At 42.5% G+C, this 121,896-nt stretch overlaps 1 protein-coding gene across 1 annotated transcript; it reads right to left on the reverse strand.

Moving 5' to 3' along the window:
* Positions 1 to 47,620: 47,620 nt before the first annotated feature.
* LOC124795777 (putative serine protease K12H4.7) lies at positions 47,621 to 120,675 on the reverse strand. Its single transcript, XM_047259861.1, has 9 exons — positions 120,610 to 120,675; positions 105,498 to 105,719; positions 96,696 to 96,877; positions 88,461 to 88,696; positions 67,174 to 67,309; positions 60,321 to 60,601; positions 54,701 to 54,833; positions 50,217 to 50,386; positions 47,621 to 47,727 (listed from the first exon to the last, which is right to left on the reverse strand). The coding sequence occupies exons 1-9, from the start codon at positions 120,673 to 120,675 to the stop codon at positions 47,621 to 47,623; spliced, it is 1,533 nt and encodes a 510-aa protein (XP_047115817.1).
* Positions 120,676 to 121,896: the final 1,221 nt, after the last annotated feature.

Here is a 121,896-nt window from a genome sequence, read left to right on the forward strand (position 1 = left end):
CAGCACATAGAAGTGTGCACTTGTGAATTAATGCTGAAAAACTGTTCATTTTTAATTGTAACAGTATATAGATCCCCACTGGGAAATTTTGAACTATTTATGAGGAACTTGAATTCCTTACTGTGCTGTCTGTCAGACATCAGCAAGCAGATAATAGTCTGTGGTGATTTCAGAGTAGAATTTTTAAAGGATTCTGATAGGCAAAATGATCTGGAAACCTTATTTGAATTCTACAATTTGCTCTCAGTAGTTAACTTTCCAACATGGGTGGATAAAGACAGTAGGTCCCCATTTGATAATGTTTTCTTTGATTAGGCACAAAGTAAGAAAATAACTGCTTGCCCTGTAACAAATACTCTCTCTAATCATGATGCTCAGTTAGTCAGGATAAATGACATAGTGCCTCAGAGTGTGGGTACACCTCAGTGGAAGTCAGTATCATTAATGACTACAGGGCAAATGTTTTCAAGAGTAGTTTACAAGAAACAACCTGGGATGAAATTTATAAAGAACGAAATACCAATATAAAATTTAATCTATTCTATGATAAATTCATATTAGTATGTGAGAATATCTTTCCACATAAGCTACTCAGAACAGACATTAAACAGCAACATAAAAACCATAGGTCACTTAGGGGATTAAAGTATCCTGTGAAAGGAAAAAGGGAAATGTATCCTTTGGCAAGAACAAGATGAGACCCTGCAGTAGATGCACACTTAGACTCAACTCAAAATTACTAAGAAATGTTATTAAAAAAGTCAAGAAACATGCACATAATGTCAGAAATCAGCACATCTGACAATAGAGTCAAGGCAATATCTAATATAGTGAAGCAAGAGACAGGACAACCAACCACAGAAGAGGATGACATTACTAATGAATTGAATGGAAGGGTTATAAACAACAAGTCACAGGTAGCAAATGTATTTAATAATCATTTCTTAAACATAGTAGAAAGCATACAGACCAACAGTTCAAGAGAAAGATCACATCAATATGTTGAACTCTCATACAATTACATCATATGAATGTACCACCAACTTCTACTTCTGAAATTAAGAAGGTCATACATTCTCTCAAAAGCTCTTCTGGCTTTGATAGTGTTTCCAATAGAATACTAAAGATTTGTTCCAATATAATAAGTCCCATATTGTCCAAAATATGTAAGGCATCACTGACTCAAGGCATTTTTCCAGAGGGTCTAAAATATGCCGTTGTTAAACACCTCTTTCAGAAAGGTGATAAGAGAGATGTCAGTAACTACCAACCTATTTCACTGCTGACATGTCCGCCCCAGTAGCTGAGTGGTCAGCGTGACGGATTGCCGTCCTCTGGGCCCGGGTTCGATTCCCGGCTGGGTCGGAGATTTTCTCCGCTCAGGGACTGGGTGTTGTGTTGTGTTCATCATCATTTCATCCCCATCCGGCGTGCAGGTCACCCAATGTGGCGCCGAATGTAATAAGACCTGCGATATGGCGGCCGGACCTGCCCCGCGAGGGGCCTCCCGGCCAATGACGCCAAACGCTCATTTCCACTGCTGACATCATTTTCCAAAAAGTTTGAGAATATGATGTATTCTAGAGTAGCATCTCACCACAGCAACAATAATATCCTCAGCAAATCACAGTTTGGGTTTCAGAAGGGTTGCTCTACTGCGAATGCCATTTACATCTTCACACACCAGATATTACAAGCATTAAATAACAAAACAGCACTGGCAGGTATTTTCTGTGACCTTTCCAAGGCGTTTGATTGTGTGAATCATAGTACACTCCTTGATAAATTGAAGTTTTAAGGGATTGATGGTATAGACAACCAATGGATCATGTCATATCTAACTAAAAGAATGCAGAAAGTTGTACTTAGTAGTAATTCAACCAACAGAATCCAGGGACATAATTCTTACTGGGGGGAAATCATGTACGAGGTTCTCCAAGGCTCAATCTTAGGTCCACTACTATTTCTCATATATGTAAATGATCTGCTGTCTAATGTACAACAAGCAGAATTAATTCTTTTTGTAGATGACACAAGTACTGTAATCACTCCCATTAAACATACAGAAGTGGGAGAAATGGTGAACAAGTTCTCAAAAGTATCATTGACTGGTTTTCTGCCAATGGTCTCACCCTGACTTTCACAAAGAGATATCATATTTAGTTCTGCACCTCTAGGAGTACTGCACCAGTGATAAGTGTAACTCATGGTGATGAAATAATACACAGAGTGGAAACTTCAAAATTCTTAGGTGTCCATATTGATGAGAATTTAAACTGAAAAAAAAAACACATTTTGGGACTCCCAAAATATCTTAGTTCAGCCACATTTGCACTTAGAATAATAGCAAGTTGCATATTTTGCTTATTTTCATTCAGTAATGTCATGTGGAATAATGTTCTGGGGTAACTCATCTTTATGAAGGAAGTTCTTCATTGCCCAAAAATGTGCTGTAAGAATATTATGTGGTGATCACCTGCAGTCGTCTTGTAGACATCCTTTTAAAGAGTTAGGCAATCTGACTGCTGCTTCACAGTATAGTTATTCCCTCATGAAGTTTGTTGTAAATAATCCACTACAGTTCAAAAGGAACAATGAGGTACATAACTACAATACTAGAAAAAAAAGACATTCATTACTCAACATTAAGGCTGTCTTTACCACAGAAGGGGGTGCACAACGCTGCAACAAAAATTTTTGACCACTTACCAAGTGATATAAAAGTCTAACAGACAGAAAAGAAAAATTTGAAAATAAATTGAAAAAGTTTCTCCTTGACAACTCCTTCTAATCTGTAGAAGAATTTCTATGTTTGTAATATGTAAAAGGTGGTGGGTGGGAAATGCTAACTCAATCTCTATATCTTGTTTTTATTTCAAGGAAATAATAATAATAATAATAATAATAATAACAAGGTGATCATTATAGTACAAATAGAAGTACAAATTAATTTGAAATATGAATGTAAAGTGACTTGTTCCTCATCATGACAATTTATCGTGCAAAATGATCCAGGAACATGAAAGTAACTAATCAATTTTAAGGTAATAGGCTCTTTGACTCATTATGCATTTATTCTCTCATACTGTGGTTGTCAAGGGCATCAATTGCTCACAAATCTTGTTTGATTGACATACCCTACATCTTTAACTTTTCAACAGGGAATATGATATGTTAGACACCTATAAAAATGTGGTAGCAATTCTCCTGAAATATCATCAATCCAAAAAGCTGCCTCAGCAGCCATATAATGTGTTGATGGCTGATTTTCAATACCTAAGTAGCAAATGTTGTCTCACATATCAGAAGTGAGACTGCAGATACTGCTATATTGAGTACCATAGTAGGTAGTTTAGTTTAAGAGGAATGAAAATCCTTAATGAGGCTAATCACAGAAGTTAGACAAATATTGATAGAAGGAAGATAACTGTGAGGAAACTTTGGGTCATGGAAAAATACTTCTATTGATAGACAAAATACAAAAATTTTCAGAGAAAGAAAAGGATAGAGCAATATAAATCACTTAGGCATGACATCAAGTGAAACTGAACTGGCTGGATGAAAAATGTGAATAAACTGGAAAAGGAAATGGTCATGAGAATGATAGATTCAACGTACACAAAGTCAAAATTACGTTTGAGAAAATTAAAAGCAAGGATGTGTACACTGAGAGAGGGAAAGAAAGACCATTGTTAAATGCAGAGGAGAGAGTAAATATGTCAAGCAAATATGCTGAGGGTCCCTATGAGAATAAGAAACTGGCTGCTGACACAGTAGAATAACAAATGGGTGTCAGTTTGGAAGAAATAATGGGTTCAGTGCTAGAGTCAGAGTTTGACACAGTTTTGTAAGACGTGTGATCAAACAAGGCAGAAGGGATACCTAAGCATCCTTCATAATTCATAAAATTGTTGAGGAAGTGCCAACCAAACAAATACTCAGGTTAGCACTTAGAATCTCTGAGACTGGAGACATTCCATCAAAATTTCAGGAATATCTCACTCGCATAATCTCAAGGCAGATAAATATGAATCACCATACAACCAGCTCAACAGGTTATGCATCCTAGTCCATGACAAGAGTAATATACAGATAAACAGAAAAGAAAATTGAGGATCTGTTGCGTGACAGTTACTTTTATTTTAGGAAAGGTAAAGTCATGAGAGTGGTGATTCTGACATTGCACTTGATCATGGAAATGGTACTTAAAGAAAACTTAATACAATGTCATAGGATTTGCAGACCAAATAAAGAGCTTTCTATATTGTAAAATTTTGCAAGAGGTTTGAAATTCTCATGAAAATATGTATATAAGCTGGGCTGAAAGACAAGCACAATACGCATAAGAACTGTGAGGAAGCAATGAGAATGGAAGGCAAAGACAAACGTTTTCAGACTAAAACAGGTGTAAGGGAGGGACACAGTGTTTCTCCTCTGCTGTATAAACTGAATAGTAAACATGAAATAAAAGAGAGGCTTAGAAGCCAGATTAGAAATCAGGTGAAAGAATATCAACAATAAGATTTTTATCCTTAGTGAAAGTAATGCTTATACAAATGAACAGTCTAATGAGCACAGAACTTGGACTGAGACTAAGGAAAGATGAAGCTAATCAGAAGTAACAGAAATGAGCTCAGTAATAAAATTAAGTTGAAAATTGGGGACCACGTGGTAGATGAAGAGGAATCAGTATATCATACAAGGGCCTTAGTAGTAATGATATAAAAAATAGGCAAGCAAAGGCAAAGAGGTCATTCCTTACTAAAAGCAGACTGCTGGTATTAAAGATACTCTTTAATTTGAGGAAGAAATTTCTAAGAAGTGCAGTATTGCAAGAAAATGAATAATGGACTGTTCAAAAACCACAAAAGAAAAGGATGAAAGTATTTGTGATAAAGTATTGCAGGAATAAGCTGAAAATAAAGTAGAGTGATAAGCTAAGAAATGAGGAGGTTCTCCACAAAATCAGAAATGAAAAGAATATGTGGAAGACTCTGACTAGAAGAAGGGGTAGGATGATAGGACAAATGTTTGGACATTAGGGAATAGCTTCATGATACTAGAGGCAGCCAAAGAGGGAAACATTGTAGGAGAAGGCAGATACTGGTGAACCTCCAACACATAGTTGTGGACTTTTCTTGTAAGTAATACTGTAGGATGAAGAGTAGCAAATCAGCATATCCAGAATAGATCTACACTACTGTAGTTTACTCAAGTGCATGCCAGTAATACCAAACTGACTGTACCACCTTCAATTCTAAACTGTGTTCAAATGTCGATCAGTTGGGTTTCCTCTTCCAGATATAGTTTTAAGTTTCATACATTATATGAACTGTAAGGTTTCTGTCATTCATAGAAAATGGTGAAATACGGCACGTCTTTTAAGGCAACTAATGAAATAGCACAGGAGTGCAGCACATGATGCTACAGTTGGGAGATGGGTATATGTTGGTATGACCTGCACTTTAATAACTAAGGGAAACATGGGTTGGCTGAGCTTCTTGCAGAAAATTTACATGGGGGCCACCATCACATAGTGCAAGATGTGTGTGGTTACTGTTGCCAGAGATGCATCTTTTTGGGTCTGAGTCAGCATTCAGGTACTCTATAGTGAAAGAAGTTAAAATAACAGGGGAGTCACACAAAATGGTTAGGAATTCACAGAAAATGAGCTCACCAATAGCTTATTTCATCAGAATATTAGAGGACTGAGTTCAAACGTAGAAAAGTTTTGTGTCTGTTTAGAAAATTTAGTCAGTTCTGAAAAGACAGACATCCTGTACCTGTGTGAGCACTATACAACCACAGGATTACAGAAGTTAAATGTAAAAGGTCAGACCCTAAAATATTGCTCATGTAGAAATAATATGGGAGAAAGGAAGAGTTTACTGTATATATTAGGGCGGAATACAAATTAAAAAATAATGACTGATTTAAGGCTTGCTATTTTGGGATGGTAGTTTCACAACTGTATAGTATTGAGAAAACTTTAATAAATTTTTGTATTGTCCCTCCCAATTGCATGAATATACAGCTTATTGCTGCATGGTAATTGATTTCAGACTGAACTGTCATTTCTCAAACCAAACATCTTGTTCTTAAACATAACAAACTATACAACATATTGCCAAAATACATGAATAGTTTTGTACAAAGAAGTACAAAGCAACAAATATTCTCATTGGTAAGGCAGCCTATACATCTTCTGCAGTACCTGAATGATACAACCAGAATGTTTCCTGACCTGATTTCCCACCAGAATCTCAGGTTGTAGAGATTATTTGAATGTTGAAGGATATGAGCTGAAAATTTATGCTGTTTAAAGGAAAAATCAAATAAGCTAACCTTCTTCCCAATTCAGGAAATTTTTGAAGGTAAGTGAATAAATATTTTACAGAAAACATTTATAATGTTTATCAAACCATTTGAGTATGAAAATAATGGACAACATAACCTATCTTTTCATAACAATAAGATTTGTTAAGAATTACAGACATTGACTTATGAGTGGACATAGATTTAAATCAATGGGGAAACTTGAAAATTGTGACTGTGATTCAAACCCAGGATCCTACTTACCAGGCAGATGCTCAGACTGCTAAAGTGGCCATCCCAACTGCACAGACTATCCTAGCATGCCTCTCATCAAACCAAACTCTCAACTTAACCACTCACTACTGTAGTGTCCTTACTCATTATCCTTATAACTTGTGGCATTTTGTCAATCCCTGTAAGAGCTCAAGTATGCACAGAAGAGGTCATTGGCTGTCCTTGTGTTAATTATATATATATATATATATATATATATATATATATATATATATATATATATATATATATATATATATACTGTGTGTGTGTGTGTGTGTGTGTGTGTGGTGTCTGTTCTTTTGGACATGTCCAACGGAACAGGCGCCACACATTCATATAACTATGCTATGTGTCAGATGGCAACGAGCAGTTAAAAGTCTGTTTCGATTTCAAAGTGGAGTTTTTAAAGGATTATGATAGGAAAAATGATCTGGAAACAATATTTGATTTTTACAGTTTAATGTCAGTAATTAATTTTTCAGCAAGGATGGGTGAAGACAGTAGGAACCTAACTGATGATGTTTTCTTTGATCATGCTCAAAGAAATGAAATGTCTGTATAACCAGAACAAAAATCTCTCTGATGATGATGATGCACAGTTAGTTAGGATGAGACAGTGACTTACAGTATAGATAGTTTTAAGTGGAAATCAGAATAATTAATGCCTCCAGAACAATTGTTTTTAAGAATAGTTTATAAGAGAGAACCTGGGTTAAAATTTATGGTGAACCAAATGCTGACATACAATTTAATCCATTACACGATGAATTCATGTCATTGTTTGGAAATAGCTTTCAGCATAAGCTAATCGAAAACGATACTAAACACCTTGTAAGAATCCATAGAGCAATAGAGATATTAGAGAAAAAGCGAATTGTGTCTGTTGGCAACAAGCAGTAAAGACGCCACAGTAGTTGCACACTGCAAAAACTACGCAACATTACGAAGGAAAGTTATTAAAACTCAAGAAACATGCAGATTACGTTAGAAATCAGTAATCTTGACAACAGACTCGAGGTTTTATGAAATTTAGAGAAACAAGAGACAAGTCAAGCAGCCAAAGAACTGGATCATATCACTGTTGACTTAAGTGTAAGCTGTAAACGAGAAGTCACAGGTAGCAAATGTGTTTAACAATCATTTCGTGAATATAGCAGAAAATATAGGAACAAGCAGTTCAAGAAATCAAGTACAGCAATGTAATGGAAAAGTAGTGCATAAAATTCAATCAAATGAATGTGTGGCGTCTCTGGTGCAGAGCGCCCTATCTTTGTGACTTTTTCTTTGGACTGCTTTGCTCTAGTTCTCACTTTTGGTGTATAGCTTGTACTGCCATGTTTGTTCGTTATATGTTGTTGTTGTTGTGGTCTTCAGTCCTGAGACTGGTTTGATGCAGCTCTCCATGCTACTTTATCCTGTGCAAGCTTCTTCATCTCCCAGTACCTACTGCAACCTACATCCTTCTGAATCTGCTTAGTGTATTCATCTCTTGGTCTCCCTCTACGATATTTACCCTCCACACTGCCCTCCAATACTAAATTGGTGATCCCTTGATGCCTCAGAACATCTCCCACCAACCGATCCCTTCTTCTAGTGAAGTTGTGCCACAAACTCCTCTTCTCCTCAGTTCTATTCAATACCTCCTCATTAGTTGTGTGATCTACTCATCTAATCTTCAGCATTCTTCTGTAGCACTACATTCCGAAAACTTCTATTCTCTTCTTGTCCAAACTATTTTTCGTCCATGTTTCCCTTCCATACATGGCTACACTCCATGCAAATACTTTCAGAAACCACTCCCTGACACTTAAATCTATACTTGAAATTAACAAATTTTTCTTCAGAAATGCTTTCCTTGCCATTGCCAGTCTACATTTTATATCCTCTCTACTTCGACCACCATCAGTTATTTTGCTCTCCAAATAGCAAAACTCCTTTACTACTTTGTCTCATTTCCTAATCTAATTCCCTTAGCTTCAACCGACTTAATTCAACTACATTCCATTATCCTAGTTTTGCTTTTGTTGACGTTCATCTTATATCCTCCTTTTAAGACACTGTCCATTCCATTCAACTGCTCTTCCAAGTCCTTTGCTGACTCTGACAGAATTACAATGTCATCGGCGAACCTCAAAGTTTTTATTTCTTCTCCATGGATTTTAATACCTACTCTGAACTTTTCTTTTGTTTCCTTTACTGCGTGCTCAATATACAGGTTGAATAACATCAGGGAGAGGCTACAACCCTGTCTCACTCCCTTCCCAAACACTGCTTCCCTTTCATGTCCCTCGACTCTTATAACTGCCATCTGGTTTCCATACAAATTGTAAATAGCCTTTCGCTCCCTGTATTTTATCCCTGCCACCTTCAGAGTTTGAAAGGGAGTATTCCAGTCAACATTGTCAAAAGCTTTCTATAAGTCTACAAATGCTAGAAACATAGGATTGGCTTTCCTTAATCTATTTTCTAAGATAAGTCGTAGGGACAGTATTACCTCACGTGTTCCAGTATTTCTATGGAATCCAAACTGATCTTCCCCGAGGTTGGCTTCTACCAGTTTTTTCATTTGTCTGTAAAAAATTCGTGTTAGTATTTTGCAGGCGTGACTTATTGAACTGATAGTTCGGTAATTTTCACATCTGTCAACACCTGCTTTCTTTGGGATTGGAATTATTATATTTTTCTTGAAGTCTGAGAGTATTTAGCCTGTCTCATACATCTTGCTCACCATGTTTTCGAATTTGGTCAGGAATGGCTCTCCCAAGGCCGTCAGTAGTTCTAATGAAATGTTGTCTACTCCTAGGGCCTTGTTTCGACTCAGGTCTTTCAGTGCTCTGTCAAACTCTTCACGTAGTATCATATCTCGTATTTCATATTCATCTACATTCTCTTCCATTTCCATAATATTGCCCTGAAGTACATCACCCTTATATAGACACTCGATGTACTCCTTCCACCTTTCTGCTTTCCCTTCTTTGCTTAGAACTGGGTTTCCATCTGAACGCTTGATATTCATACAAGTGATTCTCTTTTCTCCAAAGGTCTCTTTAATATTCCTGTAGGCAGTATGTATCTTACCCCTAGTGAGATGAGCGTCTACATCCTTACATTTGTCGTCTAACCATCCCTGCTTAGCCATTTAACCATCCCTGCTTAGCCATTTTACACTTCCTGTCGATCTCATTTTTGAGACATTTATATTCTTTTTTGCCTGCTTCATTTACTGCATTTTTTATTTTCTCCTTTCATCAATTAAAGGCAATATTTCTTCTGTCACCTAAGGATTTCATCAATTAAATTCAGTATCTCTTCTGTTACCCAAGGATTTCTACTAGCCCTCGTCTTTTTACCTACTTGATCCTCTGCTGCCTTCACTACTTCATCCCTCAAAGCTACCCATTCTTCTTCTACTGTATTTCTTTCAACCATTCCTGTCAATTGTTCCCTTATGCTCTCCCTGAAACTCTGTACAACCTTAATTTAGTCAGTTTATCCAGGTCCCATCTCCTTAATTACCACCTTTTTGCAGTTTCTTCAGTTTTAATCTACAGTTCATAACTAATAAATTGTGGTCAGAGTCCACATCTGCCCCTGGAAATGTCTTACAATTTAAAACCTGGTTCCTAAATCTCTATCTTACCATCTGATACCTTCTAGTATCTCCAGGCTTCTTCAATGTATACAGCCTTTTTTTATGATTCTTGAACCAAGTGTTAGTTATGATTAAGTATGATTAAGTTGTGCTCTGTGCAAAATTCTACCAGGCGGCTTCCTCTTTCATTTCTTACGCTCAATCTATATTCACCTACTACGTTTCTTTTTCTCCCTTTTCCTACTGTCGAATTCCAGTCACTCATGACTATCAAATTTTCGTCTCCCTTCACTACCTAAATAATTTCTTTTATCTCATCATGCATTTCATCAATTTCTTCATCACCTGCGGAACTAGTTGGTATATAAACTTGTACTACTGTAGTAGGCGTGGGCTTCGTGTCTATCTTGGCCACAATAACGCGTTCACTATGCTGTTTGTGGTAGCTTACCCGCACTCCTATTTTTTTATTCATTATTAAACCCACTCCTGCATTACCCCATTTGATTTTGTATTTATAAACCTGTATTCACCTGTCCAAAAGTCCTGTTCCTCCTGCCACCGAACTTCACTAATTCCCACTATCTCTAACTTCAACCTATACATTTCCGTTTTTAAATTTTCTAACCTACCTGCCCGATTAAGGGATCTGACGTTCCAAGCTCCAATCCGTAGAACGCCAGTTTTCTTTCTCCTGATAACGATGTCCTCTTGAGTAGTCCTCGCCCGGAGGTCTGAATAGGGGACTATTTTACCTCCGGAATATTTTACCCAAGAGGACGCCATCATCGTTTAACCATACAGGAAAGCTGCATGCCCTCGGGAAATATTATGGCTGTAGTTTCCCCTTGCTTTTAGCTGTTTGCAGTAGCAGCACAGCAAGGCCGTTTTGGATAGTGTTACAAGGCCAGATCAGTCAATCATCCAGACTGTTGCCCCTGCAACTACTGAGAAGGCTGTTGCCCATCTTCAGGAACCACACATTTGTTTGACCTCTCAACAGATACCCCTCCGTTGTGGTTGGACCTGCGGCAGGACTATCTGTATCGCTGAGGCACACAAGCCTCCCCACCAACATCAAGGTCCATGGTTCATGGGGGGGGGGGGGGTACGTTATATATCAGTGATTAGTAAATGCATATTCGATACTTAGGGTGTGTTACCTCCAACCCATCATACATGATAATCACAAATGTATCATCAACTTCATCCTCTGAAACTAAGAAAATTATATCTTGCCTAAGAAAAACAAGCTAATTTGAATTTTTTGGTGTTTCTAACACACTACTAAAGATTTGTTCTCATGCAATAAGCCATGTTTTGTCTAAATATGTAATGCATCGTTATCTAAGGCATGTTTGCAGAGATACCATCATCGTATCATTGCGAGTTATTTTTGTGCTCATTTTCGTCTTTTAAAAACTTCGTGTGCCAGCCTACATTGTTTCCACCACAATGGATTTACCAATGTCTTTCGGTGCAAGTGTAATGGATCACATTAACTATGCTTGCGATCATGAATGGACAAGTGTGCCTAGATCGAATTTGGTTAATTATTTTCGCCCAGCCATGTCGGCAGCAACCTAACCTTATCAGGCACAACATGGCCACCACCTAGTGTGGCAGCACGACAACAGACACAATGTGGACAGTGCAAGCCGCCTAATGTGGACGACCTTCCAGTTAAAGACATTGTGGTTTATCTTTTATCTATGTCATTATCTTCAGTATGGTTTGATGTGCCGATGAAGTGCCAGAAATATGAATCGAACATGTCTGTGCACAGGGTAGCACATTGTAATATGCATTGTGTTGCAGCACCCTCCCCCCTCCCCCCGCCATCTCGTTACTGCTGGTCGCCTCGACCGCACTGGCTTCCGTGACTGTTGCACTGTGGTTGCACCATACTGCCTTCCACTCGCTTTCATAATGGTGCCATCTGTTCCACCCATGCTGGTTACTGGGTCAGCCCCCCAGTGGCTTCACCACGACTGCCTCCTGCCTGCTGTAGGAACGGCACCAGCTGTTAAACCCGCGCCGTGTTCTTCATCGGGCTTGCAGATTGGACACACCATGCCAACTTATACGCCCGCTTCCCCCGCACAGTGTGGTGCATGCAGCCACCGCCCCATGCAGACTTTGAGCGACGCACCATTTACTGCTACTACAGTTTCAGTGTCGTAGGCGTCCTGTTCTGCTCGCACCAATCTCCATCTGCCTTTCTGGCTCAACATGTGTCATGCGGCATGTTTGCTAAGCTACCTGATTTGCAAAAAGATAACTCAGAGACTTGGTTTGCCTTAGTGGTTCACCTACTGGACATCCACGACATTTCAGATGACGATGTCCATTTTTTCTGCCTGGTGAGCCACCTCCACGCTCATACAGACCTCATCAGCGACTTGCTTCTTTCACCACCTGCCTCGCCCAAATATTCGATGGTGAAAGCACTGCTTATCAAGAGCCTTCCTTGCCCTCAGGCGGAGGCTATTCACCACATTATTCATGATGAGCACCTCGACAACCACAACCCTTTGCAGCTTTAGCGGCGCCTACGTGCATTAATTGATGATCAAGCATTGCCTGGCACCGCACTTTGAACATTTTGGATGGTGAAGATGCCTTCAGGTCTGCAACATCATCTACTGTCTCATGTTGCTGACCAACTAGAGGTTTGTTTAAGCATTGTGGATCAGACTTATGCTATCATTCATCACCATCACTGCCCATCACGAATGACATCTCCATCATGCCTGCACCTTCCGTTCCGTGCCCTGCTGGCAGACATTGCACTCACCTCAGCGCCTTAGCTGCTAGTCAGGAGCTGCCACCTAGCAGCCTACAGGAGGTACTGACAGCGGGCTCCTGACAGCCGCCAACCTCGCCCAAGCAGCAACCCAATCGGCTACCGGCCCAGACGCAGTCAGCTGCGGCCCTCTTCCACACTGCACTGCCCCGCCAACTGGACTACCTGCTGTGCTAGTTCCACGCAACTTACAGAGATGCCGCCCACAATTGCCACGTGCCTTGCGCCTACCCAAACAATGCTGGCAGGCTCGTTTGGGCACCACATTCCACAGCGTTCCTTCACGGCGCCTATCGTCTGACGCTACACCACTCGCATCAGTGCCCCAACGTCTCTATGCCACAGACATGTCAACGGGCATCCGCTTTCTTGTCGTCACTGGAGCCAACATTAGCGTAATCCCGGCCAAGCACGCTGCTGATGCACTATCACCTTCTACCTAGCCTTGATCGACATCAATCATTCTTCCATTGCGGTCCATGGCTTCATCAAGATGTTGCTTCACCTATCACCAGTTCATCCTACCCTTGGACCTGCAGGCCGCCACGCTCCACAACGCATCTGGCTCTACTGTTCCGTGCTCACACGAGTTCGACATGATTTTGCTCTCTGCCTCCTTGGCTACGCTTTCCACATGTGCGTCCCTGGTCGAGCACATTACTACATGGCATTCTGACCTGTTGGATGTGTGCTTACAAATCGACGAATTCCGGAACACCACCTTAAGCACCCGCATAACCTGTGCTGAATTATCACATGCATGGCGTACCATACATTGCCTATCTGCAGACCTGCAATGAGGCGGCCCATCACATGCCTCTATTGCATCTTTTCACCAGTCTGCTCCTGTGTCGAGCATTCCACCACCTGCTGTTGTTTTCTCACCGCCGCTGACGTATCTACAAGATTCATCTGCATATTCCACTCCTGCAGTGCATCTTCCATTGCCGACTTCTGCTGACTCTCCGCCTACGCCGCCCCACTTCACCAAGGTCAGTGAACTGACTTTACCTGTGGGTAGTTTCTTTACCCCTATTGCCAACTCTTCTCCGCGAGTATGAGCCATCAGTAAAGGCACTTCTCACAGGATTCGCACCACCGATGGCCCACCTGTTTGTTGTAAGGCCAGGTGCCTTAACGCGTCCAAACTTCTGAGTGCAAAGGAGATCGTTCAGGATTGTTGGCTTCGGGCATCCTCTGCCCCTCTGATAGCAGCTGGTCTTCACCTATTCACCTTGGTCCTAAAAACGACAGCACCTTACGCAAGTGTGGGGACTACAGGTCCCTTAATGCTTGCACCATTATTGATAACTACCCCATTTCTCATATCCAGGATTTCACACAATTACTACATGGTTCTAATTTTTTCTCTGTTGTAGAATGTTCCAAAGCATCCACCTGATATTCCGAAGATGGCCATAATCACACCCTTCGGCCTATTTGAATGCTGTTATATGACTTATGGATCGAAAAAGGCTGTGCAGACGTGGCAGCGGTTCATTGATTCAGTTTTGCTCCCTTTGCCATTTGCTTATACTTACTTAGATGATGTGCTGATCTTTTGTTCCTCTGTTGAGGAGCATAAGGTTCACCTTGATGCAGTCAGTTTGGCCCTCGCTGCCAATTGCGGGTTGATCAATCATGATGTATCTTAACTGTGTTCCACATCAGTTACCTTCCTAGGCCATACTGTCTCGGCCGACGGCGTCTGACCAACGAGTTCTCGTGTTTAAACCATACTTGATCTTCCTCCCCTTGAGGATTATGCTTAGCTGTGTCGTTTTCTGGGTTTGGCAAACTTTTACCACCACCATATTTCTCACGCTGCCTCTGTCCAAATGTCCCTCACTGACACTCTCTCCAGCAAAAACACCACTGGAAAACAGAAGTTGGAGTGGACCAAGCCAATGCTCGACTCTTTTGGTAACCTTAAAACTGCCCTCGCCAAAGCTCTCACACTCTCCTGCCCTGACCCTAAGGATCGTGCCTCGATCACAATGGATGCCAGTCCGTCAGCTGTGGGCGCTGTTTTACAACAGCACACTACCGACTCCAGCCAACCACTCCGCTTCTTTTCTAAGAAACTGACTAAGAGCCATTGCAAGTGGTCCACTTTCGACTGTGGGCTCCTTGATGTGTATGAGGCGATTCAACATTTCCGTAGTGACCTCGAGGGGCCACCTTTCACGATCTATGTAGATCACAAGCCACTGGTGAGCGCTATTCGTAATCTGGCTAAGGACCTTCCGCCGAGGCGTTTCCGCCAAATGGACTACATCTGTCAACATCTTTCTGACGCATGCTATATCCGGGGCATAGAGAACGTTGCGGCAGACTACCTTTCCCACATCTATGTGCTAACTGCACCGCTGAATCTGGAGGAACTCACCCGACTACAAGCCGACGAGGACGATATACAGCAAATAATATGACAACGAATCATCGCTCTCTGTCCAGCCCCATATAGTACATCAGTCGACGATGTCTGTCCTTTGTGACACCTCTCTGGGAACATTCTGCCCCCTGGTCCCTACTGCCCTTCGTCAAAGGGTCTTTACCGCCTTGCGCAGCTTAGCCCACCCTAGGACGTGAGCCACATTGTGGCTGGTTACAGAGCACGTTGTCTGGCCTGGAATGAAGTATGACCATCGCACTTTAGCAACGCCGGCAGGCATACTCAACCGCCACTGGGAAAGTTTGACATTCCAAAGGGGCGTTTATGGTAAGTCCATATCGATGTCACTGGTCCCCTGCCCCCTTCCGAGGGTTACAGATACATCTTATTGATCATCGACCATGTGACCTGCTGGGTCAAGGTGGTCCCACTTATTGACATCACAGCTGAGACCATCGCCCATTCTTTCATCTCAGTGTGGGTTGCTCGCTTCAGCTGTCTCCTGTCTTTCACGACTGACCAGGGATGCTAGTTTGAGCCTGCCCTCTTTGCACGACTCTGCGAACTCTGCAGCATAGCCAAATTTCACACCACGGCTTATCACCAGCAGGTGAACGGACTGGTCGAATGGTGGCGCTGCACACTCAAGACCATGCTAATGTACCATAGCGGCCTGTGGTTGGAGGCCCTCCCACGGGCCCTGCTGGGTATTCGCTCGGATTATAAAGAAGATTTGAATGCGTTGCTCACTGAGATTCCATACGGCGAACCCCTCCTTCTTCCCGCCGAGTTCGTTGAGGATTCACCGTCAGCCTCAACCGAGAATTTTCCTGCACTGGTCGAACGGGTTTGTACGCACATCGCACACCTCCGCCCCCCCCCCCCCACCTCCCCTAGTTTCTCTGCCCCCACTCCACCCCATCTGTGTTCATCCACGAAGACTTTGCTTTGTGCGACTTTGTGATAGTGCGGGACGACACTGTGTGAGCAGCCATGAAGCCTCCTTATTCTGGCTCTCACCGCATGCTTCGTCATGGTACAAACACGTTCGTCATCCACCTTCATGGACAGCCAAAGACTGCATCTGTTAATCAACCAGCGTGGTCACTAACCGAGCTGCCTCCAAACGCTGCTGACCTGCCTTCGGCTGATGCGTCTCCCCTTGTGCAGCCATCGGAACCACAGGACTCCTGCACTGCTGACCCTGACGCTGGCGCCAACATTACGAATTCGTGTAATGAAGCTTCCCTCTGCCGCGCTCCACACTACTGTGGGGGGGAGGGCTCTGTGGCATCTCTGGTGCAGAGTGCCCTATATTTGTGACTTTCGCTTCTTTGAACTGCTTTGGTCTGTTTCTCACTTTTGGCTCATAACTTGTACTGCCATGTCTGTTTATTATATATCAGTGATTAATAAATGCATATTCGATATTTAGTGTGTGTCATCTCCAACCCATCACACGTGATAACCACAATGTACCATCAACTTCATCCACTGAAATTAAGAAAATTATATCTTGCCTAAGAAAGACAAGCTAATTTGGATTTGATGATGTTTCTAACACACTACTAAAGATGCAATAAGCCATATTTAGTCTGAAAATGAAATGCATCGTCTACTCAAGGCATGTTTGCAGAGAAATTGAAATATCCCACTGTTAATCCTCTCTGTAATAAAGATAATAGGAGAGATATCAGTAACTATCAATCTGTTTCACTACTGACATGATTTAATAAAATTTTTGAGAATATGATGTATTGCAGAACAGTGTCCCACCTAAACAACAACAATACCCACTTCAATCACAATGTGGATTTCAGAAGAGTTGTGATACTGAAAATGTCATTTACATCTTCACTTGCCAAATTTTACAAGCATTAAACAATAAAATAGCACTCACAGATATTTCCTATGATCTATCTAAGCCATTTGATTCTGTGAACCACAATAAAGAAAATGTAGAAAGTAGAAAATTGTACTTGGTAACTCAAACAATGTCTTCTGGAGATATTACTTGAACTGGGGAGAGATTATGTGTAGGGTTCCCCAAGGCTCAATCTTAGGTCCACTTTTGGTCCTCCTATATGCAAATAATCTTCATCTATTTTGTGAATTACTTCTTTTTGCAGTTGACACTAGTATTGTAATCAATACGAGCATACATACAGCAACAGAAGATGTGGCGTCACCGCCAGACACCACACTTGCTAGGTGGTAGCCTTTAAATCGGCCGCGGTCCGTTAGTATACGTCGGACCCGCGTGTCGGCACTATCAGTGATTGCAGACCGAGCGCCGCCACACGGCAGGTCTAGAGAGACGTCCTAGCACTCGCCCCAGTTGTACAGCCGACTTTGCTAGCGATGCTACACTGACAAATACGCTCTCATTTGCCGAGACGATAGTTAGCATAGCCTTCAGCTACGTCATTTGCTACGAACTAGCAAGGTGCCATCACCAGTTACTATTGATACTGAATCATGTACCGTCAAGAGCGACGTTCACCATTAATGGATTAAAGTTAAGTATTCCACCAGCTACGTCCGTTTTTTCTAAATTCTAATTTCCTTGTCCTGTTCCAGACCTCACGCCAGCCTGCGTGAGCTAAAGCACGTGCCTTTCGGCTTCCTCTAGTAACACGGTGTTGGCTCTCCTGCCAACCACAACAGAAGAAATAGAAAACAATGTTCTTAACAGTATGACTGACTTGTTTTCTGTGAATGGTCTCACTTTCAATTTTAAAAAGACAAGCATATTCAGCCTTGAAGATCTGGAGGTATTACATCAATGATAAGTTTAACACGCACTGAGGATATAATTGGACGGAAACTTCAAAAAGTATAGGTGTCCATATTGATGAGAATTGAAACTGGAAGAAGCTGTTTTGGGAACTCCTTGTGGTTCACTTTTCCTGTTGGTATAGCAAGAACTCTGAAGATGAAATTGTGTAATAACCCTTTATTATGACAGAATTCGATTAAGCACATCCACATTACATGGGGTCCTAGACCAAACTGTCTTTGCCATGTGGAGACACTCTGGTCAGCAGTGTTGCTAATGCTGATCTCGCTACAAGCCCATCACTCCTCGCACACTGTGTGGAGCACTTTGGGTAGTGATGGTTGGTAAGTGCCATTGGTGGCAGAGAGCATGCACAGAAGCATTTGGCCCATTTTGTCATCGTCAGCTGCAATGCAGATCATAACTGGACCATTTCTCGAGAGCTGCTGCTAGGTGGCAGTGATGTAGAGATGATATGACACACAGCCATATGATTCTGAGTAATGCCACAGAACTAGCAGTGTGTCAGTCAGAGAGGATTGTAATTGTATCCCTTTGTTTGTATCAATAGTTTCAGGACAGCTAAAACAAGGTAGCCCAACATCAATGAAAGCTTGAGCAGTAGATTCCACTGTGATGTCTTTGATTGGCACTGATTTATCCTGTTTGAGACTTGATCAATTATTGACTATAGGTGTTTGTGGTCTTCTGATTATGGGAGAGGATTGATGAAGTCGATGTGGACATGTCGAAATCGAGCATACTGTGACTGACCTTGGTACATTGGCCCACTAAACAGGTCTGCAACCAGGTGTGGCAATCTTGTTTGACATTCTGCCAAAAGAGTCGTTTGGTTTCAAGCCAGACCATTGCTCAGACTTGTGGGTGCGCCAGGTTGCGGGGCTGATAACAGATCTGTTGACGCATTTATCAGGGGATGAGAGGTTGTATCCTGTTCTGTCAACCGTTACACAGGATGTGGGCATTGGTACCAAGAATCATTCATCATTCAATGTGCAAATTAGAGCTGTCCAGAGCATGGTCTTGTCTGTCCACAAGCTCTACAAGTTGAGGTGGAGTGAAATAGTATTAATGCACAAGAGACAGTCGATGAGTATGTTGTTGGCACCGTATAAGTGACGTCTATTGTGTATTGTGTGATTAGGTCAATATAGCGAAAGTGGCAGGAATTCACATCCTTTGACGGATGCCATATCGCATCAGCAAGTTATTTGTGATCTGTATAGATCTCAACGTGTCCGCCTTTGATATTCTACCTGAAACATTGAACTGTTTCATGCACAGCCAGTAGCCTGTGATCAAACACAGGTCATTTTGATCGTGAGGAAGTAAGTTTCTTAGAGAAGAAACGGAGTGGCCGTGTTTCACTTGTGAGAAATAGTTGTAGAATCATTCTTATGGCTGAATTGCTAATGTCCAATGTGACCGTGAGTTGTGCGTCTAGTATGGGGTGTGCTTGGGCGTCGGCTTTCACGTGGCCAACTTCGGCGCATTCAAAAGCAACTTCCATGGCAGAAGTCCACTTGCGTCCTCTTCCCTTGTGTATTCGACCTGGCGAGGTCATTGGTGAGTAGCTCCTGAATTGCCACTGCATGGAGAAGGTCCCGTAAGTAAAAGTTAAGGATTCCTAGAAAGTGTCATAGGTTGTAATAAGTTTGTGTGGGTGGTAATTATGGAATTAGTTCCATCAATTTGGACATATATTTGACGCCTTCGATACTGACGATGTGTCCGAGGAAGGTCACTTAGGATTTGTACAATTGAGCTATCTCTTCGTTAATGACCACCTATATGTCATGGAGACCACTGGAAACTAGTGAGAGATGTAGTTCATGATCCTGGGGTTTGACAGAAAAGACTAACATATCATTAAGGTACACATAGTAATAGCATAATTTGAAGAAACCACCACTGACAAACCATTGCTATGTTTTTCAATAGAAGAACTTCGAAGAGGCTGAAAGGTGTTATGATAGCCATCTTAGCGACATTGCCTAGATGCATTCGTATTTTGAGAATGTCTTTTTGCGGTCAGTAACATTAAAAACAGTTGCAATTGCAACTGGAAGTCATGAATGTTTGGGATGTGGTAACTGTCATACTGCAGCAATTATGAAGACTTTTTATGTGAGTCTGAAGGTGGTGTTATAGTCAGCATATGAGCGATGGAACAACACAGTTCCGAGATGGTGATGAAGTGGGAATTTTCCCGTGTGACCATTCCACGAGTGTACTGAGACTATCACGAATCCAGTAATCTCTGACTACTGTGGCTGGAAAAAGATCCTGCAAAAACAGGACCAACGATGACTGAAGAGAATCGTTCAGTGTGACGGAAGTGCAACCCTTCCTCAAACTGCTGCATATTTCAATGCTGGGCCATCAACAAATGTCAGTGTGCGAACCACTCAACGAAACATTATTGATACGGGCATTCGGAGCCAAGCTCCCCCCCCCCCCCCCCCTTCCCCACGTATCCTTGATGACAGCCCGACACAATGACACAATGCCTGGGACTGTCAATACCGACATTGGACTGTTGATGACTGGAAACATGTTGCCTGGTCGGACGAGACTCATTTCAAATTGTATGGAGCGGATGGACACGTATGTGTATGGAGACATCCTCGTGAATCCATGGACCCTGCATATCAGCAGGAGACTGTTCAAGCTGGTGGAGGCTCTGTGATGGCGTGGGGCGTGTGCTGCTGGAGTGATAAGGGAGCCCTGATACGTCTAGATGCAACTCTGAGAGGTGACACGTACATAAGCATCCTGTCTGGTCACGTGCATCCATTCATGTCCATTGTGAATTCCGATGGACTTCGGCAGTTCCAGCAGAACAATGCGACACCTTACACATCCAGAATTGCTACAGCGTGGTTCCAGAAAGCTCTTCTGAGTTTAAACACTTCCGCTGGCCTCCAAACTCCCCAGGCATGAACATTATTGTGCGTATCTGGGATACCTTGCAACGAGCTATCCAGAAGAGATCTCCATCCCCTCGTACGCTTCCGGATTTGCGGACAACCCTGCAGGATTCATGGTATCAATTCCCTCCAGCAGTACTTCAAACATTAGTCGAGTCCATGCCACGTTGTGCTGCGGCATTTCTGTGTGCTCGTGGGGACCCTACACAACATAAGGCAGGCGTACCAGTTTCTTTGGTTCTTCAGTGTATTTAAAAGAGGAAAACATATTTTTGTAGAAACCATTCAACCTTGTATCTCTCTATCCAAGGTAAACAAGCATACCTGTAACATACACAACTTCTCTGAAACAACAGTGTAAATGTAACGTGCAGTGGAGATTACATACATCAGGCAACAGTATTCAGACCTTTTACAACTCTACCGTCCGTGTAAGTACACTTTACTGCCAGAGATTGATGTTTTATAACCTCTAAACTGCCTTTAAAAAATTGTTATCATTAGCAAAAGATGCAAGATAACTACACTACCCTTGATGTGCGACTGTGAAAAGACGTCTGTACTCTTCACCAACACCACCCATGAAAATGAACAATTCTCCACCTTAAAATGGTGGTGTGAACCATCGAAACGTTTAACGGGCAAAATAAACAACTAACTGTCACAGAACTATTTTCTTTGTATCTGCTGCAATGTAGATAGAGTATATCGATATTTGTGTATCAGTGCTCATACCTGGTAAGTAATGCGACAATGACGATGACAATAAGCAAATGAACCATCAATTTATTTTGAGTATTTATGATTACATTCTTCAGCAACATTGTTGCGTTTTTCCTGAAGCATACTCATTGTTCGTTCTTGCCAACGTTAAAAGCATGAACTGTTGTCTCATAAATGAACAATAAACACAGAAATGTATAAAATGAAGTTGAATCTTAAAAATAGTATCATTCTCCAAGATGCACAGTGGTTTGTGTTTCGACATGACCCTCGATTTTTTTTTTTTTTTTTTTTTGGGGGGGGGGCATATGGGTTCAAAGTTTCAGAGCATAATACTGTACTACACTTAATGTTGGCGTACCGCAGTTCGTTTATGATTTTAGGAAGCTCCCTTTCCAAAATGAGTAGACACACATTTACGAGATATACTGGATCTCGGCAAGCGATGGCAGAATTATCATTGTGTACTTACGAGATTCTATCCCCAAATGTGCATCAAATTACTGAGAAAGTTAAAGCTCTTGTGTGGTGTATCTCATGCTGGTTGATGCTAAAATGATGGTTCGAGAAACTGATCATAATTAGTATTTTACCATAACTAGCAGATGTTTATGGTTAAGGCCAAAGTGACTGTGACAGTGTCAATTTGCAGGTCAAGGACATCATGACGACTACGGTCCAGGCCTGAATGTTATTTGCACAATATCTTTTCTAGACAATTACAATATTCCTATGTAGAAAAAACGAAATAGATAAGATGTGTGTGTGTGTGTGTGTGTGTGTGTGTGTGTGTGTGTGTGTGTGTGTGTGTGTGTGTATGTGTGTGTCTGACGATTTTGAACATGATAGATACTAACGATATGCACGTGTAAATAATTTTTTTTTGTAGTTACGTAAGATTTCATTGGCGTCAGTATCACTCCTTGCAGATTTCATCCCCTTATCAAGAGGCTCTAATATGGAGTGCATCTCGATAAGATCGACTTTTAGTTGGACAATGTCATTTGCTGTGGAGTCAACCCATTCAGACATAATTATATCATTATCCAGCATCCCAGAAGCAAAACATTTGATACCTATCGTATTCAAGCATAAATTATTTTTGTGAAATGACCTTTGCGAATTATTTCTTACATTCTACCACAACCAGAGCCTAGCCCTTAGAGATAATGGTAGAAAATGGCATCATAGATTTATTTTCAAGGTCTCATCTGTTTGGTGATTCATCAGCCTTATCATCGATGACCTGGCTGGCCCTCATAAATATCAGCATTACATACAACCAATATTGTGATCATTTACATAATTTAAAAATTTTAGTAAAAAACTCAACGGACCATGTGCAATCATACATTAGATTGTCTGCATGCACAAGTGCACACAAGCACACACAAACACTTATATACATATACGAGTATATGATACTCCTTTATATCGTGTGGACTTCGTGGATATCGTGGACTTCGTTTTGCCTGGCGTAGTGCCAACTTGGCATAGCATGGTCTCCACAAGTTGTTGGAAGTTCCCTGTTGAATCATTGACCCATATTGCCTCTATAGCTGTTTATAATTGCGAAACTGTTGCCAGAGCAGGATTTTGTGTACGAACCGACCTCTCAATTACATCTCACATCAGGCGATCTGTGTGGCCAAATCATTTCCTCGATTTGTCCAGAATGATCTACAAACCAATCGCAAAAAGTGTGGTCTGGTGATGTGGCACATCTTTATCCATAAAAATTCTATAGTTGTTTGTGGACATGGAGTCCATGAGTGGTTGCAAATGGTCTCTAAGCAGTCGAACATAACAATTTCCAGTCCGCTGGACCAAAGGACACTATCGATTCCACATAAACATAGCCTGCACAATTAGGGAGCCACCAACAGCTTGCTCATTGCCTTGTTGAAAATTTCAATGGGTGGCTTCGTGAGGTCTGAGCCATACTCGAATCCTGCCATCAGCTCTTACCGACTAAAATCGGGACTCGTATGACCAGGGCACGGTTTTCCAAGCATCTAGCATTCAATCGATGTGGCCACGAGCGCAAGAGATGTGCTTTAGGCGACGTTGTGCTGTTAGCAAAGGCGCTCACTTCGGCCGTCTGCTGCCATAGCCCATGAACGCCAAATTTCGTCTCGCTGGCCTAACGGGTACGTTCCACATTGATTTCTGCAGTTATTTCATGTCAGTGTTGCTTGTCTGTTAGTACTGAGAACTCTATGCCAACGTCACTGTTCCTTAAGTGGAGGCTATCGGCCACTATATTGTCCGTGGTGAGAGGTAATGCCTGAAATTTGGTTATCTCGGGACACACTTGTCACTGTGGATCTCGGAATATTGATTTCCCTAACAATTTTCTGAGTGGAAAGCCAATGCGACTAGCTCCAACTATCGTTATGCTTCAGACTCTGGTAATTCCCGCCGTGCAGCCAAAATCATGTCTGAAACCTTTGATTCGCATGAATCACCTGAGTGCAGATTATAGCTGCACCAATGCACTACCTTTTTACACGCTGTGTACGCAATACCACCCCATCTGTAGATCTGGCTATCATTATCCCATGACTTTTGTCACCAGAGTGTTTATGCCCACTTACATGTAGGGTGTCTCCCCTATGAGTCGTCAGGTGCATTTTTTCTGGTGCTTCGGCAGATATTTGCAAACAAATACTATTCATTAAGTCTTTCACGCCATGCCCAGTGTCAGTGGAAAGCTTTAGTTTGTATCCAGTAAAAAGAAAAAAAAAAGAAAAAGAGAGAGAGAGAGAGAGAGAGGGAGAAAAGAAAAGTGGAATTTTATGTGCCCATTCGGCACAGCGGTCCCAAATTAGTCTAGTGCATTATTTGTTTTACCGATATACATTAACAGAAACAGTAAAACACGGAGAATAACCAGCATTCCAACAAGGACAGTACCAACATGGTCTGCACTGACAGCTACCACCGTGCACCAAGTGCTGCTATTTCACTGCTGGAGTACTTGCTTTTTTAGCGTTTTAGTATTCATGTTAATACGCTTCGACAAAACAAATAACGCAATAGTCTAATTTGGGACCTCTGTATTGAATAGACGCATAAAATTCCTATTTAAAAATAATTTAGCTCGTAAGAGGAAACAATCCGATGCTTTTGGTCGACATCGCATGACAGACGTGATGAGTAGGATTTGTTTGAACTGACTCCGTCTACACATTGGGAAAATAGCATCGTCTCAGACCAGCCGACATCATCTAGGGCATCTATAACTTACATCAGTATGGTTAAAGTATTATCATTTATCAGTGCTGACAGCATGCTGCCAAACATAACTTAAAAAAAAAATCATTTGATCGTACATACACATAAACCTTTCCCCAGCACAGACAAAGCTGCGTCGTCAAGCGTTTTCTCCGTGAGATTGATCACAGAACGTCGAGAATTAAAATTAGAATTAAACACTGAGCCAAGGAAACGTTCAAACTTCGCCGAATGACGAGCGGTTACAGATTGAAATTACCAATCAGACTGCGACCAAGAGACACCGTCCACCTAATCCCAAGAAAATTCAAAAACATTAGACGGCATCATTCAATGAAGCTAAAGCAATTCCTTAGAAACAAAGTATAGTGGATCCTTTCACGAACAAGAGCTAAACCAGCACGTTGCTTGATGCGATTGTCGACAGGAGAATTAATATGATGCACAACCTTAGCAAATGTTGGAAGCACACTATGATTTCGACACTTCAATAAAAACGATATTGCACATTCCAACCTTACTCTACTGCTGCTAGCAACGATACATTGCTGTACTCAGCGGAACTAAGGAATAATCACGAGGCACCGTCAATGGATTGAGGAGTCTAATACACTGTCCAGTCACATTAATGTGGCCACTGCCTATGTTGAACATGAACTTGGAGTAACCACTCGCAGTCCACAGCTCGTGGTCGTGCGGTAGCGTTCTCGCTTCCCGCGCTCGGGTTCCCGGGTTCGATTCCCGGCGGGGTCAGGGATTTTCTCTGCCTCGTGATGACTGGGTGTTGTGTGCTGTCCTTAGGTTAGTTGGGTTTAAGTAGTTCTAAGTTCTAGGGGACTGATGACCATCGATGTTAAATCCCATAGTGCTCAGAGCCATTTGAACCATAACCACTCGAAGATGGCAGGAGGTAGCACTAGCAGTGAAAGTGTCGGCGGGGGATGGGGGGGGGGGGGGAGGGAGGGGGGGAGCAGAAAACCGTATAATCGTTGTCGTAATGAGAAAACGAAATATATCTGACGTCCAAGCGGGCATGGTCATGGTTTTCGGACCAAGGGTAGAAGCATTTCCGAAACGGCTAAGATTGTAAACTGTTCAACGGATGAATAGAGGTGCAGTTGAGCACTCACATGAACCAAGCGACTATTATCAGTGTCTCCACATTCAAAAGATGCAGTGCCTACTTTCTGATTCGGCGTATCGCAAAATCGGTGCTGACCCTACTAAGAGTGTTGTGAGAAAGATTAATAACCTCCTGAAGAAAAGTTCTTTGTCACAGGAGACTATCAAGAGTCTTAATTCTTACTGTGCTGTACCACCTAGCTTATGTGACCTCCCTAAGGTCCATAAAGAGGCTGTTCCGTTGAGGCCTATTATTTCTAATATTGGTGCTCCGACATATTGTGTAGCTAAACATCTTGCTAGTTAGTTGAGTCCACTAGTAGGTAGGAGTGAACACCACGTTAAGAACTCTGCAGATTTCTTACGTCGATGGCAGGGATTGCGTTTGAAAGACTCTGGTATTTTAGTCAGTTTTGATGTGGTTTCCCTTTTCACACGCGTTCCTCTCTCTGATTCGTTGCAGCTAATTGAGGTTAAGTTTGGTGTCGAGTTAACAAATTTGTTTCAACATGTGCTGACTTCCACTTACTTTTTATTCAACGGTCAGTACTACAAACAGACTGATGGAGTTGCAATGGGAAGCCCTTTGTCACCTATTGTGGCCAATTTGTTTATGGAGGACTTTGAGGAACGTGCATTGGAGTCAACGACCTAGATACCTGCGTGTTTTTTCAGGTATGTAGACGATACTTTTGTTGTTTGGCCTCATAGTGGTGAGAATTTAAACCGGTTTTTGGAACAACTGAATTCAATCCATCCGAATATTCGGTTCACTATGGAGGTGGAAAAGAATGGATGCCTTCCCTTCCTTGATGTGTTGGTCAAAAGGATGACTGATGATAGGTTGGGACATTCTGTTTATTGGAAGCCTACTCACACTGACTTGTATCTGCGAGCTGATAGTTGTCACCATCCAGCTCAGCGTGAGGGAGTACTTCGTACCTTGGTTCACAGGGCACACGTTATCTCAGACCCTGAAAGTTTGGCACCTTTCGTCAGAATGGTTATAGTGAGAGGCAGATCAAACGTGCGTTGCGCTATCAGCCTTCTGTGCAACGGATGAGTGATGATAGCAACGAAGTGGCACCTAAGTCCAAGGCCTTTTTGCCTTACGCAGGAAGCATTTCCAATAGGATTGGCCGTATTTTGCGGAAATATGATATGAAATGTGTTTTTCGATCACTGTCTAAGATTAAGGCCCTGTTGGCGTCAGTAAAAGATGATCGTGGTTTGCGTAAGGCTGGTGTCTATCGTATTCCTTGCAGCTGTGGCATGTCATATATTGGTCAGACAATCAGGACTGTGGAGGACCGGTGTATTGAATATAAACGGACACACGCTTACAACAGCCAAGCAAATCCGCTATTGCAGAACATTGCCTTGACACCGGTCATCCTATGGAATACAACAACACAGAGATTCTGGCTTGCACGTCCAGCTATTGGAATAGTGTTATTAAGGAAGCTGTTGAAATCAAACTATCAAGCAACCTTATAAACAGAGCTGGATTCTGTTTAAATTCTGCTTGGAATCCGGCTCTCTCTCGTCAAAAAACAGAGGGACAGAATTAGTGCTACCTCACCTGTTGATTAATAGTCACTATCGATATATCTGATGTTGGTTATCTTCGGTTGTGTGTTGACTCTGCAGTTACTTGTTCTGTGTGTGGTGTCTTCCTTGTTTCTCCTCTGTGAACCGAGGTATTAAATTCCCTTGCACATTGCTTCCTTCTTGCAGTTGTGCCTTGAGAATGCCAGGGTGTGTTCCTGTCGAAATATCGGCGGTGGTCGATGAAGTTACCCGGCAGCAAACCAGTAAGTTATTTCAACAATATTGAAATTGATATATTTTCACCCTACATTTTATCCTAGTCCTTTTTATTTCCGTCATTCGATGCACATGTTGAACAGTGAGGGGAAAAATCCATGCTCTTGCCTCGTGCGCATTTAATCCGAACACTTGCCTCATGGTCTTCCATTCTTATAATTCCCTTTTGTTTCTGGTACATTTTTGTGTATTATCTGTCTTTTCCTATAGCTTGCACCTGTCATTCTGAGAATATAAAAAATCTTGAATATCTTGTCATCATAATCAAGGGCAGCGTCAGCAGTGTCCGTTTGATTCCTCTATGTTTCCTTAAGCGTAACTGATCGACATCTAGCATATTCTCAATTTTATTTTGTATGCTTCTGTCTATTATTCTTGTCAAGATCGTGGGAACATTTATTTGCATTTTCTATGTTGGTATTGTGTGGATAATTCTGTTCCGAAAAGATAATGGTATATCTTAATTCTCACAGTTTTTACACATCAATTTGAGCAACGGTTTGCTTTCCACTGCCGCCACTGATTTTACAGATCCTGTTGGAATGTAATCTGTGTCTTCGGTATTGTTTATTCGTTATTTTTCCGAAACTCCACAAAATCTAACTCTAACGTTGACCGTCCTATGTGTTTCAATTTGCCACTCCGTTTTGTCACGAGCCTTTGCATCGCAGGGGCTCTCAGGTTGCTATTTTCACCTATCCGATCACTATTTTCCTTTTAGAAGTGGAAGTCTTTCTACACTCTTAATGTTGACACCTATAGTTTTAATTTCATATTTCTAAATTTTGGATTTCTTTGTGCAGAATCAGTCCTTCCGACGACCATTTTCTTTCCGATTTTTTCTTAATTTTGCTAAAGCTATTTTGCCTTCGTTTCCCTGCAGTTCCTATCAGTTTCATTCTTGAGTGACATTTTGTGCTGCATATCACTTATTTCGTGAAACTTTTGAATTTCCTTCTTGCATCGACCAAATGAAGCATTCTTATGTTACTCAAGATTACTTCGCATATACTTTCCTTGTACCATGCAGCTGTTCGACGTTCACATACTGTCTCTTCACGATGTCCGTCAATCGACAAACTGTTCCAAGACTAATTGGGTCGGTATCACCGTCGCCTCTTCCGAAGAAAGCCGAGCGAGGTGGCGCAGTGGCTAGCACACTGGACTTGCTTTCGGGAAGACGACGGTTCAATCCCGTGTCCGGCCATCCTGATTTACGTTTTCCGTGATATCCCTAAATCGCTCCAGGCAAATGCCGGGATGGTTCCTTCGAAAGGTCACGGCCGACTTCCTTCCCCGTCCTTTCCTAATCCGATGAGACCGATGACCTCGCTGTCTGGTCTCCTCCCCCAAAAAAACCCAACTCTTACGAAGAAATACTTTATCCTAGCAGGTTCTTGCTTAATTGACAAGCGAGCATTAATTGCTTATCTGTAATGAATAAATCTGCTCATAATATCAAGCAATTACATATTTTTCACACATTAACATAGAGTTGTTGTCGTCCGTTGCTAAGACAACAAGCGATATTAGCACATGCAACTCATCAATCACCAGCGCAATTATTTAACTCATAACCCTGAGCTGACGTTAAAAATTATGGCGCTTTTTCGTTTTCGAAAACTCTAGATCACTAAAACGACTTGTAACAGCCTTTCAAAATGATTGTAGATGTTAATATTGCCTCCAACACCCGATGTCACTTACCGAAATTCATCCGTCTCCACTTCCCTCTTTCTGAACCTCACTCAGTTATCAACACGGCTTCTGTTCAATAACCACAAACACTCTTACAACAATAACTTCTCAACACAGATTTTAAATTTATATTAATAACATCATCTGTTCAGTTTTTATTCGTTCTTCATAATGCATTTGTATCGTCAACGTAATAAAAGAAACTTCGTTTGCTCACACCTACGAGTGCTACTTAAAGCTGTGGAAACAATTAGACAACAAGTGAAACATCAATTAAGATCATATAAAGCTTTTTTCTTTTTTCTTTCTACAATACAGTACAATACACTGAGGTGACAAAAGTCGTAAGACATCTCCTAATATCGTGTCGGACTTCCTTCTGCCCAGCGTTGTGCGGTAACTCGACGTGGCGTAAACTCAACAATTCGTTGGAAGTCCCCTGCAGAAATATTGAGCCATGTTGCCTTTATAACCGTCCATAATTGTGGAGGTGTTGCCGGTGCAGGATTTCGTGCACGAACTGATCTCTCGGTTATGTCCTATAAATATCCGATGGGATTCATTTCGGACTATTTGTATGGAAAAATCATTCGCTCGAATTATCCAGAAAGTTCTTCTAACCAATAGCGAACAGTTGCGTTCCAGAGATCTAATGCACTTCCATCGATAAAAACTCCAACGTTATTTGGCAACATGAACTCCATGAATGGCTGCAAATGGTCTCCAAGTTGCATAACAGTTTTCAGTCAAGGATCGGTTCAATTGGACCAAAGGACCCAAACCATTTTCATGTAAACACAACCCACACCATTATGGATCCACCATCAGATTGCACAGTGCCTTGTTGAGAGCTTGGTTGGTTGATTCGGGCGTAGAGACCAAACAGCTACGTCATCGGTCCTATCGGATTAGGGAAGGATGGGGAAGGAAGTCGGCCTTGCCCTTTCAAAGGAATCATCCTGTCATTTGCTTTAATTGACAGCTTGGACCCATGACTTCGTGGGGTCTGCACCCATGATCAGCTCTTACCAACTGAGATCGGGACCAGGTCACGTTTCTTCAGTGGTCGAGGGACCAACCAATATGGTCACGAGCACAAGAGAGGTGGTGCAAGCGATGTCTCGCAGTTAGCAAAGGCTCTCGTCACAGTCTTCTGCTGTCATAGCCCATTAACACCAAATTTAGCCGCTCTGTCCTAACGGATACGTTCGTCGTACGTTCCAAACTGATTTCTGCGGCTATTTCAAGCAGTGTCACTTGTCAACTAGCACTGATAGCTCTATGCAAACGCCACTGCTTCTGTAGTTAACCCTTTCGTGGGCACGTTTTCCTGAACTTGTTACATGTGACAGCTGATGGTTCAAAGATTGCTATGAAACACCTGTGCCATACCAAGCAACAACAAAGAAAAAATCGCCCATTTTTTTGAAAATTTGCATGTAAAGATGGCCTCCCATGGACCGTGAGATGATACTATCAAATTCTTTAGAATTTTTTTATTGTGAAAATGGACACTGCAAAACAAAATAAAAAAGAAAGACTGATGGATTATCTTTTATTCACAAAATATTAGGGGAAATTTAATTACTGGATGTTATGGAACAGTCTGCCACATGGATCTAAACAGAAAGTGACTTAAGAGTTTGAGTTTATTATTCTTGTTCTTTTTTCCTCTTTTCTTGTACTGCACGTACGACAACCAGTATACTTAACAATTTTCCGTCGTTTACTTGATGACAATCCTGACAGTAATTCCCTTGCTAGTTGTAACCGGAATATTAGCTGCGCTCCTGCGAGTCCTGTGTGCATTATGAACGTATTCACAATGGCAGCTTCAACTAAAAAGTACATTCAGTGCCAACGGTTTCGAGATCGGCATTAAACTCCATACCGTTGTTGCCTCTGATAAAAGAGATCCGCACGGCCCATTACACTGTTGTACAAACGTATGGCAATTGGACAAGCTACGCTACATATAGACTCATCCCTTCCTTTCCTGGAAACGAATGATACATCCTTGGGATATCTTGATGTCTTGCCACGTTATTGCAACGACTGAATCGTTGATCTGCGCCTTAAACCAACACCGACTCAAAGGAAGGCCTCGGCGCTTGTTGGTGACGTCACGCCAGCTAGGCACGGCGAACATCAGGTCTGCGGCAGGCAGAAACGCCTTTGCGTGCTTATCACTATAAATCTCTTATTTTTGAACAAAATGTTCGGTATTGTTTTGGATTCTGCATTTTTATTTAGATGAAAGATTTTCTTATTATCGTAAACCTACAAATGAAGATCATAGTTCTGTATTACTGAATCCTGTCGAAACAAACGGAGACCAGTATGAGAAGACGCCTTGCCCCATTGCAAGCTTCGGAAATTTTACATTCAAGTAACTATATTTATTTGATCCATTTTGCTATCGAAACTTACCCCAACCCCCTTACAATGAACTCGTTTCTTTTATTTATTTATTTATTTATTTTCGTTTGACATCGTAACTGGAAATATGAACTAATTTACATGTGTAAATGTCCAACTGTTGCCAGTCATTAGATTACAGTCGTTTTCAACGAAAGGAATTCTAAACAGGAAACAAAATAGCTTCACACATCGAAAATACTGCTGAGCTTAAACTTTTTTAAACATCCACATTAGGAAAGATAAATATTCCCCTCTTGCAACTGAAAGGAGAAACTTTATAAGATAAAAAAATTTTATTTGATAAAACAAGTATCTCTCTTTTGCCTCTTCTTCTGTCCCCCACCCCCTCCCCCAACGTGTACAATCGCAAGATATTTCATTATCATTCAGTTCTCCTCACCCCATAGTCAACCAAGATACCTAAAGAAGATCACCAATATGTTCACAATTTCTTGTAAAAGCAACCCAGTACAAACGTAACTTCCTCAGATTTACAAATAAGGTAAAGGAGCACGAATTCTGTTGCTGCTGGACCATGAAGTTGTTTTTGTATGTCACTCCTTAAAACAGGTGTAAATTTAAGTTCAGGAGTACAGTATTTGTTAAGAAGTGTAATGAATTGCACAATTAATTGATTGCAGAAATCTCTCAGAACAATGTGTATTGGTCAACTACCGCCAATAGTTTCACATTTTCCTGTGACAGGGAGGGAGACACCACCATTATGAGTATGCCTGCAACAGACCTGGCGTTCGCCGTGCCTAGCTGACGTGACGTCACGAACAAGCGCCGAGGCCTTCCTTTGAGTCGGTGTTGCTTGAACTCGCTTCGTGAAAATTTGATGTTTTTCATCGTCATTTTCAGGTGAACTTTTATGTTGACTCTGTCAGTACTCACAGAATATATTTCATTATCCACAAGTGTTTTCATTATGTCCTACGAAGTTTAATAATTGTCAAGTGCCTCAATCCATTTACTCTTTTTCAAAGGTGAACACAAATCAAATACAACCCTTTGACCAACAGGAATATTGGCGTTATGTCTTACACTTTTCCACAACATATCTGGAGCTTCAGTTGATAGCTCGCCTTAGCTTCTACCAGGCACTAGAACTTGTACCCGTTTTTTATATGCTTCATGGGCATATATTGTTTTATGATCGATCTTCCCTGGAAAGGTGTCATAACTTCATCGACAGGTAATCTGCCTGAATGATTAGCCTCTACGAAATTAGTATTTAGGGCTTCAGGCCGTGGTGTCACTTTACATAATTTATCATAACCAGGAGCACCCATCCCTACTGACTTTGAATTGTCGTTGAGATAAAGGTTTTCTGAAAGGTTTTTGATGCTTTTAAAAGTCACCACTTTCGACACTCATTCAACGTATATCACATTATTTGTGCTCTAGTAATTTGATAAATATTGCAATTTGTGGATGACCACAATGATGAAAAGCTCAATAAAAGCTTTGATTTTAGATTCTGTCGTATCCATCCAGTTACTTGTTGTTACAGATGTGTTGGAGCTCAGTTGAAAATTTTGTCGCTCTAGGGATGCATACAAATTTGTTTGTTCAACGTATCATTCAGAAATGATACGTTCACTGAAGATAACAAGAAAGTAGTCATATGGATGACTCGTTTTGGAGAATGCTTTCTTTGGCAATGCTAAGCTTACTGTAACGGAATCTATGTCTAAACACAGAGGCAGCTTGGGGCACTCATCTCTGTCATTCAGAGCTGGAATTTTTGTCGACTCTGTGGGAGAACATGCAGCGACCGAACACCCTACATGGACTGAAACATTGTCCACTAATGAGGGCACTTGTTAAGAGTAACGGGAGGCTGTGGATGGATGTTCAATGTATTACTTTTCTCATCTGTTGAAGTACCGTCTGATTCAATGTCAGAAACTGACTCATCCTCAGGAAGTGAGAAGAGATACTCTAGCATGTCTTCCTACCCAGAAATACCTCAGCTAAGTGAATATGCCTGATAATACCTCAGTAAACAGGTATATTGCCTACACTAAAAGTATGGAACAGTGCTAGACGTATGGCCAATTTGGACCAGGCGAGCTAGTATTCGCACATGTTTACAACATATTTTTGATGTATTAGAATCGACTAGAAACTTCCTTTCTTGTATTAGCATCAAGAGAATTGCATAAAATAAGTAATAAATTCCATGGAGCTACATAAAAACGCCACTGTCTACAGATATACAAACAAAACCACAAAATAACACCAAAACGACATCATCCTGCCGCCACATTGAGCACAGCAGTCACATAAGACTCCGTCTATTGTTGTCAGTGCGACTGCTGGCAGTGGCGGTTTTTTTTCACTTCGTTTCTCATACTGATCTACATATGGCAACACCTCATAGTCATGGGAATATTGAGGCCCTTGGTCCTCGTATGACACTAAAATATATGGGAAGAAGGCTCCCATGACGTACTCTTTCCGCTGGTGAATGCAACTTCGAACATAGAACACATCTCCGGACGTAACGCGTGATTGGTCCACCTTGGAGCTCTATCCCAGATGTGACGTGTTGTGGATCCGCATCCCAACATCGCTCCGGATATAAAGCGCGGCAGATCCACCTTCAAATCCTATTCCGGACGTGGTATATTGCGGAACCGTATCCCAACATCGCTCCGATGGATCCATACTCGAACGCTAATTCAGGTCTCCTGCGGGACCCGGGATCCATCTGTGACACATCCATGGAGACAGACACACAGAAAACAAAACAACCGTGCTGCAACTGTAGAATATGTTGTTGGAGGTGACCGGATACATTCCTGTACAGTGCTATACTATGCAGCCCGACTAGAAAAATAGTGAATCTGCGCTAGGTGTTGCCATGTGTACTACATTTACAAGCAATTTTAGGACACGGAACGAGAAGTGATGTCATGATCGCATGGATAGAAGTGACGTAAAATCGATAAAAGGAAAATACGTATAAATTGAGGGAAAATATGCCTAAATGCAGAGCAATTGAGGGAGTACTTGCATGTCTTCTGATTGGTGCAGAGAAATTCTTGTAGATGGGAACGAGTATACAACAGCAAGAGGAATATGGGGAAACGCTGAGATGGAAGCACCGGAAACCAGGGAAGCAGTCTATTATTTTTAGTCTTGGGAACATTCTACTGTTTGCCTATTGAGGTAATAGTGATACACGAGATTGACTGCTGTCTTTGATGCTTTCATGAAAAAAAAAAGAGAACCATCTGTCTCTAAACTTACTTGCATATGCGTTAAAGGATGACAGAGAGTGGATGGAGTGATAGGGTGAGATGGAGTTGTAACGAGATAGGATTTAATGGTAGACTGATGATGCATTGTAGAGAGAGAGAGAGAGAGAGAGAGAGAGAGAGAGAGAGAGAGAGAGACATGGTGCTGCTGGTCATTTGACCATTTTTTCCGTTGTTCTGTCGGGATGCATCAGTTGTGGGACACAACTTGGGTTCGACTCACATACAACTGCGTGTTCTGTGTGTCAGCAAACCTCTCGGTCATCAGAGGACTTCCTTCCTATTTCGACACATTGCTCTAGACGAACGAACATTTATGCGACGTACTCCATTCCCCTGCCACATGTTGAGCATAAAATCGAGTCTTCCGGTTCATGACTACGGTGATTCTAAGTTAGCGAGAGGTGTTTGTGAGGTACTACAATCCCCGTGTATATATCTGCTTGACAGATGTCCTATTTATGGAGTTAGTGGCGGCATGATGTGTAATGTCACATGTCAAACACCGCTGGTATGCTTTTGTCTCTTTCTTTGTAAGAGGCGTTCTCCGTTACTAACTATCATTTTATATATTGACTGATGTGAGAACAGTATAATTTCTGAACCGTGATCGGACGTGAGCAGTGGGGGCCATACACCTCTGGAAAGCTATATTGTACATGTATCACATGGAATCGATGTTTTAAGGAAGTAGTTCTTCATTTTACAGTTTGTCACCATAGTTTATTGTAGAGAAATCTGCAAGGAGAATGTATATCATGCACTGGAAATATATTTCTTACATTGGGATAGTTGCATTCCATATGACTAAACGGTTGGAAACCGCAACGATCTAACATTATAGCTTGTTTTAAGTGCAGAACTTGGTAGCCTTAGGGTGCATATATTTATGTTCTCTCTTAATAATACCTTCTTGGACACCAGACGCCAGAACCGTACTTTAGAAGTGATAGGGAGTTGACTTACGTAAAATGCAGCAAACTCCGTCCGTCTGGAGCTCAATCAAGCATAAAAACCATCTGTTATATCATCTCAACAGATTCATGTCTACTATACACCGATAAGGGGTGCGAACCTCCTCGACATTCGCGCATCTGGAGAAATCTTGTGCTCTTCGACTGGCGCAGGACAGCTGTTACAGACTCGGTTCGCACTGTTCCCTCGCGAAACGTGGAATGTAGCGGTCTACTCATGGTCAGCTGCTGGTTAAATCGGTTCCAGTGTTGCAGGTAGCGCTGGTCAAAGACAATACGAGGAGATCTTGAGGTCTCTAACTTTATCCTAGGAATGCGAGAATGCCCAGTGACACCCATCCACATAGAGAAAGACTGTAAATTACGCACTATGATCGAAGTGCTAGAAGAGATATGTAGGTTGCTGTCTTGTATACTTTGGTGTATATGTTCAAGAATTAACAATGAATGAATATACTGCACAGTCATCTATTTACATTCGCATTTGTTCTCTCAAAGTAGTCGAGGGGTTGTTTAGCGATGATACAGAAATCGGTAAGCATGCTGCCGCGTCATTGGGCAGTGCTGAAATTACGATAAAACTGCTAAAACTGATCGCACTATGAACTATGATGCTTATTATTACAGCACACCGACGGTGTCTTTTACACCCGAACTGTCCACTGATATGCTGTTGCTTACTACATGATGATTGACTGACATCGCTTGTTTGAGATGGAGAAAGAGTCTTGGTGGAGGGGCAACACCTTCCGGGATGGCTAACACCGAAACAGTGATGGCCTACATGGCAGCAATAAGAGGAATAAATCAAATGGAACACAGCGTCATCAGCTATCCCGTCACTATGAATGATGAGTTTAAATGTAGAGGTCGTCAGTCACCTTTGTACAGCAGTTTGGAAACGCTCCGCAGTGCCTCAAAACTCTTCCAGTCTTCTTATGTTGTGACTGTCTTCTACTTCAGTCACCCAGTGTGTAGGTGTGCTGTGAAATTGGCAGCAATAACATCATTTACACCGTGCAATGTCTAGCTTTCTGGGGAAGCCAATGGACCAAAATGTGTTACTGTCAGCTTAGAACCTGACAGACGTCGAAGTTGTGACGGGAAAACAATATGTATGGCAGGGTACAAAGCGTGTCATAGCAGAAAAAGCAGTGTATCAAACAACGAAACAGGGGCCTTCTCCTGCGACTGATAATCTATGAGAGATGGTCGTCGTACAGTACAGGCGATGAAACTTTACACCGGTCTGTGAAAACGACGTCGATTACCGGCTGCCTGCTCCAATAGATCAATACCTGTACATTTAATAGGCACGCAGATGGTATTTGTTTTCGATGTATCAGAAGAGAGAGATGCAGTAAAAATCTATCAGATGAAGTTAGCAGGGTTTTTACTGTTTGTAATTTTTCTCTGTTGGATGATACAGAATAACGGTGATAGAATGTTTGGGTGATAGATGTGAATGGACCCTGAAGGATGAAGATCTGCTTCGGACTGCAGTACCTGTATGATGTTGAGTCATCCTAATTTTACCGATAAGAAACACCACCGTAACTGTTCGTACTGTATTTTATACTACGTCGTGTTACAGGAGCAGGCTTGGTTTGGCGATGACCTTACACATCATACACTGTTGGCGGAGCTACGACAACATGTTCCCATTTCCACCGAGAGGTCAAAACATGGTCCCATAGCATTAAGTCAGCTCACTCTGTTTCTACATGGGTTGCTGAATGTGGTAGATATAATTCTCTCCGACTTCTGGGTAAAATTGCTAAAACTGATCTCGCTATCAACTGCAGTGTGCATTACAGCACATCATACCATATCAACCCTGTCATTCCCATCCCGACCATCCACTGGGTACACTGTTGATTACTGTATAATGATTGACTGACACTACTCGGATGAGGTGGAGGGAGCCTTGGTGGAACACTGGATATCTGCTACTTGTCGCTGTGGAGCATGGGATTAAATGTAGAGGTCATACATTGTGGACAACGATAAGACAGCTGGAATAGACTATTTAACATGGATGAACTCCAATTGTAGAGTAAAGGTATATAACAGATTCGTATGTCAAATCACAAGTCGAGGAGTAAACAAAGTTATCGGCAACGATCTCACAGAGTTTATAAAGTGTCCAGACACGCGACTACAGGAAACTTTTATGTCTTCTTTGATTAAGGAGCATGGCATTACCAGGCTGGAGGCTGCACTATACAACTACGGTATGAATCGTGTATTCGACCTAGTGCAAAACTTTTTAAGTGTATTAGACACCAACAAGCAGCATTTACAAAGTGCTCCACTTTACTCTGTGCCAACTGCGTCCATGTGGTGTCAGTTAACTAATAATTTACAGAACAGTTGCTGTGTTGTGGTGAACAACGTTCTGCAGTTTGTCGACTGGGATAATAAGAACACCCGAAAATTGACTGGTGTGCAAGTAAATCTACCGGAGTCACAAGACTGTGAAAAGCTTATAAGTTATGCTCTGCATGTATACAGTTTTAATTACCTACCTGCAAACTACATGGAGGTTCTTAACTCTGACTCCAACAAAGGCAATATAAGTATTACGCAGAAGTGTTATGTTAAAGCAGGAGAAACTTATTTTTCTCAGTCTAGAACAGTGTTCTCCACAGTAACGTCTGATATAGATATCGCCAAATTGAGACTGGTTCCTAAGGATAATGTTATACCACAAGTCTTAAGTAAAAGAACCGATGTATCAAACAGACTTAAACCATTCCCCATTAAAGAAATCACTCCTTTAAGTGCAGTTAATGTATTAAGAGCACAGAAAGGAAAGCTAGAAATGGGGGACCTCAAAGTAAAGAAAAGGAAACTGGAGAATATGGAGAAGACACACTGTAAGAAACGCACTGTATGGAAAAATCTGGCTATGAAGGGGGAATACAAAATATTAGCATTTACAGTAAACAGCAATGGAAACTTCTCACGTGTTGAACTACTGGCCGAAATCAATGGATGCAAGAACGTTTACTGTATTAAGGGATACATGACGAATATCTTATTAAGCTCAATTTCCATTTTATATCGGCTTAAAACAGATAGTTATATTCCTTCTAAGAATGGAGAGCTAGATGTTGCCCACCTAGCAACAGAACAGAGGTTTTCCGAGTTTAAAACTGATGGAATAACTACGTTTAATGGACACTCGTTTGTAAAAGTTGTAAACTTAAAGTTCTATACAGAACTCTCGCAAGAATGTAGAGCAGAAGAGTTGCCGACATACACACAGGGAGATGTGGAATGGTTAACAATAGCGTCATGGAGAAAATATGAGGAAAAATTAAAATCCCCGAATGCTCTCGCCTAGAAGAACTGCAAGAAGGAACTGAGCTAATAGTTAAAGCCATAAAACAAGTGTTTTACAGGAAGAAAATTAGGTATGTATTGGAATTCGAGAATATATCTTCTCTGTACTTATCAAATTACTGGATGGAGGAAGAAATATTTGATTCAGATGTGGATTTAAGTTATATGTTAAACATTAAATTGGATATTATTACTGGTTCTCACTGTTAGCATTCAACCGCGATTCTTATACATATATTTTAACAACGCGTTTCAAGAGACAATGCTCCCATCATCAGGTTGTAAAATCTATGTCATGAAATTAAACGGACTAAAAAGACAAAATACCATCACAAATAGTTGGGCAGTCCATATAGTAAAACAGAATTAAAAGTATATTGGACCGTGGGTCCTCGTCTTACGTTGAAGTTGTTGACACAAGTCGATGGCCGTCCCATAGCTACCAAATATGCTGTCGCACTGTGCCGGCTCGGGAGCTGTTGTGGACTGACGTGCCTAGGTGTTGTGGCGTGGTTACAGCCGTGTGCTCGACGGTAACGCTATGCTATTGGGCGCCTGATTTCCTTATTACATTGGTCTGCCATCGTTAGCCTCTCGCAACTCTGTCAGTGACATGCTACAAGTTTAAAGTCGCACACCTACCCTAAAATAATCCTAAAAACCCGCTAAAAAATCTCATTTCTTTAAAATTATCTTGTGCATTTAGAATATTGCTTTGTTTCTTTTCATGGGTAGCTATCTCGAATTCCTCTAGTAAATCAAGTTTCCTCCCTCTCTTTTCTACATGCAATATTTCTACGTAGTGTTCTATGCTATTAAGGGGATGGCCTGTTTCATATATATGGTTCGCAACAGCTGATTTGTCATATTTCCTAACCTGAACGCATCTTTATGTTCTTTATACCGGATCGCGAATGATCTTTCTGTCTGCCCTATATATTTTGCATCACAAGTTCTGCTCTGAATCTTATAAACTCCCGATCTTTCAAACTTATTTCTCTTCTCGCCAATATCGTGCTTATGGCTATACCTCACTAGGTTATTAGTCTGAAATGCTATTTTAACATCGTATGGCTTAAAAATATTTGCTATCTTTTGTGAGACTGTTCCGTAGTATGGCATCGTGATAATTTTCACTTTCTCTCCATCAGGTTTATTCTTTTTGCGCTTATTACTTTTCCGTAACAGTTTTTTAACCATATCTATTCTGTAACCGTTGTTCATTGCTATTCTCTTAACGGTATTAATTTCAGTCTCCCTATCTTTTTCGCTCATAGGTATATTGATTGCCCTATACACGAGACTACGGAAAGCAGCTTCTTTATAAGCCTGCGGATGGCATGAATCATTCAGGATCACGGCATCAGTCGTAGTTTGTTTTCTATAAACGGAGAACGCGTGTTTGTTGCCCTGCTTTTTTATATTCAGGTCGAGGAACTGTAAACAATTGTCAGTTTCATACTCCACGGTAAATTCTATTTTATTATGTGCGTCGTTGAACTTTTTTACTATTTCCTCAATGTCCTCACGGGAACCATCGACAAGTAACAGAGTGTCGTCTACATAACGTTTGTAATAAACAATTTTATCCATAATGTTATCGTCAGAATTTAGAACTTTATCTTCAAGGTCATTGATAAAAATGTCCGCCATAGCTCCCGAAATACTGGACCCCATGGCTAAACCCATCGTCCTGAATATAAAATTTGTTATTAAACGTAAAATAATTAAAACTTGTAATGAGCTGTAGGAGTTCAATAAATTCAATTGTCTCTTGCGTTGAAATTTTACCGCAAGAGAGAACTGAATTTATTGAACTGCTCGGCAAGACTCACCGGAGGAGAAACACCCCTCTGAAGATGTCCAGCGCAGCTCTGGACGAAACGTTAGGAGCTGAAGAGTTTCATGGACCACGACCTTACATCCCGGAAGATTTACCAGACTATACATATTGTTGTGTAATTAGACCCAATCTTTATGACTTACTGCATAATCAGTACCCATCTTCACTTCAGTTTCCTGACCAAAATAGATGCTCACTAACCTTCCTCTCCTGCATCTGGACAGTTCCCATGTGTTGGGGGCGTGCATTTGGGCCTTCCATCCAGTAGAATCAGGTTTTGAGCCCCAGAAATGGCATCAAATTTTTAATTTCCCATCAATTCCGAGCAGCTCTGGTGGTTTAAATGTGTTAGGGGGGTGCACTTGAGGTTCCCGTCCAGGAGGACCAGGGTTCGAATCACGGGAGGGGTACCGCCAATTTTAATTTTCCACCAATTCCTAGATGGGAAGGGGTGTGGCGTAGGACATCAGCACAACCCCGTGACAAAGAAATTTCAGCCAAAATTCGAAATTTCCATCAATGAGGTAGGTTGAGGAAGGGGGAGGGGGGGAGTGGGGCGGGGGCTGGGGCCCAAGTGCAGGCTGAGAAAAACACATGACATCATCGAGGGGTGGGGGTGGGCGCGGTCGGGCTGGATGGTCGGGTTTGGGGGTGATTAATTGATCAACTTAATTTATTTGCATATCAATTTGATATCAAAATTGGACTCGTAATCCCATCTCTCTATACTTGTATGTTCACCTACCACGATCAATCTGTATAGCTATGTTCACCTTCTTCGTCTAAACTGCCTTTTGTGCTACCGATTATCGCAGTATCTACAAGCTCAGTGAACTTCAAACGCACGTAATCATTTCTGAGTATTTTGGTATTGCATTCCTTTACACATTGGTTCTTCCTCATGATTCAACCTGCTTTTCATGATTACGAAATTTTGATATGAATCTATGTCTGCTCCTGCGTATGCCTTGCCATCCAATATATATCTGAATTTCTGCCTCACCATGACTTAATCTAGGTGGCATTGAACAGTGCATTTTCTATTATTAACTAAAATTCATTGTAGAACTCAAAGAGTCTTCAGCCCCTCTCATTCCTGCTACGTACTATTGTCTCTTAATTCTGTCTTACGTTCCCGGCACCATGATTGTTATCCTTTCAGCTTCATTTACATATTGAGTTACCCTTTCAATTCCTTCAAATACTCTCTCTCTTTCTTCATCTTCTTGATTTTGTGTTAGTGTCATGAGAACAATCCTATAAACTATTCAGTCCTACCTTTCCATTTATAGTGAATCCTACTCCCGTTATACCGTTTTCTGCTGCTGTTGCCGTTGTACCATTTTCTGCCGCTGTTGATATTAACCTATACAAGAGTGTGAGCCGTGCGTGGCTCGTGTTCCCGCCATTATGTAATTTACACCCTGTTTTTAACGTACTTTCACCTCACTACATTAATTTAAAATTACTGCTGTCACTGAGTTGCTGCTTTGCCTGACCGTCAGTGGCATTAGCAGCGAGTATCGATAAATCCACTTTCGTAGTATCTTTGCTCGGCTGCTATTACTTCCCGGTTGTCATATGTCGTGGAGTCAGTCGGAACGTGCGAGGAGGAGAGTTCACGGCGGCAGTTCGGGTCGTGAGTTGGGCCCTGCCAGGGAGTTGCAACGCGTCTGTAGCGCAGCCCGGGCCAGCCAGTCGCCGGCTTGCAGCAGCAGTGAGTCCTGCGTGGACATCGCCCGCCCGACCGTTGCCGCCACGCATCGCGTAAGCCGGGTCTGAGTTTTGGTGGATTGTTGGTCGGCCGATTGGTCCGAGGACATCTCCGTGCGTCATAGTCGACTGGGCCCGTTGGCGGTCTCTGCGCAGTGTCGGACTGTGTCTGGAGCTGTCCGATCGGTACGAGCATCGTCGCTCGCCGATACAGGAAGTGAAGGTTGGGTGGTTTTGAGCATTACGTTGTTGGTTCCGGCGTTGCTGTTGTGGAGGTTTTCCTATGAGCAACAACGAGTGAAGTGTTCGAGACAGCCGCCGTCGGGGGGGGAATTGATCAAATTACTTTATCCACAGTCAAGTGCATCAGCGGGATTTTCTGCCTTGTGGCCGTTAATGTTCTGGTTACCTGTCCTTGCCGCTAACGTATTTTTTAGGCAGTGTCTTTTCCTCACCTGTTGTTGCTGTCCAACATGGTGTGTAGTTTTGGCAGCTCAGTTCACATGCGCGTTTGTTTCGGGATAGTGATACTTGTAATTTTTTTTATTTTTTTTTTTTTTTGCCTTGAATTCTCGTGTACTCCGTCGTGGCAAGCAACCGGTTGGTTGGTCGGTCCGTGACTGTTCCTTGGTTGGGTTCGCACGAATTAAGTGTAGTTGGACTCACCACCCGTCTCGCCTAACTGAACGAGGGCAGACCGATCCACTGGAGACTCCTGAGTGCCATTCTCTTAGTTATCCTTTTGGCAGTGTTAATGTTGTTGTAATTTAACTGTATTTTATATTTTTAATTTGGCAAGGTTAGTTGTGGGTCTTCAGCCCTGGAAACATGTTCTGAGAGTTTCCTTCAAGTCCAAACACTATTGCCTTCTGCTATTGAAAGGTTATTGTAATTTCCTCTGAAAGATTTTACGAGTTATTGTGGGCTTTCCGCCGTTGGTGTTGCAAAAGGAAATTTGTAAACTTAATGTATTGTTTTACCGCTTGTTGCAATATATATATATATATATATATATATATATATATATATCCTTAATTTTTAGAATTTAACTTTGCGGCCTTCAGCCATCTTATTGCGTTTGTTTATCTCTTTCTGTGCACCATTGCGGGCCATCAGCCCCTTTAGCATCTTTAAACATTGTGACCTTCTGCTTCCAATAATCATCATAGTATATTTTGAATTTTGAAGATTTAATCCGGCGGCCTTCAGCCGCTCCGCACGCTGATCTGAAAAATGTATACGATTTATCTTATTCGGTAAATTTAACTGTGTGTCACGTCTTTTCAAAATTGAACTTATTCTAAAGCATTTGTTTGGAGACCTTCAGCCGCGAAGCAAATTTAATTATTTCAAAAGTGTATTTGTGAACTAAATGAAAATAAATTAAATTGTGAAATGAATCCGACCTCAACTCCCTTGGCCCTTTCCACAATCCTAATTACCTGTTAGCTCTGCGTAACTTAGCGGGCGTTTCAGTGTGATCAGAAATATTTACCTTCCTTCCATTTAATTCCATTCACTTCTACTACATCTAAAGTGAACCATTATATTTCCGTTTTGAAACTCGTAGGACAGTATCCTGTAGTTAGTTTTTCAGCGCTTTCTTATGGTCGTATGCCCCCTTGACTGTCCCCTCCAGCACTTGTGAATGGGGCAATAATCTGGAATCTTTTGCTGATAAAGAGATGCCAGTTGCACGGAATCATGGAATCTTTGTCGTGAGTATCAATTATGCGTACTTACTGCAGTGGTTCCTATTGCCTTCTGCTTCCTCAAGCATTACTGATTAGCCCCAAAGCGAGATAATTGCACTGAACTCTATGCACCCCTTCCATGTTTTGGACAAAGTTGCTGGTAAAATGAGAGTGACTTTTTATACCACATGTGGCTCCGTGGACGATATGGAACATGAGGCGCCTAACATTATGGTTAATATTAAAAGACTCTACCTCTAGATCAAAAGAGAAAAAGGAACTTAGAGGAAGGTAAATGACCCAATGAAAATACTGAAATTTGTGCTACTTACATATCATAATTTTTATCAACGTCTTTCGTGGTATGCTGATGTAGCTGAAGGATGTGAAAATCTGGAAATGTTCTTGAATTAGGTATTCTGAGTGTTAATCTCCTAAATTAAAAATAAATGTAATTTTTCTGAAAATGAAATGAATGTAAAATATGTCGCTATTATTCAAAGTGGAGCACGTCTGTTTGTGTCAGCTAACTGCTGGGCCAATTAATTGTGTAGTTTATCTATTTAATTATTGCTGTATTATATGTGTTTGTGCTAATAAATTTAATTATAGTATTAGGACAAAGACTGTTAGCCTTTAAAATCATTAGTACACTAAGTGTAATTCAGTCAACTCAGGTACTTTCTGTCAACCCAGGTGCTCTGTGCTAAGCAGTATTTTGCAGTAGATCGATGTTTTCTACAAGCATTGCATCTCGCTGTTGATAGTAGGTAAACAGTATCGATTTCATTAATTAGTACTAATGATGCAAAATTTCCTGTGTTCAATACAGCTGACAGAGCAGTGTACATACACAACTGTGAGTATGAATATTTTCCTTGCAACATTTTTGTTTCTTGCTAATCTGCTTTGTTTCAATGCAGTAGCAGAATTGTATAAAAACAGTTGTTTCGATTTTTGTAGGTGATATTTAGTGTGTAGGTGATATTTAGTATAATAACGTTGTACGAAGTAGTTTAATGTTCAGTTTTTAGTACCACATTAATTAGTTGAAAAGGCACCATGTATGTAATGCTGAAAGAGAGTGGAAATATAGAGTTTTCAGCTGTAGTCATGTCTTGTGTACTAACGAAAAAATCGTCAGCTTCCTTTCCTTTTCTGCACAGCGCTTCATTGCCACTACACTCGTTCACGAATTCATTGATTTGTATTTCAGTTTAATGAACACACTTACATAAACAAAGATGGTCTTGAAAACACTCTTCACACCGAAACACGAACGATGCATATGTGTACAACGCTTTCCATCGGGTTGCAAACCCTTCAGTGCTCCAGGTGACAAAATGTACACTGAAGAGCCAAAGAAACTGGCACACCTGTGTAATATCGTGTAGGGCCCCGCCGAGCACCCGGAAGTGCCGCAACATAACGTGGAATGGATTCGACTAATGTCTTTAATAGTACTGGAGAAAATTGACACCATGAACCCTGCAGGGATGTCCATAAATCCTTAAGAGTACGAGGGGGTGAAGATCTCTTCTGAACAGCACGTCGCATGACAGTGTTCATGTCTGGGGAGATTGGTGACCATCGGAAGAGTTTAAACTGTGAAGAGTGTTCCTGAAGCCACTCTGTAGCAATTGTGGACATGTGAAAAGTCGCATTGTCCTGTTGGAATTGCCCAAGTCCTTCGGAATACACAATGGACGTGAATGGATGCAGGTGTTGACACAAGATGTTTACATACGTGTCACGGGTCAGAGCCGTATCTCAACGTATCAGAGGTCCCATATCACTCCAACTACACATGCCCCACACCGTTACAGAGCCTCCACCAGCTTGAACAGTCTCCTGCTGACATGCAGGGTCCATGGATTCATGAGGTTGTTTCCATATCCGTACACGTTCAACCGCTCGATACAATTTGAAACTAGAGTCGCCCGACTAGGGAACATGTTTCCAGTTATCAACAGTGCAATGGCCAGGGCGAGGCGAAAAGCTTGGTGTCAAGCAGTCATCAAGGGTACATGAGTGGGCCTTCGGCTCCGAAAGCCAATATCGATGTTTCGTTGAATGGTTGGCACGCTGACGTTGATGTCCCAGCATTTAAATCTGTAGCAATTTGCAGAGGAGTTGCACTTCAGTCACGATGAACGATTCTCTTCAATCGTCGTTGGCGCCGTTCTCGCAGAATATCTTTCCGGCCGCAGCGGTGTCGGAGATTTTATGTTTTATCGGATTTCTGATATTCTCGGTATACACGTGAAATGGTCCTACGGGAAAATCCCCACGTCATCGCTATCTTGGATATGCTGTGTCCCATCGCTAGTGCATCGATTATAAGACCACGTTCAAACTCACTTAAATCTCGATAACCTGTCATTGTATCAGCAGTAACCGATCTAACAACTGCGCCAGACACTTGTTGTCTTACAAAGGTGTAGCCGACCGCAGCGCCGTATTCTGCCTTTTTACATATCTCTGTATGTGACTACACATGCCTATACCAGTTTCTTTGGCGGTTCAGTGCAGATGGAGAAGGGGGTAGAAAAGAAATTAAGATAGTTTTTGTTTCATAATTTATTGGTCTTAATTTAAAATTGATTTGACCAACGCTCTTGACTTGCTATGTGGGTTCTAGCTGATCCACTGGGCGACTAGCTGCGCAATCCTCTCTCGGGCTGTCGTCAGCTGTGGGATGTCCAGAAGTGACGGGGAGTACAGGTCCGAGCAGTGAGACTCGTCTGTAAACAGGAAACAACACATCAATTCGAGGACTGTAGTAGTAACACGAAACATTTGTTATCAGATATTGTGATTCGCAGTGGAACATTGGACCTCCAAGAGATTCACCAGTGCACTTTGTTGTTTGTTACGACTTTTCATTTTCCCATGTCTTAGTCAGAGATGACACTTCCCGGTCTGTAGATCTCCCACATATAACCAAAAGTCTGTCTCATTTCTTGTGTAGAGGCCTAATCGAGGGCGTTCTTTGCTGAGAATACTTCATCATCTCTGTGAGTGTCGAATTATGTACTTATCATCGAACCGTAAGTATACAGTTTGACGGTATTTTATGGTCAATAACAGTGTACGACCGGACAGTAGAAGTTGTTTGTATTTTCACATATACGCAAATTGCGTCTGCGTGCATTCAGGAGTGTTTATATATACACACATCAAAAAAAGTTTTGCATCACGTCCGTTCCGAGAGTTCCGGAAACTGCAGAGAAAATTGGAATAGAAATCAACAGATACATTGTTTCCGCCTTTTCTATTGCCCAGGAAAACCACACATTGCATGTTGTGCCACCATACAGCGATACCTTCAGAGGCGGTGATCCAGATTGCTGTACACACCGATGACTCTAAAATCCAGTAACACGTCCTCTTGCATTGATGCATGCCTGTATTCGTCATGGCATACTATCCACAAGTTCATCAAGGCACTGTTGGTCCAGATTGTCCCACTGCTCTACGGCAATTCGGCGTAGATCACTCAGAATGGTTGATGGGTCATGTCGTCCGTAAACAGCCCTTTTCAATCTATACCGAGCATGTTCGATAGGGATCATGTCTGGAAAAAATGCTGGCCACTCGAATCCTGAAGGAAGTCATTCGCAAAATGTGCACGATGGGTGCGCGAATTGTCCATGAAGACGAATACCTCACCAATATGCTGCCGATATGGTTCAATATCGGTTGGACTACGGTATTCACATATCGTACAGCTGTTACGGCGCCTTCCATGACCACCAGCGGCGTAAGTCGGCCCCACAGCAAAACAGCAGGGAACTTCCACCTTGCTGCACTCACTGGACAGTGTGTCTAAGGCGTTCAGCCTGACCGAGTTGCCTCCAAACACGTCTCCGACGATTGTCTGATTGAAGGCATATGCGACACTCATCGGTGAAGGCAACGTGATGCCAATCCTGAGCGGTCCAGGACGGCTTTTTGAAACTAAAGTAGGAAATGGAAAGGGCTGGTCGCTAAGAGCCAGACTGGTTTGCGCACTGTACAGCGAAAACGCTGAGATGTTGAACAATGATGTAAAGATCTACCTATTGTGCTTCTTCTTTTCTGTGACGTTACATCTACGAAAATAGTGAGGGTCCTGGGAAGAAGAGGCACGAGGCCTATTTTCGGACCAGCTAAGAGGACGGAGGAACTGTGTACGTTTAGGGACAATCTGGCTCTCAGGGTTCTGGAATTTGCAAAATTTCTTGAGCTGCAGAAGCTGTACTCAACGCCAAACGTACAGAAACTCGATAACATGAGAAATGATCAGTTGCTGAGCACAGTCTCACAAATAAACACAGAATAATGCGTGATGGAATTAGAATTCTGTCCCACTCTTCTACATGCTAGTATTATGTTGTTACAGAACCACTAGAAGTTAGAAAATGCGAGAACAGCTTCAACTGGAACAGCGGAAGTAATCTTAGTGACGCGTGAAAGGGAGCTCTGGACGCTGAGCAGTCGCAGAGAAGTGCTCTGGCTTGTTTACTGTCCTACGATAGCGGTGGCACTGCCAGCGCGTAAAAACATGGACAGTATATTTGGTAGCATTACGTAATGATGACGTACGCCGAACACCCTCAATCTATAGGCTATGAATAGTCACCATAACAACAACCTCGACAGTCAGTTGTTTCTGATGAGGATGACGGAGCATTTCGACTTAAGCTCGAGTTCTAACCTAAATTTGACACTGTATGTAAACTGAGAATGGTTTATGCAAGGATTTTGCCGCGAGAAACTTCGATCTCAGACAACAGAGATATTTCAGAGAATTCAGCAGAAGTTTTTCTCTGGCTTGTGAGGTATGCTGTGCGACTGTTGACCTACTTTGAAAAGTTACTGTGAGTTTCAGCTGTAGAAAAATATGTACACTCCGAATGTTAGTCTCTTGCTTCAGAGAGCTCAGTTTTGCATCCCCTCCCGTATGCATAATTTTCATCAAAAAAATCTGAGATACCCGGTACATGTTTTATGGTGAATGTATAACACGATCATACACGAATCATTAAAGTCTTATAAGATCCTGACTTGGAAGTGGGATATCGGTCGAAATTCCCTAATAGATTATGCAGCCAGAAACGGACTTCTTTTAAACATTCTAGTGCGCATTCCGAGTACGAATGTAAATTAATCACAGAACTCGGACTAAAGTTAAGCTATAGAAATGTATACAGTTAATTATATGAATACAGTGCTGGTGTGAGATACTAACACTCAATGACGATGGCTGGAGACGACTCGTTGATGTCCTCGAGGACTCCCAGTCTGTGCCACGGGTCCAGGCCGCCGTTCACGAAGGCGACGTTAGTGACGTCGGGGTTGCGACCCCCGTACAGCAAGTTGGCGTTCGTCACGCCTTCCTCCACTCGCTCCGCCGTGTACCTGAAACAGTAACATCATGGAAACGCTGTGACAAAGTTACTCGAAGGGTACCTACACTTCACCTATTCCCTATCTAAACATGATAGTTGACAAACTTCAGTTTCTAGGCGGCACATGTCTACCCCAAATCCCGGAAAGTCTGTTGTAATGTTATGAAAACGGAAAATACTAGCGGCATCTTGAAAACTGCTGACATACTGACCAAATATGTGTACAATTTGTTTGGAACCCCATAAAAGAGACTTTTGGGAACTCTGAGCACAAATATAAAGCAGAACTATGAAGTAGTACCACAACGGGATCTTCAATATCGGGAACGTATTCATTTAAAATGGAAGAGTTTGCATTAAGTTTGGTACATGTGTTTTTATGAAATCACTGAAAATACAGAACAGGTAACAAAGTTGAAAAAAAAGTGCGTTCGATCAAGCAGTCGAAGTAGGGAGCAATAGTTCAATGCTGAATGCACTATATGAGTTACTGTAGGAGCCATGTAAGAACCCAGCCTTATAAAACATATTACAAAAAAATTTGACAAACAGTTTAAGAATAATAATTGGCGATACTTCACGGAACTTCTTCCCGAAGAAAACCGATTTACCCTGTGACATGACTTGTAATTTTGAAACTATTGAAGCTTACCTGTTTGTGAAATCTATAAACGTAGACGAATACAGATCAACTTTGTAACAGTCTTTTGAAATGAAGAAGCACTTTCACTATAACAATGATTAAAAGCCACTTAAACAAATTTTTGGACAATTTTCAACAAGAAGATTTTCAAATGAATTGTTTGTATAACGTAAAACTACTCCGCGGATTAGTTGAAGCTAGATGATATCTGCATTTTGATCACACAATTAAGACTTTCACGCCGGCCAAGCGGTTCTAGGTGCTACAGTCTGGAACCACGCTACCGCTACGGTCGCAGGTTCGAATCCTGCCTTGGGAATGGGTGTGTGTGAAGTCCATAGCTTCGTTAGATTTAAGTAGTTGTAAGTTCTAGGGGACTGATGACCTCAGAAGTTAAGTCCCATAGTGCTCACAGCCATTTAAGACTTTCACGACTGATTGTCTTAGTTGCTAATGGGCCTTCTTGGTTGTAAGGTTGAAGTCTACTAAACCTGTTGTCTGGTGTCGTCCAAAGATCACATTGCCACACCATAGTCGACACCGCACATCGTTACCACAGAAGTTGGCGATGTTTCGCAATAAATCGCAATGACGAAGGGACGTACTCCTAAGGACCACGCTTCTCTCGGCACAGCAGTGCCATCCCACAGAGGTCAATATACAGCCAAGCATGGAAATACTCTGCCCAGTGTGTCACCGCAACTGAAGCAGTCAAGATTATCGAGTAAGACTGCAGCGCTATTCAAGTCTCAGATGGAAACATACTTTTCTAAGTGTTGAACATTGTACTTCCAGAGAACAGTTAGCAAGTGCATCAGGTGATACTTTAATAGCAACTGACACTTGTAGATTATCAAGCACTTCCGTGGCAAAGGATTGAATCGAGTTAAGTAATTTTTCTATTCATTCATATGGTAAAGCGAACTACTATTTCATATGTTGCGGTTCCAATGAGCCATCTCTCACAGCAATCAAAGAACCCACAGTTACGGCCAGTCGATTGTGGTTACGTCTGGTCATATCATTTTCATTCCTAGTTTCGTCCATAGCTGTGTTGGACATCTTCAAATGAACCAGGAGAACATCTGCAGATGTCCAACGCAACTGTGGACGAAATGTTAGAAACAACAAAGTTTCACAGACCATGACTGCACAGCGTGGAACATTCACACTTTCACGGGTATATATGGTCCAGAAGGATTGTACATGTCGATATCTTTACGAAACAGAGGATGAACGCCGCCAGATGCTTCTGAGAAAACATTTACATAAAATTACACAGTGGCCACAATTTTTCACTGGCGATGTTCTAATCCCGATTCGTCATCATTTCTGTACTGCTCTCACTGTTTATAGACTCAAGAATGTAACTGATCAACTAGCTTGTCTGATTTTTTAATTACGGCCGCCATCACTTTTCCAGAAGATTGTACCATTAATTTCATTTGAAGCTCAGTTGTGGCAGAGTTTTCACCTGCTTTGGCTAATGAATCTTCCGTGAGTATTGAATCTTAGACGAAATCGAAGACTTTGATTGGAGTAGAAGGGACGAGGGAAGCAAGGTTGTAGTTTGTCTCGTCGGCATTGAGGTCGGTAAATTGGGACTATAAGCTCGGGTTGGACAAAGATCACCCTTGGTTAGATAAATAAATTCTTCCAGTATTCACTAATTACCGATGGACGTTAGGCCTCTGTCACTATAAAATTTTGGATCATGAATGTGCAGCAGACCGCACATAGCAACATGAGAATGACAGAATACTCTCCGTCCTTGAAGTATAATAAACTGGTTGATGTGAGGGTGTTCCATATTTTATTCCCTAGTTGGTGTTTTCAACTGACCAGAAAAAATTCAAACTTGGCAGAAAGAGTCACAGCCCTGGGTATTCATGTTTACTTGAGTATTTTCTAGTGACTTCTCTCTGTTTCTTTATTTATCCCAAAATCCTTGAAACAAGCGCTTTATTCCTCCCCCCTCCCACCACAACCGCCACCACCACCACCTACTTCCTTTACATACTCTCACGCCCAGAGAGCACAGTGATAATACTGAAATTCAGTAGCACATGAAAGGCTGTTGGCAAAACATAGAACGACTGCTCGGCAGTGTCTCACAGATGCAAGCATGATGTTCCATCTTCCCACTTGCTAGTCATCAGGTGCGCCGCTGAAGACGGACACAAGTTTTGTTTCATTTAGTTCTCATTTCATTGCTCCATCATGAGGGCAGGCTGTCAGTTGCCTGTATTTCCCTACCAGATTTTGAAAATATTCAGTATTATCTGTAATATTCAAACCAGGTTAAAATAATAGAGTGATCTTCATAGTTTTATTGTCATGTGCAGCAGATAAATGTGCTGTTACTCTTGGTTTGTGTACGTACGTGGACGAGTGTGGTGACAAGGGTAACAGATGCCTGGTGTTGGTTTAGTAGGAGAGCTGGAAATGAGGTTATAAGTGGATTTAAATATGGAAAGAGAAACCGGAGCACAGTTAACAGAGAGGGAGAGGAAACGGAGGACTGGCTAGTAGGAAGGATTATTAGCGCAGTGTTCGAGTAAAACCATGGTCACAGCATTAAGGATATCCAGTCTACGTTGTGACACGTTCAGTGGCTTCTGTGGTGAAACTGCAAAACTCACCTCACCGTAGCGTTGCTGATTCTCTGCCACTCGACATAATCTGTTGTTTTCGGGTTGAATGAGTGATGGATTTGAATTTGTTATCCGACCTGTAGCCGGTATCACGATTCACAAGATTTTCCGCAGTGTGTATTTCCACGGACTCTTTAATAATGGAGTCTCAAAATGATGAGGCCGTTGAAAAATTGTTTCCTCGTATTCCATTGAATGCCCTGTGGAGATACACATATCGATAACAGCAGATTATGTGGTCTGAAAAAGATGAGTCCAACATCGATATGCAATACAACGCTTTTCCACGAGTTCTGCTGGTGTACTATCCTTGGTATACAAGGACAGGTCCTGGTTTTAACCTGACCTTTTAATCTGTCAGCCATTTTCCCTGTATTTAGATGGACGAGCTCCTTACGCAAACTATCTGAAATTGAAACAGTGTGTGCTCCACGCACACATGTTAGAAGCACACCTGCGTTTTATGAGAGGTGATAATAAGTTGAAGGCCAAAAACAAATATCAGTGTCAAGTGAATACCGCAGAGCTATCATTCTTCCGTTTGGCCGTAACATCCACGGAAAGCAAACAACAATCGTTCTCTGTCTCCATGGTGATCTGCATATTATTATAAATTGAGTTAAAATGATGTGATTTATCTTCTGCATAAGACTGTTCATTGACTGTATCGTCGACAGATTGTATTCTCAGAAAACGATTGTTTTAAGGACACTGATTTCAGAGCTTTCTGCTGAAACTCGTCGATCCCGACATTATACTAAAAAATATCTTGGTTGAATATGATATGATAGAGGGAAGAGTATGCGTGAACGAAGTAGTGATCTCTTCCTGATTATCAGAGACTAAAATAACTTTACAGAGATGCTCTAACATCTTACGTACGTCAACGACCACGTCTGTCGCTAGAGAAACGTGCTGTTTCAAAAGGAATGGAAATGCCTCGACGTTTAGGTACTGCGATGTTACTGGGATACTGTCTACTGAGAAGAGAAACAACCAGTCTGTAACACTGGTGGCGCATACTTACTCTGAGCCGTAAAGTAAGGCACACATGTCAGTGAAGTAAGGCAGCGTCATCCTGTTGCCGAAGGGCTGGTTGGCGGAGTCCGTGGTCTGATAGTAGCCAAACTCCGTGCAGGTCTGCCACAGCCACTGGCGCACTGAAACACAGTAGAAGTCACATTCTCTCTCCTATCAGACCACTCCAAAAGGTAAACCTCCACGCATAAACGAATAAACGGAAACCAGGTTATAATATTTGTGCGAAATACAGGAAGTAGTGCAGAATATATGGTATAGTTTTATTTCGCTGAACATAACCAGTACAAAATGAGAGATGGAAAACTACAATCTCATGTAACGTAACTCCACAAGATCCCCAGCAATCGTAACAACCATACTGTCCAGTCACATCAATGTGACCACTGCGTATGTTCGACGTCAACGTGCAATAACCACTCACAGACGGAGGTGGCAGTACTAGCAATGGAGGGTACACAGGGTGTTACAAAAAGGTACGGCCAAACTTTCAGGAAACATTCCTCACACACAAAGAAAGAAAATATGTTATGTGGACATGTGTCCGGAAACTCTTACTTTCCATGTTAGAGCTCATTTTATTACTTCTCTTCAAATCACATTAATCATGGAATGGAAACACACAGCAACAGAACGTATCAGCGTGACTTCAAACACTTTGTTACAGGAAATGTTCAAAATGTCCTCCGTTAGCGAGGATACATGCTTCCACCCTCCGTCGCATGGAATCCCTGATGCGCTGATGCAGCCCTGGAGAATGACGTATTGTATCACAGTCGTCCACAATACGAGCACGAAGAGTCTCTACATTTGGTACCGGGGTTGCGTAGACAAGAGCTTTCAAATGCCCCCATAAATGAAAGTCAAGAGGGTTGAGGTCAGGAGAGCGTGGAGGCCATGGAATTGGTCCGCCTATATCAATCCATCGTCACCGAATTTGTTGTTGAGAAGCGTACGAACACTTCGACTGAAATGTGCAGGAGATCCATCATGAATGAACCACATCTTGTGTCGTACTTGTAAAGGCACATGTTCTAGCAGCACAGGTAGAGTATCCCGTATGAAATCATGATAACGTGCTCCATTGAGCGTAGGTGGAAGAACATGGAGCCCAATCAAGACATCACCAACAATGCCTGCCCAAACGTTCACAGAAAATCTGTGTTGATGACGTGACTGCACAATTGCGTGCGGATTCTCGTCAGCCCACACATGTTGATTGTGAAAATTTACAATTTGATCACGTTGGAATGAAGCCTCATCCGTAAAGAGAACATTTGCACTGAAATGAGGATTGACACATTGTTGGATGAACCATTCGCAAAAGTGTACCCGTGGAGGCCAATCAGCTGCTGATAGTGCCTGCACACGCTGTACATGGTACGGGAACAACTGGTTCTCCCGTAGCACTCTCCATACAGTGACGTGGTCAGCGTTACCTTGTACATCAGCAACTTCTCTGACGCTGACATTAGGGTTATCGTCAACTGCACGAAGAATTGCCTCGTCCATTGCAGGTGTCCTCGTCGTTCTAGGTCTTTCCCAGTCGCGAGTCATAGACTTAGACTGGAATGTTCCGTGCTCCCTAAGACGCCGATCAATTGCTTCGAACGTCTTCCTGTCGGGACACCTTCGTTCTGGAAATCTGTCTCGATACAAACGTACCGCGCCACGACGATTGCCCCGTGCTAATCCATACATCAAATGGTCATCTGCCAACTCCGCATTTGTAAACATTGCACTGACTGCAAAACCACGGTCGTGATGAACACTAACCTGTTGATGCTACGTACTGATGTGCTTGATGCTACTATTGTAGAGCAATGAGTCACATGTCAACACAAGCACCGAAGTTAACATTACCTTCCTTCAATTGGGCCAACTGGCGGTGAATCGAGGAAGTACAGTACATACTGACGAAACTAAAATGAACTCTAACATGGAAATTAAGCGTTTCCGGACACATGTGCACATAACATATTTTCTTTATTTATGTGTGAGGAATGTTTCCTGAAAGTTTGGCCGTACCTTTTTTGTAACACGTAGGGGAGACGCGGAAAACAGCGCAGTCGTCATCGTAATGTAGAAACGGAGCGGTTTATCTGACGTCGAAAAGGACGTGATCAGCGCGGATATCGGGCCAGGTGTGTAATCATTTAGGAAACGGTTAAATCTGTAAACTGCTCGCGTGCCGCAGCGGTTTAGGTATACCGTGCATGTGAAATAACGCGATCCAAAATCGGCACCGAGGCAACTGTATTACGCCACGGGCGAAGGGGCTGAACGACGGCTGAAGAAATGTGTACGGGCGAATGGACAGGCAACTGTTGAAAAACTGACTGCCCAGATGAGTGAAGACTCTACCAATGGTGTCTCTTAGGCGACCGTTCAGTGAACGTTGCTGTTGCGTACGGGCCTCTGCAGCAGACGTCTAGTTAAGGCACTGCTGACGGCTGTGCACCGGCGACGAAGGCTGGAATTTGCACGCCAGTACTGCAAATGGACGTCCAGTGAGTGGTGACAGGTGGTCTTTTCACGTGGATCACGTTTTATGCTCCATCTGGTGCATGGTCATTGGAGTGTACGGCTTGAAACGTCTGAAAGCAAACACTCTACTACCGGGAAGGTACGTTTATGGTCTGTGAGACGTTTACGTTGCATTCCTTGAGTGATCTTGTCATTCTGGAAGCAAGAATGGATCAACGTAAGTAATCATCTATTTTTGGGGACCGTGTACACACCTACTTGCAGTTCGTTTTTCCTCGCCGCGAAGGCATCTACTAACAGGGCAATGCAACTTGAAACGCAGCTAGCAGTATACGTGCGTGGTTTGAAGAGCACCAGGATGAGTTAAGGTACTCCCCTGGCTACCAGACTCCCCGGATTTAAACCCAATCGAGGATCTGTGGGACCACCACGAGTGGGCTGATTGCGCCGTGGATCCTCAACCGAGAATGTTAGCGCAGATGATCACAGTACTGAAGTCGGCATGGCTCGACATCCCTGTCGGTACCTTCGAAAATCTAACCGACTCTCTTCCTGAACGTCTCGCGCTGAAAAAGATGGTTATTTAAACTTTTGACTAGCGGCCACATTAATGTGACTGAATAGCGTCGAGGGCTAGAGCTGCATTAATTAATTTTCCTGCTGAGCTACTGAACAATGAAGTAGAACAATTGACTTACCTGAGAGAAGTCTACGAATATTCGAGCTATAAAATTTGAGCATTGTTATCTTTTACTGAAAAATTCTGTTAAATGTTATAAAGGAAAAAGTAACAATTAAGAGCAGAAAATATTTTGGAGATCAAAGAAACGCAAAGGAATTAGAAAAGCAATATTGGCACTAAGCACAATTTTAGAAAGAATTGAGACTGACAGAAAAATTTCCCAACGTGTATTGACATTGAGAAGGCATGCGACAAAGAAGACTGGAACGCTCTATCTTGAGAACCGAACAAAACTAGAAAACAAAACCAAATTGAACGAAAAAAATTACGACCGATAAAAAGAACAACGAGTGTTGAACCCTTGATCAATGGGTGGCACTGAAATGCCATTCTACAACGCTACCGATTCAGCTGCGCTTCCCGGATTAAAAAAACTGCATAACTTTAGTAAATACAGTCCCTCGGAAAGGTTCAGAGCTGATTTTTCTTCTGTAAACTTGTGAAGAACATTAACAACAACCTGATTCACGTCACTTTTTAACGCTGTGTACGGGGCAGGAATCAGCGTCGGTCATTGTCACACTACGTATTAACAGCGGAACAATCAGTGCCCAACAGTATACAGACTGCGACAGTACATGACTTTTGAAATAAAATTACATAGCTGAAATATGATTAAGAAAAACGTAGATGACTGTTAATACATCAGAATACGTTGAAGTTTCATTTACAGTACCATAGTAATAAGATACCTAATACGCAAGTAGGACCTACTTCCAAAGCGTAACAACACCAACGTACGTGTGCTACGACTACTGACCAATCAATGCGTTTGCGTCTGTTTACATCAGGTTTGTTCTTATGATAAACAATGTATGGTACAGGTGTCTTCACGCTTATTTAAACTTCGTTCACGTTTTGCTAGGGTTTGGTTTCGTTGGAATCTACTCTGCAGCTTTCTCCACTCTCGTAGTCCACTACTGGCCATTAAAATTGCTACACCATGAAGATGACGTGCTACAGACAGGAAGAAGATGCTGTGATATGCAAATGATTAGCTTTTCAGAGCATTCACACAAGGTTGGCGCTGGTGGCGACACCTACAACGTGCTGTCATGAGGGAAGTTTCCAATACACAAACAGCAGTTGACTGGCGTTGCCTGGTGAAACGTTGTTGTGATGCCTCGTGTAAGGAGAAGAAATGCATACCATCACGTTTCCGACTTTGATAAACGTCGGATTGTAGCCTATCGCGATTGCGGTGTATCGTATCGCGACATTACTGCTCTCGTTGGTCGAGATCCAATGACTGTTGGCAGAATAGGGAATCGATGGGCTCAGGAGGGTAATACGGAACGCCGTGCTGGATCCCAACGGCCTCGTATCACTAGCAGTCGAGATGACAGGCATCTTATCCCCGTGGCTGTAACGGATCGTGCAGCCACGTCTCGACCCCTGAGTCAGCAGATGGGGACGTTTGCAAGACAACAACCATCTGCACGAACAGTTCGACGACGTTTGCAGCAACATGGACTATCAGCTCGGAGACCATGGCTGCGGTTACCCTTGATGCTGCATCACAGACAGGAGCGCCTGCGATGGTGTACTCAACGACGAACCTGGGTGCACGAATGGCGAAACGTCATTTTTTCGGATGAATCCAGGTTCTGTTTACAGCATCATGATGGTCGCATCCGTGTTTGGCGACATCGCGGTGAACGCACATTGGAAGCGTGTATTCGTCATCGCCATACTGGCGTATCACCCGGCGTGATGGTATGGGGTGCCATTGGTTACACGTCTCGGTCACCTCTTGTTCGCAGTGACGGCACTTTGAACAGTGGACGTTACATTTCAGATGTGTTACGACCCGTGGCTCTATCCTTCATTCAATCCCTGTGAAACCCTACATTTCAGCAGGATAATGCACGACCGCATGCTGCAGGTCCTGTACGGGCCTTTCTGGATACAGAAAATGTTCGACTGCTGCCCTGGCCAGCACATTCTCCAGATCTCTCACCAACTGAAAACGTCTGTTCAATGGTGGCCGAGCAACTGGCTCGTCACAATACGCCAGTCGCTACTCTTGATGAACTGTGGTATCGTGTTGAAGCTGCATGGGCAGCTGTACCTGTACACGCCAACCAAGCTCTGTTTGACTTATTGCCAGGCGTATCAAGGCCGTTATTACGGCCAGAGGTGGTTGTTCCGGGTACTGATTTCTCAGGATCTATGCACTTGCGTGAAAATGTAATCACATGTCAGTTCTAGTATAATACCCGTTTATCATCTGCATTTCTTCTTGGTGTACCGATTTTAAATGCCAGTGGTGTACCTTTCGCGTTGGGAACGTCACAAGGTTTATTGGAAAAAAGATTCGTGGAGGACACTACAACTAAACATTCTTTTGAGAATCTCTGAATACGAGTCGAATACTCACTGCCATCACCACTCCAGTCAGTGTTCTGATAGTCTTGGTAAGAAGCTTCGTAGTCGGGATCGACGCAGGATGTTTCGCCATCGAACCCCAAGTAGTTGGTGAGGCGCTCCAGCGCCGAGTCCCCGCTGGTGCTGCGCAGGGCCTCGCAGTACTGCTGAACGGTGCTCATTCCGGTTCTGTCGACCGCGTTGTACTGCACCAGCCCGGAGAAATTGTTGGCGGCGAAACTGATCAGCCCCGCCACATCGTACTCTTTGGACAGGTCCAGCGGTGAGCAGAGCCTTCGCAGAGTCAGTGGTCAACAGTTAACTCCTCCCTGTTGTACTCGAAACACTTACAGTAAGGTCCTCAATGTCCCCAAGCGCTTACGTATAGTAGTCAGAATAACTGTTACATATTATCGAAACTTCTGTATTGAACATTATGATCCAGGAATAAGTTAAGATATCAATACCTATATATGAAGGTAGTATCTGATCCCGAAAGAACAGATACCATTGATGACCGTGCAGCTTCTCTAGAATGAAATTATACTTAAACCGACGCCCTAGCTGCAAACAGGCGTTGATATACATCATTGGGGACATGTTGAAAATGTGTGCCCCAGCTGGGACTCGAACCCTGGATCTCCTGCTTATATGGCAGACGCTCTATCCGTCTGAATCACCGAGGGCACAGAGGATAGTGCGCCCCTGCAGGGACTTATCCCTTGCACGCTCCCCCTGAGACCCACATTCCCAACATGTCCACACCACTACATTCGTAGTGCGCCTGACAGATGTTTGCCCATGTATGTATGTTGTTTGATGTATCTCAACTCCTGTTTGCAGCTAGGGTGTAGATTTAATTATCATGTCATTCTAGAGACGCTGCACGGTCTTCAATAGTATTTGTTCTTTCGGGAACAGATTCTACCGTCATATATAGTTAAAATATGGCTACCCGGCCATTGACCTTCTTGTGGGAACGCACACACTGTGCCCCAACTCGTACGGGACTTGGTAGATTAAACTGCCACGAGTAATGAGTGTGACGGGCAAACATCTATCAGGCGCACTACGAATTTAGTGGTGTGGACATGTTTGGAATGTGGGTCTCAGGGGGAGCGAGCAAGGGATAAGTCCCTGCAGGCGCACTATCCTCTGTGCCCTCGGTGGCTCAGATGGATAGCCGGCACGGTAGCTCAGCGTGTTCGGTCACAGGGCTGATAGCCTCTGTAATAAAAAAAAAAAAAAAACTAAGAAATCAACGCTCAACTTTAATGGATGTCTTGTGACGTCTGCCTAGACCAAACGCACCGAACTATATCTAACAAAAAGTAAATAAAAAAATGATGGATAGAGCGTCTGCCATGTAAGCAGGAGATCCCGGATTCGAGTCCCGACCGGAGCACACATTTTCAACGAGTCCCCAATGATGTATCTCAACGCCTGTTTGCAGCTAAGGTGCCGATTTTATTATCATTTTATCAATACATAGGTTTGTTTCTACCAGAAACAGACGACGAAACTGCAGTGAGGGGGCAATATGTGCAGTCTGTGAGAACCGTGTCATCTGCAAGCATCGCAATACTTGTGCTATGGGTCTTTAAGAGAGTTGTGTCCCTTCAAGATGGGTCCGACAACAATAACGTATGATCAGAGTTTCCGTATAATCTTTGTAAGGGATGCTGCAGAGAATGTCGCTTTGAGTCAAAGTAATGCCTCCAGAATCTGGAGCAAGTTTCTGGCGACAGGGTTAGCTGAGAATCGGCGCGACAATTACCGAGGAAGAAAAACAACAGGTGCGTACATCTGCATATAACAGCAAGCAGAAGCCATAAATACAATGCAACAAGTCTACGGTGGCAGTTCCAAACAGCAACAGGAGTGCAGGTGTCAACACGAACGATACGAAATAGGTTCCAAGAGCAGGGATTACGTGTCCGAAAACCTTTGAAAGCTCTTCCTCTAAATCGGTTTCGGAGAGAGGCTCGTGTCGCATGGGCACGAAACCACTCTTTGTGGGTTAGGTAGTAGTGGGGCACAACGTCACAGTCTCCACTCTGACAAAATTAATATTCGTATACGGACACGACGAGGGCAACGGTTACACCATAACTCCCGTATACCACCGCTCTTATCAAGGCTGTTCAGTCATATTTTAGCGTGGAATCATGTATGGTCGCAGGACACTCCTTGTGCCACATGGGAGGATGACTGAAGTACTGGTACGACATATTTGTACGGACTGTGGCTAGATTGGATGAATATATTGGGGCACGAATCACGGTGATGGACGACAATGCACGCCCTCGTCGTCATAATCTCGTGAACGCCTTCCTGCTGGAGCATAGAATCTTGCGTATGCAACGGCGTCTGTTTTCTACAGACCTCAGCTGCATCGAGAATGCATGCGTCATGGTAAAACGGACGGTTTACAGTCGTCCTGTCCCACCAGAGACCTTACAGGGCCTCAAAGAGACTGCTATGAAGGAATGGGACAATATTCCACAGTGTAATCCCCATAAGGAATATCCCTAACTCCAATTACGAGGAGGGCCAACTGGTTCATAAACAATGTCTCATCCAAGATAACAGTGAGATTAAACTTTAGCATTTGCAGCGTAATCTTCTGTAAGTTTTTTATGTTTGTTGTTGTTGTTGTTGTTGTTGTTGTTGTTGTTGTGGTTCTCAGTCCAAACACTGCTTTGATCCACCTCTCCACGCAACTCTATCCTGTGCAAGCTTCTTCATCTCCGAATAACTACTGCAAGTTACATCCTTCTGAAGATGCTTAGCGTATTCATCTCTTGGCCTTACTCTACAATTTTTAGCCTCCACGCTTCCCTCCAGTACTAATTTGGTGATCCCTCGATGTTTCAGAAAGTGCCCGACCAACCGATCTCCCCTTCTTGTCAAGTTATGCCACAAATTCCTCTTCTCCCCAATTCCATTCAGTACCTCCTCATTAGCTACGCGATCTACCCATCTCATCTTAACCATTCTTCTGTACCACCACATTTCGAAAGCTGCTATTCTCTTCTTGTCTAAAGTGTTCATCTTCCATGTTCCACTTTCATACATGGCTACACTCCATACAAATACTTTTAGAAATGACTCCCTGACATTTGAATCTATATTCGATGTTAACAAATATCACTTCGTCAGGAACGCTTTCCTTGACATAGCCAGTCTACCATTTATATCCTCTCTACTCCGACCATCGTCAGTTATTTTGATCCCCAAATAACAGAACTCATTTACTACATTTAGTGTCTCATTTCGTAATCTATTCTCTCAGCGTTACCTGATTTAATTCGGCTACATTCCATTATCCTCGGTTTGCTTTTGTTAATGTTCATCTTATATCCTCCTTTTCAAGACACAGTCCATTCCGTTCAGCTGCTCTCCCAGTTCCTTTGCTGTCTCTGACAGAATTACGATACCGTCGGCAAATCTCAAAGTTTTCATTTCTTCTCCATGGATTTTAATTCCTACTCCAAATTTTTCTTTTGTTTCCTTTACTGCTTGCTCAATATACATATTGGATAACATCGGGGTAGGTGACAACCCTGTCTCACTCCCTTCTCGACCACTGCTTGCCTTTCATGCCCCTCGACTCTTATGGTTGCCATCTGGTCTCCGTACAAATTGTAAATAGCCTTTTTCTCCCTGTATTTTAACCCTGCCACCTTCAGAATCTGAAAGAGAGTATTCTAGTCAACGTTCTGAAAAGATTTCTCTAGTCTTCAAATTCTAGGAAGGTAGGTTTGCCTTTCCTTAACCTATCTTCTAATATATGTCGTAGAGTCAGCATTGCCTCACGTGTTCCAGTATTTCTACGGAATCCAAACTGATCTTCCCCGAGGTAGGCTTCTACCAGTTTTTCCATTCGTCTGTAAATAATTCGTGTTAGTATTTTGCAGCCGTGACTTATCAAACTGATAGTTCGGTAATTTTCACACCTGTCAACACCTGCTTTCTTTGGGATTGGAATTACTATATTCTTCCAGAAGTCTGACGGTATTTCGCCTGTCTCATACATATTGCTCATCAGATGGAAGAGTTTTGTTATGACTGGTTCTCCCAAGGCTATCAGTAGTTCTAATGGAATCTTGTTTACTCCTGGGGCATTTTTTTTTACTTATGTCTTTCAGTGCTCTTCACACAGTATCATATCTCCCATTTCATCTTCAGCTACATCCTCTTCCATTTCATAATATTGCCCTCACGCACGTTGCCCGTGTGTAAACCCTCTATATACTCCTTCCATCTTCCTGCTTTCCCTCCTTTACTTAAGACTGGTTTCCCATCTGAGATCTTAATATTCATGCACGTGGTTCTCTTTTCTCCAAAGATCTCTTTAATATTTTGTCCCCTAGCCATCACTGCTTCGCAATTTTGTACTTCCTGTCGGTCTCATTTTTGAGACGTTTTTATTCCTTTTCGCCTGCTTCATTTACTGCATTTTTATACTTTCTCCTTTCATCAATTAAATTCAGTATCTCTTCTTTTACCGAACGATTTCCTTTTACCTACTTCATCCTCTGCTGCCTTCACTGTTTCATCTCTTAAAACTACTCATTCTTCTTCTGTATTTCTTTCCCCAGTATTTGTCAATTGTTCCCTAACAGTCTCTCTGAAAGTCTCTATAACCTCTTATTCTTTCAGTTTATCCAGGTCCCATCTCCTTAAATTCCTACTTTTTTGCAGTTTATTCAGTTTATATCTACACTTCATAACCATTAAACTGTGGCCAGAGTTCACTTATGCCCGTGGAAATGTCTTACAACTTAAAACCTGGTTCCAAAATCTCTGTCCTACCATTACATAATCTATCTGAAACCCGCCAGTGTCTCCAGGCGTCTTCCATGTATACAGCCTTCTTCCATGATCCTTAAATCAAGTGATAGATATGATTAAGTTACTCTGTGTGCAAAATTCTACCAGGCGGCTTTCCCTTTCGTTCCTTACCCGCAGTCCATATTCACCTACTACTATTCCTTCTCCTCGTTTTCCTACAATCGCATTCCAGTCCCCCATCAATCAAGGCCCCCCCCCCACCCCCCACCCCCCACCAACGGCAAGGTGCATGATTCATAGAGGGTTCTATGTTTTTCGGTTGGAATTGTGTTTATCTTCTCTGTTTTTGTTTTCATATTTCTATACCTGACCGAACAAAACCGTTTTAGTGTACTATTATGTCCGGCAGTGACAATAAAACAGTATGGAACATCTGTTTTGACCCCTGTAAGATTTGACACGACTCTCCACACTATCTGAAGTAAAACTTTTAATTTTTGAATAGCTGCAGCACCCTACATCCATTATAAACATGCAACATTCTAGGACTTATCTGTGGTAAATGTGTGGAATGTCGTTATTTGTTTGGACCAGTGGATTTTCCGAAAAGAGGGAAAGTAACTGCACAGTTACCTGCTGGCGGAGGTTCGAGTCCTCCCTCTGGCATGGGTGTGTGTGTTCGTCCTTAGGATAATTTAGGTTAAGTAGTGTGTAAGCTTAGGGGCTGATGACCTTAGCAGTTAAGTCCCATGAGATTTCACACACATTTGAACATTTACCTGCTGGCAGGTTCTAGGATAGATGTGATGCCAATGGCTGAGAGAGGTGTGTTTGCCGAATGAACGGCGAGTTGTTGACTCTTAGTCAAATATTTTTAACATGATTCAGTGTTAGACGAAGGTGTAGTTACGACTTGATCAGAACAGCTACACGAAGTCTGAGAATTTTTTCCGAAGTCTCGACCGCCAACAGAGTAAATCAGATTTGGAGCCGCAAATGAATGACTATTTCAGCGTAAGAACTTCCAAACGCCCGTCATTTAGAGGCTGTGCCCACCTGTGACTGTTCTACCTAAATTTTATTATAGACGCTGGAAGATAGGGGATTCTTCATTAACGTTATGCATCCTCTTTTAGCGAAGTACTTTGACAATAGTATGTTTAAGTCCGTGTCATTATAAAGAGATTCCTTTCAGTCATGTTTGCCATAATGGTCTTTTCTTCATAGTTTTGTACCTCTAGATTAGTTATCCGAACTACTAATTTCTTTTCATAGCAGGATCCCTTTGGGTGTCATCCGTGGCACTCTTGCGGCACAGCGGTGCATCGACGATGTTCTATGCGCCGTTTTCTTGTCCTTCCTGGGCTTACATTTCAACAAGATAATGCCTGCCCAAACACGGCGAGACTTTCTGTTGCTTGTCTTCGTACTTGCCAAGCTCTACCAGCAAAATCGCCGGATTTCTCCCGAATTGAGAACGTTTGGAACATTAGGGACGGCACCTTCCAACCTACTCGGGATTTTGACGATCTAGTGCGCCAGTTGGGCAGAATTTGGTACGGTATCCCTCTGCAGAACACCCAATAACTCTCTCTCACTCAATGTCAAGCCGAATAGTGTGTGTGTTGGAAGGTTATGGGTGCTCAACTGCTCTAGCCAATTAACTGCATGCATAATGTCAGTAGTTGACCAATCGGTTATTGACTTGCTCAATCTGTAAAACTCCTTCTCTTGAATAAATCATCCAAATTTTCCGAAATTTTAATATTTTGTTTGCCTGTACACGTACGTTACATCTACCGATGTCGTCGGATTCGGATAGTTCCTTCGTAGTGCATCTTTCAAACTTCGACATTCTTATTCTACCACAAGTAACGTATCTGTACCCCAATATGAAAATCTTAAAATAGACTTTTGAAACTTGGATAACGACAGTTTGTCTACAGAGCCATCGTAAGCTGCTAAAATTGTCTCTGGTGTTAGTCACGAGCAACAAGTAATCAAATACTACCACTCGCTGAAGAGGTCAGTGGAATCAGCAGCCCCAACCCCTAGAGTGTCCAACTCACCCGAACATCTCGTTGATGGTGGAGACTCCGGCGTCACTCTGCAGCAGCTCCTCAAACTCCTGTGTGGCTTCGGCCACAGCAGAGACACACTCTGGGTCAAACGTTTGCATGCTCTCGGCCACCACTTCCAGGTACTCTGCAACGGAAGACATGCCACGTCAATCACCTGAATGCATTCGTTCTATAGCGTTCGGTTCACAGCTGCCTTCAATCCAACACATAATAGATTCCCCTTACTTTGTGAATGGCTTTACAACTAATGCTTCATTGATTTTCGTCATCACTGTATAGCAACGAACGATCAAAATTCTACATTGGAAAGTAAACACGATTTTGTGCATTCTTTTAGAAAAGAGAAATATTGTGTTGGCAGAGTGAAACAACAGCGCTAATTCTAAGTTTTTTTTGAAGAGGTCTCTTCGGGATATTCTGGACCTAACACTAGATTTAATGCTTATAACATACTTACGTTGCTCTAAATAATGTCACTGCAAGGTTTTTTTTTTTTTTCATCAAACAGTGATCTAGTAAATGGAAACGTGTAGAATGATCTAGTTCTTTTTTCAATTTTAAATCATCATGTGTACAGCAAATGTAGCAATGTAAAGCTCTTCATTACTCCTGAGTTGTAGGTTTTCCGATTGTTAGTGATCTATGTGATCACCTACCCTCAAGAACTTGCCGCGTGCGATAGTCGCGCGGTCTGGCGCCTTGCCACGGTTCGCGCGGCTCACCCTCCCCTTCGGAACTTTGAGTCCTCCCTCTGGCATGGGTGTGTGTGTTGTCCTTAGCGTAAGTTAGTTTAAGTTAGACTAAATAGTGTGTAAGCCCAGGGACCGATGACCTCAGCAGTTTTATCCCATAGGAACTTCCCACTACCATCACCACCACCCCAAGAACTTAGTACTTTCTACTTCATGAATTTCATTGTTTGAAGAATCTATTTTAAAGCTAGGAGAGTTCAAATATTTTCAAATATTTTCTTACCAAAATTTTCAGTAAAGGAACTAGTACTGGTTTTTATTCTTCTTTTGTATAATATGTAAAAGCATAAAACTGACGCACTCTTATAATCCTAGTAAAAGTTCAGTTTTCTTTATCAAAAACGAGAGGAGCCACGACAGAGTCCTGTGGTACATTGTTTCTCATTATTTAAAATTCTGAGTGCCTGTTGCTATGTGATCGACATGGAACTGAAATACTCTGATTTGCGATGCAGAGAAGGTGAAAGCCATTAACCTACTGGCCTTTTATTTCATAACATTTAAATTTTTGCACGAGGGTATCATGGTAGGTCACAAATTATTCTCAATGATACTAATTACTTATTTAATACAGTATGTCATCTGTCAAGATAAATAAAATCTGTTTAGTTGACAACCCTTTTTGATAACAAAACTGTTTGCCTACTAAGCGTGTTTCTCTGTCTTCTGTGTTTACAAACCCAGTGTACATTTTCTTCTAATTATTTTGAAAGTATTGGCGGTGATTAGATGAGATGGTAATTCTTTTCCAATATTATACATCCTGTTTTTGTGAAGAGGTCTGGCAACAGTATGTTTAAGTTTTTATCACTATGAAGATATTAATATGGGACTAACTCGATATATAATGGAGCTTATCTGAATAACATTTTGCTAGTTATTCACCATAATCAGCTGTCACTTGCTTTTTAAGACAACATAAGATTCTACCCTTCTTTTGGAGATACAGGATGCTGTTTAATTTTATCCAACTTGTTTTTGTATGCTTCAGGCTATCTACTAAGGAAAAGTTTTGACCTCCATTATCCAATACTAACAGATAATTTTGGGATTACCTTTGTTCAGTTTACTGATCTCTTTTTCCTTTTTAATATGTTCGAAACAGATCTTACACGGTTTCTGGAGAAGCTTCTTGTTCTGATATTTTGATGACATTGTTTATAATGTTACAGAATAATTTATAGTGTGAATTAACTCTGATATCATCTATGTTGATTGATACTAAGTAGCACTCTCTTAATGTTGCACAACATTCTGCTTCCATTTATAATCAACTTTTCAGGAATATTTGATCTGCTTCAGTATTCTTAGGACAGTAATTTTCAGAGTAAATCATTATTATGTTACTTAATACATAACATATTTTTTAACATTGGGTATATTGTATATCTCTTTCCAAAGTGTATTTCGAAAATGCTTTTTCGATTTCTCCAATCCTTTTTTCTCTTGTTTATTAGTCTTGCAGTTTTCCAGTTCACTTTTTTATGTTATGCATCCTTACATCAAATTTAACCTTTCATTAACTATATGAGTTACACTACTGCTTAACACTCTCAATGCACAAATAAAAATATTATAAGTATCCTTACAGCTGGTTCCCATAACTGATGCAAGTTGTGTGAGGGGAATTAGAATATATGAAATGTTATTAGAGCCACTTAGTCTACTAGAATAGGTATCCTCTATTGAATGTAAATAAAAATCTCCAGTTAGTTGTATCTCATTTTGTTTGGAAGTTAAGATGCGTAATGCTGCATTAATTTGTTTTACAGGGGGAGTAACTATTACCATCATTCTACTTCTGAAACGCAAACTTCAAAGTGATGACCACTGGAGTATCTGTGGATATCAAACTATGTGGCAACTCTTTATTTCTCCATACCTTACCTACAGTAACTGGATGCAAAGTTATATCCATCAATATCCATCATATCTGTTTCAGGGCCAAATGATATTCGGAAGTAAATATTGCATTTGTACTATTTTTGGGCTGCAGTTAATTGATTATTTAATCCTCTAACATTTTGGTGCAATAAATTTACTTTAAATTTTCTGTTTTCATATGATTTAGGATCAATATTTTAGAGTATATTTACTTCTTTTAATACTACAGCTTGAAATCTACGTGTACTTTAATAAATTTACAGCTCTGACGTTAGTGACTGCGAGGCTATGCTAGTTGGTGGCAGAGTGCCCCTTTAAAGATTATACTGTTAACACAACCAATTTCGCCTGCTATTTCCCACTGAGATGTAGATCATGATTCATAAAACGTCACCTGCCAATACCATTAACAGGAACAAACCAATCTTCGGTCTACCAACTGACACTAAGCAGTCGGTTTAATTCCATGCCACCCGTCACACAAAACTGCTCGACCATGACAGTCCAAAACAGGACCAGCAGGGCCTTCCTAGCTCTGATTTTTCTTTCGCACCATTTGCGAGTGGAACAGAAAAACGGAGATTAGTAACTGTACAAAGTATCTTACGCCATGAACTGTATAGTGGCTTGTGGGGTATTTATGTACGAGTAGATGTAGATGTAGATGTAGACTGTGCGACAAGCATAACCGATGGAGGTTATACTTAACACCCGAACTAAGTTAATAATTGGCTCCTTCTACCAACCCCCAGACTCCGATGAGTTAGTTGGTGAACAGTTCAGAGACAATTTGAGTCTCGTAACAAATAAATACCCCACTCATACGGTTATAGTTGGTGGGGACTTCAATCTTCCCTCGATATGTTGGCAAAAATACTTGTGCAAAACCGGTGGTAGGCAGAAAACATCTTCCGAGATTGTCCTAAATGCTTTCTCCGAAAATTATTTCGAGCAGTTAGTCCACGGACCCACGCGAATTGTAAATGGTTGCGAAAACACTCTTGACCTCTTAGCCACAAACAATCCAGAGCTAATAGAGAGCATCATGACTGATACAGGGATTAGTGATCTCCATTCCTTCCGAACTGACTATGCAAATGTAGACGAGATGTGGCTCCCCAAAGATATAGTAGCAACAGCAATTGAGAGATTCATACCTCATAAATTGGTAAGAGATGGGACTGATCCCCCATGGTGCACAAAACAGGTCCGAACGCTGTTGCAGAGGCAACGGAAAAAGCATGCGAAGTTCAGGAGAACGCGAAATCCCGAAGATTGGCTAAAATTTACAGACGCGCGAAATTTGGCACGGACTTCAATGCGAGATGCCTTTAATAGGTTTCACAACGAAACATTGTCTCGAAATTTGGTAGAAAATCTGAAGAAATTCTGGTCGTATGTAAAGTACACAAGCGGCAAGACGCAGTCAATTACCTTCGCTGCGCAGTGCCGATGGTACTGTTACCGACGACTGTGCCACTAAAGCGGAGTTATTGAACGCAGTTTTCCGAAATTCCTTCACCAGGGAAGACGAATGGAATATTCCAGAATTTGAAACACGAACAGCCGCTAGCATTAGTTTCTTAGAAGTAGATCCTTAGGGGTTGCGAAGCAACTCAAATCGCTTGATACGGTCAAGTCTTCAGGTCCAGATTGTATACCGATTAGGTTGCTTTCAGATTACGCTGATACAATAGCTCCCTACTTAGCAATCATATACAACTGCTCGTTCACCGATAGATCTGTACCTGCAGATTGGAAAATCGCGCAGGTCGCACCATTGTTTAAGAAGGGTAGTAGGAGTAATCCATCTAATTACAGACCTATATCATTGACGTCGGTTTGCAGTAAGGTTTTGGAGCATATACTGTATTCAAACATTATGAATCGCCTCGAAGGGAACGATCTATTCATACGTAATCAGCATGGTTTCAGAAAACATCATTCTTGTGCAACGCAGCTAGCTCTTTATTCGCACGAAGTAATGGCCGCTATCGACAGGGGATCTCAATTTGATTCCGTATTTGTAGATTTCCGGAAAGCTTTTGACACCGTTCCTCACAAACGACTTCTAATCAAGCTGTGGGCCTATGGGGTATCGTCTCAGGTGTGCGACTGGATTCGCAGTTCGTAGTAATAGACGGCAAATCATCGAGTAAAACTGAAGTGATATCAGGTGTTCCCCAGGGGAGCGTCCTGGGACCTCTGCTGTTCCTGATCTATATAAATGACATGGGTGACAATCTGAGCAGTTCTCTTAGGTTGTTCGCAGACGATGCTGTCATTTACCGTCTAGTAAGGTCATCCGAAGACCAGTATCAGTTGCAAAGCGATATAGAAAAGATTGCTGTATGGTGTGGCAGGTGGCAGTTGACGCTAAATAACGAAAAGTGTGAGGTGATACACATGAGTTCCAAAAGAAATAGTACAATTCTCAAGGCTGTCAATTCAACTAAGTACCTGGGTGTTAAAATTACGAACAACTTCAGTAGGGAAGACCACATAGATAATATTGTGGGGAAGGCGAGCCAAAGGTTGAGTTTCATTGGCAGGACACTTAGAAGATGCAACAAGTCCACTAAAGAGACAGCTTACACTACACTCGTTCGTCCTCGGTTAGAATATTGCTGCGCGGTGTGGGATCCTTACCAGGTGGGATTGACGGAGTACATCGAAAGGGTGCAAAAAAGGGCAGCTCGTTTTGTATTATCACGTAATAGGGGAGAGAGTGTCGCAGATATGATACGAGAGTTGGGATGGGAGTCATTAAAGCAAAGACGTTTTTCGTCGCGGCGAGATCTATTAACGAAATTTCAGTCATCAACTTTCTCTTCCGAATGCGAAAATATTTTGTTGAGCCCAACCTATATAGGTAGGAATGATCATCAAAATAAAATGAGAGAAATCAGAGCTCGAACAGAAAGGCTTAGCTGTTCTTTTTTCCCGCGCACTGTTCGGGAGTGGAATGGTAGGGAGATAGTATGATTGTGGTTCGATGAGCTCTCTGCTAAGCACTTAAATGTGAATTACAGAGTAATCATGTAGATGTAGATGTATAGTGTGAATGTCCATAAGATATAGGTTGTGCAATAGTTAAATGAAAATGATTATGAAAAGCGAATTACTCTGTACGTTGAACAGTTGATTAAAATTAGGGACAAAGAGGGCTTCTTAAATTTATTATAGTTGATTGACGAGGCACATTTTCATCTCAGTAGTTATGCCAACAAATAAACGTACCGTTACTGATGCGAGAGTAATTCTCACGAACTCCGTCAACGCCCCTTACACAGTCACAAAGGCACTGTATAGCGTGCTGTCTCTTGAATTGGTATCATCGGTCCTTTCGTTTTTGAGGATTAACATGGAGAGCAACCGCAGTCACATCATAGCGGTATGCTGTCACGATTTCAGCAGGATGGTGCTACGGCTCGTTGTTTTCAAATTTCAGTGACAGCCGTGCGGAGAGTGTTTGGTAAGCACGTCATTTCTAGGAATGCCCCCCCCCCCCCCCCCCAGATCTCCCAACTTATCGGTCTGTGATTACTTCCTTTGGAGGTTCCTCAGATGCAAGGTATACGCTAGAAGTCTACAGACAATCGTGGAACTGAAAGACACCATTTATGCAGAAATCAGAAACAATCCTATACAGAGGCTTGAACGTACCGTGAACGGTTTACATCGCAGATTGTCTGAATGTCAACGTAACAGTGATGGCCACCTACAGCACATCATTTTCAGAACATGAACTGTGCGTGAAATGGCAGTGAGCATATGTTTTGCTGCTGTGATTCAAAATGTTTTACAATAGAATCATCGCTATATTCAAGTGGGACCTTTCTTCTGGCACACGCTGCAGGTTTCTACTGAAACTAATCATCTATACAATTGTCGTAAATTGACAAGTTGCACGTCATTTCGATAAGACAGCAGTTCAGAAGTTGCATGGAACGTGTAACTAATTAATGTACAACAGCGGATCTAAATTATTTTTAACGAAGCTAGCGTCCAGAGGGTTGCTTTCTTGAAACGTTTTTCACGAAACACGTTACCATACAAGATGACGTCAGGGAGACCATACCCGCTCATACAGTAAACGGGAACTGCAATCCTGAAACTGCATAGTAATCTTTAACTTTGAACTTGAAGCAAGTCTCCGTGTTAGGAAGCATCATGCAACAAGCAGTACAAGAAAAGGTCGTTTTGACGATAAGTGCTAACCCTCATTGTTACTGACGAAAATATATTCTAGGTGGAAAACGAACTGGAGTTAAGCATGTTGCATGGTCTGATATCCTGGGTAATGTTCCTATTGTAAAGCAATAGGGTAATAAAATCGAGAAATCATTTTGGGTAAATACTCCATTGTATAGGTCTTTTCTCTTGTAACAAATGGTGCCTGGGTTGCCTATTTGTCAACATCGAAGAGATATGTAACGGTTCAAATGGTTCTGAGCACTATGGGACTTAACATCTATGGTCACCAGTCCCCTAGAACTTAGAACTACTTAAACCTAACTAACCTAAGGACATCACACAACACCCAGCCATCACGAGGCAGAGAAAATCCCTGACCCCGCCGGGAATCGAACCCGGGAACCCGGGCGTGGGAAGCGAGAACGCTACTGCACGACCACGAGCTGTGGGCAGATATGTAACGCCTCAGATGCCTGCCATTGACAGGTGATTCCCACTTCAGAAACACACTGTACCATACGAACTTGTCGTGTTTCAAGCAAACTAAATGAAACAATTGCACTGGAAACCTGATTCTTTCCTGTCCGCACCTTTTAATATGAGATTAATGACCTAAATGTTAATCAAAGCATGAATGACGTTATCGATTGGCTACGATTCTAGCACAGTGAGTGACAAGGACTGCTCAGGTGTATTCATACGTGATGCATGGCAGCGGCATGGACCGTAGCACTGTCAAGAGAAAAGCCTAGTTGCTTCCAACAAAAATATGGATCCTGCATTAATGATGAGGATTTTTGGTTCCTACGAATATTACTTTTTTATTATTTTAATCATAATGCTTTCTAACAGGTCCTGTAAACGTTCTTCAAGTGTAGGATTAAAATGGTCCGAGAATTCATGAAATGTGCAATCTTCGTGAAGCCATATTAACTAGCTATATCTCTTGCAAATACTGACCTGGCTGAAAATTTTCGTTACTGTATTAAACACGTTTACCAATTGTTTTCGCTGAATAAAAAGTTTGAATTCATCTTTTGGATCATCTAACGTCTTCAAAAATAAGTTTCGATCTTGCACAGCGTAATAATTCACTGCAAAGTGCTCAGAATAAGAGAATTCCTCTTACTCCACACATAGATGTAGTGAGACTTCCCCCGAAAGTCCGACAGGTACTGTTTAACTGAAATGTTTGTTTCGCTCTGAAAGGGCTGTCCAGTTTAACGACTGACACCAGAGAGCCACTGCCGAGCGCCAAACGCCCTCAAAGCTCACGGGCACTCCCTTTGCAAACAAGCGGATCTGTTCTCGGGTTCCAGCTTTCTTGACAACCCAGGAGTTCAGATAAACACTTGTAGGAGTTCTCACCAGTTTACACAAGAAAATGTGATACGGATGAGGCTAAGATACCTGCAGACCACAGTGTTAAATGCCGCAACGCGGAACAGTGTGGGTATTCCCTTGCTACACTTCAGTTGCCGCCAAGGTACTTTCCGACTTGGAAGACCGAAAATTCTAGGTTTCTGCAGGAAAACTATTAGGTATTGGTTATCCAGGGGCGACTGATCATTTATTGAGGTTGCAAACTGAGTCCTGCAGTAATGAAGAAGATGCAATGGAAAATTCAGAATGGAGCAATATCAACAAAACGGCGGAGGAGGTAGCCTAGGGAACGATCAGCGAGACGAGGACTCAGAGATGGCCGAGAAGAATTTATTTGAATTTCATTTAGGTGGCTTATCAGCCTATTGTGGTTTACCGTTAATGTTTCGAGAGCGTAGATTCCTAGAAGAGTAAAAAATGTGTCGGTTTGTTCTAAGTATATTTCACGAAAAGACCGTGAGATTACAGCCCACATGTAGGCTTACTGGCAATGGTTCTTCCCACAAACCATTTGCGGGGAAGTGACAGTGGTGCACCACACACCACAAGGTGACTTCCTGGATATAGATGTAGACTGTCGTCTCAGTTTTTACAGTAGGATCCCTGCATTCACTCTGATGTGTGTCGTCACTTTGTGGTGTCCTAGTTTTCCATTTCATTACAGATGATATTTCTCATGATCCCGTTCTCGAAATTTTAAACATCTGCAGCGCGGGGTAGCCGCGCGATCTGAGCCTTCTTGCCACGGTTCGCACGGCTCCCCCCGTCAGCGTTTCGAGTCCTCCCTCGGGCATGGGTGTGTGTGTTGTCCTTATCGTAAGCTAGTTTAAGTTAGATTAAGTAATGTGTAAGCCTAGGGACCAATGACTTCAGCAGTTTGGTCCCACAGGAACGTACCGCAAACATCTGATTGCGTATCCCATTTCACTGTCTGTCACTGTCGTATTATTTACGTCGTAACACTTCCTCTGAAGCTTCTAAAAGACGCATTCAAAAACAAGTTTTATGAAATGAAACTACATCTCATATCTCCAAAAGAAGGGCTGAATCGTAAAAAAGAAAAATGCTCAGTTTGTTGTAATACATAAGTGGTGAAACAATAAAATGTTATTCAGGTGAAATTTGTTACATACTATCTTAGTTTTGCAAAGAAGTTCTTCAAAATGCTGCTTTCTCAGACAGACTTACATATACTGTTGTCAAACCACTTCAGAAAAATAAGATTAGTGAAGATAGCATTAGCAAAGAATCACCGTCCCTTCTTATATTTGCCAATATTTTCAGAAAAAAAATTAGAGAGTCATGTACTGTAGACTTTGTAACCACTGAGTGCAGAAAAACACAGTAAGCAAACAGTTTCAATTTCGAAAAGGTCTTTCAACTAAACAGGTTACATTTATCTCGAAAGATGACTTGCTGTAGTCAATAAATCAGTAATTAATGTCGTTGAAAGTATTTTGTGACATACCATATCTTCATGCAAAAATTGAAATATTGTGGAATAAAAGTTATAGTAGGGTCATGGCTTTTACCCTTCTCTGTACGACGCAAATGAGCGTATCACATTCAAAATATAGTACCTGAAAAAAATGTGAAACACCATGAAGACATGATCGGACGTCACTGCAACACTGTATATGCACACGTCAGCGTATATGAAAACGATTAGAGCTGCAATTCTCTATAATACGTACAACATCCACCAGACTGCGTTGTGTTATTCGTGTGTAGTGTTATTATGAGGCCCGATAGCATACGTAAGAGCTGTGAAGGCGTTAGGTATTGAGTGGTCACTGGTAAGGATGCGGAGATGCCACATACTGATATGAGACAGAGTTATCACCACCTGACAGACTTTGAAAGAGGCTCATTGACGGTCTCCATTTATCTGACTGGTCAACCGCGCAATATGCATATTAGGCATTCACATTTGACAGTGCCCAGATGGTGGACTGCGTGGGAAAGTGAGGTCAGGCATATTTGTCATCAAGCTCCCGGCCGACCATTACTGACTCCCACAAAGTAGGGTCCCGTATTATACACCAAGTGCATGGTAACCACTTCACATTTATATCTGCCATTCCAGGTAATGGGCTGCGTGCAACACTGCTTGTCATCCCACAACAATGGTTGGAAAGGTAGCACCGCAACACTAACAGCGCATCTTAGAGGTGTCGTGACTGGGAAGCAAGGACTGTCATTGGCTGTGTCACACTGTGTTCAGTGAAGAACCGCAGTGCCGTCCTATTCCGGACGAGTATCGCCGGCGAGCACGGCGATGAAGTGAGGAGAGGTCCCATTCTTTCACTGTTTAAGAGAGGCACAGCGACGTTACTAGCGGCATCATAGCGTCGGGGAGCCATCAGGCATTACCTCACGTCACGGCTGGTAGTGACTGAGACAACTCTGATGGCGTAACATTATGTCATGGATATTCTGCGTCCTCGCGTGTATCGTCTCATGCGATAGTATGGACAATGTTCGTCCACGCGCTCGACGTAACTGTAAGAACCCTCAGCATCATGTTGAGGAACTCCTGTGACCATCAAGATCCCCAGTTCTGTCCCTGACAGAGCATGTACGAGAACAGCTCGGACATCAACTCCGTCCCAGTGCCAGTGTCCAGGATATCAAGGGCCAGTTACAGCAGCTGTGGACCGGCTTGTCTCAGGACAGTACAGAACTGTTTTATGACACCGTTCTCAAGCGAATCTGTGGATGCATAGAGGCCAGAGGGGGTTAAGCATGGCACTGATAAGTGGGATAATACCGCAAATTTGTTTAAAAATTTTCCTCGGTTTGCCGGCCGCGGTGGCAGTGTGGTTCTAGGCACTTCAGTCCGGAACCGCGTGACTACTACGGTCGCAGGTTCGAATCCTGCCTCGGGAATGGATGTGTGTGATGTCCTTCGCTTAGTTAAGTTTAAGTAGTTCTAAGTTCTGGGGGACTGATTACCTCCGATGTTGAGTCCCACAGTGCTCAGAGCCAGCCATTTCGTCGGTTTTCTAATCACTGAAATAACATCACATACCCCCTCAACACGTGAAATTTCAGTTTGTTTCCTTCCTACTCTTTTGGGGCCTAATTTTTTTTTGTCAGGCAGTTCATTACATTGATGCTGCTCATCGAAGACAATAGACAACGTGTATGTGGGAAAAAACAACGCCTTGCCCACCGGACAGCGTCTCCATGGAGGGATTAAGCCGATTGTTAACTAGCGGAAGAGGGAAGGCATTACACATCAGAGAGCGGTACCTATCGCATCTGCTGCCCAAGCTTGCACCTATCACCGACTCCGTGCTGGACGAGATAAAGTGGTTCCTTCGTCCCCAGCTTTCGCAATTCCTGACTCGTGATGAGGGGGACCTGTTTACTCAGCACTTTCATTTCTACACAGCACAATTTCCCATTTTGTGAAATGCGATGCTTATATTACCTAAAATCTACGAAAATTGGTTCTACGTAGTTTCGGTCTATTGATACAAAGTCTTTAGCAATCTCACTGCTACAAACTCACGTCTTTGAGCAGTTGGTTTGCTCTCGACCGATAGTATTCGTTCACGGCGGTTGTGAGACATGTAGTCCTTCTCGTTTGGGAGTAGTTTGTCATTATTCTTGGACAATTTTTTTTCGGGACTTGATATGGTAAAGTCGAAGAGATGCTTTGTGCTGCGTTCCGACGTTGAGAAGGAAGCTGTCTTAATGTATTTACTTTGATGAAGGTTAGTTCCACGTGGCGGGGTTAGCTTGGAAGTGTTTGCTTGTATTATTCTGCGTTTAGGTACCCAACTGCGTGTTTCCGGCAGAGTAGTAGGTGTCCCTCTTACAAACTGTTTGGAAGCTGGTTATCGTGTCACCTATTTCTCTACTTCACTCAGTGCCATTATGAATTCAAAGATGTTAACCAATCCTGAATTGTAAGATTAATTTTTCAAGAAATCAAAACAGTATATTGCTTTGGAAATTTGAATTTTAGAGCCGGCCGCGGTGGTCTAGCGGTTCTAGGCGCGCAGTCCGGAACCGCGCGACTGCTACGGTCGCAGGTTCGAATCCTGCCCCGGGCATGGATGTGTGTGATGTCCTTAGGTTAGTTAGGTTTAAGTAGTTCTAAGTTCTAGGGGACTGATGACCACAGTAGTTAAGTCCCATAGTGCTCAGAGCCATTTGAACCATTTTTTTTTAATTTTAGAATTGTGGGTTGGCGTAAGTCTATGGGGCTGTGAACGTTTTCTCTTGCATTTAAAGTTAATATCTCGCTTGCTAAACTCACTTCCTTTGAACTGATTTCGCCCAGAACCATATCACTCTTTGTATTTAATCTACTTGAAAGTGCTACACTGGCTGATCGATTTCTTGTTGTCGTACGTAAGTTTACTACGCTAGTCACAGCCACTTTGATGAAAAGCCTCTGGACTGCAGAGTCGGCACCGAAAATTATAAAAAATAATAAGTAGTTAGATTCCCTGGTGCTGATAAAACGTTGTTCATCGTGTGCTTGACTACTGACTGCTGCTGTGAGACTTCGTGTCGTATCACCTAACTTTTCTAGTACTATTTTACACACGACGGGCATTAGGATTTTAAATGACCACTCTTAAATTAGCTATTTCATCCTTTCTGAATACATATACTGGTAAACCAGAACGTAATGACCACCTGTCTAATAGCCGGTATGTCCAGCTTCGACACGGGTAGCAGGGGCGGCGTGTCGTGGCATGGAAGCAATGAAGCCTTGGTTGGTAGCTGGAGGGAGTTCGCACCACAAATATACACACAATGAGGCGTAGCGCCGTATACCGATCCTGCCTTGGAGGCGGTTAAGTGGGAGATGTGTCTCAGAGGTGGATAGTGACAGATGGTGACGCTAGACTGGACGCGCACGTAGTTTATGTATCAGCCGATAGAGGACAGTATTGGATAGGGGGACTGTGATTTTAGTTTCGATTGTGACCGCTAGAGTTCTCTAAAGTAATAGAATGTTTTTCATAAACTGTTCTAGTATTTTCATAAAGTGTTATTATTTCCTTTTTTAATGTAAAATGTTATAAATATGTTTTATCAGTATGAATGATGCGTCAGTGTGGTTTAATGTTAATATGAAGATAATTGTTTAACGAGTTATGTAGTAGGATTTAGTGTGGGAACATTTCAAAAAATATGGATATGAAGAAAGGGGATTTTTGTAGAATAGATTTGTAAAGTAAGTTTATGGTAAAGGGAAAGTTAATTCAGGTATAAATAACAATAGTAAATAACTTTATGCATAAGCAAAACTTCAGCATATCAGATAATTACGTCGGTAAAAAGTGCAGTCGTTAGATTTACTATTTTGCGATTGGTTATTGATGAAAAGCGCGGACTGACGCGGGAGAATGTTGTTTTGGTATTGGCTGTTGAGTAAACTGACCAATGGTAAAGCAATATTCTTCGCGCGCCTTTCTCTGCTGGTAGAGAAGACAGAGTATTCTAGAGAGGAGTCGAAGCCTAGCATTGAAAGAGATCGGACCCGTGCAGTAGTAGTTCCGATGGAAACGATAAGTTGCCGGATCTAGCAGTGTTTCATACATCAAAAGTGTTGGAAAGTGACGGCATAATTATTCCGATGTGTGTGTAGAAATTTAGGAATTTTTAAGTGAATTTTGTGACAAGAGAAGGCATATATTCCGCGTGGCGTATTGAGCAGGTCGGTGGCTAAAAACTGTGACTGCATTTGGTACCGACAGACTTAATATTTGGCGAGCATTATCGATCTAAAACAATTAGTATTTTTGTAGCTATTACGTTTTCGGGAAATGCAACACCATAAACTTGCTAACGTGAGTGAAAGGGATTGTGAGTGGTTGTGTTAAGACTAGCACGGGCTTGGCAGTGATACTTGTTTACCTAAGTTTCAGAATATATTAATCGAGGACAAAATTTCCAAACTTTCATTTCGTGTTTCTCCCGAAACGTAGATTAGTGACTTAAATTGCAGCCTGGTTCACGTCGAAGTACAGTAGGTTTCACTCGGCTTTCCTACTGATGATCTACTGAGACAATGTTCACAGATAGGTGCAGGTTCGTCGTAAAGGGACGGAAAGAACCGCGCCGCCGCAACAAGTCACGTAATTCCCTTACATTTCGGGCAATGGGCGATGAGCTCTGACGCCACATTCAATCACATCCCAGTTGTGATCGATAGGGTTCAGATCTGGTGAGATGGAGGACAGCAGATGATTTGAAACTCGCCACTGTGTTCCTCGAACCAATCCATCACACTCCTGGTCTTGTGAAATGGCTCATTATCTTGCATCTTGCTGAAAAATGCCGATGACTTCGTGAAACATAATCGTCATGACGCAGTGTACGTGGTCTGCATCCAGTGTACAGTACTCCTTGGCCGTCATGGTACCTTGCACGGGCTCCACTTGACCCATGGATCACCACGGGAATGTTTTGCAGATCACAACGAAGCCGCCGCCAGCTTGTCTCCGTCTCCTAGTACAGGTGTCAAGGAGCTGTTCCCCTGGAAGACAACTGATCCGCGCACTTCCATTGGCATGAGAAAGTTATTGGGATTCAAAGGCCATGAAGAGCTCTGTCGCTCTGCGACCTCCAGAGACGATGGTCACGTGCCCATTTCAGTCGTAATTGCCGTTATCATGGTGTTAACATTGACACACGCAGGGGTTTCCGGCTTCGGATCTCCATCGTTAGGAGTGTTTGGTCCACTGTGTGTTCAGATAGACTTGTACTCCGCCCAGCATTAAAGTCTGATGTTAGTGCGGTACATTTCTCCGCCTGTCCTGCTTTACCAGTTTGCCCAGTCTACGACGTCCGACATCTGTAATAAGGGGTAGCCGCACAACCCCACGACTTCTGGACTTGGTTTCACCCTAGTTTCACTTCGAGCTGAAGACACTCACCACAGCACTCCTAGAACACCCGACAAGTCGTGTCGTTTCAAAAATGCGAGCCTCCAGGCCATCACAATCTGCCCTCGTTCAAACTCAGATAGATCGTGCGCCTTCCCCATTGTACACACGGACGGCAATCTCACTGATACTAAATGCTCCCTGCGTGTGTCCGACTAGCAGTCATTCCTCACCAGGAGACGATGCTAAAGCCTGGGCTGATTTATATCGATAGTATGTCGGTGGTCCTAATGTTCTGGTTGACCAGTGTTTGTACACAGCGTGGATACAGCCTACTGCACAGCTGGAGACAAGAGGCGGAAAGTTAACACTTGTTCAGAGTGTGATGAGATAGGTAGGCTCCACATTTTGCGTTGTGCTGAATTTTAGGAACGTGTATGTTGTATCCGTGTTTTATAAGTCTGGTCACATTAGAACTAAGTTCGTTTTCTTGGGTATTAGAAATACGCATTCTGTATATCTTCAAAGTGTCAGGGTTTATTTGTCACTGACTACGAGATTAATCTATGCTGTTTCTTTCACACTCAACCTTCAGTGTCTATGCCAAATAAAATCGTTCCTGATACTATATTTGTATTGTTGATGTGTTAATAATAATAATAATGGAGCTGTGGGGGAGTCGCTGGCGTCATTGATTCTATTATCTACTAGGGACACTAATCCCGTTCGTTCTGGCATGCACGTTCTCTCTTTGGTTTTTCTTTTCTGGCCGCTATTTAAGCGCAGCACTTCCAGCTATTGTCTCTTGGTTTCCCGCTCCGGGCCCCTAGTGGTCGTGGATTCTCGTCGTTTGTTGCTACTAACGGTGGGTTTCTGTTATTTCTTTGAAGTTGTGCATCGTGTGTGCTTTTTGTGTGCCGGAAACAGTAATTTGTATGTGATTATCCCCGCCGTGGCGGGAATACGGAATTCAGCCTTAGTGCCGGTATATGTTGAGTAGAGGTGTCAAGAGTGTAAAACACTGCTCAGTGACGGGAGGACTAAGCTTTAGTAGTGTGAAGGCTGCATGAGTCATTCTAGGATAGTGCGCAGGCCATGTTTAGTGTGAAGACAGTGTGCTTGTAATTTTACTTGAGTATCTTATGATTTATTCTGTGGTCTTAATTTGAAGGGGCCGTGACTTTGGTGTCTTGTATTGTTGGTTTTCACGCTCTTGGTTGCGCAGGCCATTAACTTCTCCAGACCGTATGCTTGTTATTGGGGTCTGCCTGTAAGAGTAAAATATTATGAGCTGTTAGAAATGAATAATTTTTCATGCTATTTGTTTGAGGTCTTGCATGTGATAAGGGTATTAAATTTAAAAGGGGCCGTAACTCTGAAATAAGATAGTTTGTGTTGTGTCATTTGGTTTGGTTGTCTGTCTTGTTTTTTTTTTTTTTTTTAATGTTCCAGTGTGCTACGAGCGGCGGGCACAATCAGTTCCGGACTGACCAGTATAGGGGACGGCGCGTTGATTGAAACATGTTCCGACTGCATTAGTTCGACCAGCTACGTCTTGCTGACGCTCGGCGCTACTTGGCTGTATCCTGTCAGAGTCGCTGCTCGCCCCAGTAGTTGACAGAAGTTGAGTATTCTCTTTTGTAATTATTTGGAGATTCCTGTCGTTAATGTGTTCAGGCTGCGCCAAGGTGCGTCCCCTGTTCCTAGTAGTTTGGTCACTCTTGTATCAGCCGGCCGGAGTGGCCGAGCGGTTAAAGGCGCTACAGTCTGGAACCGCACGACCGCTACGGTCGCAGGTTCGAATCCTGCCTCGGGCATGGATGTGTGTGATGTCCTTAGGTTAGTTAGGTTTAAGTAGTTCTGAGTTCTAGGGGACTTATGACCACAGCAGTTGAGTCCCATAGTGCTCAGAGCCATTTGAACCATTTGAACTCTTGTATCAGGGTGGGTCATCCGTTGGGGTGTGCCTGCTGTTGCGTGGAGCTTAAACTGCCTGTTAAGATAGCTGTCTTTCTGCCTAAATATTGCTATCATACTTCAAAGGCCCCCCCCATGAACCATGGACCTTGCCGTTGGTGGGGAGGCTTGCGTGCCTCAGCGATACAGATAGCCGTACCGTAGGTGCAACCACAACGGAGGGGTATCTGTTGAGAGGACAGACAAACGTGTGGTTCCTGAAGAGGGGCAGCAGCTTTTTCAGTAGTTGCAAGGGCAACAGTCTGGATGATTGACTGATCTGGCCTTGTAACAATAACCAAAACGGCCTTGCTGTGCTGGTACTGCGAACGGCTGAAAGCAAGGGGAAACTACAGCCGTAATTTTTCCCGAGGGCATGCAGCTTTACTGTATGATTACATGATGATGGCGTCCTCTTGGGTAAAATATTCCGGAGGTAAAATAGTCCCCCATTCGGATCTCCGGGCGGGGACTACTCAAGAGGATGTCGTTATCAGGAGAAAGAAAACTGGCGTTCTACGGATCGGAGCGTGGAATGTCAGATCCCTTAATCGGGCAGGTAGGTTAGAAAATTTAAAAAGGGAAATGGATAGGTTGAAGTTAGATATAGTGGGAATTAGTGAAGTTCGGTGGCAGGAGGAACAAGACTTCTGGTCAGGTGACTACAGGGTTATAAACACAAAATCAAATAGGGGTAATGCAGGAGTAGGTTTAATAATGAATAGGAAAATAGGAATGCGGGTAAGCTACTACAAACAGCATAGTGAACGCATTATTGTGGCCAAGATAGATACGAAGCCCACGCCTACTACAGTAGTACAAGTTTATATGCCAACTAGCTCTGCAGATGACGAAGAAATTGAAGAAATGTATGATGAAATAAAAGAAATTATTCAAATTGTGAAGGGAGACGAAAATTTAATAGTCATGGGTGACTGGAATTCGAGTGTAGGAAAAGGGAGAGAAGGAAACGTAGTAGGTGAATATGGATTGGGGGACAGAAATGAAAGAGGAAGCCGCCTGGTCGAATTTTGCACAGAGCACAACATAATCATAACTAACACTTGGTTTAAGAATCATGAAAGAAGGTTGTATACATGGAAGAACCCTGGAGATACTAAAAGGTATCAGATTATATAATGGTAAGACAGAGATTTAGGAACCAGGTTTTAAATTGTAAGACATTTCCAGGGGCAGATGTGGACTCTGACCACAATCTATTGGTTATGACCTGTAGATTAAAACTGAAGAAACTGCAAAAAGGTGGGAATTTAAGGAGATGGGACCTGGATAAACTAAAAGAACCAGAGATTGTACAGAGATTCAGGGAGAGCATAAGGGAGCAATTGACAGGAATGGGGGAAATAAATACAGTAGAAGAAGAATGGGTAGCTTTGAGGGATGAAGTAGTGAAGGCAGCAGAGGATCAAGTAGGTAAAAAGACTAGGGCTAGTAGAAATCCTTGGGTAACAGAAGAAATATTGAATTTAATTGATGAAAGGAGAAAATATAAAAATGCAGTAAGTGAAACAGGCAAAAAGGAATACAAACGTCTCAAAAATGAGATCGACAGGACGTGCAAAATGGCTAAGCAGGGATGGCTAGAGGACAAATGTAAGGATGTAGAGGCCTATCTCACTAGGGGTAAGATAGATACCGCCTACAGGAAAATTAAAGAGACCTTTGGAGATAAGAGAACGACTTGTATGAATATCAAGAGCTCAGATGGAAACCCAGTTCTAAGCAAAGAAGGGAAAGCAGAAAGGTGGAAGGAGTATATAGAGGGTCTATACAAGGGCGATGTACTTGAGGACAATATTATGGAAATGGAAGAGGATGTAGATGAAGATGAAATGGGAGATATGATACTGCGTGAAGAGTTTGACAGAGCACTGAAAGACCTGAATCGAAACAAGGCCCCCGGAGTAGACAATATTCCATTGGAACTACTGACGGCCGTGGGAGAGCCAGTCCTGACAAAACTCTACCATCTGGTGAGCAAGATGTATGAAACAGGCGAAATACCCTCAGACTTCAAGAAGAATATAATAATTCCAATCCCAAAGAAAGCAGGTGTTGACAGATGTGAAAATTACCGAACTATCAGCTTAATAAGTCACAGCTGCAAAATACTAACACGAATTCTTTACAGACGAATGGAAAAACTAGTAGAAGCCAACCTCAGGGAAGATCAGTTTGGATTCCGTAGAAACACTGGAACATGTGAGGCAATACTGACCTTACGACTTATCTTAGAAGAAAGATTAAGGAAAGGCAAACCTACATTTCTAGCATTTGTAGACTTAGAGAAAGCTTTTGACAATGTTGACTGGAATACTCTCTTTCAAATTCTAAAGGTGGCAGGGGTAAAATACAGGGAGCGAAAGGCTATTTACAATTTGTACAGAAACCAGATGGCAGTTATAAGAGTCGAGGGACATGAAAGGGAAGCAGTGGTTGGGAAGGGAGTAAGACAGGGTTGTAGCCTCTCCCCGATGTTGTTCAATCTGTATATTGAGCAAGCAGTAAAGGAAACAAAAGAAAAATTCGGAGTAGGTATTAAAATTCATGGAGAAGAAATAAAAACTTTGAGGTTCGCCGATGACATTGTAATTCTGTCAGAGACAGCAAAGGACTTGGAAGAGCAGTTGAATGGAATGGACAGTGTCTTCAAAGGAGGATATAAGATGAACATCAACAAAAGCAAAACAAGGATAATGGAATGTAGTCTAATCAAGTCGGGTGATGCTGAGGGAATTAGATTAGGAAATGAGGCACTTAAAGTAGTAAAGGAGTTTTGCTATTTGGGGAGCAAAATAACTGATGATGGTCGAAGTAGAGAGGATATAAAATGTAGGCAGGCAATGGCAAGGAAAGCGTTTCTGAAGAAGAGAAATTTGTTAACATCGAGTATAGATTTAAGTGTCAGGAAGTCATTTCTGAAAGTATTCGTATGGAGTGTAGCCATGTATGGAAGTGAAACATGGACGATAAATAGTTTGGACAAGAAGAGAATAGAAGCTTTCGAAATGTGGTGCTACAGAAGAATGCTGAAGATTAGATGGGTAGATCACATAACTAATGAGGAAGTATTGAATAGGATTGGGGAGAAGAGAAGTTTGTGGCACAACTTGACCAGAAGAAGGGATCGGTTGGTAGGACATGTTCTGAGGCATCAAGGGATCACCAATTTAGTATTGGAGGGCAGTGTGGAGGGTAAAAATCGTAGAGGGAGACCAAGAGATGAATACACTAAGCAGATTCAGAAGGATGTAGGTTGCAGTAGGTACTGGGAGATGAAAAAGCTTGCACAGGATAGAGTAGCATGGAGAGCTGCATCAAACCAGTCTCAGGACTGAAGACCACAACAACAACAACTTCAAAGGGATTTCACGAGTGAGTTAAGTGGAATAAGTCACTATATAATTGGTGGAATCCCATTGTTTTATGATCTGTCTATTGGTCTAAGGTTCCCGTTGGGGAATTTGCTCTTTTACTCAAAATTTGTTATTTAATATACTGTCCTGTTGCTTGTTTCACCAATGGGGATTTAGTCCCGGTAAATTCCTGTTAAATTTGTTGGCAATTATCCTTGTCATCTATATTTATCTTGGAATATTTGTTATTTAATTAAAAGTAAGGATCTTTACATATCTTATTTCATTCCATATAGTCTTGTAAAGACTGTATAAGGCTTTTAGTTATATTTGTTTCATTCCATATACTCTTGTAAAAACTATATAAGGTTTCTAATTATATTTGTTATTGGTGACTATTGGAATGCCGGTTTTGTAAAAGATTTTGTAAAACTGTTTTTGGGGGTAGGTGTAATAAATCTTTGTGAACTACAAGCCTATGTTTGAGTTTTCTTGTGATTGCCTTCTGTGACTGGCTTAAAGATCGTAAATTCACGGCGCAATAATAAACATAAATGTTTCCATACATTTATCATTCCTCTGTTAAATTTACTGCATTTTGGTGCCCAATGTGGGGCCGCTTGCGTATCAGTTCCTCAATCACTTTGCCGAGCCTGTGGTGGCTTCATTGGCTACTCAGTTTCTCAGTTAAGATCAATACAATATATGTGTAGTTTTACACTTGTCTTTCTAATTGATGAAAATACCAAAAAATTGGAAGAAATATCACTTGACTATTCTTTTCTGAATCCCGAAAGCACTCCTGAAATTTGAAATACAAAATGAAGAATCATAACGACGCAGGCAGCTGTTGCTAGCGCCCAGAAGTCTACCTGGGAAGTTGGCCTGTGCGAGGACGGGTCCGCTGGAGGCGACGGCTCCGTCGATGATGTCCGGGTAGCGGAGGCGCGCCCAGGCGGCCAGGTTGCCGGCGTACGAGCCGCCGAACACCACCCACTTGGCGGCGCCCAGCTGAGGGTTCTCCTGGCGCTGCTGCCGGATGAAGGTGGCCAGGTCTTCCAGTGCCTGCGTCGAGTTCAGGTAGCGCAGGTTCGCCGCGCTCGTGTCGCTGCGGAAGCAAGTATAAGCCAATGGAGCGACTTTGTCTTGTCAGTGACAAAATTTAATTATTCTGCTCGTATCTGATAAGGACACATAGCTAATGCTTTGGCAATAAATGTATCTAGTGTTTCCGTGAAATATAGGGTTTTCATAAATACCTCTGGGGTTTCAGAAGACACACAGAAAAATGATGCGTATCAATGAACAGAACATTTCCTCAAGTTTCGATCCATAATAGGCGCTGTGGCGTAGTTGCTCCAGTAGGGACAGGCGTGCCAGAACATGAAGACATGATGTCCACTCCAACTGCCGCATCATTTAGTATACGGCTGGAGAAAGGCAACTGAATGAAAAGATTTGCATAGCGGGCTGCTGTCACCGCGCCAGAATGACCTGCACACGATTGTTGACTTTCCCGACGTCACAGATCGCCCTCGTATTGAACACCTGTAATACATCTACATCTACATCCATACTCCGCAAGCCACCTGACGGTGTGTGGCGGAGGGTACCTTGAGAACCTCTATCAGTTCTCCCTTTTATTCCAATCTCATATTATTCGTGGAAAGAAAGATTGTCGGTATGGGCTCTAATCTCTCAGATTTTATTCTCATGGTCTCTTCGCGAGATATACGTAGGAGGGAGCAATATACTGCTTGACTCCTCGGTGAACGTATTTGCTTGAAACTTCAACAAAACCCCGTACCGAGCTACTAAGCGTTTCTTTTGCAGAGTCTTCCACTGGAGTTTATGTACCATCTCCGTAACGCTTTCGCGATTACTAAATGATCCTGTAACGAAGCGCGCTGCTCTCTGTTGGATCTTCTCTATCTCTTCTTTCAACCATATCTGGTACAGATCCCACACCGTTGTTCAGTAATGAAGCAGTAGGTGAACACGTGTACTGTAACCTACTTCCTTTGTTTTCGGCCTGCATTTCCTTAGGATTCTTCCAATGAATCTCAGTCTGGCATCTGCTTTAACGACGATTAATTTTATATGGTTATTCCATTTTAAATCACTCCTAATGCCTACTCCCAGATAATTTATGGAATTAACTGCTTCCACTTGCTGACCTGCTGTAGTGTAGCTAAATGATAAAGGATCTTTCTTTCTATGTATTCGCAGCACATTACACTTGTCTACATTGAGATTCAATTGCCATTCCCTGCACCATGCGTCAATTCATTGCAGATCCTCCTGCATTTCAGTACAATTTTCCATTGTTACAACCTCTCGATATACTACAGCATCATCCGCAAAAAGCCTCGGTGAACTTCCGATGTTATCCACACTGATGAGCCAAAATATTAGACCACTTGTTTAACAATTTGTTTCCCCCTCTCTGGAACGAAGTACATCACTGATTCTGTATTTCATCGATCCGACAGTTTGTTGGCAGGTTTGTTGATGTATGTAGCGTTAGATGTCTACGCGCAGGTAATGTAATTGGCGTAAATAACGGGCCTTGATTTACGTTGGCGGTGATGGCGTCCGATGGTGGCCCAGATGGATACTACAGGATTTACTTCAGGCGAATTTGCTCACCAAGACATCAACGTAAGTTCACTGTAATGACCCTGGCTCCGAGACATGGACAATTATACTGTTGAAAGATGAAATCCCCGTCAGAGAAGACATAGAGCATTAAGAAATGCAGATGGTTCGCAGCGGTCAACGTGTCTTCGATTACAGCCATAGGTCCCATGCAAGCGCAGGAGAATGTCTCCCATAGCATATTACTCCTCCCACGAGCCTGCGACCGTGGCGCGCTGCACGTTTCGCGCCACCGTTCACCTCGATGACGGCGTTTGTGGAGACGGCCTGACGCCGTCAGCAAAACTGTGATCACTCGAAGAGCCGACACGTTTCCTCCACTGATCGATGGTCGATTCCCGAAGGTCTCGCGCCAACTGCAGTCGTGATTAACGATGGTCCTTGCATCAACATTTGAACACGTAGGGGTGATCTGCTGCAGAGGTCCATGTTCACCAATGTACAGTGAACGGTGTGCTCCGAAGCACTGCTGCGTGCACCAGCATTGTGCTCTCTTGGCAGAGATGCCACAGGTCACCCTATATCCCACTTTACAGAGTAGACAAGCCTCCGAACCCCAAGTTCTGTGAAGAATACTGAACGTCCAACCATTTAGCGCCTAGTGGTAGTTTCACTGTCCTCCTACCTCTTTCCGCAGATGCTCACGCCAGTAGCACGTGAAAATTCGACCAACTTCGCCATTTTCGAGATACTTGTTCACAGGCTCTGAGTAATAATAAATCTGCCGTTTGTCAGAGTCGCTTATTTCAATGGATTTTCCAATTTGCAGTCCGTATCTTTGATAGGGTGGTTCCCCGTCCGTGTTTGCTCCACTTACAAATGTTTGTTATCACGTCACGTGCCCGCAGCTTCACCAGGCGGCATTCAGCGTCGCGGTGTGCAGTGATCATAATGTTTTGGCTTATCAGTGAATGAATTAAAACTTGTAGAGATGTTCTGTCCACTGATATGTGTTGTTTTTCTGTATGCGTTGTAGTTTCCACCCAGCCATCTTCTGGAATCCCAGAAGCACTTACAAGTAACTCTCTACGGATTCCTCCAGAAAAATGTAAGCGTACTTTAAGGAACGAAAGTATTACTTACGTGTTTATTTTACATTTAATAATTGATCAGACATGTTGTAAATTTGGAAGTTTGTGGTAAGGTATTATGGGAGCAAATTGCTGAGGTGTCCCTAAGCCTACACACTACTTAATCTAACTTACGCTATAGACAACACACACACACACACACACACACCCATGCCCGAGGGATGACTCGAACCTCTGACGTGGGGAGCCGAACGGACCGTGACAAGACGCATCTGACCACGCAGCTACCCCGCGCAGCAGACACGTACAATCTTCAGTTTAGCACATGGTTACATCAAATGTTCAAAATGTTCACCATTGGCAGCTACACACATAACAGAACGACGAGCGTCAGTCAGCGTTACAGTAGAGAACGCTGCACATGTCGCTGTAATCCCCTGGCGAAGTTCCTCCAGCGTGTGTGGCTTACGTCGATAGACGTTATCTTTCACAGTTCCCCACAAGTCCATAGGTGTTAGATCTGGGACCATGGAGGGAACTCAGTGGGTCCTCTTAGTCCAATCCAATCCCCCGGCAAATTGTGATCCAGGAAAGCTCGAATTGACAAGGTGGTAGGGCGGTGGCGCCCCGTACTGTTGGTAGTACACCTCTTCATCAGCTACATAAAGCGCATGTATACCTGGCAAAATTGATGAGCGTAACATTTCCAGGTACACTTCTTCAGTGACAGTAGCATCAAAGAAAAAGGGTCCTACTAAGCCCTAGGTGATAGTCCACACCACACGTGAAAGCCTGGTAGATTGACCGCTTTATCCACATAAACATGCGGATTTCCCGGTGCTGTTATGCCGATTCACGGTTCCATTAAGTTTAAATTGTGCCTCGTCACTCCACACTATATTTGTCACAAACTGTTCGTCGTCAGTTTCCATTTGCTGCTACCATTCGCAAAATTGCTTTCGGCGATCAGGATCGTCATACTTAATCGCGTGCAGTAATCGTGGAATGTAAACTTTCCACTTTGCAGCTTTCAGAATTCTTCGTACACTTGTACTGCTAACCCACATTCACGTGCACATTGCGTAGCAGACTTCTGTGAAGAAGTAACAAACGTTTCCAAAACGAGAGCCGTCGAAGCACGACTTGTAGCTGCACGTTGTCTTCCTGATCTTCCTTTGTGAATATCACAAATCGTTCCATGCAACTGAAACTTGTCAATGATGCGTTTAATTGCTAGCTGGCCAGTGTGCCGAGCGGTCCTAGGCGCTTCAGTCTGGAACCGCGCGACCGCTACGGTCGCAGGTTCGAAAAAAATGGTTCAAAAGGCTCTGAGCACTATGGGACTTAACTTCTAAGGACATCACACGCGGCCATGCCCGAGGCAGGATTCGAACCTGCGACCGAAGCGGTCGCGCGGTTCCAGACTGTAGCGCCTAGAACCGCTCGGTCACCCCGGCCGGCCGCAGGTTAGAATCCTGCCTCGGGCATGGATGTGTGTGATGTCCTTAGGTTAGTTAGTCCCATAGTGCCATAGTGCTCAGAGCCATTTGAACCATTTTAATTGCTAGACGGTTTGGTGGTTCTGTTTCAAACTCCCGATCCACTGATGTTACACTTCAACGGCATAATCAAATTTGAAAAACCACTTCATAATACATTTTCGTTGCTCGCATGTCAAGCGTGCTCCAGCCATCTTGTTTTCTCAATACCGAGATGAAAGTGTGAGATACTAACATCTATCGAGCCATGACCACACTACAACAGAATGGCTCTGAGCACTATGCGACTTAACTTCTGAGGTCATCAGTCGCCTAGAACTTAGAACTAATTAAACGTAACTAACCTAAGGACATCACACACATCCATGCCCGAGGCAGGATTTGAACCTGCGACCGTAGCGGTCGCTCGGCTCCAGACTGTAGCGCCTAGAACCGCACGGCCACTCTGGCCGGCTCACTACAACAGACTCGTAACTCAAATCGAATGACAATAGCGATATCTGGACAGAGCATAACAAAGAGTGTATACATTTTTCTGGCGGACTCTGTATTTTGACACGTTTGGCTGCATCATACCCCGCTTCAGCTGGCCTTCAACACAGTGATGTCCTGTACTGTAAAGTCCTATACTGTAAATTTAGGGTGTCTTAACTTCGATTTACTTTTCTACAATAAAACATATATTAAAAGCTGTGTACGAAAAAAGGAGACTTTTTTCCTTCCGGTTCGTCAGTTATGTCCCTCTGCATGTATCCTGAGCACAAAGTGAAGCCGATTCAAGTATATTTTGGGCCAGGGAATTAAATAGAAGTCACGGGAAATCAGATTACTCGAATAGCCGAGGAACCACTGAAACGCCTTTTCTTGCCAAAAATTGGTTGTTGAACACTGCCGAGTGACAGGGTACATCGTCATGCTGTAGTACTCAGGTGCGTGGAATATCTGACATTACACCTGCGTACTTCAGCTTGAGGCTTTCAAGATTTTTCGATAAAAATTTGTACACAGTTTATCCTGAAGGTACAAATACTTTCTGGACTATACTCTGTCGGAAACCAAACAAACATTGTAAGCGTGGGCTTCCGCGGCCGTTGTCTTCTTCAATAAAATTCTTCAGGGTATCAGACCGCATCGTCATAATTTTAAAATGCGCCAACGTTTCGGCCAGCGTTGCAGCTAGCCTTCATCAGGGCCTTACGTTAACTCACGTTAACGTAAGGCCCTGATGAAGACTAGCTGCAACGCTGGCCGAAACGTTGGCGCATTTTAAAATTATGACGATGCGGTCTGATACCCTGAAGAATTTTATTGAAGCAAACAAACATTCATTTGATTTTGGATTTACTCATTATTGCTTACTGAGGGCGGGGAGACTTGCTGTGTGCCAGTCTCGACTTTTGCTTTTGATCTCGGGCATGCAATCGAAAATACTTGCCTCAGACTCTGTGAAATATGACTGAAAAAAAAAAAACTGCTCATACTGAGAAACGCGCAGTGAGCTATCTTGCGAGACAGGGAGGTGAGCCAATCACGAATCGCATCCGCGCGGTTTATTAAGGGCCGTGGGAGGTACACAGAGATGCCTGACTGGGGTTTTTAGGCGGTTTCTCGCATTCGTTTAGGCAAATGCTGGACTTTTTCCACAAGTGTGCCTCAGAGAGCACGGTACACAAGCAGTTACACACTATTCGCTGATAGCTAGTGCACAAGCCTTGTATCCTCTAAGGTGATTCCGCACGATGCTTTTTTGGTGTTCAACTTCGCGCGTATGCATAAATTTCTGATAGAAGAACTATGCTTGCACGTTAGTGCATGCATAATTTCCTGGAAATGCAGGCAGTGAGTAGAGTAAATTGCTGCCCGCATTCGGTGAGAATCCTTACCTTTGTAGTAAATGACAGGCAGCTGGGGCCAATGAGAGTTTGACTGTATAATGCGTTGAGCTCACAATGTGAAGCGATTTATTTGCATTAATGTCTGGTGACTCCAAAGGAAGCACGCTTAAGTTTATACATGATTACAGACAAAGAAAATTCATATGGAATACCGCTTATTTGAATAAAAATTTGACATGTGATGCCCTGAGCGTCAAGCCTCAGATAAAGTCTCCGATCATAATACTGTAAAGTTACAGTACGTTTCGAAGTAGGAAAAAAGAAAATAAGCCAGAAATTTATGAAAGGTATGAATGAAAACAGTGGCCTAATATTCATATTTTGGCGCCTTAGAAACATAGCAACAGTGGAGCCTGACATCTGAACAAAAGAAATGATGGGGTATATGTAGCTCCCCAACAAACTATTAGAAACAAAAATGAAGTACACTGATGATGAATAAATACAAAATTGAAAAACATAACGTCCGTTCTAGTGGATGTTGGCGTCTATGAAATTCCCAGATTTATCGAGTCCGAAGATGTTATTCTACACATCATCTTTGATGATTAAATCCAAAGAAGCATTAAAAGTTAATTAACATTCTCGAATAGAAACCCCCTCTTAAGTATTTATCAGTTTCAGGTATAGTCACTGAAATATTTTGTTTTCAAAAGTGGAATAAGTAGTTCAAACTGGTTTATAAGTCGCTGGTTAGTAGCTAACGAAATTTTATTGGCAGCCTCATCGGTGCAGTTTTCCAAGCAGAAAATCTGAAATGTCGCTGTGACCTCCTTCTGAAATTTACAAACGAAACGTTGCCATCCTTCGGTATTTCTCGTACCTCTATTATTTAGAACCTTCTTTACCTACAGTAGTTTTTGCGTTTTCTTTTTCTGTGACCTTTTCTTCACACTACACTCAACTCAAGCAAAGAAGTGTATTCATAACAAACTACGTAGTGCGGTAACGCGTGAACAAGAGAACGCCCATGTGTACGTGCAGTCTTTCAACAAATTTTTGTGTGCCATTTTATTCTCGTGAGTCTGTGATTGCGCATGTCAAAAATAGGTATCGTGTGGACATACCTGTAGGTTATCTTCATAAGTGTGACGCAAAGAAGGGCATCCGGGCACGGAGTTATATGATGAAATAAAATTTGCCCATTTCTGTACTTGACAGAACAGACGCTAGGGAAAAAGTGGGAAAAAAAAATTATACGGCTGAAAAATTTTGGCTTCCTCTGAAGGCAATCCAGAAAGCCAGTATGTACATCCTTCCAATTATTTTCTACCGAGTCATGAAGTTACACTTGTTGGATGTCTACATCCCGTGCTAAGATTGAACGAGGTATAAACAAAGTGAATTTAACTTTCTACTGCTCATTCTCAGCGTCAGTTGACTATCTAATTATCATGGGACAATTCACTCTTTCCACATTGCTATCCATTTTTGAGGTTTAAGATCTCGCCTCAGGAGATTTGTCTTCCACTTCCACTCTTCCAACTTAAAATCTTGTGCCATCGGAATACTTAGTTAGGACCCTTTCTTGGTAATGGGGTTGAAACTGCTGAGTGTCCTGTATACATAACAGTTGGCGTAAATTTCGCTTTGCTGCCAGCCTTGGGCCTCACTTTTGGCACAATCCTGGAAATCCCGCCTGAAAACTTGACATAAAATATTGACGCGTGGCTTAACCTCCATTGAAGAGCTAACAAAGTAGTTAATAATATTTTATTATATAAAACCATCATTAACTTCAGAAAGTCGGTAGATCGAAAAGCCTCCACTGATAATTATCCGGAAAACTGTTCGCTGCTGACATATACACAGTCCGGCTTCAGAGCTGAGGCGACAGCGTGACGGACTGCCATGTAAAGGACTCGGGAGTGCAGAAGGAGGGCCATCAGTCCACTGATACAGACTTTGTCTCGTTACACTTATTCATATTAGTTTGTCCACCACTTCTTATTCTGCCGAATAGACTACGTGTAGTTCTGTCTTCAAGCTACGAATGCTGCACAGTAGAAACGTAGTATACTCACGTCGTGGGCCTACTGGAACCATAGTAGCGGTGCTCCAGTTCGAACATGAAGGCGCCATGTTGCACGGCCAGGTCGAACATGTAGCCTCCAGCCAGCCACGTGTCGCTGGCTTCAGACTCCCCGCTGATGAAGAGGAAGACGGGGCCTCCAGGGCTGTAGTACTCGCCGTTGCTGTAGTAGAGCTGCGGAAAGCCCCACAAGTGATCACACAGCAGAAAGGCTTTGTAATACGAAATTATACTTCATACCTTGTGACATAGTTGAATAACAACAAGATTTGATTGAAACGCAGCTGGAGGAGACAACATTGTAATTAGAGGAACATAAGTGTGCACAGTTACAATACACGAAAAAAAACTAACTTCGATACTCATTGTTAACATCAAAGAGCCAAAACAGTATTTAGTTGTCAATGCCACGTAATACACAGTGATCAGCCAAAACATTAAGACCATCTACCTGATAATCGGTATGTCCATCTTTGGCACGGATAACAGCGGCGACTCATCGCAGCGTGGAAGCACTGAGGGCTTACTAGGTCGCTGGCGGGAGTTGACGCCACATCTGCTCATTCAAGATATGTAATTCCCCTAAATTCTGGAGAGAGGGCAGTGAGCTCTGACGCCACGTTCAGTCATATCCCAGATATGTTCGATCGGGTTCAGATCTGCAAGCTGGGACGCCAGCACATCAATCGGAACTCGCCACTGTGTTCCTCCAACCATTCCATCACACTCTCGGCCTCCTGACGTGGCGCATTATCTTGTTGAAAAATGCCGACATCGGGGAAAATGATCGTCATGTAGGGGTGTACGTGGTCTGCAAACACAGTACGATACTCCTTGGCCGTCATGGTTTTTGGACCGTGGATGCCCACGTGAATGTTCACCAGAGCATAATGGAGCCGCTGCCAGCTAGTGTCCGTACCGTGATATAGGTGTCAAGGAGCTGTTCCCCCGGAAGGCGACGATTTCGCGCACTTCCATCGACATGATAAATAAGATATCGAGATCCACCAGACCTTGCAACTCTCTACCACTGCGCCAACTTCCATTTACTATGATCACGCGCGCATTTCCGTCATAGTTGCCGATATCTTGATGTTAACATTGGCACATGCATGGGTCGTCGGCTGCGGAGGCTCAACGTTAGAAGTGTTCGGTGCACTGTGTGTTCAGACCCATTTGTACACTGCCCAGAATTAATGTCTGGTGTTAGTTCCTCCACGGTCGACGTCTGAACGTACTCGTATTTCATCTTGGTTTCGCAACGTGTTGAGGGCAATCACAATAGCACTTCTCGAACAACTGACAAGTCGTGCAGTTTCCGTAATGCTCTTGCCTTGCCTCATTTCCATCACAACCTGCTTTTCAGTCAGACTCAGATTGATCGCCCGCATTCCCAATTCCACACGGATAGCACGCTCACAGGTACTGCATGCCCCGTGCGTGTGTCTGATTAGCAATCGTTCCTCGCCAGGTGACGCTGGTATCTCCTGGACAGGTTTATATCGATAGTAGATCGTTGGTCACAATGTTCTGGCTGATCAATCTATCGCTGATAACGGTATGTGAAGACATTGCAACTGCGAGTGATAATTTTTTCCTCTTTCTGTTAATTCGCTTGGTTTCACTGTATATGTATATCTTTGATGATTTCGAATATTTTTTGTTTTGCTCTGTGGTATGAAATGTCACTATGTTTTACTTAATCTTGCTAATTGAGTATACAAAATTTCAACTCATTTTCACATTCTTTGTTATGGTTTTGTTAAATTAACCATGTAAAAAATGTGACACGAAGAACTATTTTCGAACTGTGATGCGAGACAGATATCCGCAGCTGCACTTGGACGGAGAGTGTCAATGGGTGTGCAATTACGAATATGGGCAGGTGCGCTGTGTCTAACAGGTTAGTACGGTGTCGGATAAAAACACGCGAAAATATACGCTGTGCTCACATTTCTTACAGGGGCTGAACTAGACATCGGCGTGATAGTTACGACAGAAAATACAAGGCTGTTTGAATAGTACAAACTTCACAGAATCTTCAGAACAGCAGTCCAATGGTTCAAATGGCTGTGAGCACTATCGGACTTAACTTCTGAGGTCATCAGTCCCCTAGAACTTAGAACTACTAAAACCTAACTATCCTAAGGACATCACACACATCCATGCCCGAAGCAGGATTCGAACCTGCGACCGTAGCGGTCGCGTGCTCCAGGCTGTAGTGCCTAGAACCGCTTTGCTACCTCGGCCGTCAGAATAGCAGTGACAATGCACTCACGACTGATTGTCATTATTATAACCGAGTTGTATAGAGTAATCTACTTTAAAATTCTTATTTTATTTGAAATCTAATGGAATCCCGTACAAATTAAAACATTAACTGTTGCTGCGGAAACATTTAAACTACACACACCAAAAAAAGTTTGCATCTCCCGGTTCCCAGAAGTACTGAAAACAGACGTTGACTGTGGATATTGTAACACAGACACAATCCCCTTGACTGTTTAGAGATGTCACTAAACCCGCCCAAAGGCGTAATCAACCATGTATGGGCAGCGCCTATGATGGAGGGGGTTCGACAGCCGATCAATTCCAGTCATTCCACCAGGAAGGTGGTACACGGCTCGTGTTGTCTGTAGTTCAACTATGCCTAGACGGTCAATACCAAGGTTCGATCGCGTCCGAATCGTTACTTTGTGCCAGGAAGGGCTCTCAACAAGGGAAGTGTCCAGCCGTGTCGGAGTGAACCAAAGTGATTTTGTTCGGACATGGAGGAGATACAGAGAGACAGGAACTGTCGATGACATGCTACGCTCAGGCCGCCCAAGAGCTACTACTGCAGTGGATGACAGCTGCCTACGGATTATGGCTCGGAGGATCCCTAACAGCAACGTCACCATGTTGAATAACACATTTCGTACAGCCACAAGACGTCGTGCCACGACTCAAACTGTGCGAAATAGTCTGCATGATGCGCAACTTCACTCCCGACGTTCATGGCGGGGTCCATCTTTGCAACCACGACACCATGCAGTGCGGTGCAGATGGGCCCAACAACATGCCGAATGTACCGCTCAGGATTGACATTGTGTTCTCTTCACCGAAGAGTGTCACATATGCCTTCAACCAGACAATCGTCGGAGACATGTTTGGGGGCGACCCCCCTTGGACACATTGTCCAGCGAGTGCAGCGAGGTGGAGGTTCCCAACTGTTTTGGGGTGGCATTATGTGGGGCCGACGTACGCCGTTGGAGGTCATGGAAGGGGCCGTAACGGCTGTACGATACGTGAATGCCATCCTCCGACCGATAGTGCAACCATATCGGCAGGCTTGCATTAATGCAAGATGACGTGCTACTGGGTATTAGAGGATGACGTACTACTGGGTATTAGAGGTACCAGTGTGTACAGCAATCTGGACCACCACCTCTGAATGTCTCGCTGTATGGTGGTAAAACATACAATGTGTGATTTTCATGAGCAATAAAAAGGGCGGAAATGGTGTTTATGTTGATCTCTATTCCAATTTTCTGTGTAGGTTCCGGAACTCTTGGAACTGAGGTGATGCATAACTTTTTTTGTGTGTGTATTTAACATACGTGGAACTGGTTCGTCAAATTTTGAATTCGTGAAAGTCATGATCATTATAAAAAGAAATAGCCTGACTGTCGCTTCGCAAAACTGCTTCAAAACTGTGTACTATACGTTAATGAGAGCATCACGTGTGCAAGAAATCTTGTAGTGTTGCATATATGAACTTCGACTTACATGGGAACATTTACATCCAACCAGTCCGTGACCAAAGGAATATGGCAGAAGGTAAAGTTACCAGCAGGCGAAAGGGCAGAGTTACCGGCAGGCGAATCACGTTCGAATTCGCGACTGGCAGTTACTTAAGTTGCATTACCAACCGACGAGCTGCTGCCGACATCACGCCTCCCTGCCTAAGCAAAGATACGCTGCAACGCAGAACTCTCTGTCTGTAAAACCACTTCAGACAGTTTAAACTGTAATTTTCTTCGTAATGAACTTCTGGCCACCGTTTCACTTTCAAAAATTAATTTTATTTTCAATGAAGAGTGGTCGGAGTTAGTGTTGACACTGTTGATAACACTATCAGCAGTCGTGATTCCATTTTATAGCCTACATCTTTCCCTTTTATTTTATGGTGCTTGTTATTGCAAGTGTTTTACGTGTCTTTTGGAGGGGTATGCTTTTATATATGTCTGCGCTATTTCCACTAGGCAAATTTACATATTTGATTATGGAATGTGGAAAATCGTGTAATACGTGGCATCTGCCGTTAGTTTCCAGGCTCCTACCAACAGAAGCCAGGCTACTCGCTTTTCATTGGTGCAAGGCACAAATCGGTGGGGACTTTAAATCTGACAGCTGTCTAACTACGAGTACGATGCTTACATTTTGTAGATCGTCATATTACAGCATGCCTAGGACCAAGTCTGAGTATATTTGTTTTTCGTAATTACAACTGAGCAATATTACACAGCCTGTTCCACGATTATTTACGGCGTAATACATATATTTTTGAGTTTGCTATCCAAATTCATATACAATTTCAGTAACTTTTGCTGCTAATTTCGGGTTTAAAAATAATTAATATTTATTTCTTTACCTTTACAAATTAAACGTTCAGATAAATCCATGGTCAAAATTTCACAAAGGAAGTATCTTCGAAACGTTTTCTCCACATATTGCTCAGTTCTGTGACAGGACTGAGTAAAATGATATTTTATGGCTTTTAATGGGGCCTTGTTTTAACAGAACATTTTTTTTAAATTCTGTCTGGAAAAAATCTGTCAGTCTTCAGACAATAATTTAGAAATTTCGTAGAATATGTATTTCATTTTGGATTGTTTTATTGTTCTTGAAGATCAGGGAAGATGAACGGATAGCTCGCAATCAGAAGTAGGGAAATGGAAAGAAGAAACAACGCCTCTTACAGACAGCATAGGTGAAGTATCAGTTATTAAAATAGAACAGGACTTTAAAAGAGAAGTTGATGAGAAGGGGGGAGTAGAAATTACGTTTGAACTGCTGTTGATGAAAATAGAAGACCGGAAGAAAATGGGGGGGGGGGGCAGAGTAGGAATAAGTCAGTGAACAGACAGAAAGTGTTAGCAAACAGAGAGAAACTATTAGCAAAGAAATAAAAATTTTACAGCATCATAGGTTGTAGTGAGGATAAGAGATGATAGTAGTTTTAACAATATACTTTCTGATCCTAATGGGAATGTGCATCCTCTGTGTTTTACAAACAGTTCGAGGACTTAGGTTTTAGGTTAGTGGTGTTTAACGTCCCGTCGACAACGAGGTCATTAGAGACGGAGCGCAAGCTCGGGTTAGGGAAGGATGGGGAAGGAAATCGGCCGTGCCCTTTCAAAGGAACCATCCCGGGATTTGCCTGAATCGATTTAGGGAAAGCACGGAAAACCTAAATCAGGATGGCTGGAGACGGGATTGAACCGTCGTCCTCCCGAATGCGAGTCCAGTGTGCTAACCACTGCGTCACCTCGCTCGGTAACACTTCGAGAAATCTATTTACTGCAGACTGGGCAAAGATAGATAAATTGAAGAGGGCAAATGCTTGCTTGAAGGAAGAAAATTTTGATTCGCGTGCAGATAAAGCAGATAAGTATGAATCTTTGCGGACTTTGTGTCAGAATTTCTGAGAGAGTACTGGTCGAAAGAAACACGTACTGTTGTTATAAAAGCTTTTTAATTCTCCATCGTATGATAGAAGGAACTAGGGAGTGGGAGAGAATATTGTGAGAGGTGGATCAGTAAACTGAAACATTTGGATAGCCCATGGATTGAAAGAGACACTATAGACACATTAATGCGGAAGTTGCCTACTAATAAAATATGTGGATTGGTAGGGCACAATAGCAATATTAAAAATTTTATGAATAGCGTTTATTTTATAACGGCAGAAATTCTAAGATATCAGACAAAACGATTGAACCAAATGGATGTGAGATGCATAGGAGGAAGAGTTTGGAAGAATTTTAGGGGTAATAATCGAAGTCATTAAAGAGTGGAAGAGTCCCAAATGGGAAACAAGCCCCTACAACAGTCAGTACCTGTGCTAGGATCGGTCAAACTTTCGGACCTACCAATGTTACAAGTCGCCATTGTGTAGCAGGAAGCTTAATGGTTTGCAATAATAGCAATACTAATTATGGTGATGGAATATGTGGTACTGAGATCCAGGTGAGTGAAGAGAATATACTTGCGATTAGCTATAAAATAAATGTTGGATCAGTGGGGTCTTGCATGTAAATCATTTCCCAGATTTATGGAGAAGTTAAAAAATATATGAAGCAGCAAGGAGATGGAAGAAATAAGAAAATTGAGGGGATAAAAGTGATGAAGATATTACTGATTGTAGTGGAGGAAGAGGGAAGAACAGAAGGAGATGTATTTCTTTTATATAAAGTTTTGCAAGAAGGAGATAAGTAAGAATATTTTCTGGACCTATTTAAATGTTCCACACATCCTGCAGCCCAGGCAAATTAAGCAAATCGATTGGTTCTTTTGCGTTAGGAGGAGGAGGAGGAAGAGAATAGTGTTTAATGTCCCGTCGACAACGGGGTCGTTGGAGACGGAGCACGAGCTCGGATGAGGGAAGCATGGAGAAGGAAAGCGGCAATGCCCTTCTAAAAGAACCATCCCTGCATTTGCCTTAAGCGGTTAGGGAAATCACTTAAAGTCTAAATCAGAATGGCAGGACGAGAGTTTGATCGCCGTCTTCGCGAATGTGAGTTCAGTGTGCAAAACATTTTTTGCATTAAATGTAGTCTAGGGTTGACATTAGGAAGGTTATAAAAGCACCATTTGTTCGTGGACGGTTCCTGAGAAAACCCCAAAAAGCCACGAGTTTTGGCAGATAGTTGAAATTTTAACCATGTGTTCTTAAGATTGTATTCTCTGGGAACTTCGAAACTTTTTCAATGTAATTGCCTGTTACTGAACTCTACAAGTTCAAAGTTACTACACTTATGCAGAAAATCTAAAAAAACTATTTTTAGCCTTTTTTTCGCTTAGTGGGCTTCAATTATCTAAACACCTCACCCTAACATATGGCTCAGATTTTAACTGTACGTTCCTTAGACATTCTTCTACAAACACCTTTTTTCCGGTTTTCGAAAATTTGTATCCGTTATCAAGACACATCCTAAAAACCATGATTTTTGGGTACCAAAAGTAACAGTGCACTAAAACTTTTTTCTATACCTTTATCCGTTACCGAGATTCAGAGCTTCAAAGTTACCGTACTTGGGCACGTAAAATACATACGTAATGTCCGGTGTTAGACGTAAATGTAGTTTAAACTGACGTAGTGAACACATGGAAAGGATCGTAGGATCATAGCAAGGGTTTAGGGTCACCAAACTATGTGTTTAATAAGCATATTTTCAGCAACAAGAGTTTACGATGTGGTGTATCTATATAGCGGACACTTCACTTATATACAAATATGACCAAAGTAGTACAACAGAGATGAAAAATGGGCTAAAAAGAGACTTGCGTGTATTACCATGTTTGAAAAAACTTAAAATGACTGCCAAAAATTATGTAAAACTGGAAAGACCGCAAATTTAATAAGATGTTTCTAATAATATTTTTGCTCTTTTAAGATACACATCGATGAACTGCGATCGATAAGGAAAGTATCCACAAAAAATGTATGGCAAACGATTTTCTGTAACCTTTTATGCTTACTTTCTTGTTGTTTATTTGTGTCAAAGTATAGAAATGTGTCGAAGTATATAAATAAACTCAAAGCCTTACTGATCTACAGAACTCGTTTTAGCACATCCTTGTGCAGCGGACAAACAACGGTTTAATTCCACATTCCGTCTTCCTCTTCAAAAATTTTGAGATGCAAACATATTCGCACTCTTTTAACACAGAACACTCTAAAACCTTTTACCCAGTCTCCAGTGTCTCCTTATTGTTAAGTCTTTGTACTTTCATCTCCCTCTCACTGTCAGAATATATATATATATATCCTTAGGCTAGTTAGGTTTAAGTAGTTCTAGGTTTCAGGGGACTGATTACCTCAGATGTTAAGTCTCATTGTGCATTTGAACCATTTGAAGGGGGGAATGAGGACTGAAACAGCTGCTTACCCACTTTTCTGTCACAGTCCTTTAAAGAGAAACATATTCGTCTGTTTTGTGCTCCGACAGGATCATTGCTGGTAGTATATTTTTTGACGGCATTTGCAGATTCATGAGAAAATCGGTACAACGCTCGTTAATGTTTGCGTTCAAATTTTCTCACAAATTTCTGATAAATGTGCTAAATTTGAAAAATGCAAGGCAGTTAGTTTCGGCTACTGTGGGTTGAACACTTGCAGTGGGTCTTTCATTCTAGGCTCCTTCGTTGTATCACGTCTTATGACTCTTTACTAGTTTCCACGAGAGCTGTTTATTTACACATACATATTTGAAACAGTTTTCCTAGGTCCAATTTTGATGCAGCAGAAGTTAGCACATAGTGGTATAAAGCAGGCCCAAGAGGAAATACGGTTTTATGTTACTGGCATATAACGAAGGAGCCCGGCGTGAGAGATCCACTAGGTGGTGTTTACAATGCAATAGCAAGTTCGAGCCGCCTTAGCTTCCGCGTATTTCTCGGATCCTTTCGGGAAATTAACAGGTTTTGTAGCACTGTAATCGTCTTCTCAAGAGCTTTCGAATGCCGTTAAGACGCCAAACAGGAATACATTGCGCTGCGTTTCCGTGATGTCCTTACCCTATTTACGTACCTGATTCCAGGTTGCAGTGTTGGTAGAATCGAAGTGGTCTAAGACTTGCTCGAACCACAGCTGTTCGATGCCAGCTCTAGATGTGACTTGTGGAGGACGGAGCTTCCTGCGCATCCAATCAAACGTGGGGCGGCGTCGTGGGCGGCTGTCCGTGGGGGCGGCGGTGCACAACGCCAGCAACGTCGCCAGGGCGACCACAAGTATTAGCACTCTGCCCATCATCTGTAGGCAAGCAAGTATCTCAGTACAGCTAATGACTGTGGCTCCTGGAAATGCTAGGTGGGAGGGATCGGTAAGGTCTTTGGGCTGGAGGATGTTGTACGGAAGATATTGGATTTGTTGTTGTTGTTGTTGTTGTTGTGGTCTTCAGTCCTGAGACTGGTTTGATGCAGCTCTCCATGCAACTCTATCCTGTGCAAGCTTCTTCATCTCCCAGTACCTACTGCAGCCTACATCCTTTTGAATCTGCTTAGCGTATTCATCTTTTGGTTTCCCTCTACGATTTTTACCATCCACGCTGCTTGCTCGATGTACAGATTGAATAGCGTCGGGGAGAGGCTACAACCCTGTCTCACTCTCTTCCCAACCACTGCTTCCCTTTCATGTCACTCGACTCTTATAACTGCCATCTGGTTTCTGTACAAATTATAAATAGCCTTTCGCTCCCTGTATTTTACACCTGCCACCTTCAGAATTTGAAAGAGAGTATTCCAGTCAACATTGTCAAAAGCTTTCTCTAAGTCTACAAATGCTAGAAACGTAAGTTAACCTTTCCTTAATCTTTCTTCTAAGATAAGTCGTAGGGTCATTATTGCCTCACGTGTTCCAACATTTCCACGGAATCCAAACTGATCTTCCCCGAGGTCGGCTTCTACCAGTTTTTCCATTCGTCTGTAACAGAATTCGCTTTAGCATTTTGCAGCTGTGACTTATTAAACTGATAGTTCGGTAATTTTCACATCTGTCAACACCTGCTTTCTTTGGGATTGGAATTATTATAATCTTCATGAGGTCTGGGGGAATTTCGCCTGTCTCATACATCTTGCTCACCAGATGGTAAAGTTTTGTGAGGACTGGCTCTCCCAAGGCTGTCAGTAGTTCTAATGGAATGTTGTCTGCTCCCGGGGCCTTGTTTCGACTTAGGCCTTTCAGTGCTCTGTCAAACTCTTGGATTATATATGGCAAAAAAGTGATGGAAGATATTTGAGTATCTAGGGTTCATTGGAGGTGTCTGGTGGGGCGAGGGGGGGGGACTGTAATAACTGGAACTAGACAGGGAAAGAATAGGTGAGAGGCTTCTTTGAGGTGGGACATGTATCTTATGACTGTTATGAAGTGCATATCACTGAGAAGATTACATGGTGTGGCAGCACGAGCAAAATTGTCGTTGGGGAGGGCTAGGAAGTGTTTGGAAGTCAAAAGAAGGTGATATGAAGTGATAGTGTGGCCGCAGTTACTTAGTGTTCTTCGGCATGGGAAATACAATAGGGTGTTGAGAATCGAGTGTGTGGGAAACATGAGGTAGGCGAAGGCATTCTAGGTATTTGAGGAGGAGTGGAATATTATGAATTGTTGGAGGTTATGGGCTGAAGAAGGCAATGGAATATAAAAAGTGAAAGTCTGAGGTGGAATGCGTGAGGTTTAAGGACTTAGAGATAGAGATAAGACTTAAGGACCAGACGTCTGTGCTCCATTTACATAGACGAGGACGGGTCAGAAGAGAATAGTGTAGTTTGATGCTCATGGGGATTAGTCCCCACGTTCGGTCCCTTAGTAATAATAGCCTGCTGTGAGCTTTTCTTTGCTATGATTAACAGGCTCAAATTACAGGTTAATTTTTAGTTGGGGCTTAGTCCGAGGTAATTTAGTAGTTGGAATAAATGACTTTCAGTTGTATGGCAGAAGTCACCAGGACAGAAATCTCCGACTGTTTCTGTCGGTACGCATGCGACAGCATGCACTACCTAATATTTTCCAAAACGCAGTGGATAAAAACGGGATTCTTGTGGGACTGATACCTCTAGTTCTGTTTGTTATAGAAAGGTATGGTCATGTGTTTTGTTCAGCCCTTCGGATAGGGACCATTTGTCACTACAGTGTAGTTAGTAGTGTAGACTGGAAAAGCTGTGTAAAGAACTATAACTGCAGTAGCTTCCTATTTCAGTTATAACTCTTTCAACAACTTTTGACAGTTTAAAATATGTTTCATTTGTATTCTGAAATAATCTAACTATAGCATCTGACCACTTCTAAAGCGCCAATTTTTGACTTAAAACGTCGCAGATGAATTCTCCCTTATTAAGGTCAATAAGATGTAAAAAGTTTATGTATAACAGGTCGGCTACATGGCATTTGAAGTTCTCTCCTCATAAAGTGAGCAAAGTCTTATGTATATTTCTGCTTCTTTTTCACTTCCTACTTTTACACTGACTCAGTGAGTGTAAGTGTATTGTTAGTTATAAAACAAATCTTTGATCATACAAGACGACTGAGTACAATCCTAATTATTTTCCATGAATTGTTAATATAACTGATCGTTGAGTTTCGTCACTGTCCACAACGAAAACACCGTCACAGTGCGAACAGCAAACTGGATGTACAACATGTTGTATTTGTTATTTTTGTGGGTTGCCTAATCATGGAAAAGTCGCAGAACAGTAAGGAATGTTGAAATGTAAGTCAGGACAGGTTAACAGTTATTTATTTGTTCTAATGATTGTCATAAGTCACAGTAAAATGAAGAGAGAGGAAAGGTGTTTACAGTTCAAATCAAATTACAAAATCTCTCTAACATTGAAGCGAGGTGTCAAAACGTGTTGAAGACTGTATGGAGGAACACAAGCTCTGCTGATCTGGGCAGCTCACGGAATCAGAGTTAATGATACATCACGATGCCACACATTATAACAAAGTTAAGCAACATATGTTTTGTGCCAAAGTAAGCAAGTAATGAGCTGCCCAGCTTGTAGATCATACTACCACAGCTTGCGATACTTCCATTTTTCAAAATTAGGTAGCGTGCACCAATCAACACCATACAGCAGCCGTGGATGATTCCCTCTGAACGATGGCCCAGAGACGAATGGTCAGAATCTACGTTCAAAGTCCTCCACTCTCTGCTTTAAAAAAACTCTGTAGGACGGAATGACTGAAGGCTTTTGACAATGTGACGGATGAGAATATCGCTTATTTCATGAAAAAAGGGGGCACACAGCAGAAACTTCCAAGAGTTCTTAATTTGATTATTTAACCAAAATTTTAGAGCTAAAGGGACGGTCATTCTCACGTCGGCTGAGAGGTACTGCGGCAGCACGGTCCCTGATGTCCGTACAGAAAAGGCAAAAATATTTAACTCAGTTATTCTCTAGTGATGGCTGTGGCTACATGGCACCCCTTCCCCGTGGCTACGCTAGGACTGTAACTCTGCCCACAATAGCATGAAGCAGGCAGCCGCCTCACTTCCTATAAAACTACCTGTCTCTCTAGGGACGCGCCTCTCCTAAATAGATTCACCGACTGCCATCTGATGACAGCGGAATCCTGAGACCACACTAATAGTGCATCGTGACAGTGCGATAAACGCGAAGCTTTTCTCCCAGGCATAAATGTCCAGTACTCACAAAATGACAACCATGAAATAGTGGTAGAGTATGAAACAATATCAGATACTGATATGTGACAGTTATGTCACATTCTGGTAGCTACATCGCTGCGTGAGTTTTACTAAGGCATTTAAGTTGTTGAATATATCCTCTAGTTCATCAGCATCTTTTAAAGACCTTCAGTAAATGCAGTATATGACGATACCAATTAAAAGTGCATGAGAGGTGAGTGCAGTACTTCACCATCTGGGTAGAAAAATACTATCAACTGACAGTCAGATAACTGTGTTACCAGATAAAGCTCCAGTATTTCGAGTCATTCTTCTGTTAACTACGGCTTTTATGGTACAAAAGGAGTTCAATAGTGCCGTGTAGTCCGCAGCTCGTGGTCGTGCGGTAGCGTTCTCGCTTCCCGCGCCCGGGTTCCCGGGTTCGATTCCCGGCGGGGTCAGGGATTTTCTCTGCCTCTTGATGACTGGGTGTTGTGTGACGTCCTTAGGTTAGTTAGGTTTAAGTAGTTCTAAGTTCTAGGGGACTGATGACCATAGATGTTAAGTCCCATAGTGCTCAGAGCTATTTGAAGTGCCGTGTAAACTACTGAAAATATTTTGCACCACAGTCAAAACTTGAATAGTTTTTTTTTCTGAATTCTCTTCCTAAATACTCTTTTCACCATAGGGAATTACTTGCACAGCCACCCGTTTGATGGTCGTTCTAAGTAAACAGCATTGTCAGTGCATTTCTGTACTGCACGCTATGTCTCCAGGACTGGACAGTGTGTACACAGTTCACTGCATCAACATGCCCTGAGAAGCTGTTACCAACTTACCGTAGGTGCCGTGGCACTTTACAGCAAGAACGATTGTAAGGCATGGGATGTTTACTGTCGGTTCGGTGCACTTAATAGTGCCATCATTCAAACATTCAACAGACGTGGTGAGGAGCAAAACAATGCAAGATCCGTTATTTTCAAATTATGTACGGTAGGAACACCAATTATTGTACCTGTGATCTAGAGGTACCGTCCTTGACTAGTAGTCAAAACGCCCTTGTTTCCCAGTTCTAACCTTGTCACTGATTAAATTTTGACTAAAAGTCACCTGCAATGACGGCCAAAGACTTCGAACGTAAGAAGTGACTCATTCTGCCAACCGCGTTGTCAAAGATTGTGGAGGAGCAGAGAGACGTTTAAGGCGGTCTCTTGCTCTTAGGGTGGGAAACTGCCCATAAAAGGCGGAAGAATCAACAATGACCAACGGCATGAGGATGCAGAAGACAATGGAAACCTTGCAATAAAGGCATATAATATCTAACCATAGGGCATGCGGCCGTAATTTAAAAAAAATCTCTTGATGATCTCTCCATTGGTAAAAAGATTCTGGACTAGTACCCCATTCGGATGTCCAGGAGGAGTTGACAAGGAGGAGTTGACTATGAGAAAAAGTTGAATAACCAACGAAGGATGACGTTCTACAAGTCAGGGGATGGATTATTAGAAGCTTTAACATGGTAGGAAAGCTATAAAATGTGGAAAGGGGAGTTCTAAGGCTCATTCTAAATATGATGGCAGGGAGGGGCGGGGGTGGGGGTGGGTGGGTGGGGGGTGGAAGGTAGTTCAGCGAACTGAAATGGAACGAAGACGAGAATTTCTGGTCATACGGGAATAGGGTAATATCAACAGCAGCACAAAACCGCATAAAGGAAGTAGGATTTGTCATGAATAGGATGGTTGGAGAGAGAGGGAGAGAGAGAGAGAGAGAGAGAGAGAGACTTACGGTGAACAGTTCAGTGGTAGCATCATTCTCATCAGAACTGACAGCAAACCAACACCGACAACAATAGTTGAGGTATACATTCCGACGTCGCAAATAGAAGCTAAGGAGATAATGTATGGAAGGACATGAAACGGCTAATTCTGTACGTAAAAAGCGCTATGAAAATCGAATAATCATGGGGGACTAGAATGCGGCTTCAGGGGAAGGTGCAGAAGAAAAGGTTACGGGAGAACATGCGCTTGGTAGTAAAATTGAGAGAGGAGAAAGAGTAATTGAGTTCTGCAATGAATTTAAGCTAGTAATAACGAATAAACGTTTCAAGAATCACAATAGGAGGGAAAGGCAATGAAAAGGACGAGAGATAGGGAAATAGTTCAGTTAGATTACATCATGGTCACGCAGAGATTCCGAATCAGATGCTGCACTAGAAGGCGTACTCAGGAGCAGATACAGATCCATATTACAATTTAGAAATGAAGAAGAGTCAGTGCGCAAAGAAACTTGATATATAGGTATTAAGGAATGAAGAGACATGCTTGAAGTTCTCTGAGGCTATCGATAGTGTGATATTGACTAGTTCAGTAAGCAATTCACTCGAAGAGGAATCGACAGCCCTAAAGATCAATCAGACAAGCTGGAAAGAAAAACATAGGTACATGGAATGCAGCTGTGAGGAAAAAAAAGGTAACAGAAGAAATACTTCGGCTGATCTATGAAAGGAGGAGGCACAAAAATGTTCAGAGAAATTCAGGAATGTAGGAATACAAGTCACATAGGAATGGAATAAATGGGAAGTGAAGGTGAGGTAAGGTGAAAAGGCTGCATTAAAATTGTGAAGAAATCGAAAAAGAACTGACTCGGAAGGACTGTCGAGCACATAGAAAAGTCAAAACGACCTTCGCTGAAATTAAAAGCAAGGGCGATAACATTGAAATGCAAAGAGAAATCGACTGTTAAACGCAGAGAAGAGAGTGGATAGGTGGAAAGAGTGCACTGACGGCGTCTATGATTCGGGAGTCGATAGGGAAGTATTAGATAGGGAAGTATTAGAATCAGAAGTCAACAATTTTGGATGAATTAAGATCAAACATGGCAGAAGGGACTGATGGATTCCATCAGAATTTCTAAAATCATTGTAGGAGGTGGTAACAAAATGGCTGTTCGCGATGATGTGTAGAATGTATAGGGCTGGCGATATATCAGACTTCCGGAAAACATCATCCGCACAATTTTGAAGATAGTAAGAGCCGACAAGTGAGTGAATTATCGCACAATCAACTTAACAGCTCGTGCGATGAAGTTTGATGATAAGAATATTATTCACAGGAGCGGGAAAGAAGATTGAGGATCTGTTAGCTTACAATGTTTGGTTTTAGGAAAGATAAAGGCACCACAGAGGCAGTTCAAATTTGCTGGTGTTAATGGAAGCACGACGGAAGGAAGATTTAGATATGTTCATAGAATTTGTCGAGCTCGAAAAAGCGTTCGACAGCTTAAAATAGTGCACGATGTTCAAATTCTGAGATAAATAGGGTTAAGCTATATGGAAAGAAGGGTGATGTACAACATGTACAAAATCCAAGAGTGAATAATAAGAATGGAAGACCAAGAACGAAGTGCTCTGATTAGAAAGGGTGCAGTCCATCGCCCTTGCTGATGAATCTATACTTTCGAAGAAACGGTGACGGAAATAAAAGAAAGGTTTAAGAATGGGGTTAAAAGTGGCAGTGAATAGATATCAATGACAAGATTCGCTGATAATATTTCTATCCTAGGTGAAACTGAAGAATAATTACTGAATCTGTCGAATGGAATAAAGTGAAATGACTACAGAATATGGATTGAAACTAAATCGAAACCCGAAAGTAATGAGAAGTAGCAGAAATGAGAATTCCGAGTGACTTAACATCACAACTGGTGATCACAAAGCAGACAGAGTTAAGGAATAATCCTGCCTAGGCAGCAAAATAACCCATGTCGAAAGGAGCAAGGAGGAAATCAAAAGCAGATGGCAATGACAAGAAACGCTTTCCTAGTCAAGAGAAATCTACCATCAGGTTACCTTCCATTCAGAAGGCTGTTGCACGCAGTGAATGTTATATTGACTTGTAGATAATAGGTTTCAGCTAATAGATTTCAGCCATCAGTCGTCCTTTTTAAATTTTATTGACAGATCTAAATTTCAGGTAGAAACTAGCCATTCTCAATGCTAAGAATACAAGAGATACATAGTTAGTTGATATCATAAAAAAGTTGCCATTAATGGCTTAACTCATCTGGTTTGTCATTTCTGATCACTGCATGTAATGCCTGTTTGTCGGGCTTCGTCCACAGCTCATTGAATACTACTGTTTGGGGAAGGCGGGGTGTATGGAGAACACATCGGTTGGTTACATGGCGCCATCTATGTGAACTACATATAAACCTCAAGGGAAGTGAACCACTTCAAATTTAATTACTTAAAATGAAACATAAGTAAAATTCTTACATTGTCATCCGACTTATTTCATATTCATCATCAAGTAATAAAATTTCCATGTTCACTCCTTGTGAATCCATTATTATTGTTAAAACATTTAAATTACGTCAGGTAGGTAAAACTTTTTAAAACCTTTTTTTTGGGGCCAGCACTGTGTTGTACAGGTACAAGAAACTCAGGATAAAGCTGGCGGTCACCATCCAGCTTATAGCATTTAGCAAAATGTGCATTTCTAAAAAGCTCACGACGAGGTATGTACAGCCACAGTTCAATAACAAGAATACAAACAGTCGAATGGCACGATGTAGGAGGAAATGTGAAGTAGTTATAATGAAAAGTGAGATCAGGGCTCTGTTTGTGAAAAAACAAGTGATCTGTGACAGTTTATATCGATTACATTTTGAACTCGCTTGTGTACTTTCACCTTTAATTTTCTATTCAGTGCTACATAGTCAAGATCCAAGAATGACAGCGATGGAGCAACAGGGTACAGAATGTAACGTATCGGCAGACTTTCAGTTCACAGACTGACACTTTTTAACAGACTGCCTTTATTTTGATTAATGTTTTTTTCACATTCTTGTTATTTCACAATAACTTACTTTTAATATAGTAAGTCACATTCTTTCATTTCTGTTCCCTTGAATCTAAGCGCAGATAAGATCGCCGACGAGCAAGTGGTTCAAAACGCGTTCCAAGTCATTTATTACGAGATGATATTGCAGTATCCTTGGCTTAATCAGACAACACATTTCCTTTAACTTGTGAGTTTGCTGTGTGTCTCAGATGCGTATTTCCTATATCTACATCTACGTCCATACTCCGCAAGCCACCTGACGGTGTGTGAAGGAGGGTACCTTGAGTACCTCTATCGGTTCTCCCTTCTATTCCAGTCTCGTATTGTTCGTGGAAAGAAGGATTGTCGGTATGCTTCTGCGTGGGCTCTAATCTCTCTGATTTTAACCTCATGGTCTCTTCGCGAGATATACGTAGGAGGGAGCAATATACTGCTTGACTGTTCGGTGAAGGTATGTTCTCGAAACTTTAACAAAAGCCCGTACCGAGCTACTGAGCGTCTCTTCTGCAGAGTCTTCCACTGGAGTTTATCTATCATCTCCGTAACGCTTTCGCGATTACTAAATGATCCTGTAACGAAGAGCGCTGCTCTCCGTTGGATCTTCTCTATCTCTTCTCTCAACCCTATCTGGTACGGATCACACACTGCTGAGCAGTATTGAAGCAGTGGGCGAACAAGCGTGCTGTAACATACTTCCTTTGCTTTCGGATTTCATTTCCTTAGGATTCTTTCAATGAATCTCAGTCTAGCATCTGCTTTACCGACGATCAACTTTATATGATTATTCCATTTTAAATCACTCCTAATGCGTACTCCCAGATAATTTATGGAATTAACTGCTTCCAGTTGTTGACCTGCTATTTTGTAGCTAAATGATAAGGGATCTATCTTTCTATGTATTCGCAGCACATTATGTATATGCCTAAGATATATTATTTCTTCTGAAAAGAACAATTTCCTTGTGACCTGTTAGTTTTTTTCAAAAGACGGTAGAAATTCGCCTGTAAATTCCACGTAATTAGGTTTACAGTTAGGTTTAACAGCCTACACCGATTACAGCTGATACTGCTGTAACTGAATTAGATAGACCCACGTCACTTCGCACAACAGATTCGTAGCTCCTACGAGGTCATGAAGACAGATTTGCTGTGGAACTCACTCATCAATTGTTATGGATTGAATACTCTCAGAAACTTGCTTACTGGTAGAACAGGGTACAACGTTATTAACGAGGCGCATCATCAGAATCGGAAGTGGCGTGTAACGCTCCTCACGATGTATGACAGAACCGGTAATGTCCACAATGTGCAGCACTAACATAACAGGCTGCCTTTTTACTTGTGTGACCCAGTTTGCAGGTGACACAGTCGTATACGCGGTGGTCAAGTCACTAGAAATGAAACTAGAGGTAACATACAGAAAGACTGATAGATGGTGACCGCTTGACGCGAATACTGGCGCCTGACCGTCTATGTACATAAATGTAACAACAAATTTTAAACTGGATGGCACTCAAAATGGCCACAGTAGCTATCGATTTGGCATAAGGATATAGAATTCCTGTCTAACACACACTTCCAGTCACGTAACTGTTAGACCAGACGTTCCCGATCTCGCAATTCTCTAACTAGATATTTAGAACCAATATCTAAAAAGTATCAACGACTCTTCTGTTACCCGTCAAAAAGCTCACATGTTTAGCAGTCCGTACTACAATTACCGAGATAATCTTAGCCGTCTTTGCCGTTACGTTGATATCGTAAAATTTTGTGCTTTTCAAATGAATATTACTTGCCACATTCTCACTGCGTAATATTCTGTTGTGTAACATTTTTTCACAAATCCGTCATTGGAAGATGCCAATGAATGTTGGTGTACTTTAGTTCAATGATGAGAGAAATAAAGCTGAGGACAAGACAAGTGATGGGGTTTATCAGTAAGCTTTTAGCGCCTTGTGAGCATTTAGCACCTCATGACACACTTGGTTCGTGTTCGAAGAAATGTCTTCCATGCAAAGGAAGTAATGAAACATTTTTTCTCATTTGTCAGGAAGTGAGCATTAAGTGGGGGCGTTGCAAACTACCGCTACTCTCAAAAATACGTTAACTAAAATAGTTTATTGTAACTGAATGAGTTACTGAAAAATTAAAACAGAATATGTTAGTAAAATTCTACTTACCATTAGGTTTGTAACTAGTCTCACCTTACGGTTCTCGTCGCCAGAACATATATATATAGTCAAAAGGCTTATCAGAAAATCTTGAAGAACTATAAGATATCATTTATATCGACCCATTCAGCTGAAGGACAGTCGTTATCTCAAAAGTGGCGCTATTTATTCGTTCATTAACCAAGATTATGAAAGTTCAGAGGCAAAGGTATACATCGCCTCCATCCTCCCATCACAACCTACTGCATGCAAATATGGCATAGTGCTTCAGATATTCTTTGCTTAGTCCAAGTTAGATGTAATGGGAATTTGTGAACTGCGGTGACAGAAAGAACAGGACTTCTGGTCGGGTCAGTAGAAGATTATCAACACGACGTCAAACAGCAGTATTGCAGGAGAGGGCCTAATATTAAATAAGGAAATAGTAGTGCAGGTGAGCTAATATGATCAGCATACCGAACGCATTATCGTCGCCAAGGCAAACACACAGCCAATATCCAACGAAAAAGGAAGGCGGCTGGTAAAATTTGGCACAGAGCGTAATTTAATCATCGCTAATATTGTTTAAGGATCGTGAAAGGAAGTTGTGTACGTGAAAGAGACCTGGTGACACAGGAAGGTTTCAGATTGAATATATAATGATAGGACGAAGATTTCAAAGCAAAAATTTAAATTGTGAGACACTTCCAAAGGCAGGTGTGTAGTCTTACCACAACTGGTTTGCTATAAACTTCAGATGAAAACTGAAGAAATTGCAAAAGTGTAGGAAATTAACGAGATCAGGCCTGGACGAATTGAAGTAACCCGATGATTCTGAGATTTTCGGAGGTAGCATTGGGCATCAAATGATTAAACCATGGAAAAGGATTACAACAGAAGACGATTTGTTATCCTTAAGAGATTGGATAAGGAAGGCGGAATAGGATCACACTGGTAAAAAGACAAGGCCCAGTGAAAATCTCTTGATAATGCGGAAGATACCGAATTTAGCTGACGAAACGAGAAAAATCAAGCTTACAAAAGTATATAGTAGCCTAAAAAGCAAAACAGAAAGTTTAATGTGGCTAAGCGGGAATGGGTACAGAACAGATGCAAAGATGTAGAAGGATCCATAACTAAAGGGAAGATAGACACCACATATAGGAATTTGAGAGAGCTCTTTTGAGAAAAAAGAAACAGCTAAATGAATGTCAAAAGCTCAGACAAGCCAGTACTAAGTAAATAAGAGAAAACTGAAAGGTAGAAGATACCTATAGGGAGTCTATGAAAGGGAACCAGACTTGTGGACAATATCATAGAAAGTGGAGAGGACGTATGTGAAGATGAGGTGGCGAAATGACACCCCGTGATCGTGTGATGTTAATCACTTACATGTGTTAGCTAGACAAATGTGTGCCCGAAATTTCATTACTCTAATTTTTGTTTGGTGCTGCGACTTTTCTTCCGTCAGTATACATTATGATCTGTGTATTAATTCCGAATTGTGGTGAATAAACACTGCAGATAATCACTGCAGATATTTTATTACGTGAGGGCTTTGTAACCTTTCTATTTATATTTGATATAATATGATGTTCTAGTTTTATTTACTTATTCGTTCTTATGGACTGTTACTGGCAATCAATGGCAGGTCTAATAATACACTACTGGCCATTAAAATTGCTACACCAAGAAGAAATACAGATGATAAACGGGTATTCATTAGACAAATATATTAGAACTGACATTTGATTACATTTTCACGCAGTTTGGGTGCATAGATCCTGAGAAATCAGTACCCAGAACGACCACCTCTGGTCGTAATAACGGCCTTGATACGCCTGGGCATTGAGTCAAACAGATCTTGGATGGCGTGCACAGGTACTGCTGCCCATGCAGCTTCAACACGATACCACAGTTCATCAAGTGTAGTGACTGGCGTATTGTGACGAGCCAGTTGCTCGGCCACCATTGACCAGACTTTTTCAATTGGTGAGAGATCTGGTGAATGTGCTGGCCAGGGCAGCAGTCGAACATTTTCTGTATCCAGAAACGCCCATACAGGACCTGCAACATGCGGTCGTGCATTATCCTGCTAAAATAAAGTGTTTCGCAGGGATGGAATGAGGGGTAGAGCCACGGGTCGTAACACATCTGAAATGTAACGTCCACTGTTCAAAGTGCCGTCAATGCGAACAAGAGGTGACCGACACCTGTAACCAATGGAAACCCATAATATCACGCAGTGTGATACGCCAGTATGGCGATGACGAATACACGCTTCCAATGTGCGTTCACCGCGATGTCGCCAAACACGGATGCGACCATCATGACGCTGTAAACAGAACCTGGATTCATCCGAAAAAATGACGTTTTGCCATTCGTGCGCCCAGGTTCGTCACTGAGTACACCATCGCAGGCGCTCCTGTCTGTGATGCAGCGTCAAGGGTAACCGCAGCCATGGTCTCCGAGCTGATAGTCCATGCTGCTGCAAACGTCGTCGAACTGTTCGTGCAGATGGTTGTTGTCTTGCAAACGTCCCCATCTGTTGGCTCAGGGATCGAGACGTGACTGCACGATCCGTTACAGCCATGCGGAAAAGATGACTGTCATCTCGACTGCTAGTGATGCGAGGCCGTTGGGATCCAGCACGGCGTACCGTATTACCCTCCTGAATTCACCGATTCCGTATTCTGCTAACAGTCATTGGATCTCGACCAACGCGAGCAGCAATGTCGCGATACGATAAATCGCAATCGCGATAGGCTACAATCCGACGTTTATCAAAGTCGGAAACGTGCTGGTACGCATTTCTCCTCCTTACACGAGGCATCTTAACAACGTTCCACCTGGCAACGCCGGTCAACTGCTGTTAGTGTACGAGAAATCGATTGGAAACTTTCCTCATGTCAGCACGTTGTAGGTGTCGCCACCGGCGCCAGCCTTGTGTGAATGCTCTGAAAAGCTAATCATTTGCATATCACAGCATCTACACACCTGGAAATGGAAAAAAGAACACATTGACACCGGTGTGTCAGACCCACCATACTTGCTCCGGACACTGCGAGAGGGCTGTACAAGCAATGATCACACGCACGGCACAGCGGACACACCAGGAACCGCGGTGTTGGCCGTCAAATGGCGCTAGCTGCGCAGCATTTGTGCACCGCCGCCGTCAGTGTCAGCCAGTTTGCCGTGGCATACGGAGCTCCATCGCAGTCTTTAACACTGGTAGCATGCCGCGACAGCGTGGACGTGAACCGTATGTGCAGTTGACGGACTTTGAGCGAGGGCGTATAGTGGGCATGCGGGAGGCCGGGTGGACGTACCGCCGAATTGCTCAACACGTGGGGCGTGAGGTCTCCACAGTACATCGATGTTGTCGCCAGTGGTCGGCGGAAGGTGCACGTGCCCGTCGACCTGGGACCGGACCGCAGCCACGCACGGATGCACGCCAAGACCGTAGGATCCTACGCAGTGCCGTAGGGGACCGCACCGCCACTTCCCAGCAAATTAGGGACACTGTTGCTCCTGGGGTATCGGCGAGGACCATTCGCAACCGTCTCCATGAAGCTGGGCTACGGTCCCGCACACCATTAGGCCGTCTTCCGCCCACGCCCCAACATCGTGCAGCCCGCCTCCAGTGGTGTCGCGACAGGCGTGAATGGAGGGACGAATGGAGACGTGTCGTCTTCAGCGATGAGAGTCGCTTCTGCCTTGGTGCCAATGATGGTCGTATGCGTGTTTGGCGCCGTGCAGGTGAGCGCCACAATCAGGACTGCATACGACCGAGGCACACAGGGCCAACACCCGGCATCATGGTGTGGGGAGCAATCTCCTACACTGGCCGTACACCACTGGTGATCGTCGAGGGGACACTGAATAGTGCACGGTACATCCAAACCGTCATCGAACCCATCGTTCTACCATTCCTAGACCGGCAAGGGAACTTGCTGTTCCAACAGGACAATGCACGTCCGCATGTATCCCGTGCCACCCAACGTGCTCTAGAAGGTGTAAGTCAACTACCCTGGCCAGCAAGATCTCCGGATCTGTCCCCCATTGAGCATGTTTGGGACTGGATGAAGCGTCGTCTCACGCGGTCTGCACGTCCAGCACGAACGCTGGTCCAACTGAGGCGCCAAGTGGAAATGGCATGGCAAGCTGTTCCACAGGACTACATCCAGCATCTCTACGATCGTCTCCATGGGAGAATAGCAGCCTGCATTGCTGGGAATGTGGATATACACTGTACTAGTGCCGACATTGTGCGTGCTCTGTTGCCTGTGTCTATGTGCCTGTGGTTCTGTCAGTGTGATCATGTGATGTATCTGACCCCAGGAATGTGTCAATAAAGTTTCCCCTTCCTGGGACAATGAATTCACGGTGTTCTTATTTCAATTTCCGGGAGTGTACTTCCTGTCGGTTAAATTTCGCGTCTGTAGCACGTCATCTTCATCGTGCAGCAATTTTAATGGCCAGTAGTGTATATGGTTGTAGAAAGAACAAGTAAAGTATATCACCCATTACCAACAGTGGGCTATAGAGGAGCAATTTTAGAGATGCCTGTGTTCGTAGTACTACAGTATGGGCCATGGTGCCGTTTAACAATGGAAAAAGTAGTGCTAGAACGACTCAATTAATGTCTGAATAGTGAGAGAATCATACTGCAAAATGAAGTTGTGCATCCATGTCAGGTAAAAATATACGATTTAGAATTTCGTTGTGAAATGCTTTTGTGATACCTTCTGGCGTATTATGTTTTATGGGGTGCTGAATGATTACTGAAAAAATGAAATAATATTTTGTATCCTAAATGCCAGTGTTCTTATCTTAGAACCCTCTACATATACATCCATAACCTGAATTCCTGATTCATCACTTAAAGTTGCTTCTAGAAACTTTCTAAGTACAGGGTTACATAAGTTCCAGTTTCGAAACATAGTACAAAGAGAACCACAGCCAAGAATGTCGTCAAATTTGATCAGCATGTTATTGACGCATGTGGAAAAGTCATGGAACAAAAAAATCCACCAGATGGCGCTGTATGTGTCAGAATATGCACACCAGACAGTGCTCGGCTGTTCAGCAGTTTGCGTCTGAGACACCCTACCTGTCTGTCTCCGTGAATGATCGCGCTTTGCTGCTAAAGGTCTTTCACAGGAAGATGACTCTGCGACAGGAGTCCTGCAGAAGTTCCGCACACTCAAGGGTATGAAAAAAGGCATTGATCCTATGCCTGCTAAGGCCCCGGAGAAAATTATTACAAAATTCGAAGAGACAGATTCTTTTGCAGTGCAATGTGGCAGAGGGAGGAAAGCAGTTGTGCCGATGTCTGTCGAAGACGTGACCGCAGCACTGCAGAAGGAGTCGAGAAGTGGTGCCTAAACATGCACTGCATGAGGAACTTCCCGTATGTTGGACATGCCTGCGAGCACGGTGCATAAAATTATATGAAACATCTTGCGTTGCTATCAATACAAAATCACCAATGTTCAGGGGTTGCTTCCTGTTGACCTGCCAGCAATACAAACGTTCTTTCTGGAATTGCTTTCTGGCATGAAAGTGGACAATTAATGCCCATGGAACATTCTATGGACAGACGAAGTCCATTTGTATCTCCGCGGACAGGTCGATACACAGAATTTCAGAATATGGGCAACGGAAAATCTGCACCAACAAAAGGCGCTACTGCTTCATTCTTCAAAGGTGACAGTGTGGTACGGGTTGATGGCATGCTTTATAGTAGGGCCGTATTTTCTCGAGGACATTTATACTGCGGGCCTTGTTACGTGTACCGTCACTGGTAAACGCTAT

The sequence above is a fragment of the Schistocerca piceifrons genome, chromosome 4 (genome assembly GCF_021461385.2).
Source record: "Schistocerca piceifrons isolate TAMUIC-IGC-003096 chromosome 4, iqSchPice1.1, whole genome shotgun sequence".
NCBI lineage: Eukaryota > Metazoa > Arthropoda > Insecta > Orthoptera > Acrididae > Schistocerca > Schistocerca piceifrons.

Excerpts from the sequence above, each read along its gene's own strand:
- LOC124795777 (XM_047259861.1), bottom strand. The coding sequence starts at position 120,675 with ATGGCCCATACTGTAGTACTACGAACACAGGCATCTCTAAAATTGCTC. Across the intron at positions 96,878-105,497 it reads ACACTGCAACCTGGAATCAG|CTCTACTACAGCAACGGCGA; the intron begins GTACGTAAATAG and ends GGCTTTCCGCAG. Across the intron at positions 88,697-96,695 it reads GGTTCCAGTAGGCCCACGAC|CGACACGAGCGCGGCGAACC; the intron begins GTGAGTATACTA and ends TTGCTTCCGCAG.